The following is a 144,179-nucleotide window of genomic DNA, read 5'->3' as shown; positions in this document are numbered from 1 at the left end:
CCGTATGTGCGGCCTCCCTCCACATTTTATTTTATTTTATTTTCGAAGGCTGCAACCAGGGAAAAGGACGAAGGAGGCGGAAAGTAAAAACGCCAGTTTGGATAAAATGCTCGATATCTGTATTATTTTTCTTAGCTTTCGCGCCGCCAATTGTACTATGACGAAATATTGTAGCCAGGTATGTCCTAAACATGTTTAAAATGAAGATGTCTTATGTGCGGTCGTCGAGAACTGTCTGATTGTCCCAGCGCATCACGATTTTCTTGTCTTTCTGACTACAGCACGATCCATCCTATTATCACTGTTGCAAGGAGCGACCAGAGGATGAGACCTCTCGTTGGTTAAAAACGACAAACGGCAATCGTGGGAATGAACCTTGCGGTTGATATTCTCAACTTTTCGTGCACTTGCTGTAACACATGTCTGCGGAAGTTCGGAATCAACGACAGCGCAATGATTTTGCTTTTCGCGAATGCCTCCTAATACGTTGAAGAGTTCTATAAGGTTCTGAAATTCTTCATGTGTGTGTGTGTGCGTGTGCGTGTGCGTGTGTGTGTGTGTGGGGGGGGGGGACCATTGATGAACCATTTAAGGCCCAAGCGAGGACTATGTGAGGGCGTTCGCTCTAATTACTGAAGAAGTCTTTCCGTTAGGTTAAAAAACAGTCATGGACGGAGTATAACAATTTGAATAATTGCACTCAATATGGAGGATAGATTTTATGCAAAAATAAGAAAAATAGACGTAATTATGATGTTTCCTTCAAAGCTCTGTAGTTACACACGTGCGAAGCAGAGTGAAATCGTCACCGATGAAAGGATTCATGTGTGCAAGCTGGTCCCTGAGGCCGAGATCAGGCAATGCGGTCGGGATTGCAATGTGTGCTGCCGCGAAGCCGGAGCAGCGGGTCACAAACAAGAGACCAATGAGGAACGACAGAGTCTAAGGCGTTTGAATTTCGATAAACGCTAACCGTTTCGATATCTGTTCAGGCTGCTATGGTCTCTAAATGGTGCTGCGAATTTCAGTTACGGTTGTGTGAAGAATTATTTCATTTTCGACGTCAGTGACATCGTATAGGAAGAAGGCTAAGCAATGAACTACCTCTGAAAATGGCCGTGTCATCGATGCTTGCCCATTAATGTTCATTAGGCGCAAATCCATTTCAATCCTTCTTTATTGGCTTCCAAAAGAGACTAATGCTTTTTATGCATTTTCCCAGGCTTAACCCTTTGACTTCGGTCCTAATATTTCAACGCGGCGTTCATTTTTTCTTTCACGTCCTTTATCTTTTTCGGGACAGAAGCGAACAGAGATTCTGCCAGTTCTGGGTCTTGTCGGACGATATTCCACTCCCTCTCAACGGCTACCCACAGAGTGTCTGCGTCAGTGTTCGTCAAGGTGGATCGAGCCAACCGTGCCTTCATTAAACCCCAAACATTTTCGAATATGTTCAGGTCGGGGCTCTTTGGCGGCCAGAGGAGCTGCGCAATTCCAGACTTGTTCATATTTTCCTGCACTGAGGATGCAGTGTGAACAGGGCAGCCGTCGTGTTGGAAATAAAAACACCCGTCATGGAAAGGTCCATTCACGGCGAAAGAAAGGAGAACAGTGTCGACGATCTCGTTGTATACTTCGGCCGTGAGCCTCCCTGGGATGCGGAAGAGTGGACCCAGACCGGCGTAGGTTATTGCACCCCAGAGGTTCACCCAGACACGCCCGCTTGCTGCGACATCGCGCACGATTTCATCGTCATAGCTGCACTAAAATTGATGCATCGAATTTAATAACCAAAAGACTTACAGGGCAGTTACCACTACATAATGAGAAACTGAGCGAAAGCTGCTAAGGTATTTGCAGCTCGTGATATACTGAGGGGAAAAATTTCAGAATGGCGTGTATATTTTCTAGCTCGAGACCACATATTTTAGGTTTGCACACATACTCGCACTTCGACTGAAACTCCGCTATGGTATGCCGGTCCTAAAGCCACGCTGGGTGCGTGCTTGTGCGGTTATTCAATCTCAGTTTCCTTCAATAAACTTCCTGTCCCTGTCTTTCACTCTGGTAAATTCAAAAACGACACCGTGCCAACCTTTCAAAATCTCCCTTATTCTGCAACAAACACGAGTTAAAGACATTTCAGTCGAAATTAAGAATAAATGGGCATGAGCAAGGCCGGCAATGAGAACGCCAGACAACCAATAGTCATTAAGGGATGGGTAACGGGCTGGATCTTAAGAGAAGGAAAGCGTAGCAGGGGGCAGCAGAAAGTTAGATGGAAAGTTAGGTGTGAAATGATATGCAAGAAAAGTAAATCTCACCGGCAGCCATCGACTCTCCAGACACGGAGTCGCTGGTTCTAGCAGGTAGTGAATGTCGATTCGTCACTAAACATGACGTGTTGCCAGCCCTCAGCGCTCCATGTTTCGTGCCAATGCGCAAATTCCAGACGCTTCCTGCGATGTTCGTTGGTCAAAAGTGGCTTTCTCACAGCCACGCGGCTTTTAAGACCCGCAGCGTTAAGTCTCTTTCGGAGGGACGAAAGGCTTACACTGTAAACGAAAATAAACCCACCTGGGAGTTTTTAACAGGTGATGTGCCCTAAAACCTCCCCTCCTGAAATATTTACTCCGATGTATCGGAGCAAAACAGCGCCATTCCCTCGTTTCACTCCGCTGGCTAGCTGCGGGAGTATTAAGGCGACATGACGCGATTTTACTCCGCTTCAACATCTCGTTCTCCCGTGAAACTCCGACAGGGAGTTTTAAAAAACTCCCCTCCGCCGAAACTGGTTGGTCACGTGGCGCTTCCCATGAGGCTGTGCGCCTTGCCAGCGACCGGGCGCGTTCGGCGGAGCCGGCAGTGCTCATGGCTGACGGATTGTTTACATCTGTGATGTGTCGTTCCGTGACAGCGTTTCGTCAATTTGTTTCCAGTATTTCCTTCCAGAAAGTGTTATAGGCATGGCTGAAGCTCACTGTAGCTCAGCTTCAAGTACGTTAGCTCTGATGACTTTGCTGACAACGATGAATGCAAGAGCAACGTTTTCAAGTGCGGAAAAAGGCTTAGGTATACCTCGAAGCTGCTCACTGGCTCGTGATGTCGGCTCAGGTTCTGACTGTGTTTTCGTGCTGCGTGACCCAGGCTTGTGTTCTTCAGTACGTGAAACGCGACTTGGGTATCCTTGTGAATACATGGTGACAACGTCCGGTGTAATGTTTGAAAGGACCGCGTAGCAGTGGCAACAGCTGCCACTGTTCGAGCGACGACATCCATGCTAGTCGCGCACGAATGGCGTACCCCAAGTTCGTTGCGGTGCTGTGTTGCCAGTGAGAAAGACCGGAGTGCAAGAAACTGTTTTTATGTATCTGTGAACGGATATTCGCGCCCGAAGAAAAAACGGTAGGACCTAAGTATGCGTACTGTAAATAAAGCTTCTTATTGAGCGATGTGAATCGAATTGTTAACGCGCATATAGGTTTTGGTCACGTCGTTGCTTCTGATATTGCATTAACATTACGCTCTATCCGAGACACTGATTTAGACGCATGCCTGCTGGCTCCGAATTTAAGGATTCACTCAACAGATCAGCAATGTTGCTCCTTTTCACAACCGAGAGAGATTGCTTGGACGCAGAGCAAGTAGTGCGGTGTATAAGACGTATGACTGCGCATTTTTTGGTGTTACGTCGGCTGCTGCGGGTCATGCTCACACGTAATAATTTCTTGCTACGCTACCACTATATCGCAAAAATTTAATTTTGCTATGAAGCACACGCACTTACATTTTACTTGCTTACTGTAACTAACGCACTACTTTTTGGCCGCGAACGCCGGCAGTGTGCGAAGTCGCTTCAGCACTCGCAGAATGGCATGATAATTTTGAAAAATTACGCCATTAATTTTTTTTCTCTCACTATTCTGAATTAACAGTTTTGTGTTGATTAAGGTATCCTGTTAATTTCAGCGAGGCAGATCTCGTATGAACGAGCATGTGAGTCGTAATTCTGAAAACAGCACAGCTGCTCCCTAGGCGGTTTCGAGGCACACAGTATCGTGGCTATATATACTGGCACCGTTGCTTCTTGAGTATCGCGTGTACATAGGATGTCTTTCAAATTTCTGCATTGGGTATTTCTGAAATGTTTATGCATGTCATGATATATGTGCTTTCATTGACTTGTTTCGTCGAATTTGACGTGGTCAAGTGTGCGTATTTCGAAATTTGACCATCAGCCTCTGCATGTAAAGATGTTCACGCAAACTCACGCGATGCCTCTTTTTATACTCCCGTTGCACCTCGAAAAAACTCCGTCCATTGCAAAGCAAAAATAAAGAAAAGGCAGAAAAATAAACTCCCATAATTCCATGCAAAAATTCCGCTCGCACGGAGTAAAAATTCTACTCCGATCATACGGAGCATAATAAACTCCGAACCGGGGGGTCGCTATAGGACAAGCGTTCTACTCCCACCTCGGAGTTATTTCCGTTTACAGTGTAGGCGAAGGCCAAGTTCTTTTTTCATTTTCTTTGCTGTCATGAATGGATCGTTGATGGCGGCAGCTATTATCAGAGCGTCTTCCTCCTCAGTTGTTCCTTTAGGCCTCCTTTGATGCGAGGCATCTTCCAAGCGGTTCTCCCGGTGAAAAGCTCGAAGAATGCGGCTTATTGTCTTTTGAGGACGGTTCACCTGCCGGGATTTCCCTCGCTGGGACACAAACTTTCCCAATGAAACAATTGCTTGGCGCTCCTCTGCCGTAAGTCGTCGTGCCATTTTTCTTGCGACAAGTGATCTGCGATTGCATCGATCATTGCAGCAGTTACATACCCTTATGAAAAAAAGTTTTGCGAAAGTTTATTGGTGAACAAAGGCGATATGACGAGGCGATGCTGCGTTTATATATTTTTTCCAACTTCAAAGTCGTTAAAATCAAGAAGTGCCAAGCACTGGCTTTACCAGATCTTTCCCACCAGTTTTGTTATCGCCCTCTAACATACGAGGCAACCAAGACCACAGTTTATCACAACAAATGGAAAGCTTAAAATAGAGAGAAAGGGCGGTGTTTGTTGCGGGGTTGATGGTTGTTGTATGGAACAGCAAACGAGGGACAGAAGAGTGCGAAATCATGATTTTTCCTGTTCCAAAACCGGCCGCCAGGTGCCTGGAGTGCTTGGCTGGTCGACGCTCGCGCGATAACCTTCAAATCGCGCTCGACTCTACGAGTGGCTCATGCGCGCTGTGTTTCCACGTGTTCCTCCTGTTTTTCCAGTAAAGGATTAGTTGTGTAGTTGGCGCACGTGTGCTGTCTCCCTTGTTCAGCTCGTCCCTCGTATTAGGCGACTTTTCCAAAAATCCATCAATGCACTTCCGGTGCATTGAACTCCTGTTCCGCACACGTCCACAATGCCGTCTCGTTTGCAACTGTGGAGGGCACACATACACGGTGTTTCACCCAACTGAAACCAAAGATTAAAAAAAAAGTAATTAACCGCAGCCGGGTTTAGCCAACGACAAATGGTTTGCCATCATGTGGTGGCGCTCCTCAAATTATTTCTGTATTCCGCTTAATTAATTAATTCATAATTTATATCAAATATCCAAAATTTTTAATATTCACTTTAGGGCCAAGCGCGTTTTCTTACGTTGTAGAGGGGCTTCAATAACGACTCATTCAGTTCATTTGGAACAACACAGTCACAAGCAAAAGTTTTGGAGACCACGGCTTCAGGAAAAAAATTAAAATATATTCAAGCCCAGCTGCACGGCCTGAAACTAGTTTAACACATTGTATTGGTCATTCAAGCAAACTTTGGCGTCCGCTCTTGATTTCAGCCGTATTGCCCAGGCTGCAAGAAAAGAAAACATCACGGCACCTTTAATCGTGGCGGTACATGCTCCATGGTAACTGTTTCACGTTTGAATAAAGCCGGTGAAATAGGAAATAAAACCACGTTACTGCAGTCATGTGCTATCGTATTGCAGCACCCTCAACCATGCTTCGAGCGAAAGAACCCCGTACGGACCGAGGCAAAGTGAGCGGCTGCGGCTTCATAGTGCATCGGCTTTACTGTGCGTGAGCCCCTTACATGGCAGCATGCAGAAAAACAGGTCACCTTCTTTAATATACGCATGCCAGGCCGCCGCAAGCAAGTTAAAACGAAATTTTAATGCCCCCAGAATGAAAAGGCTGCGCAGTTTGGGCACTGGAATAGTCACGGAAATCACGGGATTATTGCAAAGCCACATTGGCCTCTAGTTCATCAAGTGTTCAAACAACGGCTCAACAGCTATGCAATTTCCACACTTCTTTACCACACTCGCGGACGCAGCCTTGAGCATGATATCAGGAATTTGGCGGCAAACTTGCGTGATCTTAGTCTTCAGGACATCTAACGTTGTCGTCTTTGTGTCGTACACAGGATTTTTCGTGTATCCCCACCAGAAAGAAAAATCCAAAGCAAGCAAGTCCGTCTATCGAGCAGGCCATGCGACAGGCCCGTGGTGACCAATCCATCGGTCTCGAAAGGTCAAGCCGCGTTTTCGGTTGGCTGCAGCTGTGAGCAGGAGACCCGTCGCGCTGGTACCACATGCTAGAGAGTCGTGCTAAGGGTGAGCTGCTCCAAAGGTTATCCACTGCTCCTTCGACGATTTCACAAACATATTGCTGTACTGTCAGCGGTCCATCAAAAAATAAGGCCAATTAGGTTTCCATCATGTATCCCACACCACACGTTGAAAGACCATTATTATTGGTTGTTGGATTCATTGCGTCAATGGGGTTTGTAGCACTCCAAGAATGCGCATTGTGTAGGTTTATCTGCGCGTTCCGAGAAAAAGCGGCTTCGTCAGTTCATATCACCTTGTTCAGAAAGTCCCATTTTCGTCAGCCTTCATGAGTTCCCAATTTATAGTCGAGACGGTTTTCGGATCTCCTTCGTCTAGCTGTAATTGCAGCTGCATCTGGTAGGACCGGAGGCCTGCGCTTTTCAGTATCCTCCATATCGTCGATGCCGAAACTCCGGTCTTCGCACTGAAATCACGCACGCTTCAACGAGGGGAAGTAATGATGGAAAGGACATCTTCGCGAGCCACTTGGCTATTAGTGCTTAATTTGTGGCGCGCCTTGGTATAGCTTACACTCTGCCGAAGGGCCTCGCAGCGTCGCACAATGGTTGATGGGCTTGGTTTTGTTCAGGGATGCCAGCTGTGAAATGTGTGAACTGCTAGTCGCCTGGTTACCTCGCTGTATCCGAGGCTACTGCCATGTCTGCTAATTTCTTTATTCGAAAAAAAAATTCACGGAAGATTACGATACTCCCTGAGGTGAAATTTGAGCGCAGCTGTGTACGTGTTTTCATTTCGCGATATGTTGGCTGGCGCGCACAGTCTGTCTCGTGCGGAACGTTGCAATCGGAGTGAAGTGTGTCGCGACTGCCTCGCTCAAAGGCAGATGGCGGAAGGAAGCCCGTAGGTGACGCGTGGTCGCGATTCACAGCAGTTACTTAGCGCAGACAACTTTCGCTCATGCAGCTTTTTGTTTCCGTACAGACGACGCGTGCTACTCTGGCGCCATCTCCTAGCCAACGTGGCAGCAAAACCCCTCGTGTGCGGTTTACTACGCTTTTTTTCGCACGCTTTCTTCATATCCTCCGTTATGCGCCTGGCGGGCTCTTCGCTCGCGCTGCTTTTTTCATCCCCGCAGCGCGCCGCGTTCGCTCTCATCTTTGGCTGTGCCCGTTTGCCCAGTTACGAGGTAGAACGCCGACACCGACGCTCGTCGCAGGAGCGGGCGCCTAGGAGATGAGCTCTAAAGTGCATTGTTTTTGTACTGGAGCTGCGAGAACAACCTGCAGAAAGAGGAGTGCTTAGATAAGGACGACACTTGCTTAGGGGCTGCATGGTGATACATTAAAAAATGTGGAGGCACGAGCGAACACTTTTACAAAAGAGCACTGACGAAAGGAAAATACACAAGAAGTTATACAAGTGCTGCCGGGCAGGGGTGAGCACGATTATGCATCTAGGATGGCGGTTGCGAAAATTCGGGATGTTCATGAGCGAATGGACCCAGGTAATGAATTTCAGTCTTCTATTGAGCGGGGAAAAAAGCTGAATTTGAACGTTAGTACGTGCGTGGTAGGGTATCAAGTTTAGGTCATGATGTCTTCTCGTTGAAGATCCTGGTGCGAAGTTAATGTAATTTTAATTTGAGAGCGTAACCAAAGAATTGACTATGCAATGCAACAATTTTAATGATTCGACACGGCGACGAGTAGAGAGCGTGTTTAGGTTCAAGGAAGAAAGTGTTGAAGAGGCCGAAAAGTCGCGATCGTAACGATGACATATAAATCGCACAGCTTTGTTTCTGTATTCCTTCTAGCTTATTAATCTCTAACTGCTTATGAGGGCTCCAAACTACGGATGCATAATCAAGAACAGGGTGGATTAGAGATTTACACGTTTGTAACTTTGTGTCTTTAGGAGATCGGGTTAGCGTTCACCTCAAGTAACCTAATTTTTAGTGCTTTACTGTATATGTAATCAATGTGTTTAGACCATGACATGTCATGCCTAAAGATGTCATCAAGATACTTATACTCAGAAACCTTATCTACAGCACGGCCATGGAACGAGTAAGTAAAAGGGAGGGGAAGATTTGTTGCAGAAAGACATCAGAATGGTTTTCTTGAAATTAATGTTCATTTGCCAAGTGTTACACCATTCGCAAAACCTAGAAAACTACTCTTGAAGGCGATAATGATCATTAGAAGATTTAATCACTTTATATAGAACGCAGTCATCAGCATAAAGACGGATGTTAGAAGAGCAGTGAAGGGGCAAATCGTTTACATATGATAAAAAAGAAGCGGCCCAAGGACGGAGCCTTGGGGCACACCTGATGTTACATCAACAGTAGCGGAGTCAGTCGAACTGTAAGAGACAAACTGGGAGCGAAATGAGAGGTTCACAGCAATAAAGTCGTTGACTAAATGCTGTGAATAACATTGAGTCTTCTTGAGCGATATTGAGTTCCGAAGTGTATGTGAAAAACACACGCACATGTGTATGTGTGCGTCTTTTGCACATATATATTATGTTACTGATAACTTGATCATCATTGCATATGTACAGGATGTTCTTTCACGTTACTTGAACCATAGACGTATCTACCGAGTGGGCAGGGGGACACTGACCCCTGCCCACCCAGTAGATACGTCTGTGGTTTAAGTTACGTGAAACGCCCTGCACACACACACACACACACACACATATATATATATATATATATATATATATATATATATATATATATATATATATATATATATATATATATATATATATATATGCCTTTATGATAGACGCATCTATGGCTGCCACAAGGTTTTATTTCAAAAGTTGATCCACTTCTTGAAGAACTCATTCTCATTCACACACGTTTTCTTAGGCATACTTTGTGGCGCAAAATACATTTCTAGACAAGGGACAGAAGAAATGTATATTGCGCCACAAAGTATACCTAGGAAATCTAAGCACCAACTTGCCCAAGAAGAAGTCCTTTTCGAATATCACACACGTTTTCTTTGCCGGGTGTCCCAGTTATAACTTCAGCCAGAGTTTAAAAATATAGGAATGCAATGGGGCTGGATAGAACCAAGGTAATTTTGTTTGCCGTCACTTGGTGAAACTCAAATTATTTACTTTTTCATTCAGTCGAATTGAATAATTATTGTTAATGAATTGTCCGACTTTTAAAATGTTATAGTTAGATGAAACGTGTCAATGAGAAAATTGTTGAACAGCCTCAAAGACTTGCGATGCAGCTTTCTGTTGCTCAACTCGTGCTACATAAAAGTGTTTTTTCGAGCGTGAAAGTAGCCCGCAAATGCACGCAAAATTGGCGCGCGACTGGCCGCTCGAGGCACTTTGCGTGCATTCGCGGGCTTCTTTCACACTCAGAAAAACTCTTTTATGTGGCACGTATTGAGCAACAGAAAGCCGTATCGGGAGTTTTTCATGTCGCTCTACAATGTTATCAATGACGTGTTAAGTTACGTAAAAAAACCTGCGCGCACGCACACACACACACGCACCCACATATGCATGTATATGGCTTCAGAATAGAGGCATGTATGGTTTCCGCAAGGTTCTGTGTGAAAAGTTGGAAAACAACTTTTTCTCTTTGACAAGCATTCTTTATTATACCGGGTGTTTCAGCTAACTTTACTCAGAGTTTGAACCAAATGCATGTTTCTACCTTTTGTAAGTGTCACGCTTTTCTTGTATTTTTCTAATTAGTTAATTATTCAAGAAATTTAGCCATTCTGAACCAACAAAATTAGGCGAAAAATTCCAATTAGAAAGTTCTAGAGCACTTTGTAAAACGTCCGATTAGGCAATTTCTAACTTTCTGTCTATTAAGTGTTAGTGCTTTTCAGCCTACTGCGGATGCCCGCGAAATACCAAAAATATCATCTGACATGCCCGCTTGCGCGCCGTGCTTACAGCACTCCCAAACGAGCATAGCATCGAGCAGGGCGTGTTGCCGCTTAAAAGGCGACAGGGCAGTGACGAAGGCGTTGGCTGTGGTGTTGACACCAGCGACGTGCTTCCCTCGCTGCGGTTCATGATGGCGATAACCAGACGGGTGCTCACACCGGTTAAATGGTATGTTCGTTTGTGCGCGGAAGGCTTAAGAGCAGTGCAATCACGACTCACAGGTAGGCATGTCAGGTGGTGTTTGTTTGTATTTCGCGGGCATCCGCAGTAAGCTGAAAAACACTAATACTTAACAGACAGAAAGACAGAAACTGTTTATTCGGACGTGTTGCCAACTGCTCTCAAACTTTCTAATTGGAATTTGCTAACTTTCGTGCTTCAGAAGTTCGTTAATTATCCGTGACTAATTAGCTAATTAAGCATAATATAAATATAGCTCGACACACTTCATACAAAAGTGAGCAACATGCATTCGGTCGCGTCGTCATAGAGTGCATAGAGTTTAAACCCGGCCTAAAGGTAATAGAAACACCCTGCTATATATATATATATATATATATATATATATATATATATATATAAATTGAAACCACAAGATGGCCAAGGTGGCAGAGCAAGTTAACAAAATTCAAGTCTGGGGTGTTTTACGCGCCAAAACCATCCTTTGATTATGAGCCACACCGTAGCAATAAACTCCACATTTATTTTGACCATCTGGTGTCCTTTAACCTGCACCGAACGCACAGTACACGAGTGTTTTTGCATTTCACCCCTATCGAAATGCAGCCGCCGCGGCCGGCATTAGATCCCAAGCACTCGGGTTACTATCGCAACACCTCAGCCACTATGCCACCACGGCGGTGCGGCGGAGAAAGTAGTGAACATCGTTTTTACAGAGTGCGTATCGCTTACATGTTACCCGCTAGCGCGCAACAGAACGACACGAAAAGCTTGGCCGATATGTACGACACGGTGCTCATATTTCACATGTAGGCCAAATTCTTTTCTGTGGCATAGACGGTGTTCTGGCCAATGTGTTGCGAATCTGGAAGGCATGTCTACAGTGATCGTCATTGCCAGAGAAGTGCTCAGTACTGCATACTTTGTCAAGTGTGATGTTCCTGTTGCTAATCGCAGGCACCATGCCAAGCTTCTGTTGTGATAAGTGACAGTATGGACATAGGTGTATGCCATCAAAAGGTGAAACTTACCAAATTAAATGATTATCCTGTCCCCGGCAAAGTTCAGGATATCAGATGCATGCTAGAAATTCTAGAGACCTTGGCTAGTTTTGAAACACAATCTAATATTCCTGAGGATGTGGTAAAATCTGTCGACACCCTGCTCCAGCTTTTGAGACAGTAGCTACCAGTGGAAAATCGAAGTGTCCTTAAAGCGCTGAAAGAACAGCTGGAAATAGTCACAATGAAAATGCCCAGATATTTACCTCATTTGACAGTTATTGCTAGTCTTCTCCTTACAATAGCGCCCCACGCTTACAAATCCCTGCGACACGCAGGTGTTATTAGACTTCCTCACCCTGCAACCACCAGAAAGCTTTGTGAATCATGTCAGCTGTCACCACAAGGAGAGACGAATGAAATTTTTGTCTTACACGAAGAAGCGTGTGAAGTGTCTCGAGCCTCACGAGCGCATACTGACTTTGATATTTGATGAAATTCACTTGAAACCATTCTTCAATTACAAGGGTGGCAATGTTTGTGGAGTTGCCTTTAATTCGTCTGATGCTGCCACGACGGCCCACATTTTTGTTGTAGAAAGTTTGGTTTCATCTCTTAAAGAGGGTGCTCACATCCTTCCTGTTAAAACCATTGACGCTGCTATGTTGCATAACGTCACCCTAAAGTCGTGACTGGTACGGAGCCGAACAGGTACAAAGTAGTATGTATTGTTACTGACAACAATGCCATTAATAGAAACGCAATGTCAAGCTTTTGAAGTCCTCAAAAGCTGCTGTTTGCGTATCCAGATCCCTGCGAGCTAACGAAACCCCTGGTGACACTGTCCACCTCTTGAAATGTGTGTGGAATAATTGGATAAAATAAAAACATTATGGCACCAATTTTTATTGCCCGAAGTTTGAGATTGCTAGTTATACAATTGACAGTGATCATATCATGTTGGCTTCGTTTTAAGCACTGCGCAGAGCGCAGACTACACAAACTAGAAGAAGGGTGTTTGCTAAAGTATGGCCACCAGTTAACCTCAAAAGCTTTGACTCCGTCAAAGTTAGAGCCGCAAAATGTGCACACTGCACTACAAGTATACAATCAACTTATTGCAGCAGGGCTTCTGGCGCATGTCAATGACATTGACAGAGGCGCAGAAACTGCGAAATTTATGAACATTATCGTTCGCTGGTGGTCAGTGGCAAATGTGAAAACACTTTGGAAGGGCTTCCAAAAACGTGACCCTTTTCAAGAGCCAGTGAAAGCAATGAAAAATGACGGAAAAAACCAATTTCTTGAGAAATTTCCGGACTGGGTAGACATATGGATTGCACTATGTTTTGAAATGGCGTTTTCATTCGCGAAACGGTTAGTGCCTTTCTTCTTACGTCCTGTGGGCTTATGGAATTCTCTCGCTACTTCCTTGAGGAAATTAAGATGCGCTACGTGCTTCAAGGAAAAGTTCAGACGGATCCATTCGAGGCGATGTTCGGTCAATACAGACAAATTGCGGGCGGCCAGTACCATGTTTCTATTCGACAAGTGTACGAATGTGAGGCGAAACTTCGTATGCAAAATTCGTTGCCAGTTCTACTAACTGAAGAACTCGGCCTTCCTCAACCGAGCACGCGACAAAAGCAGAACTTTCATAAAGCCGTCAGCATTGAAGTCTCAGATTCTGACCTGAATGCTTTGTGTTCAAAAATCCCAGTGATCACATATGTAGCTGGGTGTTGTGCTCATGCTGCTTGTAAGGCACTTAAATGTGAAGAATGTAAAAGAAACCTTGAAGTGGCTAGGAAAGTGGAGGAAACCTGTGATGAAAATAGCCTTATCACCTCACTTAATAGGGGTGGCCTTTGTTTCTCAGCGCCAGTTGTAAATGCTGTGATGAATGGGCATGCAGTAATAGAACTTCTAAGGAACACTGCCTTAGGTTCTTGAAGTTAGAAGACCACTGAACTGCTCTGATATGCTTAACACAGAGGCCTTACCAGAATTTGAGGACTTTGACACATGCCTGAATGGCCATAGACCGGAAGAAGTCATGCACCTATTGCTGCATTCAGCAGCAAACTATATTCTAAATAACCTGTGCAAAAGGAAAACGACCTTCCGTCAGCGTCATCTCATAATGCAGAACTAAAAGAAAGGAAGCTAATCGTCCTTTCCAAAAGTTAGGCTATTTTCGTGGTTTCCTGCTCTTTTCTAAACTTTTGCCTGGGTAATTTGCAGTGGTTCTTGTGTTTTATGAATAATCTTATAATTGCAGTTTAATACATCGCCAGTCAGTGCGTTGCATGTATTTCACTGTGCATGTTTGTATGTGGAGTGTTTGTTACTTCGATTTGCTTTCGCAGTGCCATATTTTCGAAAGGAGCCAAGTTCCCAATTCCAGTCGCTTGCAATAATTTTCAACAAGTATTTTTTGTGCTTAATCTGTATATTGCTCGAAATTTGGTGTATTTTTTTACTGAGAAGCATGATTGCTTTGCTACTTGACGAATCGCGTACACAAAGATGGTCGCTCGCATTGCCGACAGCTGTGCGTTGCTTCATTAGCTTGAAGATGTTTGTTGCGGTGACCTGTTCTTCCCCTACATGTGACGTGCTCCAAATCTTAAATGTGTTGGTGAGTACAGTTTCGTTATGTCTTGATATTTAAAGGTTATGTTTGCTCTACAAGTCTGTGGTTGCTACCTGGCAGTTCAATTTTTTTACCATGATGTTTTATTAGTTTTTTAACGGTCTCTATTTCAATATCTTGTTTTTATTTATTTATGGTGCCTCGGCCAATAAACCGAAGTTTGTCTTTTGGTTGACGACTTCAAATTTTGCTTCATACTGAAATTTTTAGCACATAGTAAACAGCCCCATGGGAGCAACAATCTTAGAAAGATGCAGTAGGTACTATTATGCTTTTGACATGAAGGTTATGAGCTGCTGGTGTTGCCTCTATGATAGCGAATTCACGTGGCGTGCACCGATGAAGCAGAAGCCGGCGAAGCGACAGCACTGCAGAAGTCGCCCCGCATTTTTTATCGCAGTTATTCACTCCCGTAGAGTACTTCATCGACCTTCTGTAAAAAGTGCATTGCAGCTGACCAGGCCCATAGCTTTATGACAGCAGGTTCTGCCTTTCTTTATAAATGAGCGCATGCCTATCTTTTTTTTTTTCACGCTTGTATAGCGGTCACACTCGCGCTGAATACAGCGCTCGATAGAGAGGGACTAAACCATCCTAAAAAAGCGACAGCAAGCGCGGAGGTGGAACCAAGCAATGCGGCCATCTGCGGTAACGCCAGCACCGCAGTATGCGGCGGCTGCGCGCTTGCAAAGCCAGCTTGTACAACTAAGAATTACAAAGTGGCGTGCGACACCAGTTTCCAGGCTTTGTGAAATGTTGTGTGAGACAGCTGTACCTCCACGGACAGCTAATACACAAACATGGAAAGCTGTGCTTTCTCCTGATTTGCCCTCTCAAGTGAAGGATTTTCATTGGCAATATCAGTGGGGCATTCTACCTACAAGAGACAGGCTTGAACGCTGGCATATGGTAGCGAATGATAAATGCATATATTGCGCACAAACAGAGACCAACGCTCATGTAGTAAAGGACTGCGTTGTAGCACGCACCTTTTGGAAGCTAGTTGCAAGAATGTTCGGAATATCCATCGTGCGGCCACCACTGCGCCGAGATCGGTTTGCGAGTCTCGTCTACTACAGCGCTAGCTACATTTTGTGGTGCTTCCGTAACACCGCAGAACGATCTCGGCAGCCAAATAGAGCAATGTACCCCAGAATGCGGAAACTACGGGTGATAATATGGGGTCATCTTGAAGAACAGTTGTTCAAACTCGGTGAAGCCGAGTTTCTTCGCCGCTGGTCTACGCGGTACATAACCGTCTCCCGTGGCAAAGTCTTTCTACAGCCAGAATAATGCTCAATTCTGTTGCCTGAGTTCAGACTGTATCTGTATGTGCCCCGGGTACCTTTCATAAATTCGAGGCCGACAATAATGCTTTTGCGTGGATGCGGTAATGAGTTTTGTTGTTGTTGTTGTTGTAGTTGTGTGCGGCAAAGCCAGTGTCAAGTAGACACCATTTATTATTTTATTTGTTAATCTGTTTTGTTTACATCAAGTATGATGCATTACATGTGATGTACTTTATATTGTACTTTTCTTTCATACAACAGTTGTAAGCGTGCCTACGGGTCAATAAATTTCCTTGTCATCTGCCTACCAGATCTGACGTCACTCGTATAGCGCGCAGGCCTGAAGATTTTAGGAGGTGTTGCCTCGGCGCACCTGCGGCTGAGTGACGTCATGGTTGTCACGTGGTTTCTACTCGGTTCATCATCATCATCATTATCATCAGCCTGGTTACGCCCACTGCAGGGCAAAGGCCTCTCCCATACTTCTCCAACAACCCCGGTCATGTACTAATTGTGGCCATGTCGTCCCTGGAAACTTCTTAATCACCTGCCCACCTAACTTTCTGCCGCCCCCTGCTACGCTTGCCTTCCCTCGGAATCCAGTCCGTAACCCTTAATGACCATCGGTTATCTTGCCTCCTCATTACATGTCCTGCCCATGCCCATTTCTCTTTCTTGATTTCAACTAAGATGTCATTACCTCGCGTTGGTTGCCTCACCCAATCTGCTCTTTTCTTATCCCTTAACGTTACACCCATCATTCTTCTTTCCATAGCTCGTTGCGTCGTCCTTAATTTAAGTAGAACCCTTTTCGTAAGCCTCCAGGTTGCTGCCTCCAGGTTTGACTCGGTTCAAGGTCAACATTATTTGGTCAGCGAATAACCCACGGAAGGGCGTATGCCGTCGTGGAAGGTGCTGACGCAGTGTGAAGCCAGTTCCTAGAGCCGCGTCTACTCACTTTACCACGGTCCGAGCGCGCGATTGTTTCGCTGGAAGCACGGTTGAGAGCGCTGCAATACGATAGTGCATGATCGCAGTCAAGTGGATTATTTCATATGTCACGAGCTCTCTATAAACGACGAAAAATAAAATCACGACGCAGCACGTAGGTTGCCACAAAAAAGAAAAGGATAAGTCGTTTGTCAAGCATCTCTGCAACCTAATGAAACGCACTTGGCCATGATGCGAATATTAAAAATGTTTAATGGTTACCCACAGGTAATTAACTACTAAAGCGGCATATAAAAAAGATATTTGTAGGAGTGCCACATGACGGTAATGTGAATGACCAGCCGCGGTTAACCACTTTATTAAAATCCTGAGTTCCAGTTACGTGAAACACCGTGGATTTTAGTCCACGTGCCCACATTACAAGTATTAAACGAAAATGAAGCAAACAATAATATTAAAATTTACCGTAATTTTTTGTTGCTTGCAGTGCAGTTGTTGGACGCGTGCATAACTATTACAATGCCGCCTCTCACTCTACAGTACTGCGAGTTCACGTCGTCCTCACCATTGTCTTCCAGGATGCCGCAAGTGCAACTGAGACTGACGAGAGAGCGCCGCCCACACCCTGGGACCCTTCAAAACTCCCTTACAAACTCACAAAGATGCAGAGGTACTTTCCCGTTTTGATGTAGCAGTATTCACAAAAGGACTAAGAATGCAGAGCAAAGTGCTCTTCTGGGTGTGGTTTTTTGGGCGCATCGCTGCTGCTTTTTTGAATGCGGGCGCTAAACGATGTAGACAGGCACATCAGTATGTGTAGCGTCTTTGCCTTTGCATTAGTTAGGGTCAACAAGCAAAGGAGGAGCGGTGGACGTGCATTCCCTGCAACACGACTCGTTCGACCATGCGTAACGAAGCCGGCTACACATTTATCCATGCCTTCATTTACGTTGTCATCAGCAAAGCAATGGCATTTAGCACCAAGCATAAAAACGCGTTCTTCCCAATTGTCAGGCGACTGTTATATTAGGCCTGTGCAAATGCATCTGAAAGTCACTGTGGTATGATCTCTAGTTAGCGCAGGTGGCGTGGCACGTATATCGTGTACATTTATTTTCTTATTATAAGTAGTTATTCATCTCATTCTGCACGACCAGCACACATTTTCGACAGTATGAAAGTGCAATCATAATCCATAGAGCAATTGCTAAAAGCAATAAAAAATAAAGCATTGTATTGTAATCCCACTCCGGCTTGGGCCACAATGGCCTGCATGCGGTATTGTGAATTAACGAAATAAGACACGCCGTACGCCAAGAAAAACTAAAACAAAATGAGATCTGAGTTTATTACGTGCGAAGAGTTTGACTTGATTATGTGGCACGCCGTGTAGTAGGGAACTCCACATTAGCTTTGACCACTGGCTTAGGCGCCAACCACAAGGGGGAGGGGCGCCACGGCCCGAGCCCCCTCCAGAAGTTTCTCGGGGGAGGGTGGGACCCCGCCAGCGATGCCAGAGCCTATCCACCCCCCCTACACACAGGCACACCAAAAGTGTCATTACCCGAGATTTCTCACCCACGTCATTTCAGATTTCTTTTTGACATGCCTCGACTTTCCCACTTGAAATTTCCTTGTGGCTAATAACTTGCTGCATCATTGTTCGCGCAGACGCGCACCTGTTTAATTCACACTTTCGCTTTGTTTCTGCAAATCCTGACAATAGGAGGACAAGCGCATTAGAAACACCAGCGGCGGTGGTCTGATCCATATTCTCTCACGTGATTACTTTAAATTTACGCGGCAAACACCATGCCCATACACTATATATATATATATATATATATATATATATATATATATACATTGATGCCGCAGCTATCACAACGTTTATTACGCGCGGGAGATGAGCGAGCCCCACATGATGATGACCATGTACAGATGACAAAGTCTAGCTTATATATGCCCACACTAATGTCCCCTCCCGCAGGGGCGGCCATCCTGGCCGCAACTCAAAGGGCCGGCGAACGCCTCGTGAAAGGCTTCATACGGGAAACGTGAACAACCTCATCAGCGCGGTAGCGGCGGTAATTTGGAACAATAATTGGTGCCATGGGATAGTTAACCGAAGAGGTCTGCTCCAAGACTTTGTAGGGGCCGATGAACCGAAGCTGAAACTTGTCACACAAGCCAGGAGTACGAACTGGTGTCTAGAGTAACACTTCCTCGCCAGGGCGGAAGCACACGACGCGGTGAGGGGCGTCGTAATGGTGCTTGCGGTCCTGTTGCCGTGCTTCGGTGTTGATGCGGGCGAGCTGGCGACAACGCAGAATGCGTGACACATATTCTTCACAGGAGGATGGGCATCGATCGACAGGTGGCGCGAAGAAAAAGCCGTCAAGACAGGAAGAGGGCGAACAACCATGGACAAGGTAAAATGGCGAGTGACCGGTCGTGCGTTGAACGGTGGTATTGTACGCAAAAGTCACGAATGGCAAAATTGCGTCCCAGTTTCTGTGATCTGGTTCGCTGTACATAGCTAGCATGTCTGACAGCGTGCGCTGAAATCGCTCTGTTAGGCCGTTGGTTTGCGGATGGTAACTGGAGGTAGTCTTGTGGGTGGTTCCGGAGGCTCTGAGTACTTCGTCTACTAGACGCGAGAGGAATGCTTTTCCACTGTCGCTTAGGAGGACGCGAGGAGCACCATGACGCAGTATTAAGGCTTGGAGTATGAATGCAGCAACTTCAGACGCTGAGGCAGAACTCACACAAGCTGTTTCGGCGTAGCGTGTCAAGTGGTCAACGGCTGTCACAATCCATCGTTTACCGGTGAGAGTCACAGGAAGAGGACCATACAGGTTAATGCCAACGACCTCAAATGGTTGAAGTGGACACGGAACCGGTTGCAGTTGTCCGCTTAGTGCTTCTGTAGGGAGCTTTCGACGCTGACATAGGGCGCAGGAAGCGGCATACCTCGCTTCACTGGCGAGCAAGCCAGGCCAGTAGAAGCGACCTTTGATGTCCTCATAGGTTTTCAGGAAACCAAGGTAACCAGGAGTCAAGTCGTCGTGAGAAACCTGCACGACATGAGCACGTAGAGAGCGTGGCAGGACAGAAACCGAGCGTTGACCGTCAGGGTGATAGACATAACGGTACAGGACGCGGTTGTCAATCTTAAATTGCGTCGGCTGTCAACGAAGGCGGGCGTTAGGCGGGCGCGAAGCTCCTTGAAGGTGGTCTATGATGCGCCGACAGTAAGTGTCGGCAAGTTGATGAGATTGGAAGAATCTGCTGTTGTGTGTAGCCATCTCGTCTACAGTGGCCAACGAGAATGCATGTGAAGAGGAGTCGTGCGAAAGTTTGTCACGGATGGTAGTTGGAGGCCCATTGCATGGTGTCGAGGAAGCGGACAGTGAGACAGCGCGTCTGCATCCAGGTGTGTTTTTCTGCACTTGTAGGTAATAGTAAAGTCGTATTCCTGCAGACAAAGGATCCACCGACCAAGTCGTCCAGAGAAGTTCTTTAGCGTCGAAAGCCAGCATAATGCATGATGGTCTGCAACGATAGTGAAATGGCGGCCGTGAAGATAAGGCGGAAACTTGTACACAGACCATACAATAGCTACGCATTCCTGCTCCGTGATGGTGTAATTCTTTTCGGCGTTTGTGAGAACGCGACTTGCGTACGCGACGACCACCTCACCGAAAGTGTCGTCTCGCTGTAGGAGAATGCCACCACTGCCGTGACCACTAGCATCCGTATGCAGGAGGGTAGGAGCAGCTTCATCAAAATGGCGAAGTACTGGTTGAGATGCGAGAGCGCGCTTTAGATGGGCGAACACATTCACATTCGGGAGACCACACAAAGGGAACATTAGAACCCAGAAATTTGTGCGGAGGTGACGTTATTGAGGCGAAGTCTCGTATGAATTGGCGAAAATAGGAAGCGAGGCCTAGGAAACTGCTCAAATCTTTGGTATTTTCGGGACGAGGGAAGTGCCGAACTGTCGAAATCTTGTCAGGATCTGGACGAATGCCGTCTTAGCTCACAGTGAGACCTAATACCTTGATCGTGTTGCTCGTAAAATGGCATTTCTTGGTGTTTAGCTTAAGTCCACCGTTGGCAAGGCACGTGAGAACTTCATCCACACGTTTCAGGTGCTGACAGAAGGTTGACGCGAAAACAACAATATCGTCCAAATAGCACAAGCAAGTCTTCCACTTCAGGCCACGAAAAACCGTGTGAATCATGCGCTCGAACGTTGCGGGCGCATTGCAGAGGGCGAAAGGCATGACATTAAACTCATACCGCCCATTTGGTGTCGAAAACGCTGTTTTCTCTTTTCGTCCTCATGCATAGGTATCTGCCAGTAGCCGGAACGCAGATCGAGACTGGAGAAGTACTCGGCATGCTGCAGGGAATCCAAGGCGTCGTCTATTCGCGTCATAGGGTATACGACCTTGCGTGTGAAATCGTTAAGTGCTAGGTAGTCGATACAAAATCGAACAGAGCCGTCTTTTTTAACGAACCAAAACAACGGGGGATGACGAAGGACTAGCAGAGGGGCGTATCATGTTCCGTTGGAGCATGTTGGCGACATTCTCGTCAATGACTTTCCTCTCGGCTAGCGATACGCGATATGGTCTACGGCACACGATGGATGTTCCATCTCTCTCTATGCGATGAGTCGTAATCGAAGTTCTTCCCAACAAAGAAGAATGCGCGTCAAACGAAGCTTCACATTTTTGTAGCAAAGCAAGGAACTGTTGTAACTGCGAAGGTGTCAGGTCGGAACAGATGGCAGCTGCAAGAGCTCAAGAAGATGCGGCCTGTCCAGTACAAGGAACCTTAGAGGCAGCTGCTTTAAAGGAAACAACAGAGATAGACTCCGATTCAGTGGCGCAAGCCAATGTAGTGCCTTTAGGGATGAGAATCTTTTCGGGTGTCGGGTTTGTAGTACAGAGAAGTGCAGAGCCATGATCAAACCGAACCAGCCCTGATGCAAAGGCTATCCCTCTTGCGAGACAGCGTGCAGGTGGTAATACCAGCACGTCGCCGCCGTGAATGGCATCAGACGTGATAGTAACAATGCTTTCATGGCAAGGTGGTAGCGCGGTATCTTCTACAGCAAGCAAGTGAAGTGGTGCGTCATCTGCAGGAAGTGAATAGGTCGTGTCGGTCATGTGGAGAACGCGTTGCCCGCAGCAGGTGGAGGCGGAGGCCGTAGAAAGAAAATCCCATCCCAATATGAACTGCTGGGCACACGAACTTAGCACTGCAAATTGTACGTTATGGAGATGTCCATCGATGGAAATACGAGCAGTGCACATGGCGATAGGTCGATTGGCGGCCCCTTGAGCAGGGAGTAGCGTAGGTCCACCATTGGGGGTCGTAACTTTCCGGAATCGAGTACAAAATGCACGGTGAATAACTGAAACACTAGCATGAGTGTCTATCAGATCTTCGACTTGTCCACCTTCTACAACCAATGTCTTATTGCACTGACGCGATGGAGGAATTTCTGTCCTGTCGTTCGATGCATCTTTTCCTCCAAATGCTGCATAATTCAGTTTTCCGGACGACGCTCGGCGAATTGAGAAGCAGGTCGAAGTGGGGACGTAGAACTGCGAAGGGGTGACGGCGAGCTACGTCTCGCAGGACGATACGTCGGAACCGTCACGGATGCTACAGTAGGCGATAGAGAGCGGCCGCGCGGTGGAGCATAACGACGGCGTTAGTCATGCAGGCTCCCTAGACGCTGGAATGTAGCTCCGGGTGAAAAGTAATCTGGTTCGTATGCGTCATATCCGCGACGCTCGTCTTGCTGGCGCTTGCGGCAAGTACGTGCTATGTGGCCACGATAGCCGCAGTAGTAGCAGATGGGACGAGGAGGACGCCACTGCGGATAGCAGGTTTGGGTAGGTGCGCTGGAAGTCATGGTAGCTATGTGGGTGGGCGTTGGTTTTGGAGGCATCGGTGGAACGTTGACTGGAGTAACTGCGGCTACTTCTGCGTACGTTGGTGGGGCCCGAGGGGTTAGAGGGTCCTTGTACGCTGCACCAGCCATCGACGCCAATTGCTCCTTGACGTCTCACAGATTGGTATCCGATACATGAGGAGGCATAGGCCCTGGGGTGAAGCCAAGATAATGTAGCTCTTCCTGAATTATTGTGCGGATCATTGCTCGTAACGTGGGGTAGTCGGCGGTAGTGGTTGCAGTGGTGTCTGGCTGCAACCGTACTGATTCGAGTTCGTCGAGGCGCTAGCAAGTAGCGACGATATCAGTGACGGTAGCGGGGTTCTTGATGGCTAAGGCATTGAAAGTGACAGTTCCGGTGCCGTTGAGGATATGGCTAACCCTGCCTGATTCGGTCATGGCCGTGTTCACGCGTCGACAAAGAGCAAGCACATCCTGGATGTACGACGTATAAGTTGTTGCTTGCGAGTATCCATCGTCTTTTTTGCGAGGGCGGAACGAACAGCCGGTGTGCCGAAGATTTGGCGGAGCTGTTTTTTGAAGGCTCTCAAGTTCGCGAAAGCAACTTCATGGTTGAAAAACCAAGTCTTCCCCACTCCTGCGAGATGAAAGGCGACGTGACGTAGCTTGGACGCATCGTCCCAATGGTTAGCCGAACTCACTCGGTGGTAGTCGTCCAACCAATACTCGACCTCTTCACCGCCAAGTCCAGCAAACACATGGGGATCACGCTGGTGCCCACTGACAATCCAATACGGAGAAGCTGGAGTAGCCTAGGCCAAGATGGTGGAAGTAGAAGTGCCTGTTGGCTCGTCCTGCGAGTGATCATCGTGATCCAGTTAGTGCCTTATCTGCCGCGCCCCGGCCAAAGTAACTCGTCGTGTTTGGTGTCAATTGGAAACAAGCTGTGATAACTGCTGTCTTAACGTAATAGAGTGCACGGATGGTTCTTTTTTTTTGCCACCAAACCTACCACCAAAAAAGCGAATTGACGTCAGTGAACATGCACAAACGTACTTTTGTTTTGTCCCAATCGGCATGTCTTTCTCTGATGAGCAGAAGGCTGCAAATGGCAACAAAAGAAAGGCCGCAAATATGTATGTCATGGAAGTGTGGAAGTGGACCAAACGCATCGACTATCATCAGAAATTATAACCTGAGAGAAACCTGCAGTTTCAAGAAACAGCGGCGGAAGACTACATCATTGAGTCCTAGCCACGCACGGATGTTCTGGCATTATTGGCCTCACCCTTAAGCTAGCGTGCGAGACGTGGCCGCCCAAGTACCGATTTCCAAGTGATCAGTTTGGAAGATCATAAATGACCGCCTTTCACCCGTGCCACCTTAGCCAGGACCAATGCTTTGAAGATAGGGACCAGTAGAATTGTCTAGATTTCTTTTCTCGCCGCTTATGGCAAGGTGCATTGTCCAAAACAATGACGCTAGCAGATGGCAACTCCTGCAGAACGTCATTGAGCGATCGCTCCTCGATGCAATTGCCATCCATTTCTGCGTGGTAGTCGCCTGTTTTTTTGACCTCGGTATACATCCAAGCAGCCGTCGACGAAGCCATCCTCGCTGCTGATGTGCGTCACAATCGGGCGCTGGCCTTATCCAGAAGGTTGTCTCAGACCCGTCGACATGCCATTTGCTCGAGCGTACAGGCGTCCGCGCTTCGGCACCACGGTGTCTGTCCACACGATCCACCTAGTGTGTCCCGCCGTCAGCCATGTCTCGTTCTGGAAAAAGATCTTTCGGCCACCCGCCTGTAGCGCTCCATGTCACGAAGGTAGCGACTCGGCCTTTCAGCGATGTCATCCCGGTCGATAAGCGGCGAATTGTGGCTCCTCTTCTCGTGCTTGAATCCGATCTCCACAAGCAGGCGACGCATAGTACACCGCTTCGGTGATGGGAGACCCATACGCTTTGAGAACTCGATAGTTATCTTCTCGACCGTCGGTATCTCGTTGCGGTGAAAGAAATCGTGCACACATGACCTCAGCACGCACAACGTGAAGCTGTCATACTTTGTGCTGTATCTTCTTTTCTCCGCATTTCGTGGGCCGTTTCGCGAGGGCGTCTACAATTTCCCACCCAAAATATGCGAAGCTTTGACCTCCCTCCTCACCTTGAACACTGCGCTTTGGCTGACACCGAGCATCTCGGCGACAAACTTGGTTGTGTCCTCCACGCTGCGTTACGCTAATATAACGCCAATGCGTGTAGCAGTGCAAAATAATGTTACGTGAATTGCTATTCAAGATGTGGCCACTCTTGTTTTTCTTGTCGAGGCTCCTTGGTGGTGTGGACATCGAGGCGACACAAGGCTCGTTCGGCAACAAAGGATCACATTCCGATGTCACCTCGCTGTGCTCCATGGAGGAAAACTCGCACGGAATGCCTTGCGCGAATCGGCGAGATGCAAAAGCGTAAAGGGAAAAAAGCCTATCACATTCTTGAAGATAGATTTGGGAAAACACAAAACCAAACAATGTATAAATTTCATGCTATTTAAAACAAAGAGTATTTATTTAAAACGATGAATGAAGCATTTTGTACCGCTTCCTGCTCGACAGTATTCTCGCCCCAGGTGGTGGCGATAAATGCATTGTGCTTTATGAGTACTTGTTCAATAGCAACTGATTCATTTTAAGCTCGGAAATTGAGTAGTAAATGTACCCTGCACATATAAACCAGCGCGAGAGCCATGCAGAGCTGCTTTCTACTTTTGTCACTTGCAATGAAGCTAAAGAAAAGACGATCGGGCAGCATTATAGAAGGCAGGGGGTTATTTTGCTACTGTGATCCGGCATGTGCTGTACCCCATGAGAGCTCTACTAAAACAGTCATCAAAATGCGAAAGTCTTTATTTATACAGAGTTACGCGTTTCAGAAGCACGGTCGTTTGAGCGGGACTATTTTAGTCGCGGAGGCGATCAGCTGTCGCACTTCGGTCGTTTGGGCAGGGCCTCCCTTTTTTAGGACATTAGGCAGTATAATAGCAAGAGCTTGGTGGCGCAACCTACAACACCGTTCCAAAGGGGACGCTCATAACATCCATCCTCATAACATGAGGATGGATGCCAGCAGCTACAAGCCAATAGCACTGACAAGCTCTCTGGGCAAGCTGTATGAACAAATGGTAAACCGACGCTTGTTCTCTATCCTAGAAAACAGCAAAATACTATACCCCTTCCAGTGTGGGTTCCGAGAAAGTAGGTCGACAATAGACCATCTTGTTCGCATCGAGGCAAACATCACAGATGCATTTATACATAAGCAGTTTTTATTTTCGGTATTACCAGATCTAGGAAAGCATACGATGCGACATGGCGCTTCTGTGCCTTGCGAGATATTACCACGATGGGGGTCCATGGAAATATGTTAAACACAGTCAAACGCTACTTTTCCAACCGCTCGTTTCGTGTAAGAGGGGGTAATGCTTTATCTAGAACATTCACCCAAGAGACTGGCGTGCCGCAAGGGGGTGTGCTTAGTTGCTAATTGTTTATCGTAAAAATGAACTCGCTGTATACAATCATTCCACAGACAGTGTTTTATTCTGTATAGATCGATGACATGCAGATAGGTTTCAAATCGTGCAACATTGCGATCTGCGAGCGACAGGTGCAGCTTACATTAAACAAATTATCTAAATGAGCGGATGCAAATGGCTTTAACATAAATGCCCAGAAAAGTACGTGTATACTCTTCTCAAATAAAAGAGGCGTACCACTCGTGCCAGAACTCACCATCAATCGAGTGGAACTACCTGTGAGTAGTGAACACAAATTTCAAGGACCTCTCAGAATTCTCCCGACGAATGCGTATCGGACACTTTTTCGCAGACACACCAGACACCGTTACCACACCACTTACAGCCCAATCCAGTTTGGCTCCCGAACCAGAACAAGCCATTGAACTTGACATATACCTTAAAACTGTCACTAAAAAAATTATAAACCAATCCGAGACATCTATGTGACCTAAAAACATAACTGCGTCGGAGAGTCATATCAATTCAAATCTTAGTTGCCGGAATGACATTGTTATTAAGGAAGCAGGTAAGGGTGGAAGTATATTTGGCTAGTAGAAAAATACAAGCACGAGGCTTACAGACAACTAATCAACCCCGAACATTACCGTAAGCTAGATACCGATCCGATATTATCCTACACACTGACAATCACCAACAGGCTGAAATCACTTTTGGCTGATGAATTGATAACACCGTCAGGATACAAATTTCTTGAACCAAGGAACAAAACTGCCGGACGTTTTAACCTCCTTCCAAAAATTGATAAAATTCCATCCGCTGAACTATACACTGCCATTATCCCAGGTCGCCCGATCATATCAAACAACAACACCCCGACAGAGAGCATCTCCACATTCCTTAACCACTACCTTGGTGACTTGCCAAAAGCAGTTCCATCATTCATACAAGATACGCCCCACCTGCTGAGAATTATAGAGGACATTAATACTAAAGGCACACTACCCCAGAACACAATTCTCGCAACACTAGACGTCACGGTGCTGTACACCAACATTCCAATCCCTGATGGTTTATCTTCGATAAAACAAACGCTGTCTAAGCACAATCCACAACACTCTACTGAAGTCTACTTGTCACTCCTTGAATTAGTTCTAACACATAATTACTTCGAATTTGAGGAGAGTTACTACCTACAGATACATGGTACAAGCATGGGTACGCCTTTTGCACCAACCTACGCGAACATATTTATGGGGATTCTAGAAACAGATTTCCTATCGCGCTGCACTGACAAGCCCCACACATACCTACGATACATAGACGACATACTCATAATATGGGGACATGGTAAAGACAGTCTAGATAAATGTGTAGCATTTTTAAACTCTTTTCACCCAAGAATAAAATTCACATCAGAATCCTCAACTGAGCGCAAAAACTTTCTGGACACAACGATATACATTGACAATGGGGGGCTAAACACAGCGCTGCATAGGAAACATTTCGACAAACAACAGTACCTAGAATATACGAGCCATCATCCCAGACACTGCAAGCAAGGCATCTCTAAAGGTAAAGCCCCGCGACTACGTCGCATTTGCGTTGAAAACCAAGACTACATAGATAGACTCGATCACCTTAAAGAAACCCTATCAAACTGCAACCCCCCAAACAGTGACCGTCAAACAGCCTACACCGTTGCAATCAAACTTGATCGAGCCGAGGTCCTCAAGCCCTGCCCGAGAATCACAAGAACAACGCCTCTTCTTACTATTAAATTCTCAAACGCACTCCCAAACGTGAATACCATCCTCAGTAAATACTACCAAATTCTCACCAGCAACCAGAAACTTAAGATTTTTCCCGACCCTCCCAGAGTAGCCTACAGGCGCAACACTAATTTTGATGCTTGAAGTTTATTGGCGCAAGGGCATCTAAGGCCAAAGAGCGCCAGGACATGTGTTTTGATTTAGTAAGATTGTGGGTTTAGTGCTATGACTTAAAATAGAGGCTGTATAGAGGCCTACACGTAAGACAAATCTATAAATACTAGTGAATGAATTCTAAAATAATTACGAAGATAAACAGAAAGCCTTAAATGCATTGGTTATAGGAACACATGGTAAATTATTGCGGATTGCCCGAGTCCCTTGCTGTACAATTCTTGCTTACGCAAGAAGTGCAAGAGAGTTCAGACATACTTTTGTGCATCAGATTTTGCCTCACAGGCGAGGCACAATCTGATGGTTAGGATGATATGAGATGATGTCTAGAAAGTTAACTTCTGCAAGATAATTAAGCACTCTTTTAAAGTTAAAAAATGCATCCTCTGATAAAAACATTGAGGGATGGGGGGTATATGATTTGAGTAATGTTCCCTAAAATGAGCCACTCGCTCTCGGTGAAGTTCAGGACATTGAATGAGGACATGTAGGACGGTTAAGTTCTCACCGCAGCGTGTGCACGTCGGTGGGTCAGTTGCAGTGAAGAGGTATTTGTGTGTGCCGTGTGTCCTATTCTGAGTCGTGCCAGTGTGGTTTCGGTGTGTCTATCAAGCTTCAGTGGGAAAGATTTGGTTAACTACGGTTGAAGCAGGTGGAGCCTATTTTCTACTTCCTTGTCCTATTAAGCTTGCCATTGAATACTGAGCGCCTTTCGTACCACAGGTTTCATGTCCACACCAGGTATCCAGCTTACATCAACGGTATTTCGATGAGCCGCTTGTCCAGTATTTCTGCCCACCATTTCATTGCCTGCGATCCCAGAGCGGCCTGGCACCCAGCATACAACAAGAGCTAGGTTTTGTTTATACGCTACGTGAATGTGTTTAATGAGCATGTTTAACACAGGGTTTCGGCTTGCTTTGCCACAAGACAGGGCTGTGACAACGCTTAAAGAATCTGTGTATATTATAGACTTTTGTATTTTGTGCTGTACTATATGCTCAACAGTTATCAGAATACCGTATGCTTCCGCTGTAAAGATGCTGCTATGTTTATGCAAGGTTTTAGAGTTAGAGAAGTTTGGGCCATGGGCTGCACAAGACACCGAAGTTGCAGATTTTGAAGCATCAGTAAACAATGCCATAGATTTATACTTGTCTTCAAGGGCCAAGAAATGCTGCTGGACGAGGGCATTTGGACAATTCTTTTTGTTAAGTTCTTTAAAGGACAAGTCACAGGTGACTGTACATTCATCCCAAGGTGGGATGGGTTCAACGTAGTTGCTTTCCTGCAGATCTGTGAAATCTACTCCAAGTTTTTCTGCAACAGATTTTACTGCTAACGGGAATGGCGGGGCATGTGAAGGCCTGTTTGAATACAACTGATTTCTGGACTGATCACTTATGAATGCTTTGCATGGATGTTGTTTTAGGACATGATTCTTATTGCGTAGGTGACTCCGAGATATGTACGCTGATAATCCAGTGGCCACTTATCCGACTCTGCATAGAGACTTTGGACAGGGCTCGTACGAAAGGCACCAAGTGCGAGGCGGATACCTAAGGGATAAACAGGATCGAGTACCTTAAGTGTTGTCTTTGAAGCAGACTGGTAAACAATACATCTATAGTCTATGCGTGACAACACAAGGCTTTTAAAGAGAGATAGGAGGCAATACATATCTGTTTCCCACGACTGGTGAGATAAAATCTTTAAATGGTTCATAGTTTTAAGACATTTCAGCTTCAACTGTTTTATATGCTGCATGAAGGTTAGCTTACTATCGAAGATAACACCCAGAAATTATTGTTCTTTTCTATTTACCAGGCTTCTCCCATGCATCGTAATGCAAGGGTCAGGACATACCCATCTTCGTCTAGAAAACAGCACACACGAAGTCTTTTCTGCACTGAATCTAAACCCGTTCTCGTCGGCCCATTTCGTGAGCCGATTAACACTCAACTGTATTTGGCATTCACATATAGACAGGTTCCAAGATTTAAAGCTGATTTGGATGTCGTCCACAGAGACAGAATAAGACACCGTTGATGGTATAACAGAGCGGAGAGAGTTCATCTTGATTATAAAAAGTGTGCAACTTAGCACTCCTCCCTGTGGTACACCATTTTCTTGAATAAAAGTGCGCGATAGTACTTTCTTGCAGAATAGTAATTTTGCAAAATATTCAGCATACTACCACAAATTCCACAGGACGACAGGTCTTGCAGAATACCATGTCGCCAGGCAGTATCATATGCCTTCTCAAGATCAAAGAATACAGATAGACAGTATTGGCTATGTACAAATGCATCTCGTATATATGGTTCAAGGAGAACTAGATAGTCGGTTGTAGACCTCGCTCTTCGGAAGCCAGATTGACGAGGGTCCAATATACCATTATATTCCAAAAAGAACACAAGGCGACGGTTAATCATTTTTTTCATATACTTTAAGGAAAGCTAGTGAGTGCAATTGGTCTGTAACTGTTGACTAAGGAAGGGTCTTTGCCGTGTTTGAGTATTGGTAGTACTATTGCGCTGCAGTGGTGGCGTAGAGGTGGAACACCCGCCTCGCGTGCAAGAAGTCCGTGGTGAGAATCCCGGTGCCGCGCAATTTTCCACCGGATTAAAAAAAAATCCGCGTGTTGTCAAAATTGCATAAACAGGCCTGGAGTGTGGCCTGATGTGTCACCAGAACCGGTAACGCACTCCCTCACCAGAGCAGCATTGGCCACCCTGGTGCAGCACTTGGCCACAACCTCCTATATGAACACAACAATCAAAGCCCGACCCTCAGTTCCCAGCAGCTGCGAAGCAACTGACCACGGCGGCGGTCAGACCTGCGACGCTGCAGAGGGTGCTAAGAATCCCTGGTTCCGGACAGGCCGCCATTGGAATATGAACCTGGCAACGTTTAACGCTAGAACTTTATCTAGTGAGGCGACTATAGCAGTGCTATTGGAGGAATTAGAGGGCAGTAAAAGGGATATAATAGGGCTCAGTGAAGTTAGGAGGCCAAAAGAAGCATATACAGTGCTAAAAAGCGGGCACGTCCTGTGCTACCGGGGCTTAGCGGAGAGACGAGAACTAGGAGTCGGATTCCTGATTAATCAGAACATAGCTGGTAACATACAGGAATTCTATAGCATTAACGAGAGGGTGGCAGGTCTTGTTGTGAAACTTAATAAGAGGTACAAAATGAAGGTTGTACAGGTCTACGCCCCTACATCCAGTCATAATGAACAGGAAGTCGAAAGCTTCTATGAAGACGTGGAATCGGCGATGGGTAAAGTCAAAACAAGATACAGTATACTGATGGGCGACTTCAATGCCCAGGTAGGCAAGAAGCAGGCTGGAAACAAGGCAGTGGGGGAACATGGCATAGGCACTAGCAATAGCAGGGGAGAGTTATTAGTAGAGTTTGCGGAACAGAATAATATGCGGATAATGAATACCTTCTTCCGCAAGCGAGATGGCCGAAAGTGGACGTGGAGCAGCCCGAACGGCGAGACTAGAAATGAAATGGACTTCATACTCTGCGCTAACCCTGGCATCATACGAGATGTGGACGTGCTCAGCAAGCTGCGCTGCAGTGACCATAGGATGGTAAGAAATCAAATTAGCCTAGACCTGAGGAGGGAACGGAAGCAACTGGTGCATGAGAAGTCGATCAATGAGTTAGCGGTAAGAGGGAAAATAGAGGAATTCCAGATCAAGCTGCAGAACAGGTATTCGGCTTTAACTCAGGAAGAGGACCTTAGTGTTGAAGCAATCAACGACAATCTTGTGGGCATCATTAAGGAGTGTGCAATAGAAGTCGGTGGTAACTCCGTTAGACAGGATACCAGTGAGCTATCGCAGGAGACGAAAGATCTGATCAAGAAACGCCAATGTATGAAAGCCTCTAACCCTACAGCTAGAATAGAACTGGCAGAAATTTCGAAGTTAATCAACAAGCGTAAGACAGCTGACATAAGGAAGTATAATATGGATATAATTGAACATGCTCTCAGGAACGGAGGAAGCCTAAAAGTAGTGAAGAAGAAACTAGGAATTGGCAAGAATCAGATGTATACGTTAAGAGACAAAGCCGGCAATATCATTAGTAATATTGATCAGATAGTTCAAGTGGCCGAGGAGTTCTATAGAGATTTATACAGTACCAGTGGCACCCACGACGATAATGGAAGAGACAATAGTCTAGAGGAATTCGAAATCCCACAGGTAACACCAGAAGAAGTAAAGAAAGCCTTGGGAACTATGCAAAGGGGGAACGCAGCTGAGCAGGATCAGGTTACCGCAGATTTGTTGGAAGATGGTGGGCAGATTGTTCTACAGAAACTGGCCACCCTGTATACGCAATGCCTCATGACTTCGAGCGTACCGGAATCTTGGAAAAACGCTAACATAATCCTAATTCATAAGAGAGGGGACGCCAAAGACTTGAAAAATTATAGACCGATCAGTTTACTGTCCGTTGCCTACAAAGTATTTACTAAGGTAATTGCAAATAGAATCAGGAACACCTTACACTTCCGTCAACCAAAGCACCAGGCAGGATTCCTTAAAGGCTACTCAACAATAGACCATATTCACACTATCAATCAGGTGATAGAAAAATGTGCGGAATATAACCAACCTTTATATATAGCTTTCGTTTATTACGAGAAAGCGTTTGATTCAGTCGAAACCTTAGCAGTCATGGAGGCATTGCGGAATCAAGGTGTAGACGAGCCGTATGTAAAAATACTGAAAGATATATATAGCGGCTCCACAGCCACCGTAGTCCTCCATAAAGAAAGCAACAAAATCCCAATAAAGAAAGGCGTCAGGCAGGGAGATACCATCTTTCCAATGCTATTCACAGCGTGTTTAGAGGAGGTATTCAGAGACCTGGATTGGGAAGATTTGGGCATAAGAGTTAATGGAGAATACCTTAGTAACTTGCGATTCGCTGATGATATTGCCTTGCTTAGTAACTTAGGGGACCAACTGCAATGCATTCTCACTGACCTGGAGAGGCAAAGCCGATGGGTGGGTCTAAAAATTAATCTGCAGAAAACTAAAGTAATGTTTAACAGTCTCGGAAGGGAACAGCAGTTTACAATAGGTAGTGAGGCACTGGAAGTGGTAAGGGAATACATCTACTTAGGACAGGTAGTGACTGCGGATCTGGATCATGAGACTGAAATAAGAATGGGCTGGGGTGCGTTTGGCAGGCATTCTCAGATCATGAACAGCAGGTTGCCATTATCCCTCACGAGAAAAGTTTATAACAGCTGTGTCTTACCAGTACTCACGTACGGGGCAGAAACCTGGAGGCTTACGAAAAGGGTTCTACTTAAATTGAGGACGACGCAACGAGCTATGGAAAGAAAAATGAATTGTGTAACGTTAAGGGATAAGAAAAGAGCAGATTGGGTGAGGGAACAAACGCGATTTAATGATATCTTAGTTGAAATCAAGAAAAAGAAATGGGCATGGGCAGGACACGTAATGAGGAGAGAAAATAACCGATGGCCATTAAGAGTTACGGAATGGATTCCAAGGGAAGGAAAGCGTAGCAGAGGGCGGCAGGAAGTTGGGTGGGCGGATGCGATTAAGAAGTTTGCAGGGACAACATGGCCACCATTAGTACATGACCGGGGTAGTTGGAGAAGTATGGGAGAGGCCTTTGCCCTGGAGTGGGCATAACCAGGCTGATGGTGATGATGATGAAGACTATTGCTTCTTTCCAAGATGAAGGTATATGACCAGTTGCAAAAATCTGATTGTAGAGACCTAAGATGCAGTTTAGGGTCTCATAAGGCACATTCTTAATTATTTCATATGATATTGTGTCAGAACCTGGAGCCGAGCTACCACAAGAGCCTTGCAAGTTTGAGTTCATGGAACGTTAACGGTCTGTTGTACCCTTCTGATGACTTTTTTTGGACGCAGAGGAATATTTTCAGCTATTCTTTTATGGTTTAAGAAATTTTCGGAATAATTTTCCGAACTTGATACTCTCTCAAAGTGCCCGCCAAGAGTGTTTGCTTGATTTTCTATTGAGTCACCAGAGCCAGCGACGAGAGGAAAAGGATTTAGACGTTGTCCTTTTTAGTTTGCGTACCCTGTTATATACTTTGCTAACATCCGTGTATGAGTTTATTGAGGATATGTAGCGTGTCCAGCTTTCTCTTTTGGATATTCGGCGGATACGGCGTCCATTTGCTTTGCACCGCTTAAATTCTATTAGATTTTCTGTGGTTGGGCAGCGTGAAAATCTACCCCAAGCTTTGTTCTGGCGTGTCTTTGCAGTTTCGCAGTCTTTGTACCACCACGGCTTTGGATTGACTTTATCTCTAGAGGACTGAGGTATGCAGTTCTTAGCAGAACATAGGATATATTCATTGATGTACCTGGCCATTTCGTCTACACCTAGGTGGTCCACATTTTCCAGGCAGAGTTTACATATGTTTCTGAATTTCGACCAGTTTGCACTATGAAGGTTCCACTTTTTGGGGTAAGCTGGTCTATCGCGCCACTTTGTTGTTTCTAGGAGTGTTGGGAAATGATCGCTCCCATATGGATTACTGATAACACTCTATTCCAGGTATGGAAGAAGTGATGCTGACCCTATGGCTAAGTCTATACACGAATACGTGTTGTGTGTAGGACTGTAAAAAGTTGGCTCTGTCTTGGTAAATAGACAGGCTCCAGATGAAAGAAGGAGCTTTTCAATTGCCCATCCTCTCGCATCACATTTCCCCTCACCCCAGAATGTGCTGTGAGCATTGAAGTCTCCGATTACTATATAGGGTTCGGGAAGCTAGTCAATCAGCTTTTCAAATTCTGCTGTGTCAAACCGTTCATAAGGAGCTAAATATATGGACCAAATGGTTATAAGTTGGTCGAACAATATAGCCAGAACAGCCACTGCTTCAAATGCACTTTGCAGTGATACATGCTGTCATGCTACTGACTTTTGGGCTATGATTGCCACACCACCTGAAGAAGAATCGCCATTATTTCTAACTTTACGGAAAATTATGTACTGTCTTAAGAAGTTCTTGTGTGTAGACTTTATATGTGTTTCTTCAACACAGAACAGTCGTGGCTGATATTCCTCTAGTAGATCTTTGACATCATCTAGATTACGAAATAGGCCCCTGGCATTCCACTGAATTATTTTTGTAGCCATATCGAGGAAGATTTTTGTTGTCTGTGTTCGACAGCACCTGGTAAAAATAGACGGATATGTATACAAGAGCGGTAACCGTTTAGGTTACCGGTCCCTTTCGTTGAGCAGTTACATGAATTTTCTCTCTCCTTGCGCGCTCCTGAGAGCGCTGATCTTTCGGCGTCGATGACGCCTGGGATTTTTGATCGACCTCCATAACCTTCTCAGAGGCGCTGGAGGATTGTGAACTACGCGCTGGAACTCGCGTCCCAGGCCGTGGAGTTCAGATTAGCTTTGGGACCTACGGAACCGAAGTCGGCAGGCCCACGTTCGATGTTGATGGAGCAGTACTTGCTGCACCCACCAGGGGGGCAGGCGGATTGATTACCGGACCACTATCAGTGACCGCGGTAGACTCCCAAGGGATTTGTCACGCTGCCCCCCGTCGGGCCACCTCGGAAAAGCTTGTGTTATTTAAGTATGAGAGACGTTTCCTTGCTTCGTGAAATGTTATATTTTCGTTGACCTTTAGTGCAATGATTGCTTTTTCTTTCTTCCATTTAGGGCATGTTCAAGAGTAGGCTGGATGGCTTCCATCACAGTTCACGCAATTGGGAGATGAGTCGCCGGTGTCTGATGGATGATCGTTCGAGCTGCATTTCGCGCAAGTCTGCCTTCCTCGGCATGTCTGGGATCCGTGCCCATACCTCTGGCACTTAAAGCACCGTCGATGATTTGGAATGTACGGCCTAACACGTACTTTGATATAGCCTGTATCCACTGTACTAGGCAACACACTGGTACCAAAGGTTAATACATTGTGCTTTGTTCGAACTTGTTCGTTATTCCTACGGATTAGAATTCGTTCTACCTTGATGACATTTTGGTCCTGAAAACCTTCAAGCAGCTCTTCTTTACTAAGCTCCAAAAAGTCGTCTTCAGAAATTGCTCCACGGCTCGTATTCATGGTTGCATGTGCCGAGACAGTGACTGCTACATCACCAATGCATTTCAAATAATTCATTTTATCATACTGGGTTTTATCTTTCAAGGAGCAGGTCTCCATTGGACATCTTTGTGGCTTGGTAGCCAGGTCCTATCGTGTTTGCGAGGCATTTCGCCACGAAGAAGGGGGAGAATTTGCGCACGCTTGTGTTGCCTTCACTGTGTATGACATGGTACTTAGGGAAGTGTTCCTAATTGTTCTTTAAAAAGAATTGGAATATTGCATCGGCGCGCCCTCTTTTCGGAGGGCGATCAGGGGATAGTGGTTTACTTGAAGCCATATAGGGGTCTTGAGTTCGGCAGCAGCGCCAACCGCCCACCACCGAGCCCAACATGGGGACAGAGCAGATCCTGCGACTAAAATGCGCCCTCGCCAGTTGTACGGTGCTACTATAACCCAACCTGGAGTACCCAAGGTTGGCCACCCACACAAGGTTAACCCTTGCTGCCAGAAAAGTAGGAAGTAAATAGAAGAGAGGAGAAGACAGGAAAGATTGAAAAGAAGAGAGAAAGACACACAATGTTGGGGGGGACAGGAAAAGGCAACTACTGATTTCCCCCGAGTGGGTAAGTCCGGGGGTGCCTCCGTGAAGCCGAGGCCAAAGAGGTGTATTGCCTCCGCCCAGGGACCGTAAAGGTCCAAACACCTGACTTCGGCTAAACCCCCAGGATCCCCTTTTCCCCGGACACGGCTAAGCCACGCATGTTTAAATGCGGGAGGGTCCAACCCTCGTGTGCTCGGGTACCTGGTGTCGCAACACACCAAATGCCTGCGGACGCAGACGCCCCTGCGGGGCAACAATAATTTTAATGATGTTCTTGTGCATGCCAAACTAAAGACAAAGAGGAAGTTGGCAACCAGCTCCTGTGGCCGCCCCAGGTGCTCTACTTGCAAACGTATGCACTGTACTACTACAGTAAAATGTACAGTGCTGAACTACGCACACAAAGTAACTTAGGCTTTCACCTGCACATCAAGCAACGTAGTCTACTATCTAGAATGTGCGGCTTGTAGTAAACAATACATAGGTGAGACTGGACAACAAATTCATACTAGACTCAATGGTCACCGCGCGAACACCGAACACAATTTACCTAAAGCAGTAGCCAGCCACTTTAATGAACATGGCCATATATTTGACAAAGCAAGGCTCTATATAGTACAAACAAATTTCCTTTCACCTCGCGAAAGGAAATATATGGACTCATACCTCATACACATATTACATTCCCTACACCCGACGGGAATTAATTTGGCACGTCGCAACTTAGAATCTTTAAAAGTGGTAACTTAAATCTGAAATTCTCATATCATCAACCAAGACACAAAACACATTAAGCCACCAGCTAACGAAAATTCTTAAGCTCACTTTTCCATTTCGAAAATTCTTTCCTGCCTACTAATCAATTTAATATACTCGTTCAGGTTTTGATGTTCATATGAACTATACGACCCCCTTCTCCCATGTACACTTGCCCCCACCCGCTTCTGCGCCCGTCACCCTCCTGTTTGTTATTCCGGTTTCGGTTACCCCCCTCTCTTTCCCTTTTTTATATCTTTTAATACATTTTTGAACACCCTCACCAACACATTCCGAAGTGAATATGCCTTTTTCGGCCCCTCAACCCAGGGTATCACCATTTTTGGATGCCGCCGTAACGACCCCTACGTTGAGCGACTGGGGCAATGCCCCTTGAAGGACCATGCCGCTGCCTTACAGTCACCCCATACATTGCACCGTCGCCATCTTAACTACTTCAATATTACTCGACCTATTGCTCCTATGCTACTCAAGTCACTCTTTCAATTCATGTGTTCTTTTTTTGTCTTTTGTGTTACTCGCGCACTGACCGCCTGATCGGCTCTTCTAATGCCACAAAAGCATGCCCCCAAGGACACCCCTGAATGCTCCCTAACCTCTCACCTCCCCAACGCCCTCCCAAGCCCCCGTCTTGCTTTATTTCTTTTCTTTCTTGTTCTTTCTTTCTCTCTTTCTTTTTTTTCGTCTTGGTGTCGCCCCGGGTGTTTCTTTTTTCTCTGCTTACCTGTATTTTCTTTTCTCCTCGCCTTCCCACTCTCCCGCTCTTGTCCCCTCGTCTTCGGGTCGAAGCTCACAGACGTCGGACGACAGCGCTCATTACCTCTGAAGTCTCTCCCTCTGAAGTCTCTCCCGCTCATTACATCTGAAGCCGCCAGCGACAACACCCGCAAGTGACGTCACTGCACTAACCCTTTAAAACTAACATGCCGAGGACGACTAGGCCGCCTTTGTCGAAGATAGGTCCTCCTATCGAAACGTTGGCCAGCCTTTCTGAGGCACCTTATCCCTGCTTACAAACTTTATACCACAGTTGGAATAATTCAAGACTTTAAGCTTACTCTCATCCCCCAACTTTAATATCTGAAGGCAAGATGTATGAAGACGGTGAACATTTTAAAAATTCTGTGGCGCACAACATAGGGTACAGATCCAAAATGTCTCCTGAACTTGTACAGGAGCCTTGTTCGCTCTCGTCTTCACTATGGTGCTATGATCTATCATTCTGCAACGGCAAACGCGCTAAAAATTCTAGGCTCTGTGCACTACCTAGGTGTATGCCCAGCGACCACTGATTTCAGGACAAGTCCTGTAGAAAGTTTCTATTTAGAATCAAACGAGTGGTCACGCCGTCTGCATAGGTCATATTCTAGCTTCACATATCTGAAAGCAAACTGGAATTCTGAACATCCTTCATACACAACTGTAAATGATGTGTGCTGTGCCGTGCTTTTTATTAATCAGCCTACAGCCAGGGAGCCCTTCTCGCTGCGTGCAAAGAATCTTAGTGAAGAAATGTATGCCCCACTTCTAGAATACCATCTAATGCTTCCAGCGAAGCTATAACCGCGTTGCAGTGGCAGCTCGTGGAAGGTGAATGTGGGCGAGTCGGGTTCAGGCAATGAACAACTTTATTGGAAGAATGAACGGGATATGTATACAAAGTAGTGCTGCAGTGGGTCATGTGCAGTTCATACATATAAGCGTGACGTTGCACTTATTCGGCCTTGCTACATCTTCCCTTTTAAAGGGGAACTAAGACATGGTTACCGTGTCTCTCGTTGAGGGTACCGACAGGGCTCGCGTCGAAGTCTTGTGCTTCTCCGTAGTTCTTGAGGAGGCTCTGTGGAACATACGTCTTCGGGCACGAGGCTCGCTTCCGGTTGTGGGCCTACCAGGCGGAGATGTTCTCGTGTGCACCGAAGTTCCCGGCCGTCTTGAGTCTTGACGGTCGTTGAGCGGTGTTCATCGGCTGGTTGGAGAAAGACGGCGGGAGACCAAGTCCCCTGGTTTGTATCGTACACTGTGACCTGCTGACCTGGCATCACAGGCGAGAAGTTCCTGCTGCCATGGTTGTAGTAGGTCCTCTGTCGTTGGCGTATTTCTTGAAGGCGGCCCTGGACCACGTCAGGACACGCATGGCTTGGATGGAAAACTTGGAAATGTGAGTTCACATTGTTCTCCACGGCTACCCAGTTAAGTAAATAGCCCAAAGAAGTCCAAGCAGCAACGTTAATTGTAACAGTTGAAGATGAGGGCAGAAAAGCTTACAGCGCCTTGAAATTCGCAAATCAAGCGGATAGGAACAACGTCGACATCTTGCTTCAGAAATTTGAAGAATTCCACAAACCAGTGACAAATTTGACGTTTAATGAGTTTCATTTCATATCCCACCACTGCCACCATGTGGGCAAGTCGGGGTCAGGCAATGAACAACTTTATTCGAAGAATAAACGGGATATAATACAAAGTAGTGCCACAGTGGGTCATGCGCAGTTCATACATATAAGCGTGACGTTGCACTTATTCAGCCTTGCTACAGTGACATGTCGTTTATTGAAGACAGTAAGCCTGCTCCTTAGATGCATATTCGAATGTACTACCATGAACTTCGGTCGAAGTACTGGCGCCCGGAATTTTACACCGATGCATCTAAGTCACATGCCGGCGCTTCTTATGCAGCAGTTGGTCCGTCCTTTTCGGACTTTGGCATTCTGCATGCGCAAACAAGTATGTTTACGGCTGAAGCCTCTGCAATATTATCTCCTGTGAAACACATAAAACAATTAAAACTAGGAAAGTCAATTATATTTACCGACTCCCTAAGCGTTGTGAAGGCATTAGTATCGTTAAAGAAGCAGAACAATCCTGTAATTATTTATCTTTATGCACTCTTATGTGTTGTTTATGCATGCAATCAACGTGTCATTATATGCTGGATGCCCGGGCACATACGGCTGCCCATTCATACGGCTGCCCATGGCTACGGTGTACTCGTTCTCAGAGCCCATTACTTCTGGCGTTCAGCTCTCCCAGGAATCGAGCTAATCCGAGCCTGTAAAGGCACGTCGTCCAAAAATGCGCGATACACCAGATGACTCATCTTGTTCAGCTGGTCGTGGGAGCGGCTTCTTGCTTATCCTTAACGAAATGACTGTCACGAAAATGGCAAAAAGCGTAAAAAATAGCATATCAGCGAGAGGCCCTGAGAACCAGTGAGCCCTGGGCACTGCTTTTTTTAATAAAAGAGAGTATTTTTCAACTAGGTCAAGTTTATGTTCATTAGTTTTAGTATAAAGATGCAGAACTGTTAGGTGACAAACAATAGCAAGGCCATTATTGTATGAGCTAGAACATGGACCGCAGCAGCAATATTTCTGGCGCACTTCAAAGAAAAATCAGCTTGCAATTCACGTATAGCATTCTCAAACAGTGTTGTTTCCTTTAGATTACATCAAGTTCACTCCGCCGCAACGAAACGCAGGCTTGGTGGGTCCAAGGAATCTAGCACACGTCACCAAGACACGCCTGTCGCTGCTCCTGGCCAAATCAGCTCCGATACTCAGCCGCACTGGGTCTACTCGCGCTCCGCGGAGCGAAACCACACGTTGGCTGGCCCAGCAATATTTCGTGGGCTAGTGCACTTCTTTCCACAGGACCGAGCGTTTTCGTTGGTGACACGTACATTCCATGAAACAAGCTTCCTTATGCGCTGGCCTTGGCACGGATAGTCTTTGGAGGACCCGAACTAGGCTTTGCGCAGGAATGCAGGTAAATTTTTGTGCAGCGCTCACAAATTGACAAGGACAAGCAGAAACACTTAGGACAGGCGGTAACTTTCAACTGGCGTTTATTCGGCAATGGCTTGACGAATTTCATTATTTATTGAGCACGTATACCAGCGTCAGGTAGAAGCCAGTATTGGGCTTTACATTGGACTATGCGCCAAGAAGACAGCAACGCTTCCAGTGGTTCATCACGTGTTCAAAGATTGCAGATTGTTTTCTTTCTTAATGTTTTTTCACATTAAACGTCATTTGAGAGTCAGCGCCTGAACCGCTGAACTGCCTAGACGGGAAGTTATCTCATATCAAGACATCGTGAAGTTGGCGATGAATGCCCAAGCAAGCCTTCTTTATTGTCCAAAACAGAACTACATTATCTTTCACGTGTGCAGTAGGTTTTAATTTGGCGGCAGGACATCTATATCTGAATTTCATCTTTTGTTGGCTTGTTTCTTCGTTTCGTGCGTTCCTTCTTGCTGACATGCTTCTTTATGCGTGGCGTCAGCCCACCAGCCCACCAAGCATCAGCATAAATATTAGTTTGGCTTTCAATAAGGGCAGTTGGAAGTCCGCGCCTCTCCTCTTGTGTGTTTTGAGGCCTAGCCGTTACGCGCTGGTCTTAATAATGCAGAACAATCTCGCCCAGAGCCACATCTTACGGAAAGGGGAGGTTTGGAACTGTATTGCAATAGCAAATATGCGGACACTGACGGCGAAATATCGCCGTAGTCGTGAATTTCTTTATAATGCCAAGGTCACTAAACGAAGTTACAGTTTCGGCCAACAGGCGAAGCATTGATTGCGGTAGCAAATTATTAGACATCTAACCGAGGTAAGGTTATTCATTTTATAAGCTGCACAAACTGCTGAGAACATTCGCTTAACAATTACATAAAAAAGCACGTTATCAAGTCCACTCAGGTGAACAGAAACACATCTCAGTCAATAACCATGAACACTCGCTGTCAGAGTACTCGCTCGCATGATGAAAGCCGCAGCAGCGGCGAGTGGATTCCCCTCCGTGCTGCCTCTCGCTTCGACGCCAGCAAGGCGCGTCAAAACACAGCGCGCACAAAACCATCAGCCTTCGAACCCTCAGAAGATCAACTCCAAGACACGTGAAGCCGCGCTCAACCACCGCAGCTGCAGTAGAAGACAAGATGCGCACTAACCTGCTCCCTAACCTCCCCCTCCTAGCCCGCGCACTTCTCCCCGCTCCCACCCCTTGCGCGCGTGAGAAGACGGCGTGCACCCACCCAGCCTTCCTCCCTTGCAAGCGCGAGAATACAGTGCTGCATTAAGCCACTATCCTTCTGGGCTCGCTCTCGCAAGCTTTCGCTCACACGTACAGCATACGGCGCATGGAGGAAGGAAAAAAACAGGAGGGGCCGTGACGTCACCCTTTGTGAAGCTAATATACAAGTGAAGCCGGAAGTTGGTGTTGCTCTGCCATCATGTCAGACCAGTTCATCTCTCTTGTTTACATTTCTCGTGAAACCACGCCGCACTGCGCGCAACGGGCTGCTCGGATGCACGCGTCCCCATGCAATACTAAACAAAAGGATGCAATCGCGATGTCTCATCGCATTACCGTTGCCGAAGTCAAGTGGAAAGAAGTTCATAATGAACTTCGCAAATGGGGCCGTGAGGTCGAACCGGCGGCTTTTATCGGCTTTTCTGAAAATAAACGCGTTTATCAGCCCAGCCAACAGAAACGTTCGCATCAACTGCAGGTACCGGCCGCTGCCCAGTCCTTGCGTGTTATTTTGTTTTTTTTTTTTGAATAGTCACTTTTATCGCTCCCTTCTATTTGCTTTTCTGGGCTTGGACTACCTGGGGCTCTCAAACAGATTTGCGAGCTAGACGTCTGGCGATACGAAAAAAATGTACGCATACTCACTACAATGCAAGAATGCACTGGCGACACGTTTGACACACCAAGGTATTTGCGATCCATATTGAGTTTATGAGGACACACACGTGTTCTCGCTGCTACTTGAAGAATTGTGCGTTATTGAACAAATTTTGGGCGACTGCGCATTACTACGGCAGCGCACCGGCGAGGAGGAAGAATGTCATTTCTGACTCCGCGTTTCGATTCATTGACTGCAGCCTGAAGTGCCTTCTTCCCATGGTAAGTGAAGCTTGAAGGAAAAAGCCAGTCACAAAAGTCAAAGGACAAGAAGAGCTGTTCACACCACAACGACTGGGTTCGCACCACCCAGTCGTTCTGGTGTGAACAGCTCTTCTTGTCCTTTGTACTTTGTGACTGGTTTCTTTCCTACATGTACCAACGGGCCCAGATGTCAACGCTTCTGCAAAGCGAAGCTTCACGCAACCAAATTTTTGTGATAGCTGGCGCACGGTGCAAAACAGCACGCACGTAGACATAGCCTACGTGCAACCATGGGCCAGGCGTTTGATGTGTCCGCAGGCGTACGATCTGTTGAGCCTTGCTCACTCTTGCATTGCATCCGCTAACCTTCACTTCCCTGCGCTTCTTGCACGCACAGATAAGATACGCCTGCAGTAAGGAGGATTCGTTCTTTAAGTCAAAGCAGCCGCTTCTTTCCCATCTTCCCGGCTGAAGCGTCGACTGACCGGCGCACGGTGCCAAGGGCAGCAAAATGCAAATCTCCTGCGTAACGCTCTGTCAGCACGTGTATTGTGGTACATCTGTGCAAGTGAATGTGTACCTCGAACGTGCTCAGCTTAAAAGATTTCGTGCTGTCGCGAGTACTGAAAGAACCATGCAAGAGTTGAGCAACATGTATTTTAATATTCACAAACATACGTTGTTACTGAACACGAATATTCTAAAACCAGGACAATGCGTTCTTGCATAACGTACGTTCTAGGTTCCGCAAATGCACCATGCGCTGTCAAAAGCAGAAATCACTGATCTGCAAGGAATTCATTGTACAGATGCCGAAACGCTTCGGTTTCGGCCTGGAATGGGACGTTAAGATGATTCCGCCCAAACGGGCAAAATTTCTCGTCCCTTTCCATTGACATGGCGCGGTACATTGAATACAGCGGTGCATGCGCATTAATTTCACGAGCTTTAGTTCATTCTGTCCCACCGTGCCACGACTACCACCGGGACAGCACGGTCTAGATAACACATCGCTACAAAACACGGAGACTAACGCAAACTAGCCCACACCACACCTTTGCCGCGGTACGAAACCTACAGAGCAACCCGTGTCAGCGGAGAGAACCATAACAAAGCCACCGTTGCGGCCTGAAAGTATGGCCGCTACAGCAAAAGAAAAAACAATCAAAAAGAGGAAAACTTACCACGTCCACACTCCTCCACACTTTTCTCCTAGAGCGCGGTGGAGGTATGGCCTCACCTCAGTTTTTTTCCTTCCTCTATAATACAGCGCCTGGCCGTGATGCTATCGCAGTTGGACTTTACACGGAACATCACGGCAACGACGATAGCTAGAGTACGCCTGGATTAACCATGGAATTATTTTCGCAATAATATGAGTGGCCCGCGGGCCGTATGTTGCGAATGCGAGGGCAACCGTGCGAGTGTTAGCAGTTAAGAATGGTTCGGTGCGCGCCGTCCTCCCGCGCGCGCCATGTTCGAGATCATGTGATCGAGCTAAGGGAGGATAGCGCGTTACTCTTCGAACCTAGCTGTCGGTGCACGTGCCTGAGCTTTCGCTTGAGGGCTGCGCCGCCCACGCGCCATATTGATGTAATCTGCTGTGGTTGTCAAAGCGAAGGCCAACCGCGATGACGAGCGGCTTGATGCGACATGTGCCCCTGGCCGCCTGGTGTGGAATGCTGCGTAATCTAAACGCGGTGAAGTGAGCGCAAGCACAAAGTGTTCGCTTCCTTCTGCCGGCACGGCTCTTCGCCTAGCGTCGTCATAATGACTGCTTGCAGTCATCGAATGAGGTCTGTTCATGCTTGTATTCTTGCGCGTAACATCATGCTTGTTTATAGTTAGTAAGCGAATGTCTAGTGCAATTTGCGTGGTCAATAAAACTACCAAACTTGCCTTCTTTGTTATTATTTCTTTAAAATTAATTCTTTATTATCGCTATGTACATCGCCTTTTGGGCTAACCTGACTGTTTTTTAATGTTCGCGGAGATATCTGGGGTGAAATGCGTAGCTGTTGCAATTAACTCTTCAGCACTGCCTTAAGTACAGGCACGGTAACTGTTGACAGTAATAACAATGCACTTCAGGGAACACTTTCAGGACGTCTTTCACACGAGTGGGGCTACGCACTGCACTTTTATTGAAGTCCTGAAAACTTTGTTAATCGGCTTTATGTGGTCATTTGCGACCGCTTCGTGAACACTATGTCAGTTTTGTTTTTGATTCCTATCTGTTCCTCTTCTTACCAGATTTCTGTGTTTTTGTTGACATTGCACTCGTACATTCTTTATTGCCTGGACGACTGAGTCTTCTGTTCCAAATGTTGATTGCGATGTCATGAATTTTGACATTTGTTTGTGCGTCGCAATATTTTTCCTGACTCCAGCTATCTATCTCGGCGCCATCCATGCAGTTCTTTAGATGTTCCGCATGGACAATAAGTTTGTTCTTCTAAGATATATATACACTGACAAAAATACAGGTGGAAGACACATTTGCTAGAAACATGCCATTTGTTATGGGTGGTCAACATGTAATCAGTACACAGTGACACGCCTCTTTGATTATCATTTTTCCTAGAACCGGAGAACAAATGTGGAATGTGATTGCCCGGCGCAAGACGTACACACACGTATCAGAACATTCTTGATTGTAGTAGTCGATTCTATCTGTTGCGTATGTTGTCGCCCCACCATGAATAATCGGAGTGTGTGTGCGCGACGCGAGTAGCGTTGTACTTTTTGCATGATATGCGAGCACTATATTAAGGTGGAACCTACAACGTGTCATATATAAATAGTCCACGCGTCGGCCCTATAGATTAGATTTCGACGATTGAGGCATGTGCTCGTCACTGTAGTTTTGCCCGAGTGCAATAAATAGTTTGTCTTGCGACCCGTCGTTCCGCCACATTCTAATTCTTCGCCGTCACGAAGCCTTGACACAAGCATCTCATTTCTTCTCTCCTGAAGCGTAATAACCTCCTTGCAGGCTCATATTGAAGGTGCTCATACCGAAAGCTAGAGGAGCATTTACAGCACGAGAGACCGCGAAGGTGAGTCTTGACGTCGAGATTATTATTATTATTATTATTATTATTATTATTATTATTATTATTAATATTATTATTATTATCTTCCATTTAAGTTTTACATTTGTCCATGGTATGGGTGTTTGTTTATTTGACATAATCTGGTTGCCTTGACCTGCATTTCTATATAAACGCGAAAAATGTTCACTGTTCATTGGAATAATCTGCAATACATTTTTTTGCACAATGTTTTGTCGGCAGTAAGGTAATGCCTGTACATACTCTCACCTCATCGCTATTGCTGACGCTGCCGCGTCCAGTAACACAAGCCATTGAGGTTTCGATAGGTCCGCTTACCCTGTATTTCTTGTAATCATGTATAAATAAAGGGAATTAATAATAATAATAATAATAATATTATTATTATTATTATTATTATTATTATTATTATTATTATTATTATTAGGCCTAAACACTACAACAATATTTGAGGAAGAGCTAGCGTATGTACTCGCGCTAATAACGGGAATTGGCATTAGCCGAGTGAACAGATACAGAAGCCGTGAGCAGGCGTCGCTAAAGCCCCTTAAACTTCGTAAAGTAGTGCCACGCTTTGAAGAATGCCGCCTCCTCCTCGCGCGCTCTGGCTGAGGCCGACGCCGCGTCGCTATTAGCCCTCGCGCCGTGTATGAGCGCCATTTTTGGTCGAGAAGCGCCTACGGAGTGGCGAGGAGCGCATGTTGGCGCCGTTGCGATGTTCGAGCAGTGTAGGCGGCGCCACGGTCGAGGAGGGAGCGTGAAAGAGAGAAACGAGGAGGCGTGAAGGCGGAGGAGGAGAGTGTCACTACATTACGAAGTTTAAGGGGCTTTAGGCGTCGCCACTCCACCACTTACCGGTTTACGTATCTTGCTCCTACAAAGTAAGGACTCTTGCTCAAGCAACTACAGGCCGTCCAGAGGGCCCGCGATGTTGCAGAGAGTCACCACCTCCTGGTCCCATTGCGGGCGGGGCCACCAACTTGATTGGCGAGCCTTGGACTCCCCCGATTCATGTTCCTCAGGACATTTCAATAAAGTTCTTGTCAATTGTCACTTGCTCAAGCAACAGTCTCGAACCAGTGCTGTACTTTAGATGCCTTCTATAGCGCATTCTGGAGGGGGCTGCCAGAGTCTCTACATAAAGTGAAAATTCAAGTCGACATTAGTCTAGGTAGCAAATGTTGCCGCACTGCTGTCCAAGACACTGTTACACTCAGAACAGCAGCCGGAAAAAATACCAAAAAGAAACACAAGTTAGGAATCACGTGGGATGCTCCGAGCCTCGTGCGCGGCCAAATCCTTGTCGCAAGAAAATGCTGAAAGTGAGTGTTCTCACAGCCCGAAAAAGATAGCAAATTCGGAAAGTTGGAAGGCAACACTGACAACCAAGCATGCATGAATGCGAATATGAAATTTGCGAAATAGAGGACGTCCCGTATTTTCTTGATCAATTATTTGTTTTCGTACCCTATGATCATAATTAATTGCTATATATCGCTTCATTCCGCAGATAGACTCAAAGCTCCACTTTGACGAATTTCAGTTTTATAAATAATATATGCGAGCTCCGTGGATATTGCTTAATGCAGAGGCTTCATCTCATCTGTAGGCATTATGTGCTCGAACACTTTTACTCATTAAGAAGAATGAGGTAATATTTGGCAATCAATATGTAATTATCTGACGACATGAAAACAACTAGTTGCTGTTGCTGCATTGAAGTCGTTTAACACTCCAGGCATGTGCAGTGGGTAGCAATCATGAGACGAGCTCTAGTTTCGACATCATTATCGCCCGAATTGGCGGCGCCATTCCAGTTGACACTCAACAGCGCTAATGGGATCACCTAATGGGATCAGCGCTAATGGATCACTAATGGGATCAACTTTTTACTCAACTTCGAAGCTTGTTTGCTGAGAAACTCGTAGGGGTTTCCTGTGTAGCTTCGCGTTACGACTGCGGCGACTCCAGCCACTGTTGTGATGTGTTTGGCGGCGTAGTCTGCTGTGCTGCGCACCATCCACCAGCTGCGCCTCGTGTGCCAGCAGCTGGGCCAGCGCATGGTGCGCGAGGGACGACTGCCCAGCGCCGACCTGCTGTTCTTCTTCACCTTCGAGGAGATTGGCCTGCTGCTCAACTCCAGGGCCCCAGGGCTCGTCTTTCGGTGAGTCGCTTTTAAACGAACGTGGACGGCATATTCGCCAGGCTATTCCGGCTGCGGGATCACGTGCACCCTTGTAACCTTTACAATCTATACGACATGCATAATTTCCTCATACAGGAATCATGGTCGTCAGTGATCAACACACTGAGCAAACTGCGATTAGAGCAATGATAGGAGAAAAACAACATCGGCATTCTCGCAGTCCCCTTCTCTGCGGTGTTTGTTTTGTAGGTCGATTTAAAAATTAAATTAAGGGCTTTTACTTGCGAGAACTACGATCTGATTATGAAACACGCCGTAGTGGGGACTCAGCAATAATTTTCCACGCCTGAAGTTCTTTAACGTGCACCTGAATCTAACTACACTGGTGATTTTGCAAATCGGTCCCATCGAAATGCGGCCGCCGGGCCGCCATTCGATCCCGCGACCTCAACAGCAAGGAAACACCAATGCCACTAAGCAACCACGGCGGATGAATGTAGGTCGATGTTTCAATAACAAGCCCAAATAAACACTCTCGTTCATCAATCATGTTCGCATTTGCCTTCAAGAACATTGCCAGCTGAGTAGTTTTTTTGGTCTGGAGCATTATCATATTCTATTTCTGAGAGGAAAGGAGCACCAACAGCCTTCCATGGAGGAAATACACACGTCATTAAGGATAATTGTTATGTGACGCAATTAGACTTCTCATCGTTGCGCTAGAAAAGATTCCAAACAGCACATCTTTTGCCCGTCTTTTTGACGCCATGCGCTTTTAAGATGATGATGATGGTCATTATTATTATGATGATGATGAGTTTAATGGACATAAGCTATGATGACCATAGAGCTGTCTTGCTGGCGCCACAGTGAACTCCGTCGATGTCTGACGACGAAGTGAGGCATTCAACCACTTCAGTAATTGTTTTCAAGATGAGAGCGCAATCCTCGCCCTTTGTACACGGAATGCCTTTTATTTCAACATTATTTAACCGGCTGTATTGCTCCATGTCAGCAATTCGCCTGACGAGTGCTTAATTCTCGGCCCTAAAATCTTCGTTTGAATTTACCTGCCCCTAGTCGTCCGCACTTTATCGTACTGGTCACTCATGTAACGCACACTGTCAGCCATAGACATGAGGTTACCCAGACTCTGCTCAACAACTTGTTTTGCAGTTTTAGAAGCAAGGCCTTCAACAAGGTTATCGAGTTTATTATTAAGCACTGATTCAAGTAGCTCAAGTTTTTTAGCCAGTTCAGCTTTTGAAATCTTGTTATATTGCAATAAATAAGTCAAGGAAACACCAGCGAGCAGCAGCCGCAGATGTAGAGGTGCCAGGATTGCAGATTCTTGGGCTAGTTGGTTCGTTGAATCAACTGAAATCATAGCGCTGGATCTTGACACGGACATGAAAGACAGGACGTGCACTAACTATGAAATAAAATGAAATGAAATTAAATCAAAGTTTATTTCCATCTTGTAAGGTACAAATGGGGGGTGGTGGAAAAAGAAACTGGCCATTGGACAGCTTGACGAGTCCACCATCCCTCATTTGGGCAGAGGCAACATCGCATTCTTCCATTCATTCAAATTATACACATGTATACCGTACATACATAATATTGCACATCATATACGTTACTCAAAAGTCACGAAGAGCATCAATGGAAAAATACACATAGAATGGTCACACAAGTATTACAAAGCAATCACATAAATCAGCCGGAGCTCATTGAGAGACGAAGAGAAAAGATTGAAACTAACCGCAGTGTAATAATTTAGGAGTGTGGGTAATGTATACCTCAGGCACTGTTTCCCATAGCTTGACTGTGGTGTAGGTACTATCCAGTCTTCGAATTGTGTTGTTGTATATTTTGGTGCTCTAGTTTGAAATTGGGCAAGTTTATGCAGATTAAGAATATTCTTATAGACTTCCGCCTTATAGACGTGACTTAATCGATATTTGTGCAAATTATAAGCTGGAATTACACCGGTGTTCATGAACAAAGCTAGTGTCGATGCAGTGTAGGAAGCATTATATTGCTACGGAACAGCCGCCACAGTGAGACTGCACTGAGGAGGAAGAAGACGACGTGGGCCCCGCTTGATATAGCGTCACCATTTTTGCCTTCCGTTAGCTTCTCTGTAAATAAATTGTATATAGTATTGGGCTCCAGCTACACGTGACATTAATTTGGTGGAGGTGGACGTTCCCCGTACCCGTCATGGAGCTTCGCAGCGGTCACAACGGCGACAGTGCAACTTCGAGCTTCGGCTTCAGCCGGCGGCACTTCATCTACGCAACCGTGTCCGCCCCCCCCACCCCACCCTCGTGATCCTAGTGTTTTCAACGGAGTCGGCAGTCCTGAGCACCAGTCACAGGTGGGATCCGACTATTATGCTTGCGAACGTTCTTTTCTACCTCGACGGAGCTCCACTTGCATGGTTCCAGACTCACGAAGAGGAGATCTCGAGCTGGGATCTCTTCAAAGAGAAGCTCCGCGACCTCTTGGCAATCCGTTCGGTCGCCAAGTCAATGCCAAGAAAGCCCTTGCCACACGTGTACAGACGTCGACCGAGTCCTACGTGTCGTGCATTCTCGACGTCTTGGCCCTTTGTGCCAAGGCTGACACGACCATGTCTGAGGACGATAAGGCTAATCACGTCCTCAAAGGCATTGCTGACGACGCCTTCAATTTACTGGTGTTTACGAACGTCACCAGCATCGATGCGATCCTCAAGGAGTGCCGCCGTTTCGAGCATGCTAAAAGCCGCCGGGTATCCCAACACATCACGCGACTTCCCAACAAAGCTGCTACGTCATCCTGCCACGACCTCTTCAACCAGCCGTCACGATGTGACAACTTGACCCGCATCATTCGTCGTGAGGTCGAAGCGGCACAACCGGCGGCCCCTTCATTCACGTCACCTGATCATTCTCCGGTGACAATCTCCTTCATCTAGGCCGTCGTCCGTCAAGAGCTCTCGAACGTTGGCCTGCAATCCATTCGTCCCATACGCTCGGAACCTTTCTCCACGCACGTCCCCACCACGTTCTTCTTACTCCTCTTACGGACAGCGCAACCCCTCCAATTGGCGAACCGTGGACGATAAGCCGATCTGCTTTAACAGCCGACGCATTGGACATGTCGCTCGCTACTGCCGCAGCCGCTGGACTTCTCCGATACTCTATTCTCCTGATTACCACCCTCGTCCCTCTTGCGCGTCCTTTTCCTTCGCCCCTCCAATGCCCGCTCCACCATCTGACCCTGCGACACCTTTGACACGACCGCGCTACTCCCGCTCGCCTTCTCCCTCCCGTCATCAATCTCGTTCGCCCCCGTCACGCCGTGCTCCTTCTCCGACCTACTCGCCGCACCCCCGACCGGAAAACTAGACAGTGCAGCTTCTGGAGGTGAAGCTGCAAAGACGACATTGGCTCAAAATCCTCGCGTCACCATACCCACGAACACGTATCTTTTGGACGTTCTCGTCGACAATGTTCCTGTGTGCGCGTTGATTGACACCGGGGCGCATGTGTCCATTATGAGTGCTGCTCTTCGCCGTCGGCTCAAGAAAGTTCTGACGCCCGCCCCGAACGAATTTGTACAAGTCGCTGACGGAGGGACTGTCGCTATTGTTGGGATGTGCTCTGCCCGACTCACCATTGCTGAGAGACACACCGTCATCCTCTTCACCGTCATCGAGCATTGCCCTCACGAACTCATTCTCGGTCTGGAGTTCCTTGCCAATCATTCGGCCGTCATTGACTGTTCGGCCGGCTCACTTCGCATTGACTTGCTTCTTCTTGCCGACCCTGTGGACCCGCCTCCAAGCCGTTTGAGCTGCATGGATTTTGTTCGCCTACCGCCTCAATCTGTGGCGCACGTCGACCTGTTGTCCTCATCAGCTGTACCTGACGATAATTACGTGGTCGCACCAATTCCGGCAGCTATACTTACACATGTTTTTACCGTGCCGCACACTGTGCTGACAATTACTGGCAACCGCACCTGCCTTCCCCTTGTCAATTTCGCGCTAACCGCGCAAGTTCTGCCTCAGGGGATTTCATTGGCTATAATCAGCGCTTTACAGGATGATGAGATCGAGCCATTCACAGTGGAAGATCGTCACAGCTCAGCCCATATATGGACGTCATCACACGGTACTGACGTCGACACTGAGAAAATGGTTTCCTCTTACCTTACACCTGTTCAAGCTGAAGCCCTTTGCCGTGTTCTTGACGGCTATCGCGGTATTTTTTACTCTGACAATCGACCCTTAGGTCAAACGTCCGTCGTGACCCATCGCATAAACACTGGCGATGCGAACACTATTCACCGACGTCCATATCGTGTTTCTGCATCCGAACGAGCTGTTATCCAACAGGAAGTCAAAAAGATGCTTGCAAAGGACATTATCGAGCTTTCCTGTAGTCCCTGGGCTTTTCCCATCGTACTTGTCAAAAAGCAGATGCAACGTGGCGTTTTTGTGTAGATTATCGCCACCTGAACAAAGTCACAAAAAAGGACGTCTACCCTTTGCCACGTATTGATGACGCTCTAGACTGCTTGTACGGTGCGACCTATTTTTCTTCTATCGACTTACGGTCTGGCTAGTGGAAGATATCCGTCGACGAGATGGACCGAGAGAAGACTGCATTTATTACCCCTGACGGCCTTTATCAGTTCAAGGTGATGCGTTTCGGTCTCTGTAACGCGCCCGCCACCTTCGAACGAATGATAGACTCTTTGCTTCAGGGGTTCAAGTGGTCCACCTGTTTGTGATATCTGGACGACGTCATATTTTATTCGCCCACATTTGACACGCATCTATACCGTCTTTCAGCGATTCTTGACGTGTTCCGCCGTGCCGGTCTCCAGTTGAATTCGTTAAAATGTCACTTCGCTCGCCGCCAAATCACCGTGCTTGGACACCTCGTGGACGCCAGAGGCGTGCGACCTGATCCGGACAAAATTCGCGCCGTTACGAACTTTCCTGTTCCGAAGTCTACTAAGGACGTTCGTAGTTTCGTAGGGCTGTGCTCTTATTTCAGACGCTTAGTGAAGGATTTTGCGACCATCACACATCCTCTTACCGACCTCTTGAAGAAAGACGCCCCATTTTCTTGGAGACCTGACCATGCCGCATCTTTTTCGCAGCTCACTACTCTCCTTACCACGCCTCCAATTCTGGCCCACTTTGACCCGTCTGGCTCAACGGAAGTTCGAACTGATGCCAGTGGTCACGGCATAGGAGCGGTGTTAGCACAACGCCAGCGTGGACATGATTGCGTTATAGCCTATGCCAGCTGACTTCTATCACCCGCTGAGCGCAATTATTCAATCACAGAGCGCGAGTGCCTCGCTCTTGTGTGGGCTGTTGCGAAGTTTCGTCCGTACTTGTACGGACACCTCTTCTGTGTCATCACTGATCACCACGCGCTCTGCTGGCTATCCTCGCTCAAGGACCCCACGGGACGACTCGCTCGCTGGGCGTTACGCCTGCAAGAATATGCCTTCTCCGTGGTATATATGACGGGACGCTTGCACCACGATGCCCATTGTTTGTCCCGCTACACCGTCGACGAACCGACTGATGCGGACGCCATCGCTTGCGTTTTCTCTGTGTCCCAGTTGCTTGAAATCGGCAACGAGCAACGCCGCGATCCTTCATTACGAGCCCTCATCGACCATCTGGAGTCAACGCCTGGCGACGCCTCTCTCCGGATGTTTCTCCTTAAGGAGGGGACATTATACCGCCGCAATCTCGATCCACACGGCCTTGACCTTCTGCTCGTAATTCCTTCACAACTGCGTTCGACGGCCCTCCAACAACTTCACGACGCTCCCTTGGCTGGACACTTGGGCGTCTCGCGCACATACGACCGTGTACGCCGTCGATTCTTCTGGCTGGGTCTCGCCCGCTCCGTGCGGCGCTACGTTGCCGCTTGTGAGCCCTGTCAGCGCCGGAAGAAGCCCTCCACACCTCCAGCTGGATGTCTCCAGCCGATCGACATCCCACCGGAAACCTTTTTACGTGTTGGTCTAGACCTTCTTGGACCGTTTCCTCTCTCGGGCTCCGGAAATAAATGGGTCGCCGTAGCAACTGATTATGCTACGCGGTACGCAATCACCAGAGCCCTTCCGACAAGTTGTGCTACATACGTTGCTGACATTCTGCTCTATGACATCACTTTAGTGCACGGTGCTCCGCGTCAATTACTCACTGACCGCGGCCGCAGCTTTCTGTCGGCAGTCGTCGAGGACATCCTCCGCTCCTGCTCGACAAAGCACAAGTTCAGCACGTCCTACCACCCACAGACCAACGGCCTCACGGAGCGCCTCAACCGAACCATCACCGACATGCTTTCAAAGTACGTTGCGACCGACCACCACGACTGGGATCTTCACATACCATATGTGACGTTCGCGTATTTATTCATCGCGTCACGACACTGCCGGCTATTCACCATTCTATCTCCTATATGGCCGAGAACCCGCGTTGACCTTGGACACTTTGTTGCCCTCGGCCACACGTTCAACCACTGAATACGCCCGCGACGCGATCGCACACGCCTACCACGCGCGCCAGCTCGCCCGCACCCGTCTCGAGGCCTCACAGGAGCATCAGAGACGCCTCTATGATTGCCACCATCGCGGCGTGCACTTTACTCCGGGTTCTCTGGTGCTTCTCTGGTCACTCATTCGACGTGTGGGCCTTTCCGAAAAGCTGCTGTCGCGCTACACTGGCGCATACCGTGTGGTGCGACAAGTGACCGATGTCACGTATGAAGTCATCCCCGCCGACCTGTCAGCGTCATCGTCGGCTGCAAGTGACATCGTTCACGTGGCGAGACTAAAGCCATACCAGACAGCTTTCACCGCGGATGTGTAGATTAAGCACCGGGACGGTGCTTCTACTGCCGGGGGTGATGCTACGGAACAACCACCACAGTGAGGCTGCACTGAGGAGGAAGAAGACGACGGGGGCCCCGCTTGATATAGCGTCGCCAATTTGGCCTTCCGTTAGCTTCTCTGTAAATATATTCTATATAGTATTGAGCTCCAGCTACCCGTAACAATATGTATGTCCGAGACATTTTTTTCTGTAGTAAGTGAATATGCTCTAGATTGTTGGATTTTGTGTTTCCCCACACTAACTGATAATAGTTCAAGTGTGAAGAAAAAAGTGAATTTTATAGCAAGAGTTTGATGCGTGATAGTTAGCATGAGAGTTAGCGCACGTCCTGTCGTCTTTCATGTCCGTGTCAACGTCCAGCGCTATGACTTCAATTGATATAGATGCAGGAAATAGGAAGAAAATAACGTAAAAGATGAACCTGCGATGGAAACGGCAAACATTTAAAAGACATCCTTATTCCTGCAACTGCTGCTCAGAACCAATCTCGGAAGTGAATTGCGGTCATTGAGGACGCGTAGTGCTTTGGCGCACGCGAAGTGCACGAGCTGTGCGCCGCGAACATCACGGAACGGGCCCTCATAACGCATGCTTGAAGTCGTCGGCAAGTACAGAATTGCTCGGCAGTAACGGCAGAAGCATTGACGCAGCCCGTCCAAAAATGAATCGAATGGTTGTTGAGGCGCGGTGTAAATGCCGAAAATAGTGCTTGCCCGGGTATCTTTGTGCGAAGCTCTTTCACATATGTGGACACATGTAGAGGGAAAAGATCGAACCCAGGAGCGTATGCCAGCAACGTGATCCGCGGATTTTCCAGGGCATGAAAGGTATTGGATGAGCGAGCCATGTTTAAAATCCGGTGATCATGCGTGTACGGCTAAGACATAATGGCAAAGGTGAAGTCGCCTCTGACCATGTACTAAACAAGCAGTTTGGTCGCGTCGTGGGTGTTAGCCAGATTTGCCTGCGGGAATGTGGGGGCATTCGCATTATCCATGGTTGATTGCGGTACCCGGTCCCAACGGGTACTCCAGGCAATTGATGGCACACCCGCGACTGCATACACGAGAATCCAAGTGCGCTCCTAGAGGGTAACTAGTCAACAGCCTGTAAATACACACAAGCATCGGTGAGGAGGCAGCGCGGACCACATAGTAAGGAAACAGCCAAGAAATAGGATATAAGTCTTCGCAGCCGGTATGCACGCGTTGGAATGTGAATGAACAGAACGGTGTAACAAAAAGAAGGTCAAAAAGGAACCAATCATAGTGTTGTGAGGTAAGGGTGTAGACGAGCCGTATGTAAAAATGCTGGAAGATATCTATAGCGGCTCCACAGCTACCGTAGTCTTCCATAAAGAAAGCAACAAAATCCCGATAAAGAAAGGCGTCAAGCAGGGAGATATGGTCTCTCCAATGCTATTCACAGCGTGTTTACAGGAGGTATTCAGAGACCTGGATTGGGAAGAATTGGCGATAAGTATGAATGGAGAGTACCTTAGTAACTTGCGATTCGCTGATGATATTTCCTTGCTTAGTAACTCAGGGGACCAATTGCACTGCATGCTCACTGACCTGGAGAGGCAAAGCAGAAGAGTGGGCCTAAAAATTATTCTGCAGATAACTAAAGTAATGTTTAACAGTCTCGCAAGAGAACAGCAGTTTACGATTTGTAGCGAGGCACTGGAAGTGGTAAGGGAATACGTTACTTAGCGCAGGTAGTGATCGCGGATCCCGATCATGAGACTGAAATAATCAGAAGAGTAATAATGGGCTGGGGTGTGTTTGGCAGGCATTCTCAGATCATGAAGAGCAGGTTGCCGTTATTCGTCAAGAGAAAAGTGTATAATAGCTGTGTCTTGCCAGTACTCACCTACGGGACAGAAACCTGGAGGCTTACGAAAAGGGTTCTACTTAAATTGAGGACGACGCAACGAGCTATGCGAAGCAGAATGATAGGTGTAACGTTCAGGGATAAGAAAAGAGCAGATTTGGTGAGGGAACAAACGCGAGGTAATGATACCTTAGTTGAAATCAAGAAAAAGAAATGGGCATGGGCAGGACACCTAATGAGGAGGGAAGATAACCGATGGTCATTAAGAGTTACGGACTGGATTCCAAGGGAAGGGAAGCGTAGCAGAGAGCGGCAGAAAGTTAGGTGGGCGGATGAGAATAAGAAGTTTGCAGGGACGACATGGCCACGATTAGTTTATGACCGGGGTAGTTAGAGAAGTATGGGAGAGGCCTTTGCCCTGCAGTGGCGTAACCAGGCTGATGATGATGATGATGAAAGGTCGGCACGAAATAGGGTGGATGACAACTCCGGACGAATAAGTGAGAACGGCGCGCACGGGATGAGGAACAGCGAGCGACGATCTCGAGCGGGCACCGTCGGCGCACGCCAGCAGACTCGTGAGCGCGCGTAAACGCCAACTCCGCCCGCTACTACCACCGCGCCGAGTGCACCGCGCGAATACCCAGATGCGATTTTAGTGGATCCAGTTATATTCAGGTCTTGCCCGCGTAGCGGCAATCCTCTTACCCAAAAGCGGACATAGCTTGCCTCCCCATCGGTTGAGAGCTCTATCTTCCCGCTTTCTGGCACTCATTGCAGCAGACTGCCGCATGCGTACACTGCTCTGCGCAGCCAAATGTTGGCCTGCGCAGCGCGGGCAGGCCAACATGCCGTGCTTTGTTAGCGCTACTCTGGCGTCATCAGGTAGCCATCATCGCCGGAGAGCCCACCTTGCGCAGCACTTCACTTTTCTTACGAGGAGTAAGCAGTGCTAAAGAACAGGAAGAAAATATGGACACAGATCACAGCGCTGACTTACAACCCAAGTGTCCTTGTTCTTTCAATATGCATATACATACTCCACCGCTATCTCAAAAACGAAATGCAACAGAATTCAGCATGCCCAGAGGCAATGAATGGCAATCAATGAGATAGGAAGGCTATCTCGTTCGGAAGGAAAGAAATGCAGGGGAGGCTACACATGCTTCGCCGCTAATTTGATGTGAGAAGCTTCGGAAATAAGCCATGCGCGATCATTGCGGCATTTGGTTGTTAGTCAGCGCTGTGGTCTGTGTGCTTCTCTTCATCCTTTTGGTTAGCGCGGTTTACTGCTCGTAATAATGAACCAACCAGCCCAAATGCCTACTCTTCTTTAGCGCTTTTCTTCTCACGCTTTCGCCATACCTTCCTTTTCCGCTTTCTGCCTCATGGTTCCGCTGCACCCCCTTCCTCCGCTTTCGACCTCGGGCTTTCTTCGCTGCAGGCCTGTTTCATCCCCCGCTGCGGTCGCATCTTTCGCTGTGCTCGTTCGCTCGGTTACGAGAACACCGCAGGAACGGCCGCCTAAGAGCTGCACTCTAAAAAGAGGAATACAATATGCGGAATAACTGCCGCAGGACCCGATGAAATCCTAAAACAGCTAATCAAAAAGCTCGATCCAAAAAGCAAGTTCTGATGGCTAATGCCGCTGAGCGAGGGATTAAAGCGAAGGAAATTCCGGTTGGATGGCGTGAAAGCAAGATGAAGCTCATCTACAAAGGCAAAAGGGAAAAGTATAGGACAAGCTGGTACGTGTCAGTTACAGTCACATCGGTGATTTATAGAATGGCAATGCAAGCCTTGAATTACAACTGTCGAAATGGGTGGGAAAAATAGATGCACTGGGGGAACTAGAGAATGGGTTCGGACCAGGCAGACGCTTGAAGGATATATTTGTACAAAGTCGGCGCATAGAGATTTCAGTAGCGTGGAAAAGACCTCTAAGTATAGCATTTCTACATAATAAGGGAGCCTACGACAACTTAGACAGGGAGTTATCGCATCTTGTAAAGCACGAAGGCATCGATGAGGACTTCGTGGATCTGCGTAGGGTGGTGTACAGGTCCTTGCAGCATTCTGAAGAAGAAGCTCAGCACGACGACCAGGAGGACGATCGTAAGAGCTCGTTCGTGGTTGTGGCTATTCTGCCATCTTGGCTGTGACTTCCTTACATATATTCTATAAATCTAATTTTGCCTACTCCTCATCTACGTAACATTATGACAATATAGAGACAACCAAGTACAAATAGCATGAAATAGGTGCAAATTGAGCAATGATTCAACCAGGGTATCCTGTGTCTTCATTGTTGTTCACGCTTTATGTTACAGGCCAACAAAGGCGACTGGAAAACAGTGAATTATGGTTCAATTTATTGCACGTCCGTAAAGAACAAATCGTGCAATCGAAGGTCCCTGGACTGTTGTGTGCAAATGACACAGTGCTACTAGCGGACAATGAAAGAGATTTACACACACTTGCAAATATGTGTGGCAACGCAGCGACAAATGCAGGTGTTAAGTTTAGCACAGAGAAATCCGGAATTATGTTCTCTAACGAAGAGATGTGTAAGTATGTGGTGTTGATTCAACAGCAAGTCATACCTATAACCAAGCTATATCAATACGTCGGCATGTAAATAAACGAAAGAAAGACTTAATCAAGCACCCATCAAATTCATCTGAAAATAAAGGGGAAGTGGAATGCAGCAATAATGAAACAGCACTCTGTGGCAACTATAAATGTGAATTTACATAATTCATCGGATTTACGTGCCAGAACCACGATCTGATTATGAGGCATGCCATAGTTGGGTTTCCGGATTAATTTAGACCACCTGGGGTTGTTTAACTTGCACCCAAATCTAAGCACACGAGTTTTTTAGCATTTTATCTCCACTGAAATTCGGTCGCCATGGCCGGGAATGGATTCTGTGATCTCGTGTTTAGGAGCGCAACAGCAAAACCAATAAGCAACGCGGCGGGTAAATACGAGGTGACGCGTAGAATCTGCAATGGATGAATGGTGGCAGCGCTAACGTTCGCTAATGGCATTCTGTGCTCAAAACCGGATATATTGTCGGGGCTAGAAGTTAACCAACGATCGGTAGGCTAGCTGGCTTTGGGAGCCTACGGCAAAACCACAAATCAGGCAATGCAGGGTGATATCGCTTGGGCTTCGTTTGAAGTCAAAGAAACGCAGAGCGAACTTAGTTGTGCAGGAAGACTCAGGAACACCGATCAAAATACATGGGTGGCTAAAGTGCGCAAGTATCTGTACCTGAAAAGCGTGGACACAGAATGGAGGAAGAGGTCAAGAAAGTCGGCAGCCAAATACAGGGCAATTGAAGGTGTCAATAAACAACCAGAAGTCATAAGAATGAATGTGAGAGAAACAAAGTGAATTGGATGCTAATAATGGAAACAAAAAAGACTGTGGAGATTTAAAAGAATCAGAAAAAAGGAAATTAGATAGGAAAATATAAAGCATAGTATAAAGGACAATGCCTTGCTATTTGAGGCTAGACCACGCTGCCTAAGACAAAAACAAACCGAAGCAAATATTCGCAACTAGATGAGGTATACGTATGCCGCAGCAAAAACCCGGAGACCACAGAACACATATTAAGGGAATGCAAAAAGATTCACCCAGTAAGAGCTGTAGGTAACGTAGACCACCCAAAAGCATTTGGTGTTAAAGTGGGCGGAAGGACCAATCGGTCAGAAGTCGAGATAGGCGAGGTAACTTTAGAGCATTGGTTTACAAAAAGCAGGGAAGAGATTGATATGGCCGGATCCGTTACAAGCATAGGTAGCGGTACAAGGTAAGTAGAGAAGTTTTGAGGAAGAGAAGAAAGAATAAAGAGACGCGTACAAAAATGCTAGAATGAAAAACACGTGTAGCATACTTGAGAAACTCAAGCAGGCTACGAGCAAAACGTGGACGAGATGCAAGCAGGAGCCAACGTTTCGGTGAGTGGACTTGTGTCTATATATATGTATATATATATATATATATATACACATACATACATATATATAGGTACGGTTCTTCGAAAGGTGGGAGAGGGTAAGGCGAATGGGCGGGGTAACGTCCGAGGGCGCGTCAGCAGCCCTGGTTTTGAAGCGAAAAGACAGATGATTTTCTACTGAACGTCGGTGGAGGAATGTGAGGTAGCGCTTTGTATCAATCAGTTGATGTGCCACTGTAAGTTTCTCTTTCCGTGGAAGGGGCCTAGAACACGGCAGTATATTGTGCTCCGCTGGAGGTCAGTGAACTATCGTCTCTCTTAGCGAGAGAATAGGTGTAACGGCAGAAAGTGCTGCTCGTGAAAATAACGAATGAATAAATATATAGTAACATAACTAAAGGAATGAATGTAAGAAAAGGGAGGTGGGGAGATTGCAATATTATTGACAACGTCATAACAAATAAACTAAGACCGCTAATGAAAAACAACAGTGTGGTTTCCTATAGTTTGAAATTTCGCATAGCGAATAGACTCTGAAGCTCCATTTGAAACGCTTATGCCTATTGGTTGCAATGTGTTGAACTTATGGATGAGGTATTATTCTTTGTATTTTCTGTCTCGCGCAAAACGGAAATTTGATTGTAGGAGGCATAGTTTAGGTTCAGCGGTTGGATGAAATGCTCGGCGACAGGCTTGGGAAGCTATTTAGCTGTGCCCACTCGATGTCCTTTTGGCTTGATGCTCATTGATTGTCCCCTTTCATCAATGTATTGTTACTTAAAGAACGGACATTCAAGGATATAAATTACATCTAAACTATAAGCTTGTTTTCACTTCTTGTGTACAGCTATTTGCGGTACTTTTAATTTAGGTGATACTTTGTCACTACTCGTGCAATGTGCTTATCAATCTCGCTGTCGGCGCCCTCGGGAACAACAGCGCCGCGTGTCTCGATATTGCCGCTTCGCTCACGAGTCACTTGTGCTAATCTTCTTCCGGTGGGACCTTACACATACCAGATAGCTTCGCAAATGAGGCCCGCGCGACCATGCACTTCGTCCACATCACAGATAGCTTTCAAGATATGGATACCCGCGTGCCGCGTCGTACACCGCAACGGCCGGAGTAGAACGCCCCCCACCTCCCCCCGTCAGTGCCCTCCCCCCGGGGACTGGTGCGCGACGGTAGACGGCGCGCTTCATCCCCGCTATTTAGGCTCATTAATGCACCAGGACCAAAAAGTAAAGAAGCTCTGGTGAAAGCAGTGAAAAAAAAAATTTAAACATCGACGAACACCAGACAGTTGGCGACAAAGTAGAATTAATTTAATTTGTAAATGTAAGGGGGAGAAAGCTAGAATTCACTCGTATAGACCGTTGACCATTGCACCGGTAATATACAGGTTAGTAATGCAGGCAATCAAATTACAGGTGCAAACATGGGCAGAGAATAATGGCATTTTGGGAGAACTTCAGAATGGCTTCAGAATAGCTCCGTGTTTGGATGATAACTTACTTGCTCTTACTCAGTGAACTGAAATAACACGCGTAGAAAGCAGACCGTTATATGTGGCATTTAACACATTGCATGAGCGCATGGCAACGTAGACCCCAACATTTTGTGGGATATTCTGGAAGGGGAACCTTTAGGCGACGATTGTCTACAGCAGGGTGCGAGAACGTGCTTGTTGGTATTTCACGCTGAAGTGACTAGCGCAAGAGTGGAGACGGGGCACAAAAAGGGCTCGTCCTTGTCGCCTTTTTGTGCCCCGTGTCCACTCTTTCGCTAGTCATTTCAGATTGTCTCCAGCTTTTTAGAGAGATTTACCTAGAAAATACCGTTTGCGTAGGATGGGAAGGGATGAGGAGTGAGGAAAATGTTGATATAAACAAGGAACAAGGGTGCCTTTATCCCCACTGCTGTTTGATGCGCATTTTGAGGATGGAGAGGGCGCTAGGAGGAAGTAATATCGGGTTTATTATATCGTACAGTAGGCGGGTACAGCAGTAGAGCAGCACCTTCCAGGTTTATTTTATGCGGATGACATTGTGTTGCTAGCTAACAAGCAAAGTGATTTGTAACGCCTGCCTAATATCTGTGCACAGGAAGGCAACAATTTACGTTTGAAATTTAGTGTTAGAAAATCAGGTGTTATGGTATTCAATGAAAACAGTGAACAGACAGTGGCGATACAGGGCCAGGAAATACCTCGGGCAACAGAATATACATACCTTGGTATCTGGATAAACGAAGGCACTAGATCTATGGAAACACAGGAAAAAACAATAACAGTGAAGGGGAAGAGAAATGCAGCCATAATGAAGCACAGAGCGCTATGGGGATACAATAGGTACGAGATGCTGCAAGGTATGTGGAAAGCTGTAATGGTTCTAGGACTTACTTTTCGAAATACGGTTGTTTGCTTTAAACTTGGGGTACAATCAGGACGCGATGGGAACCAAAGGTCAGGGAGTCGCCTCGCATTGGGCGCTCAGGGGAGGACTACAAATGAAGCTGCGCACGATGATGTGGGCTGGACTACTTTTGAAGTGGGGTAAGCTTGCAGTAAAACTGAGTATGAAGAACTACTGAGGAATATGGAAGAAATTTAATGGGCTGGGAGAGTGTTGAGGTACCTGTAGAGGAAAAACATTGATTCACATTGGAGGAAAAGAACTAGGAAGCTTACCAGCAAGTATGAGGCCTTTAGTGTGGGCAACACAGCAAGAAAGAACGTCAAGCGAAAAGTCAGAGAGGCTGAAATAATCTTATGGGTGGCGGCAATGGAAAGGAAACCTACCACGGGTAACTGGTCAAGAGGAAAAAAAGAAATCGGGAAAGGAACAATTTATGATAATTCTAAAGGAAGTTCAATGCTTTTCGAAACGAGATAGTATTTCTTCGAACACGCACCTATAAAGCGAGATATAAGATGGAAGAAGGAGCATGTGCTTGCTGCGGTAAAGCTAGGGAAACTATGGAGCATGTTTTATTAGAATGTGAACACGTCTACCGAGCGGTCGACTTAGGCACCACTGGCCTCCTTGGAGCCCTTGGGTTCAGCGAGAGCAGTGAAAAAGTAAGCATGTCCGCAATAGGGATTAGTCAGAGGGGATTGCAGGATTGGTGTATGAAAAGTAAGGAAACGACAAAAAACGGAGACATACAAAAGCACAGTTCGAAATAGGGAAGCAGAAAATTTGGTTGTGGGAGTTTGTAGTATTTTTTTGTATTGTTTGACCTAGGTAGGACATTAGCCAGTATAATAGCAAGAACTTGGTGGCGCAACCCACCGCCCCGTTCCAAAAGGAACGCTCATATCATCCATCCATCCATCCATGCGTCTGAGGAGTCACGAATAATTACAGCTGTCAAGCGGCTAAAGTAGCGTCGGCCATGGAGCTCCAGAGGGCATTGTGCACATTTGACGCGGTGGGGTGAAATCGAGATTCTCCCGTCGCCTTTCCGCTATGACTCGCGCCTCTCATCTATATACACGCTCTGAACCACCCCCCGACACGGTGTGCGCGACAGCAACAGCCATAGCAGCCATAGCAGCAGCAGCGACAGTGGGAAAGTCGAAGGATGAGGCAAAGAAAGCTACGCTTGAATATATTGTAAATAGTTTTATATGCGTAACATTTGGTGCAATACCTCGGTACTCGTTTTCTTCGCAACAGGGCTCCTAAGCGACACCATATCCAACTTATAACAATGCCTCCTGCGCACGACATGTCGTCTACGCCTGCACCGGCACCGTGGGCTGCTCAGACCAAGTATGTTGCCCTTCCAAATCTTGTTACCTCAGCACATTTTCCGGTCTGAATGATACACACGTAGAAGAATGGCTCAGCGTTTTGAACCTGTCGGCAAGGGAAACAGGTGGAATCCGACCATAATGCTAACTAATGTCATTTTCGGTCCTGATGGAACTCCGGACGGAACTCCCTACGTTTGGTTCCAAACACTTGAAGAGGACAGGTAGTGACTGCTGATCCGGATCATGAGAGTGAAATAATCAGAAGAATAAGAATGGGCTGGGGTGCGTTGGCAGGCATACTGAGATCATGAACAGCAGGTTGCCATTATCCCTCAAGAGAAAAGTTTATAACAGCTGTGTCTTACCAGTACTCACGTACGGGGCAGAAACCTGGAGGCTTACGAAAAGGGTTCTACTTAAATTGAGGACGACGCAACGGGCTATGGAAAGAAGAATGATAGGTGTAACATTAAGGGATAAGAAAAGAGCAGATTGAGTGAGGGAACAAACGCGCGTTAATGACATCTTAGTTGAAATCAAGAAAAAGAAATGGGCATGGGCAGGACATGTAATGAGGAGGGAAGATAACCGATGGTCATTAAGGGTTACGGACTGGATTCCGAGGGAAGGGAAGCGTAGCAGGGGGTGACAAAGTTAGGTGGGCAGATGAGATTAGGAAGTTTAGAGGGTCAACATGGCCACAATTAGCACATGACCGGGGCAGTTGGAGAAGTATGGGAGAGGCCTTTGCCCTGCAGTGGGCGTAACCAGGCTGATGATGATAATGATGATGATGATGATGATGATGATGATTTGAAGAGGAACTTACTAGCTGGGAGCTCTTCAAGCACAAACTGTCCAACCTTTAAGCGCAAGCTGTCCCTCTGGTTGACAGCTAGCCGCCACAAAGCAGCTCGCTACCCGTGTCGAAGATGATACTACGTCTCACGTAGATGATCATAGGTGTCACGTATTCAAGACGTCCTCTACTTTTCTGACAAAATCGACACGACCGGAGCGGAGTCCGACAAAGTAGGACATATCATCAAAGGCATTCTTGATGGCTCATTTAATCTCCTGGTCTTTAAGAACGTTTCTGCTGCCGACGCCATGATAAAAGAATGCCGCCGCTTCGAGCTAGCGAAGAACCGCCGTGTCACCCATCAATCTTCCCGCCTGCCAAATCATTGCATCAACCCAGACTGCACGCCACCCTAATGCGACACCATAGTCGCATTGCGCGTCGCGTACTCGAAGCTGCGTTTCCCGCCTCGCCCCAGCAGACGCCCCGGGGCAACTCCGCCGCAACAATATCCTTGATTCAGTCCACGGTTCGCCAGCAAGTCGCTAGCCTGTGCTTCCCCACCACCTGCTCTGTTAATCACCCCTACGTCAGTATGACTCCTCCTATGACCATGCCCTACCGCAGCCCGCCCTTTCCTTCCCGTTATCGGAATCCATCTGAATGGCGCCCACCGGACGACAAGCCGATCGGTTTCTGCTGCGGCCAAATTGGTCACGTTGTCCGTCACTGCCGCAGTCATTGGACACTTCCGCCCCGTAAAACATTTGCTATCCCTCCACTTCGTTCCTAAGCGCTTCACACCGCCGCTTCCTCGGCGCTTCCGATGCCTCTGGTGCTGACCGCCTTTACGCTCGCTCCACATCCACAACTAGCCACATCCGTCCCAACTTCGCCGCCGCACTCAGGACCCACCCTGTCGGAAAACAAGACGATGTGGCACCTCGAGGTACTGCTGCACTGTCCGATTTGCCGCAAAATCCTCCCCTGACGCTATTAACAAGGCACGACCTCCTAGATTTTGAAGTCGATGGCGCACCTGTCCAAACGCTCATCGATACCGGCGTCCATATCTATACTTTGAGCGCTCACCTTCGCCGTCACCTAAAGAAAGTTCTCACACCTGCCATCACTCTGGTCGTACGCATCGCCGACGCAGCACTGTTGACTTAGTGGCAGTGTGTACTGCCCGCGTCAGCAATGTTGGTCGCCATACTGTTGGCCTTTTCACCGGGCTTGCCCACTGCCCACATGACCTGATATTTGGCCTGGACTTTCTCTCTGGTCATCCAGCGCTCATCAATTATTCCAAAAGTACAGTCCGCCTTGATCTACCTCTCCTCTCTAGCCCTCCTGCACCACCCGAGCTTCGTCCAAGTCCGACTGACTTTGCTCATGTGCCACCGCAGGTCCTGACGTGCATCGAACTTTCACCTTCGCCGCTAGTTCGACATAGGGATTACATCGCTGCACCAGTTACTGCCGTTGTTCTCCCGCACAACGCCACCGTCCCTCATAACCTAATGTCACCGACAACCGTACGTGTCTTCCCGTGGTGAATTTTGGCTTCACTAAGTAAGTGCTACCAACGAGAATATCCCTGGCCACGATCAGTTTTACTAGGTCGCTGCGTTGAGACTTTTGCTGTTGACGACTCCTGTGAGCCTTGCAAGTCTGCCAGTTGTTATAACGAGGACATTGCAAAAATGATTGCCCCAGACCTCTTGCCTGGCGGTGTAGAAGCTCTCCGTAACGTACTGCATATATATAGAGACGTTTTTGACCTAAATCCTTGTGACATCCCTCGTTAAACACCGTAACCACACTAGAGATGCCCAGCCAGCTCATCGACGACCCTCTAAAGTTTCAGTGCTAGAGCGCCATGTGATCAAGGCAGAAGTGGACAAGATGCTAGCAAAAGGTATCTTTGAGCCATTGTGAGGTGCCTGGGCGTCACCTGTCGTGTTAACCAACAAGAAAGGTGGCACGTGGTGATTCTGCGTTGGCTATCAGCACCGCAATCGTATAACAAAGAAGGATGTCTATCCACTACTCTCAATACATGACCTGCTTGGTTGTCTCTACGGTGTCTAGTACTTTTCGTCCATCGACCTTCGGTACGGGTGTTGGAAAATTGCAGTGGATAATCTCGATCGATAATCTCGACGTTATACCCTTTGGCTTATGTAAGGCTTCGACCAGCTTTGAGCGCGTGATGGACTCTTACTTCAAGGGTTTAAATGGACGACTTCTCTTTGCTACCTGGGTGGCGTTATAGTGTTCTCACCTGCGTTACGGTACACCTTGAGCGACTCTCAGCAATTCTTGGTATTTGTCGCAAGGCTGGCCTGCAGCTCAACTCAAGAACTGTCATTTTAACCATCGTCAGATTATATCTCGGACATATGGTTCACCTTTCTGGAATCCGACCTGACCTGGGTGAAACTCGCGCCATCAAAGACTTTCTGTGCCCCACTCAGCAAAAGATTTCTGCATCTTCTTAGAACTTCCCTGTTACTAACGCCGCTTTGTTAAAAATCTTACCACCATAGCATGGCCTCTCACAGCCCTCCTAATGAAAGGTGTACCTTTTTCATGGACTCCTCCTAAGCTGCCGCTATCTGTGGTCTCACGACCTTACTCACCACGCCACCTGTCCTCGGCCACTTCGAAGTTTCAGCCCATACTGTGGTGCGCACCGATGCAGGTGACCACGGAATCGGTGCTGTGTTGGCGCAACCTTACCGTGTTCATGACCGTGGTATTGCGCATGCCAGTGGCCTTTTGTCTCCTTCGGAGCTAAACTACTGCATTACAGAGAGAGAGTGTATGGCTCTTGTCTGGATGGTTACGAAATTCAACCCCGGCCTGTATGGCCGATCTTTTTGTGTTGTCACTGACCATTACGCTCTTTGTTTGCTTTCGTCCTTAGAAGACCCCCCCAGGGAGGCTTGGACGATCAGTTTTGCGGCTGCAGGAGTATTCCTATTCTGTGGTCTGCAAATCAGAGTGCCAACACACCGACGCAGACTGCTTGTCCCGTTACCCCGTAGACACGACCAACGTCGACGGCACGGACTCTTCCGCCTGCGTCCTTTCCTTCTCCTAACTTTTGGACATGGCCAATGAGCAACGCCGCGACGCCACTTCGCGAACCCTAATTGAGCGAGTTGAATCTGGGCCTACTGAGAGGTCCTTACGGTGGTTCGCCGTACAAAACGACGTTTTGTACCGCCGTAATTTACACATCGGCGATCTATCCCTTCTCTGCGTCGTGTTTTGACACCTTCACTCAGCCGTTCCGATAACGTTCATGACGCACCAATTTCAGGCCATCTTGTTGTCACTCGCACCTACGACCGTGTCCGCCGTCGCTTCTACTAACCCGGCCTTGCTCGCTCTGCAGGGCGATAAGTTGCGGCGTGCGAGCGCTGTCCGCATCTAAGAAAAACCTGCGACGCCTCCTGCCCGGTATCTTCAACCCCTCGACATCCCAACTGAGCCATTGCTTTGAGTAGGCTTAGAAGATCTCAGTCCTTTTCCCGAGTCCAAGCCCGACAACACGTGCATCGCTGTGGCTACGGATTACGCGACACGCTACGCCATAACCCGGGCCCTTCCAGGCAGCTGCGCAAATGACGTCGCCGATTTCCTCTTCCAAGACATCATTTTTGTGCATGGTGCCCCACCACAGCTACTCGCGCATCGTGGTCGTATCTTCCTTTCTCAAGTCATTGCGGACATTTTGCACTCTTGCTCTACCGAGAACAGGCTCTCCACGTCGTACCATCCTCAGACCAATGGCCTGAGTTAGCCATTGAATCGGACTATCATCTACATGCTTTCTAAGTAGGTTTCGCCGACCACCGTAACTGGGATATTGCACTACCCTATGTGAGGTTCGCTTACAACTCTTCACCTCACAAAACTGCCGGTTATTTGAGGTTTTACCTGTTCGGTCACGACCCTGCATTGCCCTCGACGCTTCATTTCCCTCCTAATGCCTCGAGGAGCCAGTATTCCCGGGTATGTAGACCGGAGATGGGCTGTCCACCCCAAGTTCAAACGTGTGCGCTGTGGTCTGGCGTAGAATGACACTAGAATGGCAGGAGTCTTCACTGGTCGTGTCAGGACCCCGACAACTTCTTGATTACCACTACCCCATGGCTCCTGATCAATCACTGTGTGAGCAATATGCGATGATATACAAACTGCAGCTTTACCGGGAGCTGAAGCCATTGTAGTAGCACGTCTACGTCTGAAACCCATTAAAATTGGACAGGGAGCACAGCTTATTATGCTCTTGAATAAGCAGTGCCCACACATGTAGCTGATTGTATTGAAGCTTGGTTTTGCTTCAATACAATAAGCTAGTGATTGATCTGGAGCCATGGTGTCGTGGTAATAAAGAAGTTGTCGGGGTCCTGACACGACCAGTGAAGACTCCTGTCATTTTAGTGTCATTCTACGCCGGACCACAGCGCACACGTTTGATCTCCAGTCTACGTACCCGAGAATTCCTATTCTCGTGGGTGGAGACTTCAATGCCTCACAAGTACAAGTACAACTCCCGAAGAGGATACGATGTTGAAACATGATGAGCGATGCCACTTTACACTGTTCAACCATCACGCTGTGCCTACCTGTGCTGTACCCGCAGTATCTAGAACAAACGCTTCAGACCTCACGTGGTGGTTGGGTCCTGGAATGCCGCAGTGGCGGGTGGAACCAGATACATGGGGCAGTGATCATATGCCAATAATGATTGCTTTGCACAGAACGTGCATAAAGGAAATTCGACGACGAGTAACAGTCACGCATTGGGATAAGTTTCGGGAATCATCGATTGATAAAGTACCCTCAGAGTCCTCAGAAATTATTCCCGCTTTGCAAGAACTGCTACGGAGGAACACCACTGTAACCACAGTTGACGAGGAACAACCTCAACCGGACCTCGCCCTTTTGCAAATTTGGGCAAAGCGACGTCAGGCAGAAGTGTATGCGTCGAGCAATCCAGATGCAGCAGGTAGCCGTGCACGTGCTAACCATATAGCGGCGAAGGCGCGTCGGCACGAAAAGCAACTTTCTCGACGACTATGGTATGAGTGGTGCGAGAATCTTGGATCGGGCATTGGAAACAGGGCACTTTGGCGCACGTTCCGGTAAATGGAACGCGGTCATAAGCAACCTGACCCTGCAGCGAGCGTTAGGTTAGCGATGCAGAGTTCGCCACATCAATTTGCAGAACACGCTGCTAGAGCGTTTTTTCCCGAAATACGATCAAGCGTCACCTATAAGCTGCCCCGAAATTGATTAGTCTGACACAACTTCCAAATCCGAAATATCCAGCCCTTTCAGCATGGCCGAACTGATAGCGGCGATTGGAACTGCGAAGCAACGAACAACACCTGGTCCCGATGGTATTCCTTATAAGGTTTTCAAGAACATGAAATGAGCAGCTATCGACGCACTTCTTCAGGCTATTAATAAAGTATGGGAGACTGGAAACGTTCCACCTGATTGGGAGCATTAAATTTTGTCGCGATTCCGAAGCAAGGAAAGTCTCCAAATAGCCTGCATTCTTTACGCCCAATTTCACTAACCTCAACTGTCTGCAAGCTCGCTGAAAAGATGCTGGCCACACGTGTCTCCTGGTGGCTTGAACGCCACGATAAATATCATCCTGCTCAAATTGGATTCCGTTCTTACTTGGGAACTGCATACGGACTTTCTATCTTATCAGACAATGTTTTACTGGTTTCACCGCACAGTCACGCTGTGCGTACGGTAGTAGCAACAGATATAACGAAAGCTTATGACAATATAGACTGTGCAATTAGTATAGCCAACTTTATCGACCTGGGACTTCCACCGCGGGTGATAAGATTCATCTACTCATTCCTTCAGAATCGCACATTTGCGATTACAGTAGATGGAAGGCAAGAAAGATACTTCACATCGAACAGAGGAGTGCCACAAGGTTCGGTTTTGGCTCCTCTTCTCTTCAACGTTGCTCTAATACCTCTAGCCTGGCAACTACATCGGATTCCAGACGTGAGGTTCTTAATATATGCGGATGATGTCACTTGGTGGTCCGTGCATGAAGATATATCTAGACAAACTCAACAGCTTCAAGCAGCCCTTGATGTTCTCAACAACTACGCTCGGAAAGCAGGGTTGGACATTTCCGCCCAAAAATCAAGCTGCGTTGTGGTGGCCTACAAGAAAGGACGCACAAGAATCACGCGGCACCCCTTTACATTTAGACTCGGCGCAGTGATAATCCCTGAGGCTTCTGAGGTCCGCATACTGGGTCTCGATATTCACCACTCCGGCAGTGGTGCACACTGGCTCCGTAAAACCAGACAGAGTTCGACAAAAACACTTAACCTTATTCACCGCATTGCAGCAAAAGCAGCTGGAGCTCGTACTGACGTAGCTCGACGGTTGGTGCGTGCAGTCATGCAGCCGCGAATTTTAAATCAGGCACAATTTCAACGGCTGACTTTGGCACAGCTGGCACAGTTGGAGACGATTAATCGCGATGCTATGCGCCCAATCACAGCACTGCTCCGCATCACTCCGATAACAACCTTACAGGAACATGCCCAGCTCAACACAATTGCAGAGGTAATTTCGCAACGTGAAAAAGCACGTGAAATAAAACAACAATTTATTCCGGCTGTCGCTGCGTTGCATGCTCATTTTCAACGCGGCTCTCTGATTGACAATCAGCCCTATCCAATGCCCCCTGGGAATTCACCAGCATCACAACTAATCAGCCAACGAAGTTACGACGCAGCGATACAACAGGTATTATTGACGAACACAATATCGTCGATGCATCATGCGCTAACACCTGCAAAGTCTATACGGATGCTGCCATTCTCCCAGACGGCGGAAGGACATCATTCCTGAGTACTACGCATAATTTCATCAGCGGCCACCAGTGCTATTTATCTACGGAAGCCAGCGCTCTAGTAATGGAACTTCAAGCCATCCACGACGCTGTGCAAAATGTGACATCTAAGCTGCCTACCACCAAGCAACTAGATATCTTCACTGATTCTTTAGCGGCTCTTCAGCAACTCAAGAAGGTTGATAAGGCGATGGAAATCTGCGAGACAATACACACTATCAATAGTAAAACAGCTACTTGCATCAAGGTGCACTGGATTCAAGGCCATTCAGCGAACCCTCACAACATTGCTGCTGACCAGCAGGCACACCGCCCTGCTAATCCTGATCTTCCGCCTATTCCCCTCCCACCTCAACCCCTTAACTCGCTCCGAGCCCATAAAAATTTTCTCCGGCAGGACACACGCGCTCTTATCCCACCGTGTGTCTGCTCCCACCCCTTCACCTTACTAGGGCGGAGGAAGTTGTGCTTAGCTAGGAGGCTTCGGGCCGGGGTGGCCCTTACACCGGCTGTTATCTCAAGGTGGAACTGGTCGCATTCACCACTGGGTGCTACGTGTCCATACTGCTCTGTTCCTTTGATGGAAGCAGATGCATACCACCTAAATTCGGAACGCTCGCGTCTCCTACTGCAAGCCGGCCTCCGCTACAGTGTGACAACCAGCTGTGACCGCTGGATACATGACAACAGATTCCACAAAACGCTGCTTCAATTCATACACAACACAGGCCTCACAGCACACATATAATACACATATACGCACCAAGAATTATGCCCTAAGGGCAAGTCTTTATCGCAATAAAAAAAGAGCATGCCCGCGACGGCATTGCCCATGCTGACCACACGAGGCAGCTTGCCTGTACTCGTCTGTTGGCATTACAAAAAAAATCAAAAACGCATTTGCAGTCAGCGGCATCATGACGTACACTTTCCTCCACCACGTTCTCCTATGCTCCTTTCCCTTAATAAAACATGAGATGAGTTTCACATGAAAGTCTAATGAGTTTTGACATGACAGCCATTAGGCTTTCTGATGTGTTTCTTTGGAATTTTTTGATGTATTCCTAATGTCATTCTAAAACGTACCGGCCACCGTCTTTCTGTTTAATTCTTGATGAGTGCTTTACGCGTGAACATGAAATGTCTTCCAAACGTGCACTCCAGAGCAGTTTTCTTGTTACTGTCTAATGTCTTCCTAATGAACCTCTAGTAAGCTTATGAATTAGATTGCTCGTGTTCATAGCACTCCTATAACAAAATTAGCGACCACGTGTGGCAACATCTTTTGATGTGTCCCAATGGCAGTCAGACCTTATTTAATCATGTTACCTGTGCCTTATCGTCTTTGGTGCTTGATATATGCAGCCTGTATGTATGTATTTATATCTATATTTATATACAGGGTGTCCCACATAATATGAGCCAAGAATTTAAAAATGAAAAGCACGTCGAAAGTGAATTGAACCGAACGCATACTATTCGCAATAGCCTATAGTAACTTTTTTTGAACAAACAATTTTTCAGACAATCAGATCAGACAATTCTTTGTTTTCCCCATAAGTCAATAATTACCTTAGTTTAATTACCCGACTTTTTAATTATTGGCTGCGGACCCAAGTATGATACGCAGATTTGTAGAGTACCGATCGAGTTGTTTCATTTACGATACGTTTCACGTAGTCCTTTTTTCTGAGTTGCAAAGAAAGCCCGCGAAATATGAAAAAAAAACACACGTGACGGAGCGCTTGCGCAGTGGTATAGTGCTCTCAAGCGTGCGTTCGGTGAACAAGGTCGGCTTCTTTCAGATGATGGCTAAAACACATGCTGCTGGCCGAGCGCTGCCGATGAGATAAAGAACGTCCTGCCCTTTCTCATCGCCCGTCACGATGCAGCTGACCTTGTTCACCGAACGCACGCTTGAGAGCAGCACGATACCACTGCGCAAACGCGCTAACACGTGGCTTTTTCCGTAGTAACCAAAAATAAAATTTCAATTGCAGCCAAGCGATTGATGCGAGCAAAATACTAAACGCTAGCACATGTGAGGTCTAGTCTTATATAGAACACGATAATGTGTGCTTAATGTCTACGAACACAAAAAGCAGAAAGTGGAATAAAGTTGCATAAATAGCCTATTTAGTAAGCTGCGTTAAGTAATAGGTCGACAAACTTATCCACGAATAATACCGACATCCTACATTTTGTAACACGTACACTTAATGACATACCTGACATGTCCATCCAAATTACACGCCGTGCTGCTGCAGCCTTGGCCATGGATTATAATATGGACGCTGTGTGGGTCACGACTTCACCTCTACAAAAGAAATGCTGTGTTAACTCATAGCAGTGGCACGATAAGGCTTTCATATTGCTACAGAATAGTATTTCCAATGACGAAGAGGCGAGCAGTAAGAGGACTACGACGACGACGACTAGAGGCTAGCGCGGGCTGTTGCCTCTTGGCCAAGTGCGGCGTATTACGTTGCAAATATACTTGTTTATAGCTTTTCATCTGCGTATTCTTACGTAACATATCTGGTGGAGGTGGACGTTCTCTGTACCTCGTCACGGAGCTTCGCAGTGGACGGTGCGTCGAGCCTTCCTTCATGGCTCCCGGCGATGACAATTCCACTCAGCCGCCTCCGACACCTGCTGCCACTTCGACGACCTACATCACTCTCCCTGCTCCTCGTGATCCTGGCGTATTGTCGGGCAAAGATGGGGAAGACGACGAGGACTGAATCAGCCTGTAGGAACACGTCAGCCGCAATAACCGGTGGGACCCTACCATCATGCTCGCCAACGTAGTCTTTTACCGCGGTGGCACACCTCAAGTTTGAGGTGTGCCTCCGTGCGGTGTGCCGTTACCTCAAGTTTGGTTTCGGACGCACGAAGAGGAGCTCACCAGTTGGGATTCGCTCAAGCGAAAGCTCCGAGACTTGTTCGGCAACCCCTACGGTCACCAACTTGCCGCACAGAAGGCGCTTTCCGGCCGTGTGCAGACGTCAACAGAGCCCTATGCGACGTACATTCAGGACATCGTGGCTCTGTGCCGCAAAGTTGACGCACACATGACTGAGTCAGTCAAGGTATCTCACATCCTCAAAGGCATTGCCGATGACGCCTTCAACTTGATTGCATTCAACAACGTCGCGACGTTGGATGCAGTTATAAAGGAGTGCCGCCGCCTGGAACTCGCTAAAAGCCGACGTATCGAGCAGCAGTTCGCCGTTTGCCCAACACCCCAGCGACATCTTCCTGTGCAGACGCTCCTCATACCACCAACACTGGCGATATTAGCAGGATCATCCAGCGTGAGATTGAGGTCACCGCCTATCCGGCTGCTTTCGACTCCAGCCCCACCAACGCACCTGCAGTCATGGTTTCTCTGGTCCAGGCGGTTGTCCGCCAGGAGTTCGAAAACATGGATTTTCACACGATCTGCTCGGCCCATCGCCCTGATACCCATCCGGCTTCTTCGATTCCGCCCCGTCCCGCATCATCTTACCGAACACGTTTCCGCAACTCATCTGAATGGCGCACTGTTGACGACAAGCCCATTTGTTTTCACTGCCGTCGAATCGGATACATTTCTCGGCACTGTCGCAGTCGCTGGACTTCCCCGACCCGGTTTGCTTATACTGCCTACTCTCGCCCCCCAGGTGGCCCTTCTCGTCCCTATGCCGCACGCTCCGATAATGCCGTCACTGATTCTCCTGCGCCGAACCTCCCCTATTCTCGTTCACCTTTGCCCCAACGACAACAATCTCACTCTCCCCAGCCCCGTCGCTCCTTTTCGCTGACTCCCTTCCGACGCCGCTGCCAGCCCGAAAACTAGATGATGCAGCGCCTCGAGGTGACGCTGCAGTGCTGCCTACGCCGCCAAATCCTCTACTGACGTTGCCCACTTATCTGAACCTTCTTGACGTGCAAGTCGACGGTGTTTCTGTATCTGCACTCATAGACACTAGGGCGCATTTGTCGGTAATGAGCGCTGACCTTCGTAACCGCCTGAAGAAAATAATCACGCCCACCACGACGCCTGTTGTCCGTGTCGCCTACGGCGGAACAGCCTCTGTAATTGGTATGTGTGCCGCGCGTCTCCTTCGCCGATCGCTCCACAATTGTGCTATTCACAGTCAACGCCCTCTGTCCCCACGACATCATCCTCGGCTTAGACTTCCTCTCCGCACATTCTGCTCTCATCAATTGTTCCGCCAGTACTCTCCGCCATGACCTGCTTGTTCTAGATCCCGCTGAACCACACCCCAGTCACCTCAGTTCCGTCGACTTCGTCGGCTTGCCACCTTCAGCACTGACTTGCGTTGACATAGTGTCATCCCCACCAGTGCCCGACGGTCACTACATCGCGGCTCCTATGCGAGACGTCGTACTTACACACGGGATCACAGTACCTCATACCGTTTTATCTATTACGGTGAATTGTGTCTGCCTGTCAGTGCTCAATTTGGCTTGACGACACAAGTGCTGCCAGGCGGGATGTCTCTGACCCAGTTTTGCTCATTCGAGGATCACTCAATAGCATCTATTGCAGTAGACGACAATTCAGCCGATCCTCCTCTACCATCGCAGTCGGTAAAATGTACCATCGCCGACTTACATAAACGATTGCGCCCGACATGCCGTCCGAGCACGCTCGTGAGCTCTACCGCGTTCTGTTTTCCTACCACGATATTTTTTACTTTAACGATCATCCTTTGGCCCAAACTACAGCTGTTAACAGGGCAATAATACCGTCGATGCCCCTCCTATTAATTGCCGCCCGTATCAAGTGTCACTGGCTGAGCGTCAAGTTATTCATGCAGAAGTTTGCAAAATGCTTCTGAAGCACATTGTAGAACCGTCATGTAGTCCATGGGCGTCACGTGTCGTACTAGTAAAAAAGGATGGTTCATGGCACTTTTCCGTGGATTATCGGCACCTTAACAGGGTTACCAAAAAGGACGTGTATCCCCTACCTAGGATTGATGACGCCCTTGACTGCCTCCACGGTGCTCGCTACTTCTCCTGTATTGACCTTCGCTCCGGCTACTGACAGATTGCCATGGACGATCTCGACCGCGAGAAGACTGCTTTTGTAACAGCCGACGGTCTTTATCAATTCAAAGTGATGCAGTTCGGTCTATGTGACGCTCCTGCCACTTTTGAACGCATGATGGACTCCCTTCTTCACGGTTTCAAATGGTCTACGTGCCTGTGCTAATTGGACGACGTTATAGTATTCTCCCCAACGTTCGCTACGCACCTCGAGCGCCTCTCGGCAGTCCTGGACGTTTTTCGTCGAGCCGGTATGCAACTGAACGCATCGATGTGCCAGTTTGGCCGTCGCCAGATTACGGTCCTTGGGCATCTTGTTGACGCGAACGGAGTGCTACCGGACCCAGGCAAGATTCATGCTGTTACGCACTTCCCTGTTCCGAAGTGTGTCAAGGATGTGCGCAGCTTCATCGGCCTTTGTTCGTACTTCTGCCATTTCGTGAAAAATTTGGTGGCCATAGCACGACCACTAACCGAGCTTCTGAAAAAAGACGCCCCTTTCCAGTGGGGCGATAACGAGGCCTCTGCATTCTCGCATCTGATCGACCTGCTCACAACGCCTCCCGTTCTGGCCCATTTAGATTCTTCTGCGCCTACCGAAGTCCGTACTGATGCCAGCAGTCACGGAATTGGCGCAGTACTGGCACAACGTCAGCGTGGCAATGACCGTGTTATTGCATACGCCAGCAGGCTTCTCTCACCCTCCGAGCGCAACGATTCCATCACTGAGCGTGAGTGTCTGGCCCTAGTTCGGGCGGTGGCGAAGTTCCGCCCATACTTATTTGGCCGACCGTTTTCTGTTGTCACAGACCATCACGCGCTTTGCTGGTTATACTCACAGAAAGATCCTACAGGACGACTTGGTCGCAGGGCCTTACGCCTCCAAGAATATTCGTACACTGTCACCTACAAATCTGGCAGACTACACATGGACGCTGACTGCCTGTCTCGTTACCCGGTAGACGAGCCTGACGATGCCGAAAGTAGTACCGCCAATGGCATTTTCTCTGTGTCTGCCTTCGCTAACATCGCCGATGAGCAGTACCGAGACCTATCGCTTCGAGCACTCATCGAGCGTCTACGCTCTACACCTACCGACGCATCCGTTCGCCGATATGTCCTCTAGGGCGGCATTCTGTACCAAAGGAGCTTCCTCCCTGACGAATCTGATCTTCTTGTCGTGCCAAAACATCTGCGACAGACTGTGCTCTTTGAGATGCATGGCGCACCCACTGAAGGACATCTTGGAGTAACCCGCTCGTACGACCGCGTCCGCCTCCGCTTCTATTGGCCTGGTCTCGCTCGCTCCGCCCGACGTTAGGTTGCTGCCTGTGATCCCTGCCAGCGTCGGAAAACACCTCAAGTACTACCTGCCGGTCATCTCCAGTCGATCACCGTCCCTGTGGAACCGTTCTTTCGTGTTGAATTGGACCTCCTCGATCCCTTTTCCACGGCATCCTCTGGGAACAAATAGGTACCCGTCCTAACTGATTACTCCACCCGATACGCTATCACGCGGGCTTTCCCTACCAGTTGCGCCACTGACGTCGCGGACTTTCTTTTGCGTGACATTATCTTAGCTCCCACTACCAGCAAATGAGATCAAGATCATCGTCAGGCCGAAAGGAGCACTCAATATTTCCAAGGTCGGCAGCCCTACAGTGACTGCAGCTATTCTTCAGGCAGCGCAACTTAGCTCAGAAGGCAGTCAAAACGACACAATATGCTCGAACAACCAGCAAAACATCATTGTGATCAGCACGCCAAACCCGCAAAATGCGGACCGGTACGTAAGAATCAAGTCCATCCAAGTCAACGGGGTAACCCACGAGGTCAGCACGTACGAAGCCGCCCCAGATAATACCACCAAAGGAGTCATCTGAGGCATCCCTCTCACCGATGACGCCAGACAAGTTGATGCTAACATCATAAATGACCGTAATTCTCTAGCCCTGGCCGCAAAGCGAATCGGTTCCACCACGACCATCATCATTGCCTTCGACGGACCTGACGTACCATACATGGTTCGGTATGGCGCAACACTAATCCCATGCTTCCTGTACCGCAAGCAGATCGATATCTGTTACCACTGCGGCCGTCTCGGGCACCGCATGGACGTTTGCCCGTTCCCTAATAACAAAATCTGCCGGGGCTGCGGAGCTCGCAACCCAGATCAAGATCATCAGTGTACACCCAAGTGCATGTTGTGTGGTGGACCCCACCCCACAGCGGACAAAGCTTGTACTGCCAGATACAAAACGCCGTACGTTATACGAAGACGCCTCGGAGAACGCCGAGTAGCACAGCATTCAGCCCTTCAATGAGAAGATTTCGCGTCCGTGGAGACCAAGCACCGGTCCCGGTCCCGCTCCCTCTCCAGACCGAGGTCGGACAGAGGTCGGTCCAGATCAAGATCCACGTTGACTCCAGGAGCCAGATATACCTCAGAAAAGGTGAGCTTCGCAGAGGCTTTGACGGGCGTCTCGCGAGAGGGTCACGTAAAATCCCCCCCACTGTTTAAACCCAGCACAGGCAACACAGACATCGAACACCTTAAGAAAAAAACGCAGTTATGCGTGATTTAATCCAAAAGCTTACCCAGGAGGTTCACAGCCTCAAACATTCCAAAACCCAACCCACACCTAACAACCTAGAACCCGCTACCAACAGCCAAACCGAAGAACTCTCAAGACCAGCCCCAAAAAAGCGAGCCCTCCAAGAAGGAGCTCAGGGCCAAGTACGCTCCGAAGTCAAGGATATGCTCGTAACACTCCAAAGCACGGTGGAAACTTTACAGAATTCTCTAATCGCCCTTAAGCACAGAGTGACCGCCATGGAAGCTAGTATTCAAACCCTTTTCACACAAGCCGCTTCCACTGCTCAAACTGTAGCCATGGACACCACAGGAACCGTCGCCGCCACCCTGCCGCCTGTGGCATCACCTATCCTTCATCATGGCCCACACTAAAACTGACACAACATTGTGGCAATGGAACTGCCGAGGCTACCGCCATAAACAACCCGTTCTCCGTCAACACCTCCGTACTACTTCATGTCAACCCGACGTAATCTTGCTCCAGGAAACGCACAATACTCCGGTCAGTCTTCCAGGATATCACTCTTTCACTGCGAACAACGCTCCACACGGAGTCTCCACACTCGTTCGAAAAAGAATTACCGCAATCGAACACGATCTCAACGATCGGCGCACCAAACGGCTCTTCATTGAGCTCATCCCGCACAGAAAACGAAAGGAAGGAATATTTATCCTCAATATCTACAGTACTCCTTCTCAACGCCATAGCCGATTTCTAACCCTCTTTAAAAAGGCCCTTAACATCGCAGGCAGCAGCCCCCTTATCATCGGCGGTGACTTCAATCTCCCGCACACAGGATGGGGTTACAGGCACAGCTCTGCTGCAGGTCGTAACTTATGGCAAGACTCCCATGATCTCGGGCTTACACTCATTGCTGACCCAGCCTTCCCCACTCGCCTCGGCACTTCTACTGAACGAGACACGACGCCAGACCTCACTTTCACCAAAAACGCAGACAACGCCCATTGGCGCAACACCCAACACGACCTCGGGAGTGATCACTCTATCATCGAAATCACTCTTCCACACCTAACAGCTGTTATGAGAACAAGGGACTTTACTTGGACGGACTGGGATGCGTTCCGTAAACGCCGTGTAACAGCAACGACGGACACTCCCATTACCGACATAGAATCATGGTCATGCGATCTACTGTCTGATACTAAATCAGCCACCCGCATTATCACAACAGACGCCCCGACTGAGCGCATGGACAGTAGACTCGCCCACCTTATCGAGGCCAAATCATCCATCCTCCTTAGATGGAAGGCACAACGGCTCAATAAAAGACTCAGATGGAAGGTCGCACTTCTCAACAAGGAAATTGGAGCACACTGCCGAGTTCTAAGTCAACAGCAATGGACAGAGCTCTGTCACTCTCTAGACGGGCAACTCCACCACCCCCGCTCGTGGAAAATCCTCAAACATTTGATTGATAGCACCACCACCCGCTCATACCAACAAGATCGCCTCACCAAGCTTTTATTCACAGAAAGGAAGACGCATGGCCAGGACCACGTTAAGAATAGCTTATGTCAAAAGTACATCCCATCTGTGCCCACTCAACCTCACGGCCCATACATAGGGACCTCCAACCCTGCCCTTGATGAAGATTTCAGCGTGGCCGAGATTCATGCTGCCCTACATAAGCTGAACAGCCGTTCGGCGCCAGGCCCAGATGCTGTTACGAATAAAACACTAAGAAATCTAGATGACCCCTCGGTGCAACAACTCGCCGAATACATCAACAACTGCTGGCGCCAGGGATCCATTCCCCCGACATGAAAAACGGCCAAAGTAATTCGCATCCCCAAACCCGGTAAGCCATCTAGCCTCGCCAATCTCCTGCCCATATCGCTAACTTCATGTGTAGGCAGGGTCATTGGCTTTAGACAGCATCTTTCCACCCAAGACGCTATGCTCCAACTTCAGCATCAAATCCTAGATGGTAAATCCCGTCACACGAAGGCGATCTTGGGCCTCGACCTCGAGCGCGCCTTCGATAATATAAGGCCCTCCACCATCCTCGAGCGCATCTCCTTGCTCAACCTTGGAGAACGCACTTACAACTACGTAAGAGACTTTCTATCCAATCGGAAGGCCTTTCTGTCGGTCGGAGACATTCGATCGGAAGAACTCTCCCTCGGCAGCACGGGCACACCGCAAGGCTCTGTCATTTCCCCAATACTGTTTAATCTGGTTATGCTCGGATTAGCACAAGAACTACAAAAACTCGACGGCATTGAACACACCATATACGCCGACGACATTACAGTCTGGGTGGCAAAGGGCAGTGACGGCCAAATCGAAACTGCCCTACAAGACGCCATTGACGTCGTAGAAAATTATCTTGAAGGCACGGGACTCCGCTGTTCCCCTGAAAAGTCGGAGCTTCTCCTATACCGCCCCACACTCCGTGGACGCCCTCCGCGGGGCTCCACGACTAAACGCCAATACGAGGAAATAGAGCTCAACCTGAGGGATGGCAGACCTATACCCGTGGTCCCTTGCATCCGCGTTCTTGGCATGACCATAGAAGCCAACGGAGCTAACTCTACGGCTATCTCAAAGATCCTTCGACAGACCGCCAATACATCCAGACTGCTGAAACGAGTGACCAACCGGCGAGGGGGTATGAAGGAAGAAAGCCTCATCCGCCTTGTCCAATCTTTTATCGCCTGTCACATTACTTATGTTGCGCCCTTTCTCAACTGGTACAAAGCTGAAAAGACTAAACTGGACATCATCATTAGAGGAGCCTATAAGCAGGCCTTAGGACTACCCAACCACACCAGCACGGACCTTCTGCTACAATTAGGTATCCACAACACGCTAGACGAGTTAATCGAGACCCAACGTTGATCTCAACTAGAGTGGCTGACTCTCACGGAAACGGGCCGCAGCATTCTAAACAAGCTTAATATCACCTACCACCGTCAACATGGAGACAAACACCTAATACCACGCGACATTCAGCAATGGATACACGCCGACCCTATTCCGAAAAATATGCACCCAGACTACAACAAAGAACGCAGGAAGGCACGAGCTACTTCTCTCATCAAAGCTTACGCCAACACCGCGGGCGTCACCTTCGTCGACGCAGCTGAGTACCAAGATGGACGGCGCTCTGCGGCGGTTACCACAGCAGGTGGCTTGCTCCGACAGGCTGCCAACATCATTACCAAAATGCCGAGACGGCCGAGGAAGTGGCCATCGCCCTGGCCACTCTTGACCCAGCCTGTCACACCATACTGAGCGATTCTCGCGCAGCAGTCAACAACTACATCAAAGGTCGTATTTCTCATCAATCACTCCTTATCTTACGACAAGCCCCGCATTCGTCTGAAAATCAAATCGCCCTCGTCTGGATCCCAGCACACGCCGGCGTTGTCCACCCGCACCTCACCAACATCAACGAGTTTACACACTCCGTAGCACGAGGCCTAGTCAACCGTGCCGGAGACGGTGCAGGTGCACCCGCAGGACGCGACCGCCTTACAAGATACAACGACCTTGTAAAGTCATTTTACCTCGCAAGAAGAACCTTCCCCACCCCTCACCGAAAGTTAAACAGGGGACAGGCAACCATCCTTCGCCTGTTACAGACGAATACATACCCCTCCCTCACACGCTATCACACTATATACCCCAACATCTACCCGAGCCAGACATGCAAGATCTGTAAAACTGAATCGGCAACACTCCCCCATATGCTATGGGAGTGCAAGCAACAATACCAAGACCTTAATCACGTGATCCTCTCGTCGAGATGGCACGCCACCCTGCACAGCTCCCATCTCGACGACCAACTCTGGGCGACCCAGCAGGCCTACGAAGCGGCGAAGAGGCAAGACCTCGACGTCCCATCGTGGGAGGCCTAGGCCCAGCCGACTTAACTGCTGGTGCTCGTTAAAGTTCACTCTCTCTCTCTCGTGCCGTGGCGCTAACCAGTTTTCGGCTTGTTGTAGCAAAGGTCCTCAAATAAGCGCTGTGAGGGACGAGCACGCCGATTTTCAAATCCTGGATGTTGGCGTGGGCAACAAAGCTGATTGGGTTATCGACGCCCAAGTCGCGTCCCAATTGGTGTCTCTGAAGGTAGACACGGGCTCGCAAGCCAACTTGCTGCCTCACACCATTTTTCAAAGGCTCAAGGTGAATCAATGTTTGAAGACAAGCCCCTCTGTTCTGCGCTCATACAGTGGCAACGTCATCAAGCATATCAGCGTGGCTACGCTACCAGTGACTGTGAACAACCGGAGCGAGCACTTTGACTTTTTTATCGTCAGGAAGAGCAACCAAGCCATCCTTGGGCTGTCGGCTAGCGAAACTTTAGGACTGGTGTCGCGTACTGTGGGTTCTGTTCACATGAACAGTACTGACCAAATCGCGAAGGAGTTCCCAGAGTTGTTTCAGGGTATCGGCTGCCTGGCACGCCCGTACCACATGGTCCTGCGGGAGGAAGCAACGCCGGTGGTCCAGCCGGTGCGACGGGTGCCCCTGGCATTGCGCGAGCCCCTCCGAGAAGAGTTGGACCGCATGGAACGTGCAGGCATTATCCTCGAAGTCAGCGAGCTGACGGATTGGGTAAGCCCCTTTGTCGCGGCAAGGAAAAAGGATGGCAAACTTCGCATATGCATTGATCCCAGGCGCACTAACGTAGGCATAAAGCGAGAGCACTATCAATTGCCAAAAAAAGAAGATATTGAGGCAGAGCTGGCCGGAGCAACGTTTTTTACGCGCCTCGACGCGTACTCGGGTTTTCATCAAATCCCTCTCGATGATGCCACTTCAAGGATATGCACAATTGGAACGCCGTTTGGTCGTTCTCGCTTCTTGAGACTTCCCTTCGGAATCGCTTCCGCACCGGAAGTATTCCAAAAAACCATGAATGAAATATTTGACCAGGCCCCAGGTGTGCGTATATATATCGACGACATACTCCTATGGGGGAGCACGAGGGAAGAGCATGATAGCCGCCTCCGTACGGTTCTGAATTTAGCAAGGAAGGCCGGCCTAACGTTTAATGCAACAAAATGTAGATTCGGGGTGACTAAAATGGACTTTTTGGGCAATGTGATCAGCCAACACGGAATAAGTCCGAACCCAACAATGACGTAAGTATTAAGCGAAATGCCTCAGCCAAGCGACAAAGCAGGCGTCCAAAGAATTCTGGGGGTCGTAAACTACTTCGGTAAATACATGCCCCACTTGGCAGAAAGAACAACGCTACTGCGAAGCCTAATGAAGGACACGGTCTTTGAGTGATCTCAAAACCATTGCAACGAGTGGCAAGCTATCAGCCGTATTCTAAGGAGTGCGCCACTGCTAGCCATATTTGATCCGACCCGAGAAACCAAAATCTCTTCTGACGCATCACAGAATGGGATCGGATCGGCCCTACTTCAGCGGTATGGTGACAGTTGGCGGCCAGTAGCCTACGCTTCCCGGACAATGACCGAGGCGGAACAAAGATATGCCCAAATAGAAAAAGAGACAATGGCTATAACATTTGGGTGCGACAAATGTTTTCACTTCGTGTACGGTCGCAAATTTATCGTTGAAAGCGACCACAGACCATTGCTAGCTATCGCGGCTAAAGCCATTGCAGACATGCCTCCAAGATTACAGCGTTTTTTCTTGCGCTTATTAAGATACGATTATGTCCTTCACTTTGTCCCAGGGAAACAACTGATCCTGGCAGATATGCTATCCAGATCGTCGCCTGTCTCTCCCCGCAGCGTGGATAGCTTCACAGACGACGTCGACATACATGCAGTGGGCATGGCTTCAGAATTGGTGAGCAAGAAAATGTTAGACAGACTAGCAGAAGCAACAGCCGCTGACCCAGACTTGCAAATTGTGTTGCGCTGCCTTAGGAACGGCGAAGAAATTAGTGGCGCGATGAAACTGGTTTCCCCTGAGTTATCAGAAGTACAAGGCATGGTGATGAAGAGATCAAAGGTTGTTATCCCAAAGCTCATGAGAGCTGAGATGCTCACTCGTATTCACGAAGGACACTTAGGCATAAATAAGTGCAAAGCAACTGCCCGGCGCTTGGTGTTCTGGCCAGGACTCAGCGGGAACATCGAAAATGTGGTCAAGTCATGCGTATTTCTGACAAACGGCGCACATCAGCAGCCCAGCGAACCGATATTACCTCGACAGATCCCAGAACATGCCTGGTACCGTGTTGGGGTTGATCTCTTCATGTACGGCGCAGACTCCTACTTATGTGTGTTTGATGCATTCTCAAATTTTCCGGAAGTCGAGAAACTAGCTGATCCAACAGGAATTGTCATAAGTAAACTTAGTGCAGTTTTTGCACGATACGGAATTCCCATGGAAGTCTGCACCGATAACAGTCCGCCGTTCTCATCCCATGAATTTGCCCTGTTCGCATCCAGATGCGACTTCAAACACGTGACGTCAAGTCCACGGTTCCCCCAGTCCAATGGTCTCGCCGAGAAGGGTGTCCAAATCGTCAAAAGGATCATGAAGAAAATAAGTGAAACGAGGGAGGACTTCTGGCTGGGTCTACTCTCCTATCGTTCGGCCCCTCTTGAAGACGGCCGCTCCCCACCAGGAGAATTGCTTCAGGGCAGAAGGTTACGTACGCGCCTGCCAGACTTCTGGGCGTGCCCCAGAAAGCAAGCACTTAGGCGCCAACCTCGACAATTGTCAATCAGGAAACCCCTACCCGAACTCCAGAAAGATGCAGTAGTAAGAGTACGGGGAGACACGTGGGACCGCAAGGCTCGAGTCATGGACCTGGTGGCGCCGAGGTCCTATCGCGTCGCTACAGAGGACAACCAAATACTCCGACGCAACCGGCAACACCTTCTAGCCACACGTGAGCTTTTCCAGACAGACTTGGGAGAAGATTAATCCGAGAACGAGGACGTTTCCCAAGCGACGATGCCTAGGAGGGCGTCGCCATGAGAATTAACCGCAACTACGCCATTTCCAGCAACGACAGCTGCTTCACAGTCAACATTGCTGCCCACGCAAGCGGTGCCAAGGCGATCCACCCGGCAAAGACAGCAACCCAATCGTCTGCATTACGGCCGGGATATTAAACAAGTCTCGTATCTTACTCTCAACTTATAACATTATCCCGGGGGAAGATGTATCGTCAGGTCGCGCATGCGCTCCTGGAACGGCCCCTTCCAATTAGACTGATCAACGAAGCACGTGTCTGTTATTGGACAGTCAGCCAAAGCTATATATACCTGTAAGGATCCCTGAATAAAACGCACTTGTTCTTGTTGCATCCATGGTGGTGGTCGTCACTGCGCACCGGAACACGTACAACCTGTTTGAGCGACTCATCATATACGTACTTCGTCTTGTTTAAGTATAGTGTGTCATACTTTAGGATTACCTTATCGCCTTCTGTTCGGTGCTCCTTCGCGTACTCCCATAGCCGTTTCCGTTTTTTCCGCACACCTTCCGAAAAGTCTTCCGATATGCTAATTTCTGTTGCCCTCAACTTTTTTGCATTTGCCAGTACAGCCTGCTTGTCTTTGAACGTGGTAAGTTTGATGATTAGTGGACGGTTTTTTCCGGACTTGTACCTTCCAAGGCAGTGGGCTCTTTCAATGTTTACAGCATCACATTCCAATGTAGACGCACAGATTTCCAGAACGTGTTTTTCCGAAACTTGGTACTTTTCATGCGCTTAGTTGTCTTGGACCCCATAGAAAAGCAAGTTGTTCCTTCTGCTCCGGTTCTCGAGATCGTCTACCTTGTTAACCAGGGATTCCAGCTTAGCAAGTATGTTCTGCTCAGGGGTGAGATTTCGACACCTGTGCGGCTGACCTTTTCTTGCGTCGCTTTTCGAGATGAGAGCTCGAAACGCCCAAGTCGGGGTATTTGAATACACAGCTCTAATGGCAGGCCAAGTAAACAAATTTCGCGCCTTTGAGAACAAAATGGTGTCACTTTTGTTTTAACAGATGTGGCGTCACGTTGTTTTTGCTTCCGCCGGAAGTCTTCCTTTCACATAGAGATGGCGCTAAGCCCCATGAACCGCCGAATAACTTCCATGTTTTGAACGTATGGGCTTCTATGGAAGCCCAGGGAGGAGCGGCAAACATGTTGTCGCCATAGAATCCTTTCTGCTTCGCGTGGCAGGTCAGTAAATACCCGCGTTCGCACGCTCGACATCGTCTGCTCTTCCCCGGCCCACTGGTTCTGTTTGACATTGTCAGCGAACGTGCACATGCAGTCAAGTTGCTTCTGTCTGGGGATGTAGAATTGAAGCACGGGCCTATGGACGGCCAGAATAGCGATGTCCTCGCCGCAATTACAGCTCTGTCAACTATGTGGAATGCTTGTCTTGCTGAGCTGATCGATATGCTTACATTCGTCAAAAATAACCAAGAGCAATTGGAGATAAAGGTAGCCCACTTGGCTACCCCTCTCGCTGCTTTTGAGCCCCTTGTTGAATCCTTCGACGGTATTACGAATCTGCCGGATATTGTCAACAAAGCCGTTAACGACCACGCTGCTGCTTTGAGTTCACGTTTGGAGGAGCTCTAGGACAGATCGTGTCGAGACAACCTTATTTTCTGTGGCCTTGCAGACAGCCTATTTGAAACACGGACAGAATCTGAACATCAAGCACGCGACGTCCTTCCTAGAACTTTAAATGTTAGTTTCTCTGATGATGGTATATCCTGTGCTCATACACTTGGCCAATACAACGCCTAACGACCACGACCCATTATGTTAAATCACTTCGGTAAAGCTGAAGGAAAATATAATTTTTCGACGCTCCAAATTCCGTGACTCGAGCGTCTCCGTTGGTGAAGATTTTTACGTGGCTACGCGTCAATCGCGTAAAAAGCTAGCTGAATTCGGAAACGCTAGCGGCCAACAATTCATGCTTCGTTTCAATAAACCTTAGATAAACAAGAAGTTCTATGTATACTGTCATGCTGCCCGCCAACTACGTGAAATGAATCCTTCCGATGGCAGGACGGCCAACAATAGTAACATATTGTCACGTGGTGGTGACGTTGAAGAACACAGTAGCAAATACTGTGAAAGACAAAGCTAACTTTTATTGGGCGAACCTGTGCCCACAAAAACAGGCTACACTTATAGCACAACGACAGCGGCGAACACGGTCGGCGATCGTCGAAAATCTGATCAGCGGGTCAAGCACGTCGGCTTTTATACAGCAGTCGTCGAATGTTCCAGACTAATCGTTCGGGTTCGCGTGCCTTCCACAAAGTTCTACACCATTCGCGTCACGCGATGAAATCAGATAACACAAGGTTCGGCGACAACAGACAGCCGGATAGAAGCATCGATAATTTTCCAGAAACTTCGCATACGTGCAGGCGCGTCCCGCCCTGTGCGATTACATTTGTTAAGCGGCGAAACGTGGTCGCCCGATAAAGATAAGTACACGTGTCGATATCAACTGCCAGTTCGAACAATTCCCGTACACCACAGTTAAAGCAACCCTCTAGTACTAGGAAAGGCCGGTTTCCATCCGGTATACCAACATACGCAGTGTACGCAGTAAGTGCGATCAGCTGTCCGCAGTTATCGACACATGTGAAGCTGATATGATGCAGACCGGGACATGGCTTTCGAGTAAAATTACAGACCGTCAAATATTGGCATGTCAAAGCAGTTACAAATTCTTTCGATATGTCATGACCAGAGCACTTGCGGCGGTGTACTGATAGCTGTCTGTGAGGGGATTATATGCAACCACATATCGCTTTCGTCGTATCTTGAATTGCACGCATCTACGCGCTGGGCACAGGGACTTCATTTTTGTGTGCTCGCCCACTTCATGTAACACGTTTTGTTTAGACTTTCATGATGCGCTCAGTAGTCTAACCGTAAGATTTACTCGTATGCATTATTGATCATATGCGGCTTAACTACCCAACTATTACTTGGTGAACTTATTCTCCCTCAGTAGTTAATTCTTCGTGCGAGTGTTCATCTTTCAACAATATTTGTTTGAACTTACCGCAGCTCGCTCTTAAAACAACTCGGTGCACAGCACATTCTGCTAATGTCGTGGCTCCGATCCTCCCGACAGCACCCGACCTTGTTTCTACTCTAACTTACCTGCCAGGCCTAAGTGATTATTGTATAATTCAGTTTGACTAACGCGCTTCGGTTCCTTCTATTAAATCGTCCAAGCACATTCGTAATTATGGAAACGCTGACTTTGATTCTATTGACGAAGCGTTAGAATTTTTTATCAGTGACTATTTTGCTAACCTCCACTCAAGAACCGTTGAAGACAACTCGTGCCTATTTAAGCCAGAAGTACTTTCACTCATTCATCTATTCATTCCAGTTAGACGTATCACTTCCAACTCAAAGGCACCATGGTTCAATGCACATCCTAAACGTCTGGTAAATAAAAAGAAGATACTCTGTCGGCGCACCAAGACAACCAGTAATGCAGAGCGTTGGCACGTCTATGTCACAGCTGACTGCGAATACAAGCAAGCTATTGCACGTTCTAAGAGCGAATTTTATCAAGTTACTCTGCCTTTAATTCTTCATGATAGCCCGCGGAAATTTTTGAATATAGTCAGTCACAAGAAGTAATATTTGATTGAATTGTGTGATGAAAATGGTGTTACTATAGCCCTCGATGACGGCTCCAAATTATTAAATAATGTATTCGTGGCATTCTTTTCATCTACATCATCCAATGCTTACCCTGACATCCCGTTTGCTGATTATATTCCTATGAACCCTGTTTCTTTTGACGCTGTTGGTATTGCGAGTTTGATTACAAAGCTAGAAATATGTTCTTGAGCAGGAATTGATCATATTAATTTCAAATTTCTTAAGAAGACGATGACTATTCTTCTTCAATACTGTCGCGCATTTTCCCTCAGTAACTAGAATCATCCACCTTGCGTAATTATTGGAAGGGAGGGAAGGTGGTTCCACTGCGTAAATCAGGTCCCACTGGCTCTCCATTTAATTATAGGTCCATATTATTAACCAACGTACCCTGAAAGCTCATTAAGCATGTCATTTAGTCGCAGTTTATTATTTTTTTAGAAATAAACTCGTTTCTCACTACCAGTCAGTATGGCGTTAGGAATTTTTTTTTTTCATGTGACACTCAGCTCTTGGCTTTTACTAACGATTTATTTAGTGCGGAAGACAAAGGACTAACAATAGATTGTATATTCTTGGACCTAGCGAAAGCTTTCTACTCTTTGTCTCACAAATTGCTTTTCTTGGCTTGCGTAAACTTACTATCGATACTAATATCTTACGATATGCTTCTTTCCTTACGGAATGCTTCCTTTCTAACTGCTTTCAATATATATCTTCTAAAAGACATGATTCTTCCATCGCGTCTTTGAAGTCTAGTATACCTCAGAGGTCTGTTTGGGTCCACTACCGCTTAAAATTTTTAGTAACGACCTCCCCAAGTTCCTTACTTGTTGTATAAAACTTTTCGCCGATGACTGCGTCGTTTACCGCGTTATAAGAAACGCCGCTGATCAGGCTGCCTTGCAATCCTGCTTTACCATCATGTCTGTTTGTTGCTCTGATTGTGTAATGACCCTTATTATTAATAAATTTAAAAGCATGCGTATCTCATGGACTTCCTCTGCCCCTGTTTCTCTCAACGATACCTTCAAGAACACACCATTAGCCTCTGTAGTACGTTAAAAATATCGTGGTATACATATCCGTAGTAATCTCCCGTGCAACCTACGTCTCTAATACATATATAATAACAGTAACCACATGCTCGGTTTCCTACGTCGCAATTTTTCCAGTGTGACTGATCACGTTAAGTTACAACTTTATAAAAGGTTAGTACGTCCCAAGCACCAATATGCCTACTCCATTTGGAACCCTAGTCACACTAATCTAACAAATCTTCTTGATTGATTTTAGAACAGGGCCGCCCATTTCATTTTATCGAATTATGCCCGTCATGAAAGCGTATCATAACTGAAACTGACGCTCGCTTTGCCAGGCCTTGCAGTACGTCGTAATTTTACGTGTTTATACCGTTTCATAAGATTTATCACACTAACCCCATTTTTTAAATCTGTTTTTCCTCCACCCATCCTTTATTTCACCTCGCATCGACCACCAAATGAATTATTGTCATTGTATAGGAACAATGATTTGGTCAATCAATCGTGATCATGTCAGGTCAACGTTGTCTGTGGGTCGCTGCCAGGCAGTCTCTATCCTGTATTCGTTTTTAAACCATCGTCGTCGTCATTCAAACTTCGTCATTTGGTTGTCGCAATACTACCATCGTCATACAGTTGTCATCATCTGATTGTACTCTATCGTCGTTATCACGCTGTCGTTATTATGCCGTCTCAATCACTTAATAACCGCCATCTAATTTTCATCATGCCGTTGTCCTTATACCGGGTTTGTCCTTCCTTCAGCGTGATTCCATCACCGTGCTTGCTTCGGTGCTATACTGTCCTCGTCCTGCCACCATACTCATGGGTGACCTTGGCGAGAGAGTACCATAGCATACCAGAGCATGTCTTATATATGGCTAACGTAACAGAGGCGTCAGAATGACCACTATAGTTGCTCAACGTGACTTCAGACATACTATGTGTAACTACTTTGCTTGAATGCTAATCATATTGCCATCGACGTTGACCATGAGATGAGTACCCCCATAATGGTTTTCTTATTTTGATATCGGCTTTAGGCGTGATAATAATTTTTGAATTGGGTCCCTGCACTGCTTTAGGTATATTTTTGTGCTACCACTTCACCACGCAGCGCAATGGCTGTCGTGCTTCAGACAGTTGGCACGAGCAGCGTAGGACTGAAACTCAAATTTCCTCGGCACCTGAGGTTTCAGTTGAGTAGCCCTGTCCTAAAGGAATTTTATTGCTCTTGTATTGCCCTCCTGTCGTACAATCCGACAAGAAACATCAGGTAGTGTGCATCTTCTATGGGTTGGCTACCTTTATCGCAGCCAGTCTTTCTTGTTTCTTGCACTCATGCTTATACGCGTTTCTAAGGGACTTCAGAACGCGCACCTGAGTGCGTATGCCAATGATGTCTGATTCCCATGGAGCGCTTAGAGCGAAATAAGTACAAATGCGTCAAAAATGTGATAAGAAGGCGTTCATGGCTAGTTATGGGGATGCCTGTCATGAAGAAAATTAACTTTAATGTCACATTCAAGATAGGGCCAGCATCAGCGTCGTCATCATTAACCTATCATGTGTGCTGCAGGACACATACCGCTTTCTTTTTGGTCCTGTGGACAGCGCCCTGCAGTGAACGTTTGCAATATAGTGCCGCCGCGAATTTTCTTATTCGACTTGCTCCAGGCACCGAAAATCAAGTTAGATTTGCAAAATTTTCATTTGAATCCGGTTTGCGCAAAGTGGCTTCTGTAATAGGGAACATTATATTCTTACCTCATTGAGAAATATGTCAGCCCGGCAAACACAGTGCGTGTTGAGATATTTTCCAAACTGCTATGGCGTCAACTAAAACTGAAATAAAACATGACTGCTGTTATCTCGCCCTACAAGGCCATTTAGAATTGTAAAAACCAATAACTACATTTTAATGAACATAAATGTTCTATAAGCTTCTTAATGAGAAAGTTCACTATTATGTATGTTTTTTATTGAATGGATGGCATTGGTTTTTCTTGCAAATAGTGTTTGCCTAGGCAAATAATTCGCCCGTGGCTACCCAATTCAAGCAAAGCATGTAGGTCTTTTTTTCAAGTGTTCGAAGTAAAAACGAAACACTATACAACGCCGAGCTCGACAACGTGCTTGCGGCGCTGGGCAGCCGACGGTGCACGCGCGCATTGAAATTTCCCGTCGAAGCGCCCAGAGCCGAACGCATTCCCAGGGGTCACGTGCTTGGGCAAGTTTTGAAGTTGAAGAAAAATCACAATTGGCCGCCTATAGGCGTGCTTCGCTCCAAATGACGTGGTATGCAAGAACATTTTATTGCACATCTTTTATGTTGGTCTCGTGAAGTGTAATACTGTTTTGACACTGCCAAATTCACTAAGATATTTTCAGTTGGCATCTTCCTTACAATTCGAATCATGTTCCGTGTTAAGCTTGGATCCTTTTTCTAGTCCACACTGGTTTTGCATGCAGAGCGAAGTATAATAGGTGCTAGGCCTTCAGGCAGAAGGGTATGCTGATACTTGTACTCAGACATCATTTCATTCATTTCATTTATTATACTCTCAAGGCCCGTGACGGCTTTACAGAGGGGAGTGGGTTACAGGTAAATTAAAACAGTAAGTATTACAAGAGAACAAAATACAACAAAAATTCAATTTGACAAATAATTCAGTAGGAATACAATGAACAATTACAAAAGCTATTACAAAGAAGGACAACATATACAACTACATGAAATCGCAGTCTCGCAAATAATATTGGTTAAGGCATCATGAAACAAGAAATTATCGCTGATGGATACAATGTTTGCGGGAAGGTGGTTCCACTCTAGTGACGTCCGAGGTACGAATGACTGGGAAAATATATTTGTGCTGCAAGGGGGGACATGAACCTTGAAAGAATGACCGATGTGAACAGTGTGGAGTATGAATGAATACATAAAGCAGTGTTGTATAGTGAAAAATTTTGTGAAATAATGATAAACGGGAAATTTTGCATCGAGATGCAAGAGATGGAAGCGAAAGGCTAGTTTTCATGGCTGTTACCCTGGCAGTTCTGTTATAATTCGAAAGAATAAAACGAGCAGCGTTATTCGAACTAATTCTAATGTGTTAATAAGGTTTAGGTTATCAGAGTCCCAGACTGATGTAGTATATTCTAATTTCGGGCGTAATAGTGCTTTATGAAGCAATAATTTCAAAGAGGGTGTAGCCTTAAAAAAGTTTCACCTTCTGTAACCAAGAGCACGGTTAGCATTGTTCACTATATTATCAATGTGGGTTGGTCAGGTAAGGTTGTATGTGATATGAATTCCTAAGTACATGTACGAAGTTACCTGTTCTAAAGGAAGGTAACTTAAATAGTATACTCGAGAGACGTTAGGTGCCCTAGATGCATGCATAGCTTTACACTTGTTATCATTTATTTCCATTAGCCATAAACTGCACCAGTTATATATTATATCAAGGTCCAATTGCAGACGGTTAGTATCACAATCTGTAGTTATTTCTCTAAGATAACACAATCATCAGCGAAGACATGAATGTTCGAAGTTACTTGTGAAGGAAGATTGTTAATATATATTAAGAATGAAGGGCCGAGAACCGATCCTTGGGGCACTCCGGAAGCAACAGAACACACCGATGAATTGGAGCCGTTAGCAGTAACGTATTGTGGGCGATGAACAAGATAACATTCGATCCACTTTAAAAGATTAGCATCAATATTCAAATGGGTTAGCTTCTGGACTAGAAGTTTGTGACAGACTACCGAATCCTTTTGAGCAGTGTTAAAATATGCAGTCAGCGCATGATGAAGGATCAAGAATTCGTTGCAACTGATGAGTGAAGGATACGAGTTGAGTCTCGCATGAGTATGATTTCCTAAAGCCACGTTCTGCAGGTGAAAAAAATTTGTTGCCTTCAAGAAAGTTGACGAGGTTTGTGAATACAATGTGTTCTAGCAGATTGCAGCACGTGCTGGCAAGTGAGATGGGGCGGTAGTAGGTTGCTATGTTTTTTTTACCAGATGTGGGGAGCGGAATCACCTTCCCAACCTTCTACTGATAAGCTAAAGCGCCTGTGTTGTGTGATTGTCGAAAATTTTGGTCAGTATATTAAAACTAAACGTGGAAGTGTTTTTTAGGAACTTAGTGCCAATTTAGTCGAAGCCAGGTGAAGAATGGTAGTCGAGTTTGTCAATAAGTTTAGCAACACCAGATGTATGAACTGTTACTGGGAACATGACTGGATAATCATAGTTACGTAACTCGGGAAGCTGCTTATTAAAGGGAAGCTGAAACGGTTTTCAATTTCCATGAATTGCTGGGATGGGGAAGAACAGACCTTATAATTTACGGTTCCGAAATTTTTTTCTTCGTTTTGTTAATATAAGGGGTGGAAATCGCTTTCTAAATCACCCCCGCCGACACGCCCCCATCGCTTCCCGGAGCGCCGGGTGAGGTGGTTGCCAGAGGAGAGAACCGGCGAGAGTGACGTCATTCGCGGTGACCGAGCTGCCGGACCGGCGTGCTGGCATGTGCTGGCATGCCTCGTTCCGTCCTGCGCTTTACTGAACGACGCTACGAGAGATCTGCCGCCGCCGCCGCTCACGTTTGTTTTCTTTTGCGATTTTCGTAAACTGTTATTTCCTTCTGTGCTGCGTGAGTGGCTACAGCCAAGGGTGCCCAACATGCCCTCGTTCTGTGCAGCCTTCGGCTGCGTGAACACAGGCGGGCGAGAGGATGTGGTGTTTCACAGGTTCCCGAAGGACAAGAAGCTCATCAGGTGCAACGCTGTGGAGGCTTGAGATACTTCTTGCAGTGGCAGCGTTCGCAGTTAGGAAAAGTTCGGTGTTTCTTGACCCGATTTTTTAGAAAATTTTCCATATATAAGCTCAGTTTTGAATAAAAAAAAAAAGAATTTACCCATAGAAACAATCCCTGTACTTATACGGCTGCTAACACGTTGTTTTAAATCAATTTTCTTTTCGGCATTTTTTAATTGCAGCCCGTCGCGGCAGCTTCACGTGCATGCTCGCGCGAGCAAACGCCGCTGGCATGCTGCGAAGCATGGACGGAAACGCGCGCAGTAATCAATTTTGGTGACCGGACTTCGTGCGTACCTTCCACAGCGTTGCACCTGAGCTATGAAATGGAGTATAGGCTTGCCTAGCGACATTCGACGTACGGTTGCAGTTATCGTGTTTGCCACACGGCGGTGCTAAAACTGCCTAATATCTTTATGTCAACACTAGCATGGAGCACACATACCGATTCTTGATCGAGCCACAATCGCAAAGTCGTCGAACCATAGTATGAATATTGCACATATAATACCTCTGGCCATCTCTGGATGTGTATGACAAGCAATTTTCATGACTGTACCTCGCAGCACTGCAAGTGCGCGCTTTGAAACGCGGCACTTATGTTCGCGATCGTGTATCAACACTCAAAAAACCACGAGACTTCAGACAAGCAGCGGCAAGGTGCTTGACATCGCGGAATTGCACCCGTGTTTACAATCTAATGAGAAGTTAGTGCTTCGCCATTCATCCAGCAGCATGTTCCCAGTGACACTTTAGCGCATTTTTTCTCCCGTCATTGGAACGTGCAGCTACATGAAAAAAAAAGAACACGTACCAGCTAAGATTTCCAACGCGCGAGAAGGTGCACACATCGCTCTCGCTGTTGGCACACTCAACATCGTCGTAGCCGCCGTTGCCGCCATCGTTTTCCGTATCGGCTGTCGGTTCGAACATGTACGGTGAAAATAGAAGCTGTCCGAGACAGCGAGAACGTTCCATAATGCTTACAACTCAGCTATGAAGCCAGAACAGAACAGCGTGCTACGCGGCTACGCTCTGAAACGGCGGCGCCGACCGGCGACTGCCGCGAATGACGTCACAGCGGCCCGACCAATCACGGGCAACAGCGGCGTTCGCGCGATGCCCTGAGGCGCTGGTGCGCGTTTTCTTGAAAGAACAGCCGCTTGCGTTTGTTTCCGCCCTTTTTGAACCAGATATTTGTGTTCAGGGGACTCAAAACTGTAGAATGCCGCAGAGAACTCATTTTTTTTCGAAAAGTGTTTCAGCTTCCCTTTAAGGGCTCCCGAAAACATTTTGAGAAAGGCTTCGGTAAGCTGAGTTGCAGCACCATTTTTTGGAACAGGCTGTCCACTAGAGTAGTCTAGTAAGAATAAGTTATCAGAAACAGGTCTAATTATTTTCCAGAATTTTTAATGCGAGTTTTAGGAATAGATGAATGAGTAACAGCAAAAAAAGTGCATTAGCAAGTTTTAACGCTTCAATATATTCGTTAGAAGCCACCTTGTATGCCGTCCAACGCGAAGCACTCGAGGACAACTTAGGTGAGCGGTAGATACGCTTTTTAGGCCATAAATTCGTTTAATGCGAGTATTATACCATGGGGCTTGTGGATTAGAAGTTAAGGTATGACTTGGAACGTATTTGTTCATTAGTTCATTTACTTTATGAGTCAACATGTCCCAATTAGTTTGCACAGAATGGTCATCAAAGTAAATCAGGATTGTGTCAAGAAACGTATGTAACTCGCTATTGATGTCCCCGAAGTTTCCTCTCCTATAATCGAGTATTGTTTTTTTTTTGTCCTGATATTTTTCGGATGGTTGGCACTAATCGTAAAATGCATAGCAGAATCGTCACTTAAAGGCGGCAGGAAGGTAATGTTGGAAGTTTGTGATGGGTATGATTGATAGAAAGATTATACCTTCTGTAACCCACTACAAGTTTCTGGGAGTCATCATCGACCGTGACTTATCCTGGTCGAAGCACCTCTCAGGATTAAGAAAAAAGATAGACAGCTTTACTCAGATCATTCGACATATGTCTGGAAAATCATGGGGGCCATCCAAGTCATCTCTTCTGCAGCTCTACCAGGCACTTTTTGTTGGCTACTTCCGCTACAGTGCGCCTGTACTTTCTCGGGTTAGTACAACTGCTGTACGCACACTTGAAAGTGCTCAGGCTCGCGCACTGAGAATTTGCCTAGGACTACCACGATGTGCGTCTACTTGGGGCACTATTGCAGAGGCACGTGCGTGCCCAGCTCGAGTTTATCTGCAACATGAGCCATTGCGAGTGCATCTAAGGGTACTGACTAGACACAGGAACCATCCACTCACGAACGTCACAAGCGTACGGCCTGTGTCCGCCTACTCAGAAGCCGTGTTGTCGCAGCAAGACTTATTGCCGTCGGACTTCGAACCGTATGACATACCCGAAGTTCCACTCTGGACGATGGCAAAGCCAACGGTCAGGCTCTCAATCCCTGGAATAACGAAGAAGTCGAAGATGCCGCTTGCTGGCCTCAAGCATTTCGCGCTATCATACATTGCTTACATGTATGGATATTACGAACATATTTTTACAGATGGTTCTGTGACACAGACCTCTTCCGCGGCGGCCTACACGGTGCCAGGAATGGGGATCGCACAACGTTTCAAATAGGACACAGGACGTAGTCTACAGCAGCTGAGTTGACCGGAGTTCGAGAAGCAGTACGCTGCATACTGCAACAAAGTCTCGAGAAGTGGACAGTGTTCTGCGACTCAAAACCAGCACTGCAACTCATCAGCAATTATATGAGTGACAGAACCGCATATAGTCCCCTGGTTCATGACATCATGTATCTGCTTGCTGAGGCGTCTCATTCCGGACATACCATCGTGCTGCAGTGGATTCCTGGCCATTGTGGAATAGCTGGAAACGAACAGGCTGACGCAGAAGCAAAACAGGCGCACACTGACGGAACTATTATAAACATTCATTTTTCCCGGTATGACATTAACGCCTTGCTCCATACCTCCCTTAAAACTTCTACGGCGCAACATTGGGACAACCCCGAACATCGACAAGAGCGCCTCCATAGACTTGACGCTGGATTACAATTCCGGCATCCACTTCGGTTGCGGAGAAGGCAGGAAACGCTCATTCATCGATTACGGCTGGGTGTGGCATACACCAACCGATACCTTCACAGGATTGGACAAATACGGGACCCTGAATGTAGCGTCTGTCACACTCTCGAGACAATAGCTCACGTACTTTGCGTGTGCCCTCAATATGCGGCCGAACGAAGAAAACTCAAATCTACAGTTGACAGCTTGGACTCCCGCCCCTTTTCAGAAGAAAAGCTTTTGGGCGCGTGGAGGAGTGTTGACTGTGCCCAACGTGCCATAAAAGCACTTTCGAACTTTTTAAGTGAGACTGGTTTAGATGATCGCCTATAGAAGCTGTGAGACGTGTAGTCAGTGCGAAATGTATTTGCGCAAAAACTTTTTGTGGCAAGATTACTTTTTGTATGGACAAGATTGTTCTTAGTGTATTGCGTCTCCAGTGCGCATCCGCATATTGGACAACGTGTATATAGTATCTCATTGTACCATATCATAATCATCCGCCACCTACCTTTCCCTGTATTTCCCACTTCCCCATTCCCCAGTGAGGAGTAGCAGGCTAGAGACACGCTCTCCAGGCCGACCTCTCCTCCTTTCTCTCCATTAAAATCTACTCCTCCTCCTTGGGAAGTACCAAGTCGAGAGTGTTTGAGATACTAGCAGTATTCCGAGTAGGTTGAGTGACCACTTGCGAAAAGGAAAAAGTGGAACATAAATACAAAACTTGTTTGACTTGAGACAAAAGAGGCAGTACTGAAAGAGGCTGAGTGTTCCATTTAATGTTCGGGAGGATAAAGTCGCCTATCAAATAAAGGGGCGATGATGGAAAGCGTGATGATACGTTATTAGTTACATCACTCAATTCGCTAACGAATGTGGGTTAGGAAGAAGGAGATCGGTAGCGTACGCCTATAACTGCATTCTGGTCATAAATGTTAAATGAAGCCCCGACGATTTCGAGGTCAGTAGCAACAGAAATTCGTGAAGAAGGACTGCCGTTAGAAATGGCAAGTAGAACGCCGCCTCCACGACTTACAACACGACCCTCTCTATAAATAGCGAAGCGATAGGCATCCTCAAAGGTTTCAGAATCATTAATGTTGTTCAAAAGCCATGTTTCTGTTAGGGCGATAATGTATGGAGAACAAGTGTCAATCGCTCAGGACAAATAAAAATTTCAGTTTAGCGCACTTCTAATGTTAGTAAAAAAGATGGACACATGGTGTTGTGAAGTTTGTCCCCTCTCGCTCCACTAAGTGAAATTACCTGCAGGAGATATGTTCCTTGCGCGCTGGCCCTGCGATAGTTTTTCTGTCACGCATTTCATTTCGGCGTCAAAGACGTAGCACCAGCCGTTCATAGTTCGTCGCATCTTAGTTTAAACACAGGTGCACCAGGCTCCATAAGACTTTTCCGAGTGAGACGGGTTGCGGGGGAGTAATCTTCGCTAAGAGTGCATGAGATTGGCTTGTTAAGGCTAGTTGGTACATGGTTGTACTAGGAGAATGCCAGCAAACTTGAGAGTAGAAAAAAATCGCGAGGCAGACATAGACAAACAGACAGGGTGGTGGGTGGACTAGCAAATGATCTTCATTCATGAAAACGACGTCCCCCAAGTCCGTACTGAACATGCGCAGGCACAACAAAACAAAAACACAGTCAACAACTTATCTATACACGTCTACAGTTATCAGGAAATAAAAGCTCTTTCTTGGTTAGGAACACAGATGGCGCGCTTGCACACTTCTCGGGGCCAAGTTTATAGATGCGATAGGCTTCAATCAGCCCTCTTTCCTGCTAAGTCTTAACTTTCGCCAAGATTGAAACGTCACTGAAGATAGGGTTACAACCGCACTCCTTACAATGCAGCGGAAGATTGCCTCCTGTGCCTGCGGCTATTAGATTTGCATGCTCACGCATGCGATCATTCACACAGCGACCGGTTTGCCCATGTAATCTCTGCCACATTTCAACAGAATACTGCACACTACACATGTGTCGCACGTGCGGTGCTTCCCGACATGCTTGGTATTGCTCGTACTTTTTCGCGAACTGTGCTGCGAGACCCTCATGCAAAGTTTTGCAAGCTTACAAGGTGCAGAACAAACCAAACTGACGTCGTTTCTTGATGCAGCCTTTTTCAATCTATGTGAAATGTCATGTACATACGGCATAACCACCAAGTTCTTTTTTATTTCGTCTCGCACTTCGCGATCCCCCCTGCTTTTCATTTTCAAACGCTTGTACACAGATTCAGCCACTGCAGTGATCAAAGACTTTGGATAGCCTGCCGCTAACAGTCTACTTTTTTGCTGGGCGGCACTGTCTTGCATTAGATGCGTGCAACTCTTTTCCACCGCATTCGACAAGCACAAAAAGGCTATGCCACGCTTAACCAGTTTCGAGTGAGCGGATTGGTACGGTAGCAACGTCTTTTTAGTTCTTGGACTATAAGCCCAGCAAATGTGACCTTGAGTGTGAAAGGTTAGTCAAATCTAAAAAGCTGATGGAATTTTCTTGTGGTGCTTTATGGGTGAAACTAAGATGTCGAGAGCAATGCTGAAAAGATGATAAAATGCTGCAAAAGATATCAGTGAGACAATCACTTCGTCTTATATTTAAGAGAACCGGGAAATCGTCAACATATCTAAACACCCGGGCAACACGGTAATCGGTAATGGCGTCTGACAGAGACTTGTCGAATTTCGCTAAGAAAAAACCGCACTGTACCGGCGCAACACTTGACCCTATACATATACCATTCTTCTGTAAAAAACATCTTGCCATCGAATTTAACAAAAGTGGCCGACAAGTAAAAAGATAACAGTTCAATAAAAATCTCAGTCGAGAGGCCACAACTACCTTGAAAAGAAGTCTCTCCTTGGCATTCAATAGCTTCCCGCACCGCCACAAAAAGTTCTTCATGCGGGATAGAATAATACAGTTCTTCAATGTCCACAGAAAATGCCGTGTTCGCTGTTAGCACTCCCGATCTCAAGGCGCCGATCACTACGTTTGAACTGTCAATGCCGAATGGGTCCTCAGTGGCAAGGGCATTCAGGGAACGTTCCATCCACTCAGCTGTGTGGACGAAGCCCATAACTGCCTGGGCTCAAGAATGTCTGGTGGACAACGTGCTTTTCTGGACACCTCGGTTACGAAATAATTGTTGATGCTATCACGTGTTGTGCCTTTGACTAACAAGTAGCGCCATGGAAACAAGGGCTTTGGTTCAACGTTCAGCCAATTGCTCGCCGTGGTCTAGTACGTACAAAGTTTTCAACGCCTAAGCAATATGTCAATGACTACAGCCTTCAGTTTAAATGGGCCCTTGGGTCACGTTGCGGCATATTACACGTGCTTATACGCATGCCAGTGTGGTTGCATATTTTTGCTCCTGTGGCTCTTTGATTTCCACAAGCAAACAAAAATATCAGTTTGCAGGGAACGGTCGACTCTATACGATTCAGAAGTGGGGAACAAAATTAAACTTTGAGAACTTAAAATACTTAACAGTATCTGCAGTAAACTCTGTGTAATAATGCTGATATCATATTATTTTTCTAAATTATACACTTCAATAAAGGAAAAATTCGCTGTGTAAATATCGATTTCTTCATGGCAACTGTAGCTCACTGAATGGCCCTTCCGTCTCCTTCTGCTCCCTTGTTTATTATTTTCCTGCAGAGCTGGCGTTAAGGAGAAAAAGAGCTGTTTTGAAACGGGCCGCTGCATTTCTTTCCAATAAACTGTGCCACACTTTCGCCTGGCTATATGTGAATAATAGTGTTACGTGTATATCAAAGAGCGTCGCATTATATTTTTTGGCAATGACCAGGCTTGCTGTGGTCGAGGAAACGCAGCAAATGAAGCAGCGTACATTTCGTGCTTATTGTAAACAGCAACGCTCAAAAGCTGTCTTCAAAAACTACGTACAGTTATTGCGCGCGCTCACGGCCAGCAGCGCGAAACAATATATAGTCATATCATAAGAAGCCAACAAACACTGACACCAAGGCAAACATAGGGGAAATTACTTGTGCTTAAAAAATGAAATAAAGAAACGATAAATAATGGAAATTAAAGTGAATGAAAAAACTTTCTCTTATGTTGTCCTTGGTGTCAGAGTTTGTTGGCTTCTCATCATATGACTAATAAAAATCGGGACCCTCGGTTAATTCCCTTTCTTCTCGTTGTGTATATATATATATATATATATATACAATCGCAATTATACATATTAACGTGTTAATATCTCTACATTGCGCCATAAGGGCGCGCGGCGCGTTGCCATTTCCGGACAGAAAGAAAAGCGCCGACGGCCGCAGAGTTTGCACGCGCTGTTCTACGGGCTGGCCATGGGCAACATCGCCAATCCAATCGGCCGGTATACCTCCAGATGCGCATGTGCGACGTCTGACGAGCTGTTCTCGCCGTCTCGCCGGAGCCTTATCGCCGGCGCGGTTTGCGTTGTGACACGCAGTACAGTGGAGCTGCAACTGCTGCAATGCCAAAGTGCGAAAACGGGAATTCGCAAACATTTGTAACGATCGCAGCACCCCCATCTCTCAGCATTTCCTCCGCTAGCTGTAAACGTTGTACCTCACCAACGCCACCAGTGGCAGGTGCAGTACAGTGGCGCGTGCCGCGCCTCATGCGAGTTACTTGGATGGAGGTGTTGTGGTGTCGGCCAGTTTGGCTGGAACCGTTACCTTGTGTACAGTGCCAAGACACTCCCCGGGGGAAACTCCCCGGTTTCGGTGGCCGACGTAATTGGCGCCATCTCTGTATTGGGCAAGCCCGAAAATCCGTTTCCCTTGCAGGGCCTCGTAGATCGTCGCGCGCACGCGCGCCGAACCAGGTGGCCGAGCCTTCCACCCCCGAACTCCTCTCCAATCACCCTCCCTCGTTACTCCCTCGCAACTCCTTCACCTTCGACTGTCTCCGCGCGCACGCCGTGCGGCCCCACCGGCCTGGTGCCAGCTCAGCCCGCTGCATGACGATTCATGTTTCACTATCTGCTCTTATCGCGAAGCGTGCGCTGCTGTGCGTTGACCGACGTGGGTAGTTTCGTCAGTTTCGTGGTCCTCGGTAGCTGTGTGATTGTGCTCCGCGATATTTCACCCGTTTCACGGCTCGTACTGCTCGTGCATCGTGCAGTGGTACACAAATACCTCAAAAACAAGCCCTGCATGGTTGTTCAGGGCGCCTAAAGACAACAGGTGAGCGCTCAGACCCAAGGACATCAGAAGGCGCATGTACACGAGCACAGCCCTGTCCATGTGTGTGCTCTATGAGGCTCCAGACATCGTTGCGCCTTGATTGTGCTACACTTGCCTCTTCCCGATAGAGAAAGCTGACAAATAGATGTTCCTACTCATTGTCACCTGGTCTATGACTTGTGTGTTTCTGTGCCAAGTTTCATTCTGGAACTTCTGGAACTTACGCAGCTTTCCATAGCGCCCTCAGTGCTTTTTCTGTGTGTCACGTTCTACAAACGTACTAACAGCTGAAAAATTACTGTTCGTGTTTGTGTACTATCTCAGTAACCGCCGATGGGAAAACCGCGCGAACAACTTTCATGTGTAGGGATAATACGCTTTTTTTTTTCTTCTGGAAAGCATCAGCAGTGCAAGTGTCCTACGTGCAGATTTTTGCAGTTAGTGTTTATTATACAAAGGAGTGCCTAGTAGGTACGACTTAGTGCCTTAAGTGGCGTAATTTTATTGCTAAGCATTGCATTCGGGTCGAAAGAAAAGTCGTGTTGTTGGCTTATTTTACGCGATGTTTGATTGAGGAATAAGCCTTTCTGCAAATGTTTTCTATGTGCTGCTGCAAAAGCCGACTACCTTCTCTTCCCCTTGCCACCATTACTCAAGTTGTGGCGAAGTGCAAAATTAATCTGATGATGTGTATTTCAGTTTTTAGAACAATGTTATTTTTTTTCTGCCGTGTCTTTTTCAATTTCTTCAGCAGTAATGAACATGTCACGCATGTCATATACTGTCGTGCAGATTTATAATTAAGCTTCTTTTTTTTTGGCATGGCTCTCAATCAAACAATGTTAGCATTTTCTTCCATATTTTAGGTATTTTGCGTGTCATTGTTTTTGCCATTACCAGTGAGTTTTCTCTTTTTATAGTTGGCATGACTATGTCATACATGTCGCCCAATTTTGTGCAATATCTTAGTGCATATATCAGAAGCTCGTCTACATTTCAGTCTTGAGGGCGTTATATAAAAATCTTGTTTTTTTTTTATGTGTGTGTACATGAAACGGCGTTCACGTTTTCGAGCGCTTTCTTTTGTTATTTCACCGTCTGTGAACTTTTGTGTTTAGTACTCTTGTATATGTCATGCACCTTTCACTTCTGCTCATTTTTTGAGCGTGTATGACACCACGTTATAAGAAATATCTGTTTGCGGAAACGAAGTCAATAAAGCGAGACTAAACATCTGTTGTGTTGGAAGTGGAATTTTTTTTTTATGTCCCGGCACATGCTGGTATAATATTGGCATGGGCAAGACTGCGTGCGTGCCAACGCATAGCCCACGGCGCACCACGCGCCAGCTCCCAAGCAAAGCCAATGTGCTGCGTAGCGCGCGCATTGCTTGCGAGTTGGCGCGTGGTGCGCCGTAGCACGCGCGCGATAAAATAAAACGCGCCGCGTACAGGTAAAAACAAAAAGTAAGCGGCGCGCGCGGCGGGGGAAAGGGTGAAAGTGAGCGGAGCGGGTCGGCATAATAAAAAACAAAAAGAAATGAAAGGCGTTTGGGAGAGGAGGCGACGCGCGGCTGCTATTTCCGTTGCCATGACAACGTAGACAATCGTGTGCGCCGCCATTTTGCTTCTGCGTCGCCCATTGGTTAGGGCCGGAACTGAAGGGGACATTGGCACTAGCGTCGAAAGAGCGTCTGCTCGAAAACAGCCAATGGCAGCCATGCGGAGATTCACCCGCCTGACTGAACTTTGTGTGCACGTACGACTCCGACATTCTTCCGATCCTTTGGCTGTATCGCTGTATTCGCTCCTGGACGAAGCGGAGTGGCGAAGTTGCCAGGAGCGCAAAGAAAGGTCAGTGCTGCATATCTATGTGCTCGTTACGGTTGTTGCTCAGTAAAACCAAGAATGCCGCTGTGTCGGGTAGGGTACCGCTACGCTGCCCTATTTATTCAGTTGAATTCAGGCACGCCTGCTAAACTCGTTCTGCGATGGCATTACTGCTTATACAGCCCAATAGCTTAATTTTAGTGTCATCACGGCGGATTTGTTTCCAGCGCGCGCAATAGAGCAATCTAGGTGACGCAATGATGGCAGTTTTTCCGCCACATTGCGGATCGCGAGACAAAGGGCGCAAAGGCACATCGAATTAATATGCATACTTCGTCATTTATGCTGTCTCAAATTCTGCGCGGGAATTGTTATTCGTAGCGTGCAACTTCGCTTTGTTTTGGCGAAACGTAATCGGTAAACGGCACTTCGCGTCAATTTGCGTGCTCGTGCGTCGGAATCCTCTCGACGTTTATGACTCCGACCACGCTGCTGGATCGCGTGTTGGCTTTCCGGTTATCTGTATGCCCCCGTACAGTATGTTGCTTAGTAGAATATTGACGGGTGCTTTAGCCGACAGCGGCTGTGAATCTTCGCACCGTGCGGCCGCGTGTTTGCCTTGCCGCTCGCGATCTCCTCGCGCTTACACGCTTAGCAACTTCCAAGCAAGTTTGTAGGAGCTTGCGTCCTTGGACTTATCTGTATTTTTTAAAACTTGTGGGTTATTCCCGCTGTTGCTTTATTCTGCTAGGTAGCATGGACCTACAATGCTTGCGAAACCGGGATCTTCGTCTCGGGAATCTTCGTCCTTGCCCCTTGCGCGCACGTAAAATGCCATTCCGCATAACTGTTAATGATGGTTCAAGGCGTCGGCGGCCGCACTGCCTAGTTTTGGCTGTGTACGTTAGGTAGCTGTTTCATGTTTCTTCCAGTGCCGTCGGCCTTTTCAGATGTTATGTTCACGCTACCCTTACCTTGCTCCCTGACGTAGAGAAATGGAAGGGACAGTGGTTGTCTTAGCAGTAGCGTGAGCTCACGCTGCTGTCGCTTTATAATATGACCACTTTGCGGCAGCTTATATTAGTTAACAAAAACATTTCATTCATGGAGGGAAGAAAGGGAGGAACATATGCCTGGCCTGATATTCAGAAATCGTGCTGCCATTTCTATGCCGTGGACGTCAGTTCTGGCAGCACGACAGAACAATTGCCTACAACGCGCACGTGCTGATTAAGTTCTTACATCATCATGTGCCAACAAAAATTAAGCCATTTCTGCGCGTTCTAAACTTAATATACTGCAAACGTAGCTACGTTCTCTGTTCGACAATAACCTGTGCAGAAACCGAATATGGCTGTATCCACTTGTATAGTTTGTGACAAATATTCTTGTTTTTGTATGCAAAATAAAAATTAAAACGTTATTTCCAGTCTCTAAACGAACCCTTCACGTCATGGCTGTGGCATCCACTGTAGCTGAAGACATCTCAGGCGTACTGAGCGGTCGTTGTGACGAGTGCGATGTGTTCCGCCGCACTGTGGAGCTTATAAGCCACGAGCGAGTGCCGCTTGGGTGGTGCATGTTATGCGGACATTCACCAGTCGCGCATGGAGCATTGACAGGTGAGCCTAAAGTATGTGCAAATATTTTTACGTCTCTAAGCGTTTAGCAATGAAACCTTACCAATGCATCCGCAGTGGATTTTTATTTTTTTCGTGAAAAGGCTCCTCTCCAATTTTTTAGTTGGTTTGAACCACCTGTCCTGAATGATGAGCAAGCCTTCTAAGCGATTTTCAAACGAAAGAAAAAAAAGCCTTGAAACAGCCACCCATGGAAAGGAGCAACATATCTAGGACATGTGGGATATCTTTCCTTCGCTTTCAGTCTTGTTCTTCTTTTCTAGTTTTTCCTGTGTGCTGATGAAGTACAATAGAACCAGTACATATTTCTATAATAAAATAGTTTACCTAATTGTAACTACAATCATATTTCTTTTTTTGTGCACGATCAGTTACAGCGTCATATACATTGCACCGAGGAACACACGAAGGTATGCTGTTTCTTATTAGCATGACTCTTTTGGATCGTTCATAGAAGGCTTTATGCTGATGTGTTTAGCATATTCTTCTACAAGATAGGCTCAGTGCGGCCATACTAAAAAATTTTATAGCATGCATTAAAGCTGATACTGTGGAAAGATGGAGTCATGCAGACGTGATATTTGACCCTCTGATTTACTACGCTCATGGCATTACCCAAAAAAATTAAAACCCCTATAAGCGTTTCCAGGGAATGTCCTAGTGAGTCGTTGCTGATAATAGGGTGCCTGACGTTGAAGAGCACACTACTATAATTATAGGAAAATTAAATGCCTTGTCGAGTGAATATTGTTATTTGGCCTGTTAATGAAATGAAACTTACGGTAAGCGTTTGTCATTTCTAGGAGGGAAAAGCAGCAAAAGCTTGATGTGGGCATGTTCGTGCATGATTTAACAGTGGCACAAAAAATGGGAATGAAAAGTGTCGACGTGCGACAACATGGTGCCGAACTTCCAACTGGATTTTGGTAGTACGGCAGTGAAAAGTTCTAAGTTCCACGTGTTGTACGTGTTCCCTTTTCATCCCCATTTTCTTGCGCCATTGTTAACCACAAGATGAAAAAATAGCACTTTCGCAGCCCTAAACAAGCACCCCCACTTCATTCTTCTTTAGGTGTTCTACAGTGTTATAATTAGTTATGCTCATTAGTGCTTTGTGTGGAGTCTTGCCTTGTGACATATGGTTTAGTGAGGTTTACTAAGTATATCATTTACTGCATTCTCAGCAGCCAACTTACAAATCCTCCAGCCCTTTTACGTAGCAAACTCACAACTTTAATCTGCTTTGAAATTTTCGTAAAAACTTAAAATATAAGCACTTGCAATTAGGTAAAATGGAAATGCTGTAAAGTTTTTCAATGAAAAATGTAAATTTTGTACTTCATTTTATTGTGTACTACCCATAACCCCAATGCAAACATCAGTCTACTGAGAGATGAGTGACTCACTATAATGATGATCTTTCTTTCACATCAGGATCTGAAGCCCTCATGTTCTTGGAAGCCAGTGAGTTCAAAGCATTCGCAGTTATTTTTATCTCCAAAGTTTGCCTGAAAACTTTTGGGTAGGCAGATGTATCAATGTATTTCAGCATGTAAAATAACACTGTGCCGAGTGACAGCCTGAAAAACATTACCAGATAAATTTTATACTTTATCTGTTGAAGCCTAAGTGAAAGGCTCTGTGTTTAGTATTTTGCTTTTTATACAGGGACAGGTGTTGTTTAAAGTTGAAAATTGCTGCAGCTTGAAGGGTGTTTCAATTTATACATAAACTTAATATAGGCCTAAAAAATGGCAATAACATGCAGTGTTAGAAGTTTTGTTGGCACTTTTCGTAAGTGTAAGGACCTAAAGTGCAAACTTTAGGGAACTTGAAGTAATTCGTAAACATTGCCTAAAACATTACTGGAGCCCAGAATGCCAAGGCCGTGTTCTTAGTTCTTCACCCAGTTAACATGCATATTCTAATAAAACAGTGCTTAAAAGTACCACTTTTCTTACACCTTCCTCCTCTCTGCTTTTCGCACATTGGCTATGACGACACTCGGGAAAGTCTGCCAGAATACATTTAGCAGATCTATATTATTTTAAAATGGCACAACCAATGAATGAGCAAATGGAAAGTGGATATTACTTGTAATGTGGGTAGATATCTGAATTTTGATGGTTGAGATAGCATTAAACCACACTGCAAACCAGTGGAACTTTATTACAGTACTTGGTGCAGTGGCTATGAACTGCGCATGGTGTTTGCTCTCCGTGCATTGCAGCCAGCTCATGCTGTAGACGTTCGCTAAATATTCATTATGCTGTGCAATGCAGCCAGCCACAAATCCACTTTCAACAAATTCATCTCAGGGCCCTTAAATGCAGGACATAGTTTTTATTATGCATTTTCTAGCTTCCGCTGAAAAGTGGATTATTGTTCAGAGATTTATAATCGTAAAACAGTGCCAGTGTACAGGAAACGTTGCAAGATATCGTAAATCACGAGACAAAGTTCGGAGCATTGCCTATTAGAATTTTAAATAAACGTGTTGATTGCAATAAGGAGAACTGATTTATTCAGTGTAGATATGGGCAAATGCCAGTTTTGGTGGGTACTTTGAATTATGAAGGAAAATGTTTATGGTGTATGAACACAAAACGGATCATACCTTATAGAACGAACTTTTTATCTACATGGGCAAAGAAGAATTAACAGAAGTACAATATGAAGTTATTGGGAAAAAATGCCCTAGTGCAACAGCGCAGCAGGCTTGCTGAAAACTGTTTTAAGTGCGTTCAGAAAAAAGCTTGCAATCTTTCAAGTTGTCATGATCGTCGCTAATTGTTTAGAACGTAATATAGTGCATCTGGGATGCCTTGCAGCTGCTCCTCCCCTGGCGAGAGGAGAAATGGTTGCTTCTGCAGCGCAGCCAATGGCAGCGGCCGAGCTTGAGCCCCAGACTTCAGCTGAAGCCTGAGCACCAACACCATCCCCTTCAACGTCGTCCAATCTGCAGCACACCGCGTTGGTGACAGGCTCACAGTCAACCCCACCCGCTGTAATACGTGACCTCTCGCCTTCTGCTTTGCTGCCAGCACCTCGATGTCCCAGCCTCAACTTCATGTGTCAGCTCCACCGCCTGCAAACCTGCCAGTACAGTTCAGTCATATTGTCACGTGGTAGTAACTTAAAGAACACAGTAGCAGTACTGTGAAAGACAAAACTAGCTTTTATTGGGCGAACCTGTGCCCACAAAACAGGCTACACTTAAAGCACAACGATAGCGGCGAACACAGTCGGCGATCGTCGAAAATCTGATCAGCGGGTCAAGCGCGTCGGCTTTTATAGAGCAGTCATCGAATGTTCCAGACTAATCGTTGGGACCCGTGTGCCTTCCACAGAGTTCTATACCATTCGCGTCAGGCAATGAAATCAGATAACACAAGGTTCGGCGACAATAGACCGCGGATAGAAGCATCGATAACTTTCCAGAAACTTCGGATACATGCAGGCGTGTCCCGCGCTGTGTGATAGCATTTGTTAGGTGGCGAAGCGTGGTCGGCCGATAAAGATAAGTACACGTGTCAATACCCCCCTCTTAAAAAAGCATCAACCCGATGCTGCAACCAAACGAAAGTAATAAACAAAAGCACTCGTAGCAAAGAAAACAACAAAAATAACGAAGCTCGTCAGCGTCCGTAAAAGGGTTTAAGGCGCACCACGTGGACCACTTCAGATCGTGCGCGGCGCCGCTGTGAATGCGAAATGCCGTCTGGCGCGACCTCATAGTCCAGAACGCCAATACGTCGGATGACCTTGTAGGGTCCGAAATAGCGTCGCAGTAGCTTCTCACTGAGTCCTGGTCGGCGTATCGGGGTCCATACCCAAACACGGTCGCCGGGCTGGTACTCGACGAAGCGTCGTCGGAGGTTGTAGTGTCGGCTGTCGGTCCTCTGCTGGTTCTTGATCCGCAGGCGGGCGAGCTGGCGGGCTTCTTCGGCGCGCTGGAGATAGATAGCGACGTCAAGATTGTCGTCGTCAGTGACGTGGGGCAGCATGGCGTCGAGCGTCGTCGTCGGGTTTCTGCCGTAGACCAGCTTAAATGGCGTGGTCTGTGTTGTTTCTTGCACCGCCGTGTTGTAAGCGAATGTTACATACGGCAGGACCGCGTCCCACGTCTTGTGCTCAACGTCGACGTACATCGCTAGCATGTCTGCGAGGGTCTTATTCAGGCGCTCCGTGAGACCATTCGTTTGCGGATGGTAGGCAGTTGTCCTCCTGTTGCTTGTCTGGCTATATTGCAGAATGGCTTGGGTGAGCTCTGCTGTAAAAGCCGTTCCTCTGTCGGTGATGAGGACTTCTGGGGCGCCATGTCGCAGCAGGATGTTCTCGACGAAGAATTTCGCCACCTCGGCTGCGCTGCCTTTCGGTAGAGCTTTTGTTTCAGCGAAGCGGGTGAGATAGTCCGTCGCCACGACGATCCACTTATTCCCGGATGTTGACGTCGGAAACGGCCCCAACAAATCCATCCCAATTTGCTCGAATGGTCGACGAGGAGGTTCGATCGGCTGTAGTAACCCTGCTGGCCTTGTCGGTGGTGTCTTGCGTCGTTGACAGTCTCGGCATGTCTTGACGTAACGGGCGACGTCGGCGGTCAGACGCGGCCAGTAATACCTTTCATGTATCCTCGACAGCGTCCGGGAGAATCCGAGGTGCCCAGCAGTTGGATCGTCGTGTAAGGCGTGCAGTACTTCTGGACGCAGCGCCGACGGAACAACAAGATGGTAGTTGGCGCGGACTGGTGAGAAGTTTTTCTTCACGAGTAGGTTGTTTTGAAGCGTGAACGAAGATAATCCACGCTTAAATGCCCTAGGGACAACGTCGGTGTGCCCTTCCAAATACTCGACAAGGGCTTTTAGCTCCGGGTCCCCTTGTTGTTGATCGGCGAAGTCTTCCGCGCTTATTATTCCAAGGAAGGCGTCGTCATCCTCGTTATCTCGCGGCGGCGGGTCAATGGGGGCGCGTGATAGGCAATCGGCATCTGAGTGTTTTCGTCCGGACTTGTATGTTACAGTGATGTCGTATTCTTGTAGTCTGAGGCTCCACCGTGCCAGCCGTCCTGAAGGGTCCTTTAAGTTAGCTAGCCAACACAACGCGCGATGGTCGCTGACCACTCTGAATGGCCTGCCATATAGGTAGGGGCGAAATTTGGCTGTAGCCCAAACGATGGCGAGGCATTCCTTTTCCGTTGTGGAATAATTGCTTTCCGCTTTTGACAACGACCGGCTAGCGTAAGCTATCACGTGTTCATGTCCATCTTTTGTCTGGACTAGGACGGCACCGAGGCCTAGGCTACTGGCGTCAGTGTGGATTTCGGTATCGGCGTGCTCGTCGAAGTGCGCAAGTACGGGCGGCGACTGCATGCGTCGTTTGAGTTCTTCAAAGGCGTCGGCCTGCGGCGTTTCCCACTTGAACTCGACGTCACATTTAGTTAGCTGTGTCAGCGGCTCAGCAATGCGTGAAAAGTCCTTGACAAATCGCCTGTAGTAGGCACACATGCCAAGAAATCTACGCACTGCCTTCTTGTCGGTGGGCTGCGGGAACTTTGCGATGGCAGCTGTCTTCTGCGGGTCGGGGCGGACTCCAGACTTGCTGATGACGTGGCCTAGGAACAGAAGATCATCGTAGGCAAAGCGGCACTTTTCTGGCTTCAGAGTGAGGCCTGATGACTTGATGGCCTCGAGTACTGTTGCAAGCCGCCTAAGGTGATCGTCGAAATTTCCGGCGAAGACAACGACGTCATCCAAACGAGACAGGTCTGCCACTTCAATCCTCCTAAAACCGTGTCCATCACGCGATGGAAAGTTGCAGGCGCCGAGCACAGTCCAAATGGCATAACCTTGAACTCGTAGAGGCCGTCTGGGGTGATGAAGGCGGTCTTTTCGCGATCTCTTTCGTCGACTTCTATTTGCCAATAGCCAGACTTGAGGTCCATCGACGAGAAGTATTTTGCGTTGCAGAGCCGACCCAATGCGTCGTCTATCCGTGGGAGGGGGTATACATCCTTCGTGATCTTGTTCAGTCGCCGATAATCGACACAGAAACGTAGGGTTCCGTCCTTTTTCTTTACCAGGACAACAGGGGATGCCCACGGGCTTTTCGACGGCTGGATGATGTCGTCGCGCAGCATTTCGTCGACTTGTTCTCTTATAGCTTCACGTACCCGCTTCGAAACTCGGTAAGGGCTCTGGCGTAGTGGTCGAGCGCACTCTTCGGTTATTATGCGATGCTTTGCGACCGGTGTTTGTCGAATCCTCTATGACGTCGAAAAACAGCATTTGTATCGTCGAAGCAGACTTCTGAGCTGTTGCTGCTTAATCGCGGGGAGACTTGGATTTATGTCGAAGTCTGGCTCGGGAACTACGGTCGTTGGGGTAGATACGACAGAATCCGAGAGGACAAACGCATCGCTGGTTTCCTGAATTTCCTCGATGTATGCGATCGTCGTGCCCTTATTGATGTGCTTGAACTCCTGGCTGAAGTTTGTCAGCAACACCTTTGTGTTTCCTCCGTGCAGTCGAGCGATCCCTCTTGCGACGCAAATTTCGCCGTCCAGCAGTAGACGTTGGTCGCCTTCGATGACGCCTTCTACGTCAGCGGGTGTTTCGGTGCCGACCAAAATAACAATGCTGGAGCGAGGCGGGATGCTCACTTGATCTTCGAGCACACTCAAGGCGTGGTGACTACGAGGGCTCTCCGGCGGTATCGCTTTATCTTCCGACAGCGTTATTGACTGTGACTTCAGGTCGATGATTGCGCCGTGTTGGTTCAGGAAGTCCATACCAAGAATGACGTCTCGTGAACACTGTTGGAGGATAACGAAAGTGGTAGGGTAAGTCCGGTCATGAATGGTTATTCTTGCCGTGCAGATTCCAGTCGGCGTGATGAGGTGTCCTCCAGCGGTGCGAATTTGAGGGCCTTCCCATGCAGTCTTAACCTTCTTCAACTGGGCGGCGATGTGTCCACTCATGACGGAGTAATCAGCCCCTGTGTCCACTAAGGCGGTAACTGCGTGGCCGTCGAGAAGCACGTCGAGGTCGGTGGTTCTTTGTCTGGCGTTGCAGTTGGGTCTTGGCGTCGGATCACGGCTGCGTCGTGTTGAACTGAAGCTTGAACGTCGCGTCGTCAAGTCGTCTTTCGTCGGTGTAGTCTTGGCTTCCTGACTTCGTCGGGCGGCGGCTTGTCGTCATTAGGTCGTCGAGATGGTTGCTTCGTCGTCTTCGTCGGCGGCGGAGGATCTTCATCAGTTCGACGAACAGCAACCGCACCTCCACCGGTTGCTGCTTTTAGTTTTCCGGGTATGGGCTGACGGACCGGCTGCGGGCTGGGCCAGTGTATGGTCGGCGCTGCGGCGACAGGTAGCGGCCTGGTGACGTCGAACGGGAAACTCGTCGAGGGCACCACTGAGTGGCGGCGAGGTAGTCGGCGATATCGCGAGGTCGTTTGCCAATCTGTGGCCGCGGCGCGTTAACGGCGAAACCTCGCAGTCCCATCTCCCGGTATGGGCATCGGCGGTACACATGGCCAGCTTCCCCGCAGTGGTAGCAGAGCGGGCGGTGGTCAGGAGTGCGCCAAACGTCTGTCTTCCTCGGGTAGCTGCGCTGGGCGACGGGTGGCCGTGCGGGTGGCGGCGGCGGCAGACGACGGAATTGCGGCCTGACAGGGCCCTGGCGCGGTCGCGGAGGGGGACCTTGACGGCGTGCGACGGCGGCGTAGGTCATCGCTTGCGGCTCAGGCTGCGGCGATTCAGGGGCTACTCCAAGTTGTTGTTGGAGTTCCTCACGCACGGCGTCGGCAATCGAAGCCACTTGAGGCTGTGATGATGGGAACAGCTTTTGTTGCTCGTCCCGCACGACAGCTCGGATAGTCTCGCGTAGGTCGTCGGTGGCCAGTGACTGAACTCCGGCGTAGTTTGTCGCGTTCGTGCGGCGGTCGAATTGCCGGTTTCGCATCTCGAGTGTCTTCTCGATGCTAGTGGCCTCGCGAAGAAACTCGTCGACGGTCTTCGGTGGGCTTCGTACCATACCGGCGAAAGGTTCCTCCTTTGCACCACGCATTAGTAGGCGGACTTTCTTTTCCTAGGACATTTCCGGGTCGGCGTGGCGGAATAGGCGGCTCATTTCTTCTGTAAAAATCGCGGTGGTCTCGTTAGGCAGCTGCACTCGGGTTTCTAGTAGTGCTTGGGCTCGTTCTCAGCGTACGACGCTTGTGAATGTCTGCAGGAAGCCGCTTCGGAAAAGGTCCCAGGTCGTTAAGGTGGCTTCTCTGTTCTCGAACCACGTCCTGGCAGCGTCTTCCAATGCGAAGAAGACATGTCGCAGTTTGTCGTCGCTGTTCCAGCTGGTAAATGCAGCGACCCTCTCGTACGTCTCGAGCGAGGTTTCCGGGTCCTCGAATGTTGAACCGCGGAACGTGGGGGCCTCCCTGGGCTGCTGCAGCACGACGGGGGATGCTGGGGCTGCCATTGGGGTGGACTTGGTGGCAATCTTCCTGTTCGTCTCAGGTAGAAGTCCGTGCTCTGGGGGCAGTCCTTGCAGTCGGCGGCTAGCACGCTGGTCTTGGGCGACGTTGGTTTTGTCCTCGGGCTTCGGGCTTGGATCGCGGCTTTGCGGGGGCGTTCTGTACATGAACGCACAAGCACCTCCACCAGATGTCACGTGGTAGTGACGTTAAAGAACACAGTAGCAGTACTGTGAAAGACAAAACTAGCTTTTATTGGGCGAACCTGTGCCCACAAAACAGGCTACACTTAAAGCACAACGATAGCGGCGAACACAGTCGGCGATCGTCGAAAATCTGATCAGCGGGTCAAGCGCGTCGGCTCTTATAGAGCAGTCATCGAATGTTCCAGACTAATCGTTGGGACCCGCGTGCCTTCCACAGAGTTCTACACCATTCGCGTCAGGCAATTAAATCAGATAACACAAGGTTCGGCGACAATAGACCGCGGATAGAAGCATCGATAACTTTCCAGAAACTTCGGATACATGCTGGCGCGTCCCGCGCTGTGTGATAGCATTTGTTAGGCGGCGAAGCATGGTCGCCCGATAAAAATAACTACACGTGTCAATATGTGCCAGCACTATAGATTTTCAAGTAAGTGCTTTAGCTGGTTTGCCAACCATATGACTGAAACTTGCCCTGGAATTAAGCGGTACACCTGTTTCACCTGCCTGGTAACCTTGGGTGCCCTTGCACGATACAAGAAGCACTGCAATGAGAACCACACAGTCTGTTTAAGAATTGCTAGGATGCCTGTGGTGAAGGCCAGTTGTGCACCATTAAGTCCAGAGAATCGGAGTGCTGACCTTGAGTATCAGTGCCAGTTCCCTGCATTAAGTGATGAAGCACGACTTTCAGATTTCTGCCACGTGCTACAAGTGAATCACAGGGACTCAAAAACTGTTATTGACGTTGTTGTTTAAGGCATGTCAGAGATGTTTTGCAGGAAAGAGTTTGATCTAGATATTTCACAACTGAAAAATGACAATGGGGAAAAAGCTTTTGTATGAGCAGAACAACATTTATAAGAGGCCTTGTGAGAGAATACTTCGCAATGGCTCTAAAGCCTACTACGTACCACTGAGGCAACTTTACGTACCTCTGAGGCACTGAGGCAATATAGCTGGTAACATACAGGAATTCTATAGCATTAACGAGAGGGTGGCAGGTCTTGTCATGAAACTTAATAAGAGGTACAAAATGAAGGTTGTACAGGTCTTATGCCCCTACATGCAGTCATGATGACCAGGAAGTCTAAAGCTTCTATGAAGACGTGGAATCGGCGATGGGTAGAGTGAAAACAAAATACACTGTACTGATGGGCGACTTCAATGCCAAGGTAGGCAAGAAGCAGGCTGGAGACAAGGCAGTGGGGGAATATGACATAGGCACTAGGAATAGCAGGGGAGAGTTATTAGTAGAGTTTGTGGAACAGAATAATATGCGGATAATGAATACCTTCTCCCGTAAGCGGGATATTCGAAAATCGACGTGGAGTGGCTCGAACGGCGAGGCTAGAAATTAAATAGACCTCATACTCTGCGCTAATCCTGGCATCATACAAGATGTGGACGTGCTCAGCAAGGTGCGCTGCAGTGACCATAGGATGTTAAGAACTCGAATTAGCCTAGACCTGAGTAGAGAACGGAAGAAACTAGTACATAATAAGCCGATCATTGAGTTAGCGGTAAGAGGGAAAATAGAGGAATTCCAGATCAAGCTACAGAACAGGTATTCGGCTTTAACTCAGAAAGAGGGCCTTAGTGTTGAAGCAATGAACGACAACCTTGTGGGCATCATTAAGGAGTGTGCAATAGAAGTCGGTGGTAACTCCGTTAGACAGGATACCAGAAAGCTATCGCAGGAGACGAAAGATCGGATCAAGAAACGCCAATGTATGAAAGCCTCTAACCCTACACCTAGAATATAACTGGCAGAACTTTAGAATTTAATCAACACGCGTAAGACAGCTGCCATAAGGAAGTATAATATGGACAGAATTGAACATGCTCTCAGGAACGGAGGAAGCCTAAAAGCAGTGAAGAAGAAACTAGGAATTGGCAAGAATCAGATGTATGCGTTAAGAGACAAAGCTGGCAATATCATTAGTAATATGGATGAGATAGTTCAAGTGGCTGAGGAGTTCTATAGAGATTTATACAGTACCAGGGGCACCCACGACGATAATGGAAGAGAGAATAGTCTAGAGGAATTCAAAATCCCACAGGTAACGCCGGAAGAAGTAAAGAAAGCCTTGGGAGCTATGCAAAGGGGGAAGGCAGCTGGGGAGGATCAGGTAACAGCAGATTTGTTGAAGGATGGTGGGCAAATTGTTCTACAGAAACTGACCACCCTGTATACGCAATGCCTCATGACCTCGAGCGTACGGGAATCTTAGAAAAACGCTAACATAATCCTAATCTATAAGAAAGGGGACGCCAAAGACTTGAAAAATTATAGACCGATCAGCTTACTGTCAGTTACCTACAATCTATTTGCTAAGGTAATCGCAATAGAATAAGAAACACCTTAGACTTCTGTCAAGCAAAGGACTAGGCAGGATTCTGTAAAGGCTACTTAACAATAGACCACATTCACACTATCAATCAGGTGATAGAGAAATGTGCGGAATATAACCAACCCTTATATATAGCTTTCATTGATTACGAAAAAGCATTTGATTCTGTCGAAACCTCAGCAGTCATGGAGGCATTACGGAATCGGGGTGTAGACGAGCCGTATGTAAAAATACCGAAATATATCTATAGCGGCTCCACACCCACCATAGTCCTCCATAAAGAAAGCAACAAAATCCCAATAAACAAAGGCGTCAGGCAAGGAGATACGATCTCTTCAATGCTATTCACAGCGTGTTTACAGGAGGTATTCAGAGACCTGGATTGGGAAGGATTGGGGATAAAAGTTAATGGAGAATACCTTAGTAACTTGCGATTCGCTGACGATATTGCCTTGCTTAGTAACTCCGGGGACCAATTGCAATGCATGCTCACTGACCAGGAGAGGCAAAGCGGAAGAGTGGGTCTAAAAATTAATCTGCAGAAAACTAAAGTAATGTTTAACAGTCTCGGAAGAGAACGGCAGTTTACGATAGGTAGCGAAACACTGGAAGTGGTAAGGGAATACATCTACTTAGGGCAAGTAGTGACCGCGCATCCGGATCATGAGACTAAAAAAATCTGAAGAATAAGAACAGGCTGGGGTGCGTTTGGCAGGCATTCTCAGATCATGAACAGCAGGTTACCATTATCCCTCAAGAGAAAAGTGTAAAACAGCTGTGTCTTACCAGTACTCACTTACGGGGCAGAAACCTGGAGGCTTACGAAAAGGGTTCTACTCAAATTGAGGACGACGCAACGAGCTATGGAGAGAAGAATGATGGGTGTAATGTTAAGGGATAAGAAAAGTGCAGATTGGCTGAGGGAACAAACGCGAGTTCATGACATCTTAGTTGAAATCAAGAAAAAGAAATGGGCATGGGCAGGACATGTAATGAGAAGGGAAGATAACCGATGGTCATTAAGGGTTACGGACGGAATTCCGAGGGAAGGGAAGCGTAGCAGGGAGCGGCAGAAAGTTAGGTGGGCGGATGAGATTAAAGAGTTTGCAGGGACGACATGGCCACAATTAGTACATGACCGGGGTTGTTGGGGAAGTATGGGAGATGCCTTTGCCCTGCAGTGGGCGTAACCAGGCTGATGATGATGATGAGGCAACTTTTGGCAAACCTGTGGCACCCAAGGCAGCCCGTACCCCTTGCATCCAATCTCATCTGGTGATGGGGTGCCTCAGAGATTTTAATGATGGCATTAGATTTCGCACTCATGCACTGTTCAAAGAGAACAGGAATGCACTCAGCCTACTAGTCTACTGCGATGATGTGGAGATGGCTAACCCATTGGGAAGGATGCGAGGGGCCTGTGCAAAACTGACAATCTTCTATATCATGTTTGCAAATTTCCCACCTTTGCAGCGTTCACAAACGATCTCAATTTTCATTCTTGGAGGAGGCCAGTCAAACGATCCTAAACCACTGAGTCAAACAGAATTGCTGCAGGACTTTCTTTTAACAGTAAATGAACTTGCATCTGAAGGTATTTTTTTCTCCGTACAAGGAACAGAAACAAAACTATGGACAGGTTCTTGCCTTTCTTGTTATGTTAAGCATCATAACAGCACTAGAAAGCAGGTAATGGAGTAAAGAGGACATTTATTTGTAGTAGAAACGTTCATGAAATATGATGTGCGCAAAGTTTAATATAATGTTTGGCTGGTAAATAAAAATACTTGGAGGCTGGAAAAGCCAATTGATGTTCAAATCGTTCAACTGGAAAAGCGTAACGCTTTTTTCCAGAAGTCAAGCACCTATTCCATTCGTACTAAGTAATTGTCACTGCTGTATGCTCATAGAATTTTTTTGCACTCTGGCACCTTTCGCAGGGCTGAAAGAAAGGAAACCAAGAAATCATAGTGAAATAAATTATTAGTTTTTCAAAAAGGGTATTATCATGAACCCCACAATTTAAACCTATTGTGTAGTTAAAATTTGCTGCTTCGCTTTTCTTTAAAGGCACTAGAACTTGGCAACAGGTCTTCACCAGGCCCATGCGTTTTGAATGAAAATGGCAACTCCAAAATTGCGTGCAAGGCAAACATCGTGGTTTTACCACCTGCATCATCACCTGAGAAGCACTCATCCTCCTGTTGATTGTACATTTTATTTTAAACCTGTTGTTCCCATATGCTTTTGGACAGTTTTTGGTACTTGGGCAGACAGTAGTGAAGGGTGAGCCATGTGACAGTGGCTTGATGTCGTTTAAGGTAGTAGTTTCTGTTAAAAAACCTGAAGCGGTCAGGCCTAATGTTCACGTGTCAAACGTTTGGTAGATAGAAGCGGCATGTCAGCTGCAAAACTGTGAAGTCGTGCCTTCTTTTACGATTTTTATTGCCAGGGCAAAGCGCCGGCTGCATGTTTCAAGGCTGGCTTGTTTTTTTTTCTTGTTTTTTTTTCTTTAAGATATCTCACTTGTATTTTTCAAGGTTGAGTTGTTTGGCTATTTAAAGATTTCTCACTTGTTTTCCAGAATTTCTTACCTTATTATTTCGCTGTTGCCTTGCTGAATCTTTAAAATGTGTAACATCCTTCCATCTATTTGGTGCAACAAATTTTATAAACATTTACCCTACCTTTCATGGTAATGTTTAGGATGAGTTATCCCAAACTACATAATGCTGGAGCAAGTAACCTGCCTCGAGTGGGGGGCTTTTTCAGGGTGCTTATAAAGTGTTTTGGTCACGATTAGCTTTGTATTATACGTACATCTGTGATCTGCCAACTGTGTTGTTTCCAGTGTTCATGTTTTTGTTGTGATATTTGCCACGTGCTTATGCCAGGTTTTCGTGTGCAAATGTTCCATTGTTGATTTTGACTTGCACTGTCTTTTCCTTTTAATAACTCTTCGACTACCTTCTTCATTGGCCTTGGAATAATTCAACTGTGCAAGTCCATTATTTTATGACTTGTTCGTATAATTTTAGAGTACTGAATTCTTTTGGAAAGGAGATGCGTAAACTCGGTAAATGGCCGACAGGTACTTGCACATTTCAGTTACGTTATTTCCTGTGATAAGCCAGCATATTTTATAATCCGTGCTGAATGTTTATTTTTCCACAGCCGATGTGCAAGTTTATTTCCATGTGGTGCACTTATGTCTCGGGCAATTTTTATTACCCACTTTTTAATATAGGGGCATATGTGTGAATGCCACTTAGAGCCCAGTCTCTTCTTTTTTTGGTATTTGTTCCTTGTTGACTAGTAATTTTCTATTAAATTTGTGACGAACATGCCATAAGTGTATGCAGTACTGCCACTCAATAAAGTTTACTCATGTTGAAAAGCAGTGTAATAATTTGCTTTATGGGTGTTTTAGTTTAGGTACCTTGTTTCTTTTACATGAAGCTAAAGGGCAGAACAGGATCCGGCAGGCGAAGCCAATATCTCCACTGTGCCACTCCAGGTACTTCAAACCTACTTTTATATAGAACTGTGCTCTAATAGACAACTGTTGGGAACTGCCAGGGACCACACTGCTGCTAAAATTTCTGCTTTCCAATTGTTGGTATCACCGCAGGCCACATGCCAAGGCTGTGCTGTCAAAATAATGTCGGGGTTTCCTTCTGACAAATGCATCAGCCTGCTTGGCATATGACCTCGGTTTGTACTGACAGGGGAAAACAGAAATATTGCAGAAGTTGGAACCCATAGACAGTTTCTTGTCTATTAGAACACCGTTTTGTATAAAAAGCAGCTCTGAAGATACCTGGAACGGCGCACCGGATATAGCCATGACTATTTTATATGGATCAAGGTTCCAGTAACTGAAGAACCCTTTTATTTGGAACAGGGTTCCATATACTCTTATGTGTAACGATGATCCACATAAACGATAAGTAAAAATAAGTGGTGCACTGTTCCATCTACTTTTTAAACTTTGTGGAACGTGGTTCGAATTATATAACTGGAACTTTTTTGGAAGAAAGTTCCAGCTACTAAGTGGATCTTATGTGGATCCAGATTAAGAGTGTAACAGCGAACACGGCATTTTCTGTGGACATTGAAGAACTGTATTATTCTATCCCGCATGAAGAACTTTTTGTGGCAGTGCGGGAAGCTATTGAATGCCAAGGAGAGACTTCTTTTCAAGGTAGTTGTGGCCTCTCGACTTAGAGCTTTATTGAACTGTTATCTTTTTACATGTCGGCAACTTCTGCTAAATTCGATGGCAAGATGTTTTTACAGAATAATGGTATATGTATAGGGTCAAGTGTTGCGCAGGGACTGTGCGATATTTTCTTAGCGAACTTCGACAAGTCTCTGTCAGACGCCATTACCGATTACCGTGTTGCCCGGGTGTTTAGATATGTTGACGATTTCCCGGTTCTCTTAAATATCAGACGAAGTGATTGTCTCACTGATATCTTTTGCAGTATTTTATAAGCTTTTCAGCATTGCTCTCGACATTTTAGTTTCACCCATAAAGCACGTGCCACAAGAAAATTCCATCAGCTTTTTAGATTTGACTAAGCTTTCACACTCAAGGTCACATTTGCTGGGTTTATAGTCCAAGGACTAAAAAGACGTTGCTACCGTACCAATCCGCTCACTGGAAACTGGTCAAGCGTGGCATAGCCTCTTTGTGCTCGTCGAATGCGGTGGAAAAGAGTTGCACGCATCTAATGCGAGACAGTGCCGCCCAGCAAGAAAGTAGACTCTTAGCGGCAGGCTATCCAAACACTTTGATCACTGCAGCGGCTGAATCTGTGTACAAGCGTTTGAAAATGAAAAGCCGGGGGTATCGCGAAGTGCGAGACGAAATAAAAAAGAACTTGGCGGTTATGCCGCATGTACATGACATTTCACATAGATTGAAAAAAGTTGCGGCAAGAAACGACGTCACTTTGGCTTGTTCTGCGCCTTCTAAGCTTGCAAAACTTTGCATGAGGGTCTCGCAGCACAGTTCGCGAAATAGTATGAGCAATACCAAGCATCTCGTGAAGCCCCGCACGCGCGACACATGTGTAGTGTACAGTATTCTGTTTAAATGTGGTAGAGATTACACAGGGCAAATCGGTCGCTGTGTGAATTATCGCATGCGTCAGCATGCATATCTAATACCCACAAGCGCAGGAGGCAATCTTCCGTTGCATTGTAAGGAGTGCGGTTGTAACCCTATCTTCAGTGACGTTTCAATCTTGGCGAAGGCTGAGACTCAGCAGGAAAGAGAGCTGATTGAATCCTATCGCATCTATAAACTTGGCCCCGAGAAGTGTGTAAGCGCGCCATCTGTGTTCCTAACCAAGAAACAGCTTTTATTTCTTGATAACTGTAGACGTGTGCAGATAAAGTGTTGACTTTGTTTTTGTTTTGTTTTGCATGCGCATGTTCAGTACGGACTTGGGGGACGTCGTTTTCATGAATGAAGATCATTTATTATTCCAGCCACCATCCTGTCTCTTTGTCTATGTCTGCCTCCTGATTTTTTTCTACTCTCAAGTTTGCTGGCATTCTCGTAGTATAATTGCTGAAGTGATATTGCTTGTTTTGAGTTGATTAATTAGTGAAAGAAAATTTCTTTGATATTAAAGCTCGAGAAGGTACACTTACGGGTCGGCATTATCCCGGTGATAAACGCCTAAGCGATGAGCACGCTAAATTGAGTGGGCAGAAGTAGATGGTAGTACGGTTTTCAAAGCAAATATAACCTTGTTCTCGGTTTGTTCCCACGTTTATTTAGCGTCTGGAATGTTGCGAAGGATTTGGTTGTTTCGCGGAGATATGTCTTTAAGCTCATTGGCACGAGCCTGCAGAATTGTGTTCTCTTCTTTAGGGCCCCGACAGTGCTCTTCATAGTAGACAGTACAACACATTTGAGCTTGAGCGCCCTAATATTATTACTTGGACACTTAAAACGAGCTTATAATTAAATTTAAAAAAATAAAAATCGCAGTCTTTCAGCGAAACACGCAATACCAATTATCTGTACACAACACACACTGACAAAATGAAAAACCGCAACGCCAAAGAGATAGAAAAGTACTGTAAATATTTTAATTCACGTGAAAACTAGCTTTGGAGACTGTCATTTAGGGGGATTAACGTTTCAGAGCTTCGGAGGTTGACGCTTTTTGGCAGCCAAGCATTCATTGCGATCATATTAACGTTAAACGCATTTCTGGGTACCTATGAGAGAAATTTTTGATGACCCCTTCTCTTAGACTTCTCCTCAATAGCTCGTTTCTTCGTCTTAGAGTGCATCTCGCGCATGGGATCCAAGCAGTGAAACTATAACCAGTTACGTCGAAGTTGAACAGAATCTTAGAGCATATTTGTTCTTTTCAAACTATTCCCGTCTTTTCCATTTATCATCACTGAAAACAGCTTCACATCTTTCATCTCCTTCACTTAGAAAAGTAATGCTCATCTTCCTGTTTCATCTAAGTTACTATGGCGCAGCGCGCGTATTAAAGAATAGTTAGCTTCTTTTGCTTCACTGACGCTGCCTCGTACCGATGATAGCCGTGGAGTGTACGTCCATCATTATCGTATACACAAGCAACGCTTTAACTCTGCCATTCCTTAAACTTGTAATTGAATTGCAGAACCACTACAAGTACTGCGTTTGTATTATTAAACATTGTTTATATGGGGCACAAAGCATACCGACTATGAACAATATCTGCAATGCAATGTACAACAAAACCAACACACTTATCGTGTTACAGCGAGTACTACGTAGCACCACACCCACTTTCTTAATGAAGAAATTATTTTGGGGAAGCGCTATTGTACTGCTAACATCACATTATATTTTCGCAAGAGCCATTCCTTGCACATGCAAGAAAATGATGTCAAATGGTGTTCGTATCGCAGTGTTTCATGTTCAGTTCTTTCGATGCTTCAGCAGGCTCTTATATTTCAAAATATATATTGATGTATGCGTATTGCCTCGTATATTTGCAGGGCTGAGCGGCGCCAGCGTATGTACACGGAAATGGACAAGGACACGTACCCGAGCGTCTTCGCCGGCATCCCAAAGCCGGTATTGCTGGACTCTTTCCTGTGAATTTTTCTGGATATGGTGCAATCAATTATTTATTTAATTATTTATTTACCAAAATAATGCCGGCCCTGTACTGGGCCCTAGGTGAATAGTAAGGGAATAGTAGTGTTGAGAACCAACTTGTTGCAGCGGAGCGCCAAACAAGACGACCAGCGGGTTCTTAGCACGGACTAGCGAGCGCCGTGCTTGCGCCGCCCAACTTTCTTTTCATCTTTCGCAGTACCGACCGAGAGCGCCGAGCTTTAGCGTCTGCGCATAGCGGCATCGGTGGGTGTTACAATGCCCCCCGCCCAGACATAACGGCGAAAAATGCTCGTCGATGAAGTGCAGACGCTGCTGCGTTGGTTACGTGCTGATCTCGCGGTTACACCGGCGACATCCGCAGGGAGCTCCGTGGGAGGCGTCTCAAGGTAGGCCGGCTTGAGGGAGTCTAATGAGACCACCCCTTCGCGACCATTCGATAGAAGCAGACTTGGGCGTCTTGTGGAGGACGCAGTACGGACCATCGTAGGAGTGTGTAATAGGTGCCTTTACAGCGTGTCGTCTGAAAAAAAAAAAGGTGGGTTGAAGACACAAGGTCCGGATGCACAAAGAGGATGTGGTCCGAGGATCGAGGCGGGACAGGGCGCAGTCGCTGAATGCAGTCCATTAGGCATTCAAGGTACTGCAGCGGCTGGCGCGAGGGTCTGGAAGCCGCACGGGTGCACCATAGAAGAGTTCGGCTCGAGAACGCTCAAGATCGTGACAAAGGAGAGCGCGTAGGCCTAGAAGCGCCATAGGAAGGTGCTGGACCCAGTGCTCCCGACCCAGGCGTGCAGTGAGGGTAGCCTTGAGCTGGCGGTAGAGCCGTTCAACCATGCCGTTGGCAATGGGACGATATGCAGTGGTACGGCAGCATTTAGCGCCGAGCTGGCGGTTGAGGGAAGTGGAGATAGGACAGTCAAAGTGCCGGCCGCGATCAGTGGTCAAGATGCTGGGGCAGCCGAAGTGGGAAACCAGGGCTGAGACAAAGGCTTAGGCGACCGTTTCCGCAGTTATATCCGGAATGGGCATGGCTTCGGGCCAACGAGCCAAGCGGTCAATAATTGTTAGAATATACCGGGAGTCGTCAGAGGGAGGAAGTGGTCCAACCTAATCAAAGTTGACGTATTCGAAGTAATAGCCAGGTTGCAAGAAAGACGGCGTCGGAGTCTTCGTGTGGCGGGTCACTTTGGTGGTCTGGCAAGCGAGGAACGAACGCGCCCACCGGTGAACATGGGTTTTAATGCTTGGAAAGACGTAGGACTGTATAACGAGGCGCTGCGTGGCTTGGATGCTGGGATGGCAGATGTCGTCAAGGGATAGAAACACCGCCCGACGAAAGGCAGCCGAAATAAAGGGGCGAGGTACAGCCATTGACATGTCACACCAGAGCGAGGAAGGCACAAACGAATGAGGAATGACTTCTATGCGGATGGAACGCAAATGGTCACGCAGCGCTTGCAGCTCAGGGTGTCCCATGTGTGCCGAAGCTAGACGTTCCCAGTCCACAGGTGATGTAGAAGTGCCGAGGGAGGTGATGCGGGAGAGTGCATCAGCTGCTTCACTTTCGGTGCCTTTCATGTACCGGATATCCGTAGTGAACTCCAATATATAGGTCACTTGACGTAGTTCACGTGCGACATACTTGGAAGCGTTTGTGCGGAAGACCAGAGGCTTATGACCTGTTAGCACATAACATAGCTGGCCATCGAAAATGGGCCGGAAGTGCTGGATGATGGAGTAGATGGAGAGCAGCCCGCGGGCGAAAAATGCTGTAGCGAGTCATGGCTTCTTCCGAGAGAAGAAGCCCAGCGGACGTCACTCCTGTCTCGCCTTGTGGTACTATTGTTAGCACTTTTCCCATACAGTTCATCTGAAATACACCGCATTAAAAAGTTGTGCAGCAGTTTTATTCGTTCAAACAATGTGAAACACTGCATAAAAACTTCATAACTGGCAATTATACAAAAAAAGGATGCAGTTTCACTTAGCGTGGAAGCTGTCGGAAGTGCGAAGCACTGATTCGCCAGTGTTTCTCTTGTGTTATTGCTGCGAATACCTTGTGTTTATGATCTATTTATTTGTATTTATTTGCGTTATTGAAGCACAGCCTATCACACACCTTACAACTATGGCCAAAGGATCGATCTAAGAAGTCCCGCTTGAATCAGGCGACCGCTACGCCAGTCTCGGGTAGCTGGCGCTGCTGCCGTCTCACCTCCCCTTCGCGTTGCCCCACCTGGGCATTAGCTGCTCTCCTTTGAATTTTCGCTGGTGTGTCTCGAACTTGAAGTTGGGGATCCGCTTGCCTTTTCTGTCGTTTAGCTTGAGCTTGCTGCACTTGAATTGAAGTTGGTAATTCACTTACCTACGTTTGCGTGCAGCTTCCATTTGACCTTTAACTAAATTAGGGTTAGCTTGCCTTTGCTGCCGTTTCGCTTGAGCTTCGTGAGCTTTAACCGCAGGATTCGCTTTCCTTCGGTGTTGTTGAGCCTTGACTGTTACCTGGCGAAGTTGGGGATTCTCCTCTCTTCGTTGACGCTTGGCTTCTGCTTCACATTGTCGCACAGACGAATCGGCCTTCCGGCGTCGCTGTCTTTCGCGAGCAGGCGCCCGCTTTCTCTCGATCCGTGCCAACTGTTCGGCGTGCGTGGCAGGAAAACCGACCCTTTGTTCGCAGGGTCTACTCAGAGAGGCTGTGGTGCGCTTTCTTGACTAGTTTCCGTGTCAGCTTGGGTGCGTAACGCCCAACGATATTGCAGGGATTACATTCCGGGCCCCTAAAGTGCTCAGAACCTAAAAAAGTACAGCATTATTTATACCAAACATTTATGTTGATATAAATATGTTTTTTGAAACTAAGTATAATAGCTAACACCGGCGATTTGGCAGGTTACAACAAGGAATAATACAAAATTTGCCATAAAGCAAACACACTGGTAAAATATGTAGCCCAGGTAGCTGTATTCTGTTCCGACAAAGATAGTATATGAATCATGAGGACAAGGAAGAAAGCAGAACACGCGATAATTAAACTTTACCGACACGCAGGGCAGTTGTAACAATAAACAGTACAGATGGTTCATAAAGAGCCAAAAGCAACAAAGAGAAAGTAAAGCTGTAGTCGGCCCTCTGTAAATACATGAATAAGTTGCACAAGATGCCACATTTGCATGTCACTCATATAAAATTCTTGCGATATTCCTTGTTATGATTTCAGGCTTAGTAAGCCTGACGAACCTACGTAAGGCCTCCCTATGGTTTGACACATATACAGAAAGTGTTTCTATAAACACTGGGATCCTAGAAGGTTGACTGAATGCTGAAGACAAAAATGAAATCTACGAACTACTAGTACTTTTATCATTAAATACAATGTACTTGTTCTTTCTCCGACGGGTATCTCCATTACCCAGAATTGTAGGCTGAAAAAGTAATTGGCAAATGATTGCAAAAGTGACAGAGATTAGAAATGCATGATAATTACCAATGTATTCTTAAACAAGATCAAGATAATTGATGTTTTAATAATTTCAGCAGAATGCTAGCATTGCGTTATTGAAGCTAGTCAGTGCGAACGTATGATTAATTTGTAGCAGTCCTGAGTGGCAGCTCTGAAATTTTTATCCCCATACTTGGTGAAGCATCCTTTGCTGACTCAGATTTTACTTTGCCACAAAGCCTTTTATAATTCCTGTGGGACAATTCTGTGTGGAACAGAAATCTATTCCATCTTTGCTTTTCCGGACGTGCATCTCAGTACTGGTGCTAGTCTGATTTAGTACAAAGCAAAAATTCTTGAGTACTGTAATTCTGACGCCTGCGACTGCTATAAATTCTTCTAGCGCAAATTGCCGCTTTGTCGTGAAGCAGCTATGTTCGATCAGCTTGTTCGATAAGTAGAGGAAATCACCGTTGAAACATTCACTACAATACAGAAAACAAGGACATGGAGTTAAAATCTAAGTGTCGTACCAAGTGATAGTCGATGCTGCATTTCACTGAACTCTCTTTTTTTCATGGCAGTGTCCCACTACCAATGGCGCATTCACAAAAATTTTGGTATTGCACTTCTACCGAATGCAGGCAAATTCAGTGTTTAACAGCAGCCCACGGGAAGACAGCCTAGAGTCGCTTGCACAAAAGCACTTGTCTTCAACTTTGTGTAGCTATGTTGAAGGTCAATATAGCAAGGGACCTGTATTGCTTAATAAATCTTGAGTTAAGGGGAGACGCTACATGAAATTTCCTTTAATAATTTGTACTGCAGGTCTGAAAATTGAACAAATTAGAGAACTCTTCAAGCAGATTTTTTAAATGTAATTGGTTTTGGTTTAGCTGCTACATTTCTTGAATTATGTTTTACACAACGGCAAGGTATATAGTGCTTCTTGAGGGCACTTTCCTGTTTGTTAAACTTTCACAAAAAGCACGGTGCTATAATTAACTTAGGCCTTGCTTTGCTGCAAAGTGCCGATATATATCCAAACAGCACGTAAAATTAGTGGAACTATGCAAGTATAGAGTGCTGCACTGCAATATTTTTTCGACACTCCCATGAGAATAAAATTTCGCACACATACTTTTCAAGATATGGAGAAAGCTGATATCTACTGGAAATAGCAGTATCCCTCAATATTATTGAAACTACCGGAATTTTATTCCATAGTTCCAGTAACTGTACAAGCTGTTTGGATAGATATCAGCACTTTGCGATCTAAACTGAACTAAATAAGGTACCAGCACGATGCTTTCTGTGAAACTTTTTAACACGAGCAAGTATCCGTAAATATATTTTGCCGCTCTGTAGGACATAACTAACAATATAGAAGCTACAAGAACGCCAATAGCATACTTGAAATCTACGTAAAAAACTCTACGAATGCCAGTACTTTCAAATCTTCAGCAGACCATGTATTCACTTATGGTTTGATAAGTGGCCACAGCTGGCGATGCTGTTTGGATAAATGACAGCCGAGACACATCTGCGAAATAGGGGAAACATATACAGTGGTCACCAAGGCTTGCAAGCTGGTTGCACAGCAGGTTGCCTTGATCTATGGACGCATTTGATATTCATGCACCGATCCTCGTCATGCATCGTTCGCAAAAGGCTTGGCCCGAGTGTGTGGCATGGCTTGGGCAAAATTTCAAAGCAATCTAAAAAACATACGTTCATATCTATAAGCCCCAAAGTATTCTTCGCCATAGGACAAATTTGAAGCTTACGAGCTACAAATAGCAGATAATGAAAATAAACACAGGACACCAAACCCAAGTAAATGTGCAAAAACTTTAAATAAACATAAACAACTGCTTATAGGATGGAATGCTTGTCAGATTTTCTTGTGTTGATCAATAATTGCACCTTAAAACATTGTCAAGTGTATATTACGTGGCCGTCCGTATGCCCCACGTCTTTAAGTATGATATTCCATCCCAACTGCCCCAACCTGGCGCTCGACCACTTGGGATTTTTTTTTGAAAGATTGGGGGCCCTTCAATATAGGACAAATGTTCATTTCACGATATACTTTTTTATTTTTTTATTTGCGTAAGTGCTATGGGAATTTCGTTGTAAGGCACCAAACTATGCATCATCTAAAGCATAGCCAAAAGACAGGTTCCTTAATTATCAGACCAGAACAAATTTTTCTCATGAGTATGAAGAGAGGCTTTACACCAAAGATTGGACTCCCTGATTACTAGCCATTGTTCAATTTATTATGGGTAACTAAAAAATGGGCAGGAGGGCCTATTAATTTTATTTCCAGAGAACTGGCTTCGCGCAAAACCTGTAAACTTTTGTAACCCAGGCTTCCAGGACTTGTGCTCTCCACTGATAATGGTTTCAGGAAGATGTTATGCAGCAGTACACAGAGATGAGGATGAAATTGCGAAAAAACTCAGTTTTGGCGTATGTTCATCCGCATATTTAGCATTGAGGCGGTCTTAGTAAAGATATGGCAAATATCACATCTGACAGAATACTCCACTGTTTTTAAATTTTTAAAGCTTTGTCAAAGTAGTTTGTACATTAAGCAAAAAAAAGTGTATATGTCGTCTCCCACTAGTCTCGAAATTTACATCCTGGTTTGTCTAATCCACGTAACCGCTTGGTGGCTAAGACAAAATGCATGCACTTGAGCGTTCCTGTAGCGATACCGGGGAGTCTAAACGGCTTTCAGGTTAATTTCATGATTGCGAAGTGGCCACAAGCCACTACAGTCAAGACTACGCTGCTGGATTACGTGTAGTTACCCGCATCGTGCTGTATGGTGTTCGCCTGCTTGGCATCATCACTAAGGCTCCCAACTCTCTCGTGGAAGTAGTCGGGACAGGGTGGACAGGCAGGGGCAGGGTGGACTCCTGCCCCTGCCTCCTGGCAGGGGCAGGAGCCACCAAGTTGTACGTGCCAAAAATTTGCACAAATGTTTGAAAAATGCAGCAGTTGTCTAGGTAACATTGCTAACGATAGAAATAAAGGTAAACGGCTGGGTCCTACAACACAACTAGAGCACTGACAATAACGAAACGTCACTTATGTTTATGAAAATGCAAGCAAAGATGAAAAACAATGTGCTTCCAAGCGGTGCATGTAAGTTCAGTTGGAACCTCACCTCACGCCATCGAGTGATCTACTAGTCAGCTGCAAGCCTGCCATCTTAAAATGTCATTGTATATATTTTAACCTGCGGTATATTAAGGTTAATTAATCTAATTTTAAGATCTTTTCAGAAAATAAATCACCAAGCTAATTTAATTAACGAGTTCCGTTGGTCGTTAGTGCAACAAAGTGCAAGCTGAGATTTAAGCTGCCCATCCATGTAGTGAAAAACAACAATGTTCTTTACAAGTTATTTTTATTCCGCCCACTTCTTGCTCTAGCATCAAGTACGTACCAACATTGACAGTCTTTACATTTCACCCTGCTCATTTTTATTCCGTAATGCATAATACTCGATGCAACAGCAACAATGCTTTCTTTTATTAGTTAACAATGCTAAACTAGGAATGTAGCTGGAGCCAATGTTCCCACAAAACGACTCGTCTCCTCCTCCTTGTCCAAGCATTGGCTCCAGAAATATTCCTTGTTCTACGGCTCCTTCATCGTTTCATGTCTCCGTCTTCCTGTGTGCAGTCAACCATAAAAGTCTACCGACCTCGGGATCTGAGAAAACTTTCAATTTCGGAGCAGTCTCAACAGTTGTCCGTTAAACCGAACATCACAATGTTATTCACATATATTGGTACAGGCTGTGAATGTGAATAGTTGGCTGTATTGTTAGGCTGCGCAATTATCCAGCTTTTTCTCAGATCTCGATTTCCGTAAAATTTTGGGGTTCACTCTACATCTGTCCCTTCAATATGTTGTGGCAATGAAAACTCTAATAAGAGTGAATTAGTAAACATAGCTTATCAGAAATTTTAGCTTGTTAGCTGATAACAACACAGTAACTGCACAACACTGAGACATCGTCAAAGCAGGCTCGTGTCTCTTGTCTCCTCCAGCCATTTGTCTTCTTTGCGCGATTACTCTGTGTCTGAGTAAGGATATTACCCTTTGCTCAATAATACCAAAATGAATAAAGGCAGGAATGAGGACACAAAAATTGCAACAAATAGTATCATACTGCTATGGAGATATGCCAAAGTGCCTGCTACGATTGATCTCACCCATAATGTGCTGGATAACATGGCTACTTCCTCTGGCTCTTGGCGCCTCTTGAATACCAAAAATAAAATGCATTTCAAAATTTTAATAACACGCACTAGAACAGCAGTAGAGAAGGACGAGATAATGTAATCTCTTATACATGACAGAAATTTTTTATTAAATTTGTAGAATACACCCCACTTAATTATATTTTATTCAACGCTGTCAGAGTTTTCTGGTTCAAGAAAAAAGGTATTTCTGAGTGGAAGCAGTAAAATTATAAATGGCCTTCTACTTTTACAACAAATTATCCTACAGTGATTAGGCTAACTTCAGCTTTATTTACTTAAGGTGATATGCCACTAAAGAAAGCTTTTTTTTTAAATGAGCTGGGTTGATATAACGTTTTCTTCAGAATAAGCATGGTTTCTTTACGTTACCCAATCGTTTACAGCTGAAAATATTGTGTGTTTATTTTTTGGCAGGTAACTTTTTTTTGAAAAATCGGCTAAAAGTGGTAGTCACGCTAACCGTGATAACTTACTAATCGAAGGCTTATTTGAGTAAAACTTTGCCATTTCTGTAACTAATTATTGGGACTATGCAGTCGACCAGAATGAATATATACAACAAAAAATAATGAGGTAATGTTAAAAAATAAAAAAAGGTAATTGGCAATTTTTACTCAACCGCTTTGCAATATGAGCTCTGAATTCAAAAGTATCATATCATTTCTTTTATTCTGGTTAATTGCAGAGGTGTATATGTTGGAAATGTGCAACTAAAATTTCAGTTCAAAATACACACCCAGAAAAAGGTTATGGAAGTATCTGTCACATGGGCTGGAAAGAAATGTTGTTTTGAAAAAAGAAACGTAAACAAAGTACTCAGACCTAGCGAAACATCTGCAAAACACCGTATAGAGACCTGAAATGCACCAGGTTCACAGATGGGTTCCTCGCGAGATGCATTAGTGTCTCCTTTAGCTCGTGTAGCTGCTCGTATTTTCTTCCTGGCCTGTTTTGTTCCGTCAGTTGACTTGCGCTGAGCATTCTGGATGCGATGCTGATCTCTGGTGATGCAAGCTTTTGTCGTGTAGTACCCTGGTCCGATATCATCCTTCCTGAGGACTTCCAGGGTGTTAACACTGCCATTAATAAAGTGTGCCACAACATTCAATGCAAACAATAGTGTAGGCAAGATTACATAGACCTCCTTGGGAGCCCGCTGCCATATCAGACCGTTGCAGCACTAATTTGCATTTTGAGTCTTTCCATGCAGACACTTGACAAGTCATTGTATACTGTTTTCACTTCGTTAAGCACGTCGTTTGGAAGCCCTCCTTTGTTCACATACTTCCCTAGGTCGACTGCTTCTACCCTCTGTACAGCCTCTTCGGCGTGTGTTAATTTCCAGCAAACTTGCGCTTCCTTCTTTTGCGTGCTCTGAATTTCACCATGCTGGTCGGAATGTGGTCTAGATGGCGTAAAGACACTGCCGTAGTTGCACTAGCACTTGGGAAATTCGCGAAACGAAGCGTGATGTAGCCGCAAACAACAGACATCCTACGAGCAATGTGACGAGTGTCGTTCGTCCCGCTTGTCGCCGTTTCTAGAGTTAAAAATAATTACAAATGCAAAACTATGTTTTCCGACATCAATTAAGCTTTCAATAACAATAAAACTTAGAAAGTAACTTGAATAATAATAATATTGACGAAAAAACACTTTCTGAACCCATGCAATGTGGTTTTCGTTTTGGTCTAGGTTTTGGAATACGAGGTCATGTATGGACAACGTACTGTAACTCCAGAACTAATGATGATAGGAGAATAGTTTTTGTTGCTACATATTCTTGAATGCTTGGGCATGCAGAAGACACCAGAAGCAATAAATTGTTCTCGTGCAAAAAATTGACTTCTTTATGTGGCCTACCACCTTAAAATTGTTATACGCATATTATAATAGCCAGGACAGAATTAACTTGGGTTCATATCCAGCTCACTGGGAGGAACCACTTTGCAATGAACCCATTTCTGCCTGCCAAATGTAAGCGCTAACGTAGAAATGCAAATGAAAGTACCCTTTTTCTATAAACCACAGGACAGAAAATAGAAAACCTAGTAATAATATTAAAAATTCACTACAGAACACATCCAGGTTCTGTAGGCCTACGAAGTTTTACCATATAAAGGTTGCAGCAAATGCATGCTTTTAAATAGTAACAGCAGTGAAAATAAAGACGACATGAAAAATAATACATTAAATATCGGATTACATTGTTAGCTAATGTGTTTCTGCCTTGCAGACAAATACAGAATAAATTTATTTTGTTTAAGCGTTTAAAGCGTTGTGCCTCTTGCGTTTGTGCATGCAGCCGGCTTTCCGCTATGAAAATGTTTGTGGTTCCACATCGCCTGACACTCCATACAGAAATGTAATGATTTTGTTATTTTCGGCAATATACTTGAAGCACTAGCGAATCTTCAATATACACTAGCTGTCTTCAATGTTTGTGACGACCTGCGTTCGGCACCGAATGCCACACTGGTGCTACTACTTTCTCTAGACTTGAAGTGACGCAGTACTTCTTATTCTGCGGATCTTTCAATGTGACATGCCGCTCGCCACGAGGATCGGTAAGAGCGCTGTTTCTCCTGGCAGCGCAGCTTTGTTGTAATTTCAGATGCTCTCCCGTGGCCCCCGTCTGCCAGTAGTCTTTTCGCATGGGCCCGCGCGTGTGCCTAGGAAACGTCTGTTAACGGCCAAGAGAAACGTCGCGCAAAATTTAGCCAAACCACAAAGCCAAACGCCCCTTATGTAAAATCGAAAAATGCTGATAAGCTCGCCTTGGACGTTACGAGAAAAACGGTACAGCTCACTGCCCACTAGTAGGCTTTCGTATGCATCTGGCCATCTATGTCCGTTACGATCTTTTACATCACACTGAAAGACGCAGTGAAAACTGCAACACTTCGGTTGATTGCCACGGTCCGGCGAGCTGCGCTTGCTCGATGACAGCAAAGACCAAGTCAGTGACGCGCTGCTGCTGGCGGTCCTTGTAGTCGCATTCACATAGCACGGAACGAAGTTCCTGCTGTATCTTGCCGTACCGTCCTTTTGCAGTCGCCCCTAACGCATCGCTTTCAGAACCATTCAACAACTTGCTCGCGCATGATGCAGCACAATTGCAAAATGGCGTCGTATTTTTGATGGCTTCGGCTTTAGATCATTTTGCCGGGGGAAGGGAGGCGTTGGTGTTGCACGCTTCTTTTCCTCTAGCTGCTGCTATAACAGAGTCTGGTGCCACTCTCGCCCTGTCTTGGAGGTAATCTCCGATGGGTGCATATCTAAGGTGAACAGATGCAATTTACAAGTTTCGGAGACGCGTTAAAGGAAGAGGCATCTGAACCGTTCGGTTCCCTCTTTTCGCGCTCTTCATCACGCATTCCAATAACACCAGAAAGCAAAAATGCTCGTTTACTGAGAATTCCGTGCACGTTAAAGAACCAAAGCTTCTGAAAATTAATCTGCAGTTTTCCATTACCATGCACCTCATAATAAGATCTTCATTTTTGGCACGCACACCGTCAACATTTCTTTTTACGTCGCGGAACAACATTTACAATCGGCACTGTTGAGTGGGTCTACTGAACTTAACGCGTGGCTGTGCTGTGTTTATCAGCCAATCCCTTTTTTTAAGATTTGCTTGCGGTCAAATTCAAATGTGACAAATCCAGGTCTTCCTTAACAGAGGAAACCAGCAATGAGAGAACAGACATGGTAAATAAATCGACATTTAGAATTAGCGGTCATTACAAAACACTGCATCACAGCCAGGACATAAACCCCGAGGGTCTGCCTAAGCCAGAAGCAAGCATGGAGCAAAATAAATTATCTGGTACTTCTTCATTTTAGTCTTTGTCTCGCCAAGAGTAATCTCGAGTCATAAAGTGGTCGTGATCTTTCACAGCGGCTCTTGACAAGCCATCGGGAGTCAGTTGACTCATGCAGGAGGGTTGGCCATTATTTCGTGACTTTACTCACGAAAAAAAGGGTCTTACCGAAGAAAAAGATGTTCAAGTTGGTGCGGCTCACTTCAGACCCGTTCTTTTTCTCTTAGAGTGAAGTAGAATTATTAGACCAGCAAATTAGCATCGTACATGTTGTGGTCTCGCGGGATCAAGTAGTAAAACTTACGCCACTATAGCCGAGAGGAATATACACAGAGATCTGGCTATTTCATACATGGTTACATTTCCACGAAGTCATACTTGGAAACAGGAAGTCTTTTGACTGCCTTGACAGGGTAATTAAATATTGGAGGCCCTCTCGCAATCGAGAGTACATGTAAGCATAAAATCGGAACCGGCAAAGCAGGTTGGTTGTAGATGATACTAGCCACAATTGGGTGTAGTACATGTTCGCAGCAGCGCACCCCAGCACAGCACGCCGCAACACGCCGCACCAGGCCATACTGTCCACTGGCCCATATGGCCAGCTAGAACAAGAAGACCGGCTGAAGGCGGCCCGAGAGGCAGCGAAAGACGCCAAAGAGACAGAGCGCACTGCCCGGCTGGAAGAAGAAAACCGGCTGAAGGAGGCGCCACTCAATGTGGCGCCATCTCCCAGACAACGCAAAACCCACGCCTCGGAACTCATGGACCACTGTGCTTCAACAGAGCACAGGCGACGGTCTCAGCGCCAAAGAATGACAATGAAGTGCATGGTCGGTATTGGAAATCACACATAAAGCTTCAGCGTAGTGGAAGCCACAGCTTGAGTCATGTTGTGAACAAACATTAGGAATAACTCGGAAGTAAGATTTTTGTAACTTGAGCAGTCACTAGCGTATGTAATGCGGTTGTGCAAAATACGTTGGGGGCCGGAGACCGCATTTTTTAAAGTATTGACTGGTTGCCCGGAAGATCTCGTTTTGTTGTCGCCGCTACAGCGCGGATGTTCTCATTTGAGTGCCCGCATAACGACAATGGTTTTTGGCTGAATGTCCTTTGAATGGCGCCGACAACGGGAGCTAAAAGCGGTTCAATCTTGATATGGATTTGCCATGCTAGGCTTAGTAAAATGCCCACATGTAAATGGCGCCCGTCTGGTATATCTGTACCCAAACGCAGCACAGAGCGTCCCGCGTGGCTCTCAGTGCAGCGGCTGGAACCTAAAGAAGAATGCGGCTGGGTATGCGAAGCCTGTCGACAGTGTATGTAACCAGTTGTGGCTCCTCTGACCCAGATACGGGCGGCGGGTGCGGATCTCATTCCGGAGACACATTCGCCCGCGGCCTCTCTCGCTGAGGCGCTACGACGACGCAGCGTCATTGCGTCCGCGCATGGCCACGGTGCGTCCAACGGTCGTCCCAACGACACAGAATGAACGCTTGAAATTAGATGTCACTGCGAATACACTGCTTGCCGCTTGAAAATTAAAGTCATGCAGTTTAGCCGGTGCCTTTAGTTTTAATCGCACAGACAATGCCTGCCATAGTGCCACTACAGAGCTGCTCGCCGTTATAGCAATGGCACGCACAAAAGCGCCGCAACGCGAAATAGTGTGTGTGTACTCGGCGGCCGTCTCAGGGTCAGTGGCGCGACAAGTGGTTACGTAACTGTCCATAGGTATCGCATGCCCGGCCGGACTCTCGTATCGATTCTAGCTGGGGCGGCTTCCTGGCGCTGACGGTCACGCGGATCGCTCGCTCCCACGCTCAGGTTTCGTACAACTCTTTCGCACAATGTCGTTTGTACTAATTATTATTGCGATAGCAGGAATATGGACCCTCCAGGCGCATTTTTGCTGTCGGCGTTGGCGTCACCGTGAAATTCTGTATAAAGTCCAAGGGCGATACAATCGTTGCCCGTATGCAGCATGTGCGAGCGAAAGCGTGCTTGGGCGAGCCGGCGTTCGCGGCTCCACCTCGCGCACGCAGCAGCGGGAAGTTGGGTGGATGCGCACTGCCTTCCGTCGCGTGCAAGGTTTTGCGGGGAGGGTAGGGAGGGGGGCGCGTTTTACTCCGAGTGGCCCGGGCCGCTGTAGCTTGAAAGCCTTTGTGGTGGAGTCCGCGCTGCGCTGTGTTTTCGCGACGTAGTTCGCGTTGATGCGAGCGGCCGCGCGAAGTTCAATACGCTCGCTGTTGTTGCCTCGTTACCTCACTGCAGCGTTTTGACAGCGAGTTGCCGTGGTCATCGAGTTAGATGTGTTTATGTTGGTTTTGCGCACGTGACACCATGCTTGTTAATTTAGTTAGTGTGCCTATGTTTACAAGTTTATACGGCCAATAAAACTACTATCCTAATTTCGTATAGCTGTCCACTAATTTGCTATTGCAAACGATGCTTCGCCTTTATGGCGAAACTGCATCTTGTTTATCCTATTTGCCTAACTTATCAATACGACATCTTTCAAGGCTGGCAGGACTTGTTGGCCACGTAAAGCTTGTCGTCAGCAATGTCGAAGGCACATTTCACACCATATGTAAGGAAAACTCAGTAAAATAATGTAAATGCTTGCCAAATAAAGTACTTATACGTTTCCGCAAATTTTGCTAAGGAGAACAGTACCTTTTTCCTGTGTAGGCTTTATTGAGTAATAATGAATCGTTCGACATAAGATTACAATACTTCAGAGAAAAATCACTGCTTAATATTGAGTGGCCACATATGATCTCTCCCACATGCACATAATATCCCTGATGTTCATGTTACCTTGTAGAGGGAACAATACACAACAATTCTTTCCGCAAGAAATCTTGCATATGTACTATTTCCGCTTTTTATTCAATCTAGGCTGACTCCAAGTATATGGAAATGTTTGTAGTCCAGAGTTTGCAATAGTAAATATATCAATATCGCAAAATTAACACTACGCAGCCTTCATTACACACGAGCGCCGTTAAATATTTTCATGAGCACAAATATAGATTGTTTGCATTGTAGGTTATTGCACCCTAAAACTCTATTGCGCTGCGTTGTGCTTTACCTCATTCTCCTATTGCTCCCCACGTGTTGGCCAGAAAACTAGACTCGGTCTGTTGAACCTCCCTGCCTTTCCTCCCTTTCTTCTCTCTCTCTCTTACACTCCTATTATTTGCCTTTCCAGATCACAAGGGCCAAGAGGCATGTGGAAGGTGACTTCGCAATTAAAGGCGAGCTAAAATTACCTTCTATTTTCTCTCATTATGTCTATGTCATAGTTATTTTTCTTTCTCTTTGAAGCAAATTCTGCCACACACTCCTTACGCACTGTTCCTCCCGCTTTTGCATACTATTGTGTACCGACTCTTCCAAGTGCCCCTACCTAATAAAATGATAACCCTCGTGGCAAGAAAGCTTGACGCCCAAGTCAAGAACGCTACGCTAGCAAATGACACCCGAATAGCCGAAAAGTGATCTACGTTTACAAAGCAAATGCTACATAGAAATGCTGACGAAACGATTCCGGAAATTGAGCCTTAAATTTCCAATCCAGTTTATTATTAATTACATTTTTCTTTCATAGAGAATCTTTCGACCAGAATATATAGCTAAAGGCGCTCAAGGTGCGTGGCAAAAATATTATTGAGAACAATTACGCCCTCTTGGTAACAAAACATTAGCATTGCCATTTGTTGGGTGTGTTGGTAAACTGAAGACAGAAGGGACAAGCACAGTGTGGTGTCATCTCCCTTATATCCTTGTTCGCTGGCGATAAATATGATTTCAAAAATTTTAGGCAAGGAAAAATTATTTCGAATGTGGAAATCGCAAGAGGGAATGAAGAAGGAAACATTGCAAAGCGCAGACTAACAACCACGGTTGTTGCTCATATGGCGGAAATATTTATTTTATTTATTAATTTATTTTTACGTACTACAGCGCAATAAGCGCTTTAGCAGGAGTGGATTAACAGAGAAAAACTATACACAGAAAAGTACGATAGAAATATGAGGGTGATGTGCTAGGACCAGTCCATCTTAGTAGATGGCATATACAAAACTTCGGGGTGAGCACGAGCGAATAGCCCCAGGTAAGGAATTCCAGTATTTTATGGAACGAGGAAAAAAGCTAACTTTTAACCTATTAGTACATGCAAAGTATGGCATCAAGTTCAACTTGTGATATCGCCTCGTCGATGACTCTGGCGCGAGGTTAGTATAGTTGTTTTTTGAAAGTCTAACAGAAGTTAGCATGCTGGGTGCAAGAAATCTAACGTTGCTAGGTGGTGACGTGAATAGAGCAAAGGTAAATTCAAGGAACGAAGTGCAGAAGAGGTTGAGAAGTCATGACCGTAAGGGTGACATATAAATCCTACAGCTTTCTTCTGAATTGTTTCTAGCCTCTATATCTCACACTGCTTATGTTCCAAACTACAGATGCGTAGTCAACAACAGGACGGATTAGCGGTTTATATAACAGTAAATTAGTATCTTTTGGAGAGTTGGATAGTGTACGACGTAGGTTACCAAATTTTTTGAGTGCTTTACTACAAATGTAATCAATGTGAATAGACCATGACATGTTATGCGTAAAAATGACAGCGATATACTTATGCCTAGGTACGCTACACACAGCGCTGTTTTTCAAGAAGTAATGAAAAAGAGATCTTTTTACAGAAAAACATAAGGACGGTTTTATCAAAGTTAATGTTCATTTGTCAAGTGCTGCACCAAGTGCAAAACCTAGCAAATGACTCGTGGAGACGGTAATAATCATCACAAGTGTTATTTACTTTACATAAAATACAATCATCGGCATAAACAAGGATGCGTGAAGAGATGTTAACACGCAAATCATTTATGTAAATTTAAACAAAAGCAGTGGCCCAAGAACGAAGCCCTGGGGCAATCCAGATGTCACATCAATAGCAGTAGAGTCGGTAGTGCTATAAGAAACGAACTGCGAACAAAGGGAAAGAAAGCTTGAAATCCAGTTAACTAGTTGAGCATTAATTTGTACAGCGTAAAGTTTAGCAAGGAGTTTGGAATGTAATAATCCGTCAAATGCTTTAGAGAAGTCTATAAAGATAGCGTCAACCTGGTTGCGAACATTAAGCTTAAGGACAATGTCATGCATAAATACGAGCAATAATCAACGTTAAGCTAAATAATCAAAGTTATGCTGACTGAAAGAATACAGGCACTTTGGTTGTTAGCGCTGTTGTCTGTGTCCCTTCACTCGTCCTGTTGTTTAGCGCCGTTTTTTATTGCTCATAATCCTGAACCAACCAGTCCAGATGCGTACTCGTCATGCCTAAACTAAACTCACTGCGATGTCGAACTCAAACCGTGCGTAAACCCATGCTATATGTTAGCAGATTAAGTGATTCCAGGAAAAGAACTATCTGCTTATGAATGACATGTTTGTTTTTCCATGACTTTGATGATATTGAACTCGCTCTGTAGTTCGATAAAGGCTGTTTATCACCGAATTTATAAAGAGGAAGCACTTTAGCTAACTTTCTTGAGGAAGGAACAGTGACAGACGATGAAGATTTGTTGTATGTGGCCGTCAGATATTTTGATGACCACAAGAAATAGCGAACCGAGAATGCATTGTGTATCCCGTCCGGACCAGTGCATTGCTTGGTATCCGAGTTTAATACGAAGT

The 144,179-nt window shown here is 46.7% G+C and overlaps 1 long non-coding RNA gene across 1 annotated transcript; it reads left to right on the top strand.

Annotated features, from left to right (window-relative positions):
• The first annotated feature begins 48,490 nt into the window (after positions 1–48,490).
• LOC129386680 (uncharacterized) lies at positions 48,491–141,740 on the top strand. The gene is made up of 3 exons (XR_008613978.2): positions 48,491–48,623; positions 126,804–126,882; positions 141,694–141,740. It is a non-coding gene; the product is annotated as an uncharacterized lncRNA (long non-coding RNA).
• The last annotated feature ends 2,439 nt before the right edge of the window (positions 141,741–144,179 follow it).

This window comes from Dermacentor andersoni, chromosome 4 (assembly GCF_023375885.2).
Source record: "Dermacentor andersoni chromosome 4, qqDerAnde1_hic_scaffold, whole genome shotgun sequence".
NCBI classification, from domain to species: Eukaryota; Metazoa; Arthropoda; class Arachnida; order Ixodida; family Ixodidae; genus Dermacentor; species Dermacentor andersoni.
The sequence above is the reverse complement of the archived record's forward strand: the minus strand, read 5'-3'. Positions and strand labels throughout refer to the sequence as shown.